This window comes from Astyanax mexicanus, chromosome 3, assembly GCF_023375975.1.
Source record: "Astyanax mexicanus isolate ESR-SI-001 chromosome 3, AstMex3_surface, whole genome shotgun sequence".
NCBI classification, from domain to species: domain Eukaryota; kingdom Metazoa; phylum Chordata; class Actinopteri; order Characiformes; family Acestrorhamphidae; genus Astyanax; species Astyanax mexicanus.
Window position 1 is genome coordinate 17,934,954 of NC_064410.1, and position 120,301 is coordinate 18,055,254.

General features: G+C 38.6%; 3 protein-coding genes and 1 long non-coding RNA gene across 10 annotated transcripts in view; 2 read left to right on the forward strand and 2 right to left on the reverse strand.

The window, feature by feature from the left end:
• Positions 1 to 6,124, forward strand: part of LOC103043086 (galactosylceramide sulfotransferase) — a 6,800-nt gene extending 676 nt beyond the window's left edge. Inside the window, exons 1-3 of the mRNA XM_007243279.4 lie at positions 1 to 350; positions 2,203 to 2,517; positions 3,348 to 6,124. The exon at positions 1 to 350 is cut by the window's left edge and continues 676 nt beyond it. Coding sequence (XP_007243341.3) covers positions 232 to 350; positions 2,203 to 2,517; positions 3,348 to 4,263 — 1,350 coding nt within the window. The 5' untranslated portion in view covers positions 1 to 231 and the 3' untranslated portion in view covers positions 4,264 to 6,124. The remainder of the gene's footprint in view (positions 351 to 2,202; positions 2,518 to 3,347) is intronic.
• Positions 6,125 to 6,737: 613 nt separating this feature from the next.
• Positions 6,738 to 19,097, reverse strand: LOC103041107 (cysteine protease atg4da). Of its 2 annotated transcripts, none has more exons than XM_049476137.1 (11): positions 18,942 to 19,097; positions 16,349 to 16,561; positions 15,533 to 15,616; positions 15,281 to 15,454; positions 14,727 to 15,012; positions 13,282 to 13,343; positions 12,744 to 12,871; positions 11,125 to 11,203; positions 10,843 to 10,919; positions 10,470 to 10,589; positions 6,738 to 9,245 (listed from the first exon to the last, which is right to left on the reverse strand). In XM_049476137.1, the coding sequence occupies exons 2-11, from the start codon at positions 16,524 to 16,526 to the stop codon at positions 9,072 to 9,074; spliced, it is 1,362 nt and encodes a 453-aa protein (XP_049332094.1). In that variant the 5' UTR covers positions 16,527 to 16,561; positions 18,942 to 19,097; the 3' UTR covers positions 6,738 to 9,071. The 2 variants fall into 2 exon arrangements, with proteins under 2 accessions (XP_049332094.1, XP_022538617.1); XM_022682896.2 differs by having other exon boundaries at positions 16,349 to 16,596; positions 18,942 to 19,096.
• Positions 19,098 to 25,742: 6,645 nt separating this feature from the next.
• On the reverse strand, positions 25,743 to 92,176 carry mast1b (microtubule associated serine/threonine kinase 1b). 6 transcript variants are annotated; one of them, XM_049476140.1, is made up of 27 exons: positions 91,088 to 92,176; positions 70,450 to 70,478; positions 58,748 to 58,836; positions 57,632 to 57,707; positions 57,052 to 57,121; positions 53,243 to 53,403; positions 52,827 to 52,902; positions 52,513 to 52,722; positions 50,667 to 50,768; positions 49,954 to 50,086; positions 49,778 to 49,845; positions 48,639 to 48,715; positions 47,687 to 47,895; positions 44,817 to 44,955; positions 41,156 to 41,288; positions 37,291 to 37,456; positions 36,897 to 36,998; positions 36,550 to 36,672; positions 36,349 to 36,458; positions 35,277 to 35,431; positions 34,922 to 35,169; positions 34,459 to 34,671; positions 34,003 to 34,235; positions 31,765 to 31,887; positions 31,541 to 31,677; positions 31,166 to 31,353; positions 25,743 to 30,592 (listed from the first exon to the last, which is right to left on the reverse strand). In XM_049476140.1, exons 1-27 carry the CDS (start codon positions 91,124 to 91,126, stop codon positions 28,977 to 28,979), a joined length of 5,025 nt encoding a protein of 1,674 aa, XP_049332097.1. In that variant the 5' UTR covers positions 91,127 to 92,176; the 3' UTR covers positions 25,743 to 28,976. The 6 variants fall into 6 exon arrangements, with proteins under 6 accessions (XP_049332097.1, XP_049332096.1, XP_049332099.1 ...); XM_049476139.1 differs by having other exon boundaries at positions 34,003 to 34,232; positions 70,450 to 70,481; XM_049476142.1 differs by having other exon boundaries at positions 31,331 to 31,353; positions 70,450 to 70,481.
• A 19,910-nt stretch (positions 92,177 to 112,086) lies between these two features.
• Positions 112,087 to 113,687, forward strand: LOC125799439 (uncharacterized). Its single transcript, XR_007438400.1, has 2 exons — positions 112,087 to 112,877; positions 112,917 to 113,687. It is a non-coding gene; the product is annotated as an uncharacterized LOC125799439 (long non-coding RNA).
• The last annotated feature ends 6,614 nt before the right edge of the window (positions 113,688 to 120,301 follow it).

Here is a 120,301-nt window from a genome sequence, read left to right on the forward strand (position 1 = left end):
AGCACAGAATGAACAGAGGGTATCAGAAGGAGAGGACAGCATAAAACAAAACAACCTGTCTTTAGACATCCAGGCACAGGAAAACTCAGCAGCTAATAGTTCAGGAATCTAAAAAAAACAGGATGGAAAAAGGTAGGAGCAGATATGACCTACAGAATGTATTTTGGGAATAGAAAGTAGATCTAGAAATTCTAGAAATACATGGAGGGTTTGGGGCCCTGAGCTAAAGAGATGACCCTGCGATGGCTGTCCACTCAACTCTGGAGACATCGGGTGACGGGGCTTTTGGTGACCCTGGCGGTGACCGTTATTCTCATGCTTTTGGCCACACAGTCTCTGCAGAGTACAAGGTGAGGAACCAAAACCAAGAACGTTTATGAAATGGATTATAAGGCATGATTTTTTTATTTTTTGCAGCAGCAGCTTGTAGTAGCCCAAAGTCATCCCTCCCCCTTCCATTTCGTATATAATGTGTAAGCTGTAAACAACTGAAAAATTTAAAAATAATATATGTATTTTTAGTGTATTATATTATATGATTTAACTTACCATATTTTCACACTGTAAGGCGCACTTAAAATTCTTTAATTTCCCAAAAATTGTCAGTGCACCTTGTAATCTTGTGAACCTTTTGTAAAAATTTTACCAGTCAGGTTGTTAGTAGCAGTAAATCCACTCTGCTGAAGTACAGTGTTATACAGGAGGTCCAGTTTAGTTCTCCAGCAGTATTAGCATTAGCGGCTAACTGCAGCGCTTGCTCTTTCACCTGCTGCTAACCCTGGCTAGCACTGCTGGAGCAGCATTAGCATTAGCCACTAACCATATTAAGTGCTATATTTTTCAGCATTTGAGGGAGTATATCGGACTGTAGCCTGCTGCTAACCCCGGCTAGTATTGCAGAGCAGCCCCTAACACAGCTAAATGCTAGCTCCTTCGCTGTTCAGAAGCGAGTGTTATCAGTCTGTAGCCTGCGTGTATCGCCCTGGCTTACTGGAACACTCAGGATTCCTCAGTTTAATACTGTCAGTGGGGCTAGCACTAACAGTTAGCTGCTAATGATAATGCTGCTGCCCCCAGCCTTAGTGGAAATCTGAACATCTAAGCTTACTGTAATTAAACAGAAATGCTTTATTCACCCAAATAAACAGTTTTTAGGAGAGAAATTTGTGTAAATTAACATCCAGTGCTCGTTTTACTTTAAGAGAACATTTTTAGAATTACAGTTTTGTTTATGTAGCTTAGCTTTACACCTGCTGAATTAGAAGGAAAACATGGCAACACCCCTGTTCCTTACTAGTGTCGCATAACACAAGCTAGCACGGCCTCAGTATTAGCCATACCACTGAAAGAATAACCCTGTAAACATACCTCAACAATTGTTTGCCCACCATTAGCAATACAGGTAGGTGTAGTGCCTTTATATATTTCTTGGTTTGAACTCTATGACATCCAGTTGCAGCAACAAAACTGAGTTCATACACAATGAAAGTGAGATTATGAGATGCACAGTGCACTACTGAGCAAAGACCCATCAGTTTGTAAGTGCCACCCACAGTGTTCACTAATAGGTCTGCTCAGCACAGTCAGATACCAATCAGGATACTCTCTTGTGTCACGAATAAAATCTCAGTGCGCAAAATAAATGCTGGTAATGTTTGGTCCTAATTTCTAGGTTGTTGTATATGTCTTGTAAGTAGAAGAGCTGCTGTCAATATGTGGTTAATATGGTTGATCCTGGGAGTCACAGGAGAAGTGGGGTGTCTTTACATTGCTAATAGTGGTTGAAGTGTCATAAGCAGTAAAAATGGGCAAGCATAAGGATCTCAGGTCGCAGATCTTTGTAGTGTTCCTGGTATACAGTGATCAGTACCTACCAAAAGCTCCCCATGTTATAACTTGCTGGACTTACAGATTCTGCTACTGATGTCTTGTAGTCTGGGTGCCAGATAGCACAGGACACGTTCAAAGGTCTTATGGAGTCCATGCTCCTTGATCAGAGATGCTTGTGAGGATGAGGGGGGCCTATGTTATATTAGGAACATGATTTTAATGTTTCTGTTTGATCTTTCTCTTTCATTCTTGGTTAGATTAGCCTCATCGCTCTATTCTAAAACTGAAAAATCTCACACAATTTGCATCACTGTCTATATTTGAGGTTAGGTGATGGTTAAAAGAAGTTAATTTGACTTCATCTCTTTACAGGACTCGTAATGTACGGCCAGCAGGGGAAAAGAGAACGCAGAAAGGCCGTGAACACAAGCAAACGCCAGCCCGTCCTGGATCTGCACCAACACACATTGCCAGCCACGAACAGGAAACAAAGGCCAGGCTGCTGCCCACCGCAGAACTCAGTAACCAGTCTGTGAAGAAGAGGCGGCACCCTCCACCTGTAGCCTTCCTTAAAACACACAAGACCGGCAGCAGCACAGTGCAGAACCTTCTGTTCCGACTCGGAGAAAAAGAGAAAGCGACTTTCGCCTTCCCCTACTACACCTACCAGTTCAGCTACCCTGAGAGGTAGGCCGGTTCCCTTACCTTTCATCTCTCCTAAATGTCAGCATTCAGGAGTGTCCCAATGGCAGCTGAACTGACAGGTTTTATTCACTGCGTGCCACCAAGCAGATAGAAAGGTCATGTTATTGTTTAATAAACAGATACTGGCAATGACTGGCATGTGGTTACAGTAGTAATACTATAGTATTTCTGTAGTATAAGTTCACTGCTCTTTTAATTAGGCCCTGGCACAGTATCCATAAAATATTACAAGTCACTTTTACTTCTCCTTTGCGTGGTCCTAGTGTCTTTTTATAGTTCTTTTAATTACCTGAAGCATTTCCCTTATGGTTTGGATTGGTTTCACACTGGCAAAAACCTTAAAAGTCACCAAAATGTTGGCTCACTGGCTTCGGTAAAAAGAGTTGCATTGGTGTGAACAGCGAGTGCTGCATATAGCCTACTGCATTCAGTGTGCTCCACAGCTCTGTCCATTGTGGTGGTGATGCATTCCATGCCATATTGAATCAGATCAGGTAAATCGGATTGTATTTGCATGTCCAGACATGCTGTGGTATTGAGGTTGGCATCAGTAACTAAAAACTTGCATCCGCACTTTTGTCAAACTGATGGAAAAAATAAATTCGATGTAAGGATTCAGGATTCAGACTAAGGTGCATCTGTACAAATTTGAATGTAAATCACATTTCAGACACCTTCAAACGGGGTATGGATTTGATTTTAATTTTTTGTGGTTTTGGGCTGTCCCAACTATTAAAAATCTGGATACATATAGTCTGAATATAGCCTGTGAGACACAATGGGATCAAACTTGTTTTTCTATATGATTTCAGGTTCAGAGCCGAATTTGTGGATGAGCTTCCAGAAGATTCGTCTCAGTTCGACCTGCTGTGCAGTCACATGCGGCTGGACCTGAACCAGCTGAAGAAAGTGATGCCACTGAACGCCATCCTCATCACAATCCTGCGGGAGCCTCTCAGGACTTTTGAGTCAGTGTTCAGCTACTACACCTCCTCTGTGCATGCTTTCTCCAGGGCCAAGGAGATCGCTGCTAGACCTGAGAACAAGGGCAGGACTGCACTGTCTGTTTTCCTGGATGATCCAGAAAGCCTCTGGGACCCGAAAGTCCCCAGTAACCATCTGGCCAAGAACCCCATGAGCTTCGACATGGGCTTGAACAACGAGGAATGGAATGCTTCCTGGCCAGAAGACTTGTACCGCCTGGAGGAGGCGTTCGATCTGGTGATGATCGCAGAACACTTTGACGAGTCACTCGTTCTCCTCGGGGCGCTGCTGGGGTTGGAGCCACAAGATCTGGCCTACGTTCAGATGAACACGAGACACGCCGGCGACGTCACAGCACTGGATGAGGACAGCAGAGTCAAGCTGCGATCCTGGAACGCTCTAGACTCCCTCCTCTACGACTTTTTTCTGCAGGAGTTCTGGATTAAGGCTGAGCACTATGGCCTGAACCGTCTCAAAGCAGGGGTAGCTGAGCTCAGGGCTTCGACAGAGAAGATAAGAAACAATTGTGTGTCCAGGTCTGCGGTGCCACCTAGCGAGCTAGAGGACTTGGTGCGGCCCTGGCAGACAGATACAGCCACCATACTGGGATACGAGGTGCAGAAGAACCTCAGCCTGGAGGATCAGGGCTTCTGTGTGAGGCTAGTTCTGCCAGAACTACAGTATCACTCTCATCTATACTTCCAGCAGTATGGCAGAGACATGAGATCTGTCCCGTCAGACTGACACTTGGCATTTCTATAAATAACCAAACTTACATGATTTTTGTCAAGCAGCTAAGACACTTGTGGTGTCTGAACTATGCATTAAGGTACTTGGGTTCGAGAAAAATGGATTGAGACATCCCTATTCTTTAGAGAGTAAAAATCTTAATATTGTTAATATTAATGTTAATATTGACCATTACTTAAAAAAATTACAATGCACCGGTAAACCTCTAGACATGTTCTTAGATTTGCTTAAAATTTTAAATTTGGACTAAATTCAGTTTTTTTTTAAAGTGAGCACCACTGTGTATTAGCATTGCAGCACAATTACAAACATTCTTAATTAAAGGGGTTCTTTAAATAAAGGATTCTTCAGTAACGGCAATTCTTCTCTACAGAACAATAACAACTCAAGGAACCACCTGCCTATTGCACACCAAGATGCGGACACTATGGAGTGTTTTGAGCTCAGATGGAGAGATTGGCCAGGCTGGTTGATTTATCAGAGCTCAGATCTGGAGCTTCCCTCCAGGAGTTTTGGTTGCCTGGTTTAAAAAAGAGGTGGTGGCTGACTGCACATGTATCGGAAGAGGCATGCATTTTTCCTTGCCCTTCTAAAGTTGGTGATTGTGAAGTCCTAGTGACTGGGTAGTGTAACTGGCTAATGCCTGGCTCACACTTCAGGATAATGGGGCAGATTTTGAGGCGGATTTGCTGTTCCCGACAATCAAGAAAAGTTTCCTGACAAGTTGATGATAAACGATGATCTTCCCAGACAATCCAGTAGTGGGAAGAGTTACTGAGAAAAGTGACTTTGACCTTGTAACTGAAATGAGATGAATAAACTAAATAAGGGAATATATGGTAAATTTATAGTTGGATAAATGAGAGTTTTATGAGCAGTAAACAGTATAAATACATATACAGCTCTGGTTTCTCTGGTTTTGCTATTTATAGGTACATGTTTGAGTAAGATGAACATTGTTGTTTTATTCTATAAACTACTGCAAACAACATTTCTCCCAAATTTCAAATAAAAAATATTGTCATTTAGAGCATTTATTTGCAGAAAATGAGAAATGGCTGAAATAACAAAAAAATATGCAGAGCTTTCAGACCTCAAATAATGCAAAGAAAACAAGTTCATAATTATAAAGTTTTAAAAGCTCAGAAATCAATATTTGGTGGAATAATCCTGGTTTGTTCTCCTCCACCAGTCTTACACACTGCTTTTGGATAACTTTATGCCACTCCTGTGCAAAAAAAAAATCCCCAGAGTTGTGGCTTGATTTCTTTAACTTATGTGTGAAATGTAAAAAAAAAAAGCCTACAGGAAAGCAGTTGTCCAGGAAGCGAGGAAGAGATTTGGAGACCACTGGGGGTTGTGTTCCTGTGTGTGAGGGGTTGGCACTAAGGGGGCTGTGAAAAATATGAAAGGTTGTATAATGATGTTGCTTCAGTTACACCTATTTATCATTATCCCATCTGATAAAAGTGAAAAAGTGATGCCTGATAGTAAAGAATAAATAACCAGAGAGAAAGTTGCACAGCCTGCAGGTATTACTTTGTATTTATCCTGGGTAAAGAGTGGGGGTGGGGGGGCTGAAGTGGTAATTTAAAGAGTGTGGACTAAAAATAGAGAACCGATATTGGAAGTCTGAACAGGAGGCCGAAATCAGGCATTTCTAATGGCTGGGTTTAATCAATGTCTCATTACTTACTTTAATTAAAAGTCATGAGTGTTGAGTTTGCCCTTTTTCATTATAAATTACAATTAGCATTACCTTCACCTCCCAAAAGGCACAGTGAGCATTTAGACCAGACTTAGCTTTTCTTCAGCATGAACACAACTGAATAGTTACCTGTTTTCCCTCAAATCTTTAAAGACTATTTATGTTAATAAGATTTCAGGCTGCACAATATTATATATTTTCAGTCAGATCTGACCTAATATTCTTATTTTCTGTCTTAGCAAGCTGCACAACAAGATAGACAAGTGTGGAGATTAGCATTGTAATAAAGACCATGAATTTTAGTAGTAGATTCAGAGTCAAGGCCGAGACCATGAAAGAATGAGAACGAGGCAAGACCAAGACCAAAACTATATATTTTTTTCCATAACATAAAAATAAACCAAAGCAAATGAAAAACTGAATAAAAAATAGTTTGACTCATTGTACATTCATTATAATTCATTTAGCATGATCTATATTAACAGTTATATTTAATCATAACATTTCTAAAATATAACACAAAACACTGTAAAGAATAACGGTTCAGTTTCTAATATGTTAATGTTAATATATGTCAAACTAACTCATTGAACTCAGAGCCGGTCACGAGATTCGCTCGTTTATGGTCTCAAGACTCAAGTGTTGCAACAGTATGGAGACAAGATGAGAATTAAGTGATTTCAAATGTTATTAATTGCTGAACATGCAGCAGTAAGTGTCTTTAGTCCCTTGAAAATAAAACAGTGTGAAGGTTGTGATATCACTGGTGCCAAAGATTTTTTATTTAAAGTAACCCTTCTTTAAAGGTTATCACAAGATGACAGGGTGGATAGGAATTGTTGCATATATTTATATAGCCCAACATTTTTATGAAAATAGCTATGAATAATAATGAATAAATTAAAGGCATAAACATAACAAAAAAATCTTCAAAACTCAAAAAACATAAATATATTTAAAATGATTTATTTAACCTCTTCAACAAATCAGGAAACCTTTCAGCTCTTTAACTCAAAACCTTGATCCAGTGTGTTCAAATAAACATAAATACATATCATACATACTATATCCTTAATAGGCTGAACATGTTTAATACAGTTATACTCTACATAAATTTATAACTATTTCAAAGAAAATAAAAGTACAGTGATTAAAGTACTTACAATCCCCTGCAAAAAGCAAGAAAACACATGTATATAAAAACACACACAAAATAAATACTGTTTAAGAAAACAGAGAGTTCAGCATTTTCAGCAGCTTTAACTGGATGTAAACCATAAATCCTCTTAGACAATAATTCAACACATTCATCTGGACCCTAACCTTTCAGCAACAGTGCGAAACCACAGCTTAATGCTAATCCAGATCAATACAATCAATCAGACTGAAGTGTGAAGCTGAGGCTGTAAAATATTACAGGAACTCCTTTTATTAAACCCAGACCCTAAATTTCCCTAAAAAACTAAATTATCATTTACTCCACTATTCATGGTGTGAAATCATCTATTTCATCATTAATACAAAGTATAAAATGAACTTGGCAGATTTTAAAATCACAGCATAGATATATTAAATACAGCTGTATAACAGTACATATTTCTGATTTAAGAATTTCCTAATCACAGAAGTCTTGTTCTTTAAAAGTATACACACACTTAATAAGAACATAGAAGGATTCTCAACATAAAATTGTAGTATAAATCTTTAGAAGGTTTGTGTATCAGAACAGTAAAAAAAATTGAATTATGAACATTTATAAACTGGTCAGGATGCAGAGATCCACATTAAAACCCCCTTATTGCACGGGTAGGTACATTCTACTGCACAAAACCTTTGAATATAATACTAAAAAACTGAAGGTCTAATTAGCATTCAAAAACATATTTTACACCATTGAAGAATTGATGAACAGTTTGTAGCGTTTGGATCTGTAATATGGCTCTGCTAGCCTTGGTATCTATGCTACAGACTACTTATTGCTAACAGTTGAGAATGTTTGAGAACGTAATGTTATTTTTATAGTTTAAAACTGTGATCTATGGCTTTTGTTTAACTTTTTGTTGCCAGCAATGTAGCATTCAGCTTGTTAACTGAGACTACTGTTTAAATCCAAGTGTGAAGACAGCAAATTTGTTGTAGTTTTAAACCTTAAACTGAGTACCTACTGCTACAGCCTACCTCAGCCTTCAGCCTTTGCCTGGTCATCTAAAAAACTTGGACTAGCAATGTGATGCTCCTGAAAATGGCACTGGACTCTTTTTAATTGGAATGATTTGGCTCCTCTGTTCTTTAATATAAATGTATAAATGTGCTGATGTCAGCAGAACCCTGACCAATCACAAGGCTACCAGAGCTCTGTCCTCTCTTTGAGTCTAAGCAACTGGAACCAGCAAGCTAATAAGCTGTCACTAAGCAGCTAATTAGCAAACTATCCAAATATTTAGTTATGGCACAGCAACTCAGGGTTGTGTGCATCGTCATAGTAATGTAAACAAATATTTGTTTACCAATGTAAGACTGCCAGTCACGTACATTCATTAGAATATCGTGACCATGCCCACACAGTTCTGAGAGAGGTGTGAAAAGTGCATTTTGATTTTATCAGAGTTAAATTATATTTCTGCTTTGTGTTTCTATTTAAACTTAAAACCCCCAAAAAATCTATACATAAAAACGTGTTTCCAGGGGCTTCAAACTGATGTTGGAGGAGGTGGTTTATCTCTGTGTGTTTATCTAGGGGTTATTGACCCTACAGAACATTCCTATACAGAAGATTGTTAAACACATCTCAGGCAAGGTAAAAAAAAAAATGCTTTGAATGGATTTTGGAGGAAGTCAGTTTGAAGCATGCTCCTAGCTTCCTAACAGGAGCATAAACAAGGGTTATCTTCTGCAGCAAAACTCCACCTTAAATCTAAAGGTCTTCAGGATACATAATCAGATTGGATTTTGCTGGTCTAGTTGAGTGACCCTTTAAATGCTCTTACATGACCTCTGAAACCTTCAGATGAAAAAAAACAAAAAAAAAAGCAGTAAAAACAGCTTTGGGCTCTCCGGATACAATTTGTTGATGGAATAAACCTTACTCAACCAATCAGAGCAGCACAAAACCATCCATGTCGTCAGGCTTCTTCCTCCCTCTCGATCTGTGTTTGTCTGTTATGTTTGCTATGGTGTCCGTGGTCAACCACTCCTGCCCACTCTCCTTCTCTCTGCTGCCCTCCACGAAGGTGAAGATGGGATACGTGTGGTTAGATGATGTCAGAGCCTGGATAAGTGATGAAAGATAAATAGTGTGAGGGATGATGATTCAATCACCATCATTTATGAGCTCATCAGTGAGAATCAGGCGGCCTCATTCCAGAAACGCTGTTATAGTAAAGAGAGCAGTGGCTTTGGACTCGGCTAGCTTAAGTAACCCAGTGAGATACTCTGCAGATTGCATAAAGCAAACTGTCCAGAATGTTTGAGAACATAATGCACATATATACTTTCATAAATGGTTTGGTTTATAAAAAAAAAAAAAATATCCATTCATGTTTGGTGCAAAACTGACCAATGGACATTAAGAAAGTCATTAATGACAGGCCACTCTTGACAGAAACCTGTGAATCTTTATCAGAGAGAGGTGTGTGTAAATAGAAAACAGTATATACAGCTCTGGAAAAAAAAAGATACCACTTAAAAATGATGAGTTTCTCTGATTTTACTAAAGTGAAAACCTCTGGAATATAATCAAGAGAAAGATGGATGATCACAAGCCATCAAACCAAGCTGAACTGCTTGAATTTTTGCACCAGGAGTGGAATAAAGTTATCAAAAGCAGTGTGTAAGACTGGTGGAGGAGAACATGCCAAGATGCATGAAAACTTTTAAAAACAAAAAGGGTTTTCTACTAAATATTGATTTCTAAACAAGCATTATTTGAGGTCTGAAAGCTCTGCATCTTTTTTTTTCTCAGTCATTTCTCATTTTCGGCTAATAAATGCTCAAAATGACTGTTTTTATTTGAAAGTTGGGAGAAATGTTGTCTGTAGTTTATAGAATTAAACAACAATGTTAATTTTACTCAAATTCATACATACATAAATACATAAATATATATATATATATATATATATATATATATATATATATATATATATATATATATATATATATATATATATATATATACACACACACACATACATATTATAGTGTCAATTGATAAATTGATAAAATAATTGACTACATGACTTGAACGTTTAATAATAGATATGTAAATGTAAATAAAATAATAAACGCAAGATCGGAAAAACTGTATTATATAGTGGTGTCAAACTCTTAAATTAGTTTATTTATTAAATAGTTTTTTATTAAAATCACAGCAAAATCATGATTTTACAAAAGTTAAAATGCTGGTACTTCCTCTGCTCTGTTTTATAATCAGAACAGCACTAATATAAATGTATATATGTTAGATTATATGTAGAAATGTTCATTCTCTCACCCTGGTGACATCAGCTCTGAGGGAGTCAAAGTCCTTCCTGTCTCTAGTGTAAAATCCCAGAGTGCAGCTGGGGTCCATGCGGTGAAAGGACACCTTCCTTGCAGCCTTACAGTGAAACGACTGCATGTGTGTACACACACACACACACACACACACACACACACACACACACAAAGTGACAGAGACAAAGAGAAAAGAGACAATGAGAAGAGAGAAAAAAAAGAGAGAGAGAAGTAAACAGAATTATGTATTACTGTCTTTTTGTCCACAGGGGGGCAGCAGAAACCGAGATGCAATACTCTTACAGTAACAGTATCAGACAGACAGACAACTACAGCACAAATACCATAATAACAGTTCTGCATTCCTGTACCTCCAAAGGAAAGCGGTCTTTACAGACATCTACAGTGGAATGACATACATGAGGGTCCAGATACAGCAGCTTCTCACCTGCACAAAAAATAAATCAAGTTTTTTCTGAAATGAATCATGCATATGGCCATATATTCATATTAATTATGACAAGATAGACTAAAGATGATCAAACATAAAAAATAAGTCCGATTACACGTTACCTTTATCATCATCACTTTAACATTATAAACATGTGAATAAATCAGCAGACAGTACAGACGGGCCGAGGCGCCTCGCTCACCTTGAAAACCAACGAAATATAAGGAATGCTTCGGCTCTCCTCCCATAACTCCAATACAGCATTTCAGCTGAAGCAGTTTCTGAAGAGCAGAGAGAGAGAGAGAGAGAAAGGTCTGGATGTTTTTTAAACACTGAGCTTTGTGATGAGGTGAAATGTGAGATTGTGTTTGTTCTTATGAATCTTTGTGACGATTATGTGTGGAAGGTGAACAGTGCTCCACCACTCCTGACTCAGCTAAACCTTTCAGCAGTTTCTTTACAGGACTTTAGACAGCTGCTTAGAGGAGCTCACGGTTGATGAACGTTAGCAGAGTTTAAAGCATCAGAGGATTTCTAATCATTCAAAAGCGAGTGAAAAATCTCACGAGAGGGAGTTGTATGTAATAAAATAAAGCTGAATATTAAACATATCAATAACTCCTCCACAACCCAACTACAATATTAAATGCCTGCTTCTACAATCATAATATTAATCTAATAATAAATCCTAATATGAATATGTTTCATTGAGTGCTTATACATTTGAATCTTTAAGTATTTTTTTAATGGTAATTCTTACATAATTTTACAGAACATTTTCAATGCGGGATCTTCATCTAAAAACACTTTTACTAAACACTTCTTCCAGCTCTGGTAGAAACATGTGAAATAACATGCTTTAAATTATATAACATGAGAAAGTTAGAAGTCATTTTAATTTTAACATTTATTCAAATGTTAATTCTATTTATTCGTATTATTCAGTTAATGCTTTAGGATAACTGTAAAATACTGTCATACAGAAATATTTTGTAACATGAAAATTGCATAGCGTTGCAACTCTCAAATCCAGAGAGTTCCAAATTATTATGCAAGTGCTATTATTTGCAAATGACAGAAATTATACTGACTATTGACCCATTAAGTATAAATCCAATTTTATTGAACAAACCTCCTATTAACAGTATTTCTTTTAAATAAACAACAAAAAATGCACTGTTCCAAATAATTAAGCAGGCCACAGGTTTCAAACTACAGAAAAAAGGATCTCTCTGCTGCTGAGAAGCATAAAATAGTGCAGTGCTTTAGGACAACGTACCAAAACATTTGATATTTCACGAAAACTGAAGCGTGATCATCGTACTGTGAAGAGATTTGTGGCCGATTCAGAGCACAAACGGATGCAAGGTTAATGGTTGCAAGAATTGTGTAGGTGATATCAAAGAAGGGGTCAAATTTAAACATGCAACTTGTACTGTTAGGATGTTTTTTGATCGAAATAGCTTTTGATTTCAGTGAATGTTTCCTCCTAATGCTGCAAACCTAGAAAATGACCATTTGCTTTTTTTTTTACAACCTATAAGATATTTTAACACTGTGCATAATAATTTGGAACAGTGCATTTTGAAATTGGATTTATACTTAACGGATCATGACTTGAAGTTATACCTCACTGTTATTTGCGTTGACCGTTTAGGAAAATTTGAGAAAAATATCACTTTTGAAACAGGGTGTGTCTACATACTTGTTAGAGGTGCAAATGAGTATTGCAGCCTTATAAAAATTCAAAATTCTAATAAACATTGGCAGACAACTAATTTATGTTGCACTAGTTGGAGTGTGTTTTTTGTTGCATCATACCTTCACACACTCGATGTAAGCAGGATTGAGTGAGTCTCCACCAAGTCTGATAGGAACCAGTATAATAACAGACGTATTACCCTCAGACTGAGACCCCCCACAGCGCCTCATCACGTCTTCCACATATACTGCAGAACAGTCAGAATAACAAACACATCACTTATTGTTTTATCTTTGCATGCACTCAATATTCTGTACTTGAATATTCTGTAATAGATTTCTGTTACATCACATTATTTTTGTTACATTATATGATTATGTGTATCTTTTTTTGTTCAAAAAGTACCCTGAAATATTGTGGTGTTATTTTAGAGCTATTTTGCCCAACTCTAACTTACAGTGTAACTGAATGCATGTAATTTCAGTTATACTAAATGGGGCCTGTTCATCCCCTGTAGAGGACTACATGAATGAACAGACCAGGACACCAAAAAAATGGGGATATACTTTACTGATATACTAGTGCTGGGTGGTCTGTTTATGAGAATAAGTGAAGCTGCAGCAGTGTACAGTGAAACACAATGACAGAACGACTCACCAGTGCAGTCCTGAGCAACGTACACGGTCAGATCTGTGAGATTAGATGCTGCTACAGCCTCACTGCAAACACACGTCAAAACACAACATCATATCAATCACAGTCATTCAGCACATTCCACACCGTTTACATACAAGCCCATAAATGTTCATAAATTTGTTCATGTGTTTAAAATGAGTAGATTAATAGGAAAACAGAAAAAGTCCTTTCTTTGATTTCACGATTTAATTGTTAGAATAAAAAAAACGTGAAATCAGACCCTTCTTTAAATTAGGAATTTTTTAAATACAAAACAAAAAAAAATGGGCCCATTTTTCCAAAAGTGGAAGTTTAAAGCTAAATTCAAGGCAATTCAGGGCAAATTAAAGCAGTAGGATTATACTTTTTCACTTGCATGATATACAGACATACTTTACATATACAAAATTCACTAAGCATATATAAACACATTCACAACTAACGTTGAAAAGCAGGTTCAGAATCGGTTGTTTTCCATATTTTTAGGTACACTTAAAATCCTTTAATTTTCGCACAAATCGTCAGCGCACCTTATAATCAGTTGTGACCCAAGTATGAATTCTATCAGTCAGATTTTAAGGAGCAGTAAAGCCACTCCTCTGAAGTAAAGCATTAGGAGTAATACAGGAGTTTCAGTTTAGTTCTCCAGCACTGAGACTGGAGTATAGCCGTATAGCGAACTTCTTCTGCTGTTTACCGTGTTAAACTAAGCTTCATGGGAGAAACCACTATATAATATCACCCTGGCTTACCAGAACACTCATTGGAATTTCTAAACTTACTGTAAATAAACGGAAGTGTTTTCTTCACCCAAATAAACACTTTTCAGGAGAGTAATCTGTGTAAATTAACATCCAGCGCTCGTTAAACTTTAAGCGTTTTTTTTTTAAGAATTAGTTTTGTTTAGCTTAGCTTTAAAGGTGTCACCACCCAAAGGTGAGACCTGCTGAATTAGAAGGAAAATATAGTGACACCCCTGTTCCTTCTTTACGTCACCTAATGTGCCTTATAATCTGGTGAGCCTCATAGTGTGAAAAATAAGGTATATATCCAAAAAAATTGCCCTACATAGCATAATATATGGTTCCACTATAAAATCAGTTTCTGTACCTTTTTCATGATATTTTTAATTAATTTAAGGTTTATTTTAGCTTCTGTAAAGAAATAAGCATGTCTGTGTGGTTTTGAATTGTACATGTGTTTTCAGCATTTTTCAAACAAGCACTGCCTGAGATGGTATTTCAATAAAATATTAAAACCTGGAAAAAGACCATGTTGTATTGATGTATAAAAACAGTTATTAACGTTATTACAGTATATGAAAGAGTATACAATGTTGTGTTTAACTGTGTAAAAGTTTTAAAGTAACAGAAAAAAAAACTGAGCAACAATTGCAGCCACAGCTGGGATTATTTAAGAGTTCGTACCGCAGTATCAGCGCCGCGGTGGACGGGCCGTACCAGTCCCCTGCCCGCTTCCCTAAGGGTTTGCCCAGTTCCACCAGCTGGTGAATGCTAAATGGAGCAGAGGGGGTGTCACCGAACATGGCCACCAGTCGGCGATGTGTGCGCTCCTCTCGGTCCTCAACACTTTCCAGAATACTGCCCTCACTGCGTCTCCTCCACTGCCTGCTCGAGACCCTCGGCCCAGACCGCGGGGATCCGACCTCCAGATCATCTCTGATTTGGTGACGAGCCCCGGACCACGTCCAGCCTGAGAGAAGAGACAGTGAAAAAATACACGCATGCATGCTTAATGAGCATGTGGGAGGAGTCAGAGACATTAAGATTAGTTCACCTTCCAATGCTCAGAAATACAGTCTGTAATAATAGAACTACAAGTGTCCTATATGATCTGGGGAAGCTTAAAAAAAATAGAGAATGGGTGTGGAAAAAAAGAGATGGTCATAATGTTATGCTTGATCAGTGCTTACATACATTACATACTGGATGTGTATTTGTGTGTGTGTTTGTGGGAATACCTTCGGGCATCGTGTGTGTGTGTAGTCCCTGTGCGAGCAGCATCTGCGCACTGCGGAGCATGCAGCCCCATCCACAGTCCGAGGTCAGAGAGGAGCCACTTAGAGGAGCAAATTTTCTCCTATAAGTCAACCAGAGCAGAGAGGAGAACACCCGCCGGAACTGCTCTCGTTCACCTGACACACAAACACACACACACATCTAAGCTAATGTTGGCTCTGCGCATGAAGAATGTGCCTGAGAGTCTTCCATACCTTCAGAGCTGAGACTGTACGTGCGTCCCAGCAGCCACACGGGGGCGCTCTTACTGAGACGAGGCTTGGACTTCAGAGACCAACCTACAAACAGAAACACGTATAAATCTAAGAGTCCCTTGCTGTGGTCAATAAAAAAACTCATTTAACAGTCCAAACAGGGTGACTCCCATCACCTACTTTACTTTTGCAAATCGCTGTAGTGCTTTTATCGACTGTTTAGTATTCATACCCCTTTGAACTTTTTCACAAACATAAATAAGTAAAGTAAATAAGTATTTGATGGAAGTTTTAGGTGACACTGGTGAACAAACAGCATAGTGAAGACTTAGGAACTCGGCAGACAGGTCAGCGTTGTGGAGAAGTTTAAAGCAGGGTTAGATTATAAAAACATAGCCCAAGCTTTGAGCATCCCAAGAAGCACTGTTTAATCAATCATCGAAAAATGCTAAACGTATTCTACAACTGCAAACCTACCAAAACATGGCCGTCCATCTAAACTGACAGATCGAGCAACTTTGTGTTGGTCTATCACTTAAACTCTCTACAAAATACATTTAACTTTTAGAAAACTTTTTTAGAATATTTTTGAATACTTTTGCAAGCCACTAAATATTTAAGTAATAAGCCAAGAGGCACTGTGATTTACAGTGATTTTAACACGATTAAGGATAAGTTAACACAGGACATGTATTATTAACCATACTGAATTATAAAAGGAACAAATCAGGCAAAAAATAAGTCAATATAAGAAAATTATAACAATACTCTTGTGCTAATCTCAAATTTAAAATACACGTGAACAGCTCCTCACACCTCCGTATTTCAGATTGTTCCATGCAGACAGCAGCCTGTGTTTGAGCTTGGCCTTGCTCTGCCCTGCCTCTACATGCTGCAGGGATTCGGAGAATTCAAAAGGCCCTGGGTTAGAGAAAACCACAAACGATGCCAAATCATCTGGTGGATCCTCTTCAGCAGACGAGCCGGCACTCATGTCCTCCACCCTCAGCTAAATGCCAATATAGCAACCTGAGAGGAGGCACCAGAACTGCTGATCAATCATCCTGTCAAAAAATGGCATTTATTAATAAGAATCTTATTTTACCAATATCACAATTGACAGATCATATTTAACAATAAAAATGTGAATCGCAGGGCCTCTCACGATACAGTATTATTATGATACGTTGCCCACAATAAAGATGATGTCGGGTTTACTTTGCTAGTTTACCTTATTTATTTGATTACTTTTTGATTCTCCTAAAAATAATCCCTTGTTTGATTTAGTAGATGCATTTTCTCGTACTATCACACTTTGTTAGTCTTAAAATGTTTCAGACCCTCAAACAAATGTAAATAATAGTCAAAGACAACACAGGTAAATACAAAGTGGAGTTTTAAATGAATGTTTTTATTATTAAGATCCCTGTGTAGAAGAGTGTTTGCCCCCAGTTAAAATATAACTTAACAGTGTTTTATCATACCTCAGTTCAATTGGTTTCAACTGTGTTCAACTGTGGTTTATCACACCTGATTACTGCCACACCTGTTTGAGTCTGTGGCATGACCATAAAAAAGCGGTTTATGCTGAAAAAGCCTCCAAAGTGGAGAATTTACAACAATTCTGTAAAGAAGAGGGGGCCAAAATTTCTTCACAGCTCTCTGAAAGACTCACTGTCAGTTACTGCAAATGCTTGATTGAAGTCCTTCATAATAAAAGCCTTCATTTAAAAACTGCATTTAAATAAACAAAAAAACATGAAGATGTCATTGACATTTCATAAACAAAACAAAAAAAAAGCATTAGCTAATTATGATGGAGAGGTAAGTGCAGGGTGTTGTGACAAAATGTTTCCTTTTATTTTTCCAGATTCAGATTACACTTTTAAATATCCATATAACATATAAAAAAAAGGTTCACTGGTTGGGTTTAACAGCAAGTTTATTGGTTATATTTGTATTTCAGTTCCTTAAACATGTGACTGAATCATAGCTTTTTCAGACACACATGACCTTTTTTGTAATCAGTAAAACACTGATTGATATGGGAGCATGATGATGCATATTTTAGCATATTATGCATAATCAATTCAGTTATGTTAAAAAAGCAAAAGGCTTCAGTAAAACTAAGACCTTTAGAATCACAAATAACATTACAATTCCTCAAGTGAAAGTACTGCATGTGACTGCGCCAAACCACAACAGAGAAACCAGTCTAGCCTCTTCCTGATTGGTCTAGAATGTGTTTCAGAGATGTAACCACAGTCCAGCACTTCCTTTAGCTTACTGTACTAAGAGCAGAGCTGAGCTCCATAAACCTGAAAAAGATTCAACTAGGCCAAGCACAATCAACAGTAGGGGTGTGAATCACAGGACATCTCATGATACGATAACTACGATATCACAATACTGTGATTCTGTGATATTTAATATATCACAAGACAATTCTTCACAAGTCAAAAACACAAATGTGTTACTGAAGAGAATAAAATACTGTTACACAAGTAAATACCAGGAATGATGGATTTATTGATGTCAGTTTCACACAATTTAACAACAGATATTATTTAACGCATTTTTACCCTATTTGGTAAAAAAAAAAGGTCACACTCTAATATTTGGTTGGACCATCTTTGGCTTTGATTGCAGCAACCTTAACTGTGACATTGTTTCAATAACCTTCTGTAATGTCCAGATTCTCAATGAGGTTAAGGTCTGGACTCTGTGGTGGTCAATTCATGTGTGAAAATGATTATCTCATGCTCTCTGAACCACTCTTTCACTATTCCAGCCCCATGAATCCTGACATTATCATCTTAGAATATGCTCGTGATCATCAGGGATGAAAAAACCATTGATGGAATAACCTGGTCTATATTCAGTATATTCAGGGAGTCAGCTGACCTCATTCTTTCAGCACATACTGTTACTGAACCTAGACCTGACCAACTGCAGCAAAATCAGATCATTAGCTTACTTAAATTCAGGTGACGACTTTTTTTGGCCAGGCAGTGTATATCCAAACAGCCCCAAAGAAATCCATAGTTTGTTATAAACCCCACAGAGCCCTGCTCTTTAGGGTTGGGGTTCCAAGTCAGGGATTAAAAGCCAGTAGTGAGTTTTATTTTCATTTTAATAGAAAAACTCAATTTAAAAACTGCAGCTCAAGACTACTCTTAATCCTGTCTGGGAAACTGAGCCTAAATATCAGAGTTAATGAGTCAGGCTGAATTAACGCAGCTTTAAAGAAGTTAGTTAACGTAGTTAGTTAATAAGTTAGCTAGTTAGCGTAGCTGAGCCTTGTTTACTAGCTTCGCTCTTAAAGCTACAGATAAAATGCTAATGCTAACCAGCTCAGCAGGACTTTTAATTTGTGTTACTTTCTTGTGTGCGTGTAGAAAGTTCTTACCGTGAGTGGGAGAGAGTGTGTGTGAGGAGGTGAGTGAGGCTGGGTCGTGTATAAACCTGCTCTCTCACTCTCTTTAGCTGCAGCAGAATCGGACATGTCTATAGCATCGGCTGTGAAACACGAGCTCGGGTTTACTCGGGTCGTGCCCTGGCGACGCATACCCCTCTTTCCATGCTGATTGGCTGAGAGCTGCAGGCCCCTCCCTATTTATAACAACATCAGCACTACAATAATAATAATCATCATCATAATATAAACATGGGTAAATAAATAATTATTTTTTTTAACATTAATAAAACGTCATTGGTAATAAGAATAATTGGTCTGGACGTTGTTAGACCTGTAGTTCATGGGAAATACTGTAGGGAAATATTGTAATATTTTATATACTTTGAATGTGTTTGAGTTTCAAATTCTTAAAAATGGGTTAACGTTAATGGCTAATGTTAGGATTATGAATATAATTAAGTAAAAATACAGGAGAGGGAGTGCTATACCGTGTTTTATTGGCACTGCTGTGATGCGGTCATACGCACGAGGCCGATTATACCACAGCTTCATTATCACTGTTTATCAAAATATTTTGAGTTAAACAGGACGAGGAAATGCGATCTGTTTGGTTATAAACACTCCGCGTGCTAAAATAGTTCCATAGCTGCTCTGCTTATAGCTGCACTTTAAGCTCTGCATTATCAACCATTTCAGTCAAAATTGTGGAAATCTAAGTTTACTGTAAATAAACGAAAGCGCTTTACTCCCCCAAACAAACGTTTTTTAGTAGAGAAATCTGTGTTGATTAAAGTCCAGCGCTCGTTTGACTGAAAGAAAATGTTTTTTTTTTTTTTAAGAACTAAAGTTTCGATTACTTCGTCGCCCCCCAGCGGCAAAAACTGCAGAATTACAAGGGTCCACCTTACATTCAGCTTAAAATACCCTATATTAACTGGAAAATATATACTCTTAAGCTTTTGTTTTAATAATTACAACTCCTAACCTAAAATTAATGTTGGTAATAATGTGTATTTTCGAATCACTGTGCTTATTTATTTGTGGGACCGCGCCTTTGTCTGTGCCGCCTATTAGAGACATGGCGTGTCTGCACTGTATCTATGGGATTCAGCGCCTCCCGGTGGTGTTTAATGATATCGCATTTGGTTGGTAAGCGCTGCATCGTTGCTAGGTTACCAGTATGTGGCGGAGTAATACATGGAGAGCTTCTATTACAGTGCATTATCGGCTAATATTTTCATTCATAAAAAGCCTCACAGCCATTCACATTGCAGGGTCGGAACTAACTGTGGTATAATTTGTTATAACTAGTTGTAATAAAGCGTTATTTTGACTGGCTGTAGATAGCTGTCAGTCACTGTTAGTCTAGAAATCCCCTGTTTAATGGCGCTGTATAGACCACTTTAGTCGTGTCGTCATTTTGTAGTTGGTGCGATGTTGTTTATGCCCATATTTGGGGTCTCTTTGGGGTTCCGTGTCTAAGCGGTTTAAGTCAATACAGGATTTGAATGGGCTTTTCAAAAACTGGCCTCTGTCACATTCTGTGGTAAATAAATATGGTCAGAACCCTGTACGTTTTATTCTGTGTACATTTACTTCCTAAATATCACTGGATCCTCTGAATGTCGAGATCATTTAAGGGGAGTAATCAGAAAAATGCTAACTTTAAGCTAATGCTTGACATCACAGCACTGCGGCTGGAAATGACCCCGGACTGGATTCTGCACAACACCAGTGAACTTCCATCAGAAAGTGTTTTGGATTATTATGCTTCTTCCCAGAGGATCATTAAAGCATTTAAACAGGTGAAAACTCTTTCAGTAATGTTGAGCAGTGTGATGTTGAGCAGTGTAGTCTGTGTTACAGCTTTAAAACACAGATAATAAGAGAAAGTGGCTCTCAGTTCAGCAGCGCTTCCCTGCAGGTTTAGTATTTAATTACGGTCATAGTTTATAAAAATTACAACACCTGACCCAAATAATCAACTAACATCTAACCAATCAACTAACTACCTGCCCTCACTGAGACAACAACCACCCAGAAACACAATTTATTTCACTGCATAATAAAGAGGGTAAATGTTAAAACCTGTTACAGCTGGTTCTGGAGTATCACTTGCCTGTTTTAGTGATTTTATGCTGTAACACTCTCAGCTCTCCTCAGTTAGGGCAGTTAGTTCATTATTAGGCTCAGCTGTGTGTAAAATGCTCCTAACTGACGGCCGGAGTTCTCTGGTGTTGCGTCAAAAACAGTTGATGCTAATCTCTGCAGCGGCGCTGGGAGGTCAGTTCACTCCGCTGTAGCATTAGCTTAAAGTTAGCATTTTTCTCATTACGACCCTTAAGCGATCTCGAAATTCAGAGGATCCAGTGATGTTCAGGAGTAAAATGTACACAGAATAAAACGTACAGGGGTCTGAACAGATTTATTTACAACAGAATGTAACAGAGGCGGGTTAAAAACCTCATTCATTTTTCTCATTTTTCGCACTACAGAATGACGCACGACTTCAGTGGTCTATTAGTCGGGGGACGGCAATGGCAGAGCCATGGAGAGACCGTAGACTGTCTCTCTATGGCACTGGGGGACGGGCAGGGTAGTGAGGAAAGACCAAAGACAATCCCATTTCACCCCTTGGCCCAACCACTAACCCCTCCCCCTTGTTTTCGAGTGTGACCCTTCCCCTTGGAACAGAGTTAGGGGTGAAATCCTCCACCAAAAAAATTGAGACAATCATTCAAGCACCTGATACGTCATCAGGAGCGCTAAAGTTCAGTAACCTAGATGCTGGTTCATTTTAGAGCATTGTATATTTTTTGATGTCCATCACGGGTGAGCTGAGCCAATCACAACGCTCGCTTTTAGCTCTTCTAAAACTGCCCAGCCAATCACAGCTGCTGATGCAAACAGTGGATGTTTAAACTCCTGCTTATTGCAGAGAAAATACTAAATTTCTAAAACTTCTAAAATCTTTTTTTTGGCTTATAAGTGAATATATATATATATATATATATATATATATATATATATATATATATATATATATATATATATATATATATATTTACAGTCACGTAAGTATTGTATATAAGTTGTATAATTTCTACAGATACACAGTTTAAAAAGTATATTAGTAAATAAATAATTTATTCATTAAATAATGTGTGCTAGTGAGCTCTGTGGGTGTTCGTCTCCTCCAGTATTCAGACAGGCAGCAAGATGGCAGCACAAAACCAGTTTCCAGGTAGGAGGAGAGGAGGAGGATCTGTAGAAAAAAGAAGGAACCTTTGGGGTTTCTGTACGCAGCCCCTGTAGAGGTTACTGGGCTGAAAGAGCAGCAAGACTCTCTAAAACCACTCAACCCAATAACTTGATTGTGTCACCCTTGAAGACAAAAACTCCAATCAAGCTTTACTGATACCCAAGAGTCTTTAACATCTCTGTGGGGGAATTCAGGTCCACTCTTCTTTACAGAACTGTTTTCATTTAGCCACATTTGAGGTTTTTGTGTATAAATGGACTGTTTAAGGTCATGCCACAGCTTCTCAACAGAATTTGACTAGGCCACTGAAAAACTAAATATTTTTAAGCCATTTAGAGGTGGACTTATTTGTGTGCTCTTGATCATTGTCCTGCTGCAGCACCCAAGTACATCTGAGCTTGAGATCACGAACAGATGACCAGATATTCTCCTTTAGTATTTTCTGGTAAACAGCAAGATACCTGGTGCCAATACAGCAAGTTGTATAGGTCCTGAAGCAGCAAAGCAGCCCCAGACCATTATTTTTTTTTTTTTACGCCAGATGTAACGGGACACACACCTTCCAAAAAGTTTCCCCTTTGTCTCGTCAGTCCAAAGCGAAAATGAAATAGTTGATCAGGTACATTCCTACAAGCCCACCATGCTTCACAAAACCAGCAAGCTGATTGGCTGTTTCTCCTGAAAGGCGGAAATTTATCCTTGAACTGGTTCTGTGATTTGCAGTGGTCTGCCCTGTATTAACCAAAGTGCCTTTTTGAAACTTAAAAGTGCCCTCAACAGCTGAATAAGAACTGCGTGCACCAATCCGACGCTCCTGATCCTGGGGAGAATCAAGATGTTTTTTGGCAAATGTGAGATGGCCCGTTGTTCAGTGTTTTTTGCCTTGGATCTCGACCGTGGAGACAATTTTTGACCAGTTTCTTTCTTATTATTGAATTATTAACACTAACCTTAACTGAGGCAGGAGAGCCCTGCAGTTCTTTAAATGTTGTTCTGGGTTCTTTTGTGACCTCCTGGATGAGTTGTCCATCCCCTTTTGGAGTAATTTTAGTTAGCCAGCCACTCCTGGAAAGGTTCAGCGGTGTTCCATATTTTCTCCAGTTGTGAGTAATTGCTCTCAATGTGGTTTGCTGGAGTCCCATAGCCTTAGAAAAGACGTTGTAACCTTTTCCAGACTGACAGGTGTCAATGACTTTGTTTTCTCATTTGACAACAGCAGAAACTAAGTGATAAGCATGTAGAATCTGGTGCTTACCACTATTATACGTGAAAAAATATACACCAAATGTATTCACTTACCCATCTAACTTAGGTTCCAATTACTTCCATGGCCACAGGTTTATAAAACCATGCACCTAAGCAGGCAGACTGCTTCTCCTAACATTAGTGAAAGAACGAGCCACTCTTAGGAGCTCAGTGGGGTACTGTTATAGGATGCAGCACCTCTGCAACAAGACCAGTTGCGTGGCTTGTAAAAGTATTCAGCTCCATTTACTCTGAAACCCCATAAGTACAACCCAGTGCAATTTTCTTCTGAAGTCACTTACTTAGTTAAGAGTCCAGCTGTGTGTAATTTAGTCTCAGTATAAACATAAACACCTGTTCTATGAAGGTTGCAGTGGCATCATGAACACCAAAAAAGCTTTGAGCATCCCAAGGAGAAATGTTCAATCAATCATCCAAAAATGGAAAAAGAATTCTACAACTGCAAACCCACCAAGACATGGCCACCCACCCACACTGACAGATCAAGCAAGGAGAGCACTGATCAGTGAAGCAGCCAAGAGGCCCATGGTCACTGAAGAGGAGCTGGAGAAATCCACAACTCAGGTGGAAGAATCTGTCCACAGGACAACTTTAAGTTGTGCACTCCATGAATCTGATCTTTATGGAAGAGTGGCAAAAAGAAAACCATTGTTGAAATAAAGACATAAAAAGTGCTGTTTGCAGTTTGCCACAAGCCATGAAGGGGACATAGGAAACATGGTCAGATGAGACAAATATTGAACATTTTGTCCTAATGCTTTGTGCGGCAGAAAAGTAACACTGCCCATCACCCTGAACACACCATCCCCACTGTGAAGCATGGTGGTGGCAGCTTTAGGGAGGCTTTTTTTCCCGCAGGGACAGGGAAGCCGGTCAGAGTTGATGGGAAGATGGATGGAGCCAAATACAGGACAATCCTTTAAAGAAAACCTGTTGGAGATTTACCTTCAAGCAAGACAATGACCTACAGCCACAGCTACAGTGGAATGGTTTATATCAATGAATATGTATGTGTTAGAATGGCCAAGTCAAAGTTCTGACCTAAATCCATTGCTGTTCACAAACTGAGCTTGAGCTATCTTGCAAAGAAGAATGGGCAGTCTCTAGTGTCCAAAGCTGGTAGAGACAAACCCCAAAGATTTACAGCTGTAATTGCAGCACAAATATTGACATACTTTTGCACATCACATTTTCAGATTTTTATTTAATTAATACTTTGAAAACCATGTTTCATTTTCATTACAATTCACAATAATGTGCTACTTTGTGTTGGTCTTTCACCTAATATCTCAATTAATTATTGAATGGGAGAGACAGCAACTCGCTCTGTCAGTGTAAAATAACTGAAGCTGAGGAGCACCTCAGGTCACCATCTTCCTGCAGTCAATACAGACCTCAAAACTACATGTAGCTTCAGATTAGCTGAAGAACAGTAGAGCATAGAGAGCTTCATGGAATGGGTTTCCATGTCTGAGCAGCTCCACCCAAACCTCATCACCAAACACAATGCAGACCAGCAGGTACTTCTGACAGTATAGTGTATAGAATTAATATTAAACATTTCATTATTTCCTTTCACCTGATTGGGCAGTAGTATGTATATGCACAACACACTTTATTTATTTACACAAACAGAGAAGCATTAAAAAAAAAACACTATGTCCATTACATCTTTTAAATCTTTTTTATTTTTATTACTGCACTTTAGACTTTTTGCATTGGTTCACAACATTGCCTGAGGAGAAAGAAATTCATATAAACAATAAATAAACAAGCAACAAAGAACAAGGTCAGAATAAAAAAAAGACAATCGCAGATTTAAAAAAAACATACAAACTGATAGATATTTAAAAGACAAATGTTATGGATCTTTTTTTCCAAGATCTAAAAAAAGAACATGCCTTTTACACAAACGTACACATAGACCATTAAAGTAAAAAACGATGATACAGCAACAAGTAAACAAATAAATTAACATAGCTGCAAGCAGCAGCAATTACTAGGGTCCAAGCACTTTGGCCAAAAATTGGCTTTTTAACTGTAGATCTCTATTTTCTTGGGATGCAGAGTGGAATACACTGATTTATAAGCAACATTTATAGGAAATGTGAGCATATCTGTCACAAAGTGATGACCATATGTGAATTAGGACTTGTGTGTAAAAAGTGAGTACTGCAAAGAAACAAGAAGCTTTGTTAAGATTAATGTAAACTTACCACCATCAGTATTGTTGAGATTGTTGTAGAGATTTGAGGAAATTCATATTTGTAAAAAAAAAAAAAAAAAAAAAAAAACACTCCTATTATAAAAAGTAGATGTCTGACACGTTGGTGCTTGGACCCCTACTGAATGAATAAAGTGCATTCTTTACAGTGATTTTATTCTTTAATTTCAGAGAGGGAATCTGCCTCAGACTAAGGACTAAGGACTCTATGCCTACAGGATTTAGACACAGAGATGGATCTGTTACACAAGACAGTTCACAGACAACAGTCTCTACTCTACAACATGATATCATCTAACACACGACCACAGAGTGGAACGAGGGGACACACTCCAGTGAAGATTATGTTTGTGAGAGTTTCTACCAAACTGCCAAAACATGAAACAGAGGGGACAAATTCAGGCCCAGAAATAAAAACCTGCAGAGCTGAAACAGAACTGTAAAACAGGAGTACAACAGAGCTTCAGCAGAGATGTAACAAAGAGCTAAAACAGAGGTGAAACAAGCTGTAACATTAGGGTTGTAACAAGGTGAAACAGAGCTGTAATACAGCACACATTTGTAAAAAAATTTCCAGGGAGGATTTTTACTTCTGGACCTGAATTTGTCACCTTTTTAAATGCAGCAACACTGGGAAGAATCAAATGTAACCGGAGTGATGCTAAAAGTGTGTTTTGAGTTCTGGGGCCGGATTCACTAAAGTCTTAAGAAAGATAAGATTTCTTAACTTCAAACTTAAACTTAAACAGCTCTGTTTTTTTATTCTAACATTTCAACTTAAGAACCGCTTCATGAATTTAACAGTAATAAAACATAGAAATAAAATAAATGTCAAATCTTTAATGTACAAGAAAGTGGGTCTTTCTGATATCAAAGGACTGATTTCTTAGCTTTTAACTTTTGTTTATTCAATTTTTTTTAAATACTTTATTTTTCCTCAATTTATCTTGGATTTACCAAGTGTTTTACATAACTAACTAACATGATACTTTAAGATTATACTAGAAAATTATTTTTTTTCTGGATAACTGCATTTGAAAACATTGGGCCTCATTCACCAACCAGTTTAATTAATATTCTGTTTTCTTCTTCAGAATTGTTCAAGAAAACAGGATCCACCAACAAATCTGTGCCATTTAATAATGTTTATTACTGTTGTAAGTACTTACGTGTTAATTATGACCCTTATTGTAAACTATTACAGAGACTCTTTTCTTTGGAAAACTTTTATAAATCTGACCCTGGACTTTTCTCCTGCAATAATAAACCCAATCAACACAAAAGTGCTTAATAAGGAATTAAATCACACTAACATATGAACTAATATATTCACGGCTACTGGATGGTGAAAAGCTGGGTGTAAATAGAGATTTGGCCGATTCTCAACAAACAATGTATTATTTGAAAAAAAAAAAAGTAAACAAATTTTTTAACAGCATTCGCTACTTGCTAACTGTTTAAGGTCAAAACACAGACATGGTACACATGTATAAAATGTGGACATAAAGATCTTGGCCTAACAAGTCTGAAAGAAAAGCCCCCAGAGGGACTTCTATCACTCACATTCTACGTGGAATGAAACACACATTATCACCTCTTACCAGGAGACATCACACACTTTACAAAGCTCTTTGCATATGTAGGAGAGGTTTTAACTTCACTGACTCTTATTAACAGTGCATTCCACAGTCACACATCATCATCATATTGTGTTCCCCCCCAGTAGTGTACAGCATTGTCAAGGCCTCAATCTCTGAATCCATTAAACTGTGTTTCAGTCTCACATATACTTTTCACACACTGCAAAGACAGTATGTTGGCAGGTAAAATAATCGGATATGCTGAAGCATGTCATTTTTAATTAATTTTGTGATAAATTTAAGAACAGTAAGAATATTTAAACTTATTGCTAGAAGTTGTAAAGCATGCTTTCAATCATTTTGTCTAAAGAAAAAGTCCACTGTGTTTTCCACTGAGAAGGTATTTCCTTCATTTCACTTTACATGTTAAAGATTTGTGTCTGAGCGCTTTATTAGGAACACTTGTATAATGAAAGTAGGCAGAGTCACCCTTTGCGTTCTAAACTTTGCCTTATTATTTATGGTATAAATTACAAGAGTTTGGAGACACACATTTGAGATTCTGCTCCATGCTGAAATGTTTGCATCACACAATTCCAGCAGATTTATTTTAAAAATGAACTTTGGTAGAAGACAACTTCACTTGCCAAGATACAGTGTTTTTGCAGTGCGTTCTGAGGCTTTTAAGACACTCTCATTACCACACCCTTCTGCAGCTCTCAGGTCATTTCTGCTAGGCCACTGTGTATTTAGAGGGCTGTTATATTTATATTTTTCCCTTATGCTCAGTGCAAATTCAGATATGACATATATCAGTAGTCAGTGTGCAGTCTTTACCACAGTACTGCTCATTGTGCAAGTCAATATTCCCATCTGAGCTCAGTCAAGCCCAAGCCCTTAAAATCACTCTCACTCTCACATGGACACAAACAAACACACACACACACACACACACACACACACACACACACACACACACACACACACACACACACACACACACACACACACACACAGTTCCTTTCACAGTCTACCATGCAATCTTCAGCAGCTCAGTAAAGGTAAACTAATTAAGTGATGCATGACTTCATTTAGGAATTACTGAAATGCTTAAGAGTAACATTTCAAGTTGTTCTCACGATGGAGATCAAGTTTGGTGCACTTCTGTTAAAGGGTCAAGGGTAAATGTATGTATTTAAGCAGTCCATCTCCAAATCTTCTCCGCAACTTTAATCCTTCATCCACCACACCGGATGAAACAGGGATAGTTTCATCCTTCTATCACAGTCCAGAACATCTGTGTTCCAACTGGCCACAGCTGACTCGCTTCACTGACGCTGTACAGACTGGGTGGATGGTCGGATGTGCATGATATTCACGAGCATTAGGTCTTTGCTTAGTTTTTTTTTGTATCGTATTCTTTGTGTTTTTCTTTTTATTCACATATTTCTATCATGCACCTACACAGACCTATATACAAACATGGTGTCACACCTACATTAAACACCGTCTATACACAAACATATTCGACGACAACAGTTTTGAAGCACCTTTTCTGTGTTTTCTTCATTGGATAAGCATATCTTGCTAATGTGGTGGTTGTGAAAGTACCGGCTGTGTCACACGGTTTTCACTGCATGACACTTCCAGTTCTAAAGTTTTTGAGTTTTAAAGTTTCCAACATTTTGGGAAGTTCAGGAATGCTTGGAAGAGCTTTTTGAGGATTTTTCAGATTTAGAGGATCCAGGTCCAGGCCAGGTTCCTGTGGGTACACGCCGGCTCCCGGAGGAAGTGTCAGACTTCCCTAGTGTCCCTGACCGCTTGTCCTCACTTGATTTGGAGTCCTTTCCTTTCCCCCCGTCCTGGGATCCCAGCTTCATGGGTCCAAGCACCGTTTTGGCCACGCTGGTGAGCTGAGTGACGAAGCTCGATCTGTCCCCGGGTGAGACGGCACGCAGTTTGCCGGAGCTGGGCGACGGGGCAGCAGATGATGGGGATGCTGGATTCTCTTCCAGAACTTCCAGATGAGATCTCTCGTCCCGAAGAGTTCGGGCTGAGCCGGATGGAGCTGAAGTCTTCTCCATCTTTTGCTTGGTCTGTACAGGACTTGCTTCTGTCACTGGAGGTGCTGGAGCTTTACCTTTACTGTCTGGACCTCCCTTTTCTCCTCCTCCATTCAGTACCTTTAGATTAATATCCACAGTCTGAGTGTTTTTTCCAGACTTCTTTTCCAAATCTGCAGCTCCTGTCCTGGATGAGGTGTCTCTCTCCCACCATGCTTTTCCTTTCTCTTGCCCTTTAGTAACCGCTGTCTGGACAGCTTGGTGTTTTAGCTCCTGTACCCCCGCACTCAGGGCAGTGGGGGTCCTTTCAGGCGTTTTTGGATCACAGCCCACGCTAACGGTCTCCAATTTCAGTAAGGGGGTTTTACCTCCGGATGGCTCCTTCTCTGCTGCTTTGGCTGATGCAGGAATGGAGGCTTGAGTCGCCTGTGATCTTGACGTTGCTGCCGTGTTGTCTTGCTTTGCAGGCCCACAGATCTGCGCTGCAGTGCCACCCAGACTTACAGTCACCTTCGCTGGCTCTGATTTACTGGAAATCTTTGATTCTGCTGCATCAGATGGTTTACACTTTTCACTCTGCGTTGCTGAGACTGACCCCTGCCATCCTACCCTGCTGGGCATCTGCAGTGCATCATCGTGCCGTGCCACTGTCGGTTTGTGTGTTGGAGATTCGGCAGCTGGGGGAGTAGGCGGCACCGGGGAGTTTTCTCCTTCAATCTCTAACAGGCTCTGCAGGGCGTGTTCACAGTGGAAGGACTCACGGCGGTATTCGGCATGTGCCACATCCAGGCTGTGCTTCCTCATGGACACACTGAGACTTCCCTTCTTTTCTGGACACGTGACGGAGCCGGACAGCGACGACGCTGATGGAAACGATGGTGGAGGTGGAGGGCCCAGCTTCTCCGCTGACTGTACCCGCTGGAGGAGGGGCGAGCGAGGCGGCTCTGCGCTCTTGGGCCGAGGCCGTGTGATCGGCGGAGAGGAGTGCAGCTTGGCGGGAAAGGTCTGTGTGGTGTTGGAGCTGCCGACGGAATGGCCAGCGATGGGGGGTGGTGAAGATGTTGTCGGGGACGGTGTGTGCGCCAGTGGAGACAAGGGTATGTTCCCAGCGGATTTGCAGCGGGACGAGCGGTACTGGCGGTGCAGTTTAGGGGAGAGGCCGTGCAGAGAGCTTGGGCGCATGTGCTGCGATGCAGCAGGCGAGTTGGGCGTGGAGGAGGCCGGAGAGCTGCTCTGAGAAGACGTGCCTGATGAGAGAGATGGACAAATTGGAATTAGTTGGAGATTAAACATATAGAAGGGTAAACATATGGTAAAACATATCAAGCTTAGAGTTAGGTGAATATATTTATATTGATCTGCTCTCATTATGCTCTTGATTCTTGATCTGGGGAACTGTTTTTAGAGTGAGATGTGTACGCTTTTTCACATGAACATGAACAGAGACATTAATAAGGAGACCAACCACGAGTTGAATTATAAATAAAAGTTACGTTGCGAGTGGAGGAGGGTGAGCTTGCTAATGGGGAAAACGCTCTCGATGTGGAGATCTGCGCAAGCGCAGCAGACACAACATGCCGAAAACCTGTTCTTATTATGATTATATCAGTGATGTAATATACGTTTTTGAAATGGTATTTAGACCTTCTGGTCTTTCTCCATTCAAACAGATAAGAGGCTAGTCTTACGAGTACGAGTGGATATAACTTCTCGTGGCGTAGCAAAGATGGCTGCCGAGAGAACTGACCTGCCTATAAACGCTCTGACATTAATCACAGACTTGTACATCTGTCACACTCTGTTTAGTTGACGGAACTGACCGAGGTAGGCGGAGTCTGGCGGAGAACGGTAGGTCTGTGTGGGCGAACGGGCTGACAGGCCGTGGGTCGGGGAGCCGGGGAGACTGTCTCCAGATGACAGAGAGCGATTCAGAGACGAAAGACTGCGGCTGGTGTGCAACAGGTTTGATTGCTTAGTGATCTTACGGAACAGAGAGCTCCTCTTCTTACTGCAGGGAGAGTGGGGGTGGTAGAGTGGATGACGGCCAGGAAAACAGACAGAGAGGAAGACAGAATGAACATGACAATAAAATGAGAAGAAGAGTTCAATTCATATAACATATACATAAACTGTAGAATTTACATTAATTATTAATCAAGCAAAGATGAGCCAAATAAAAACAGATTGACATTTACCTTTCCTGTCCCTCTTTGGCTATGGATCTCTTGTTACGTCGCGCCATCTTGGCCTTGTAGCTGGGCTTGCGTGCAGGCCCAATCTTAATTGAGGTGTTTTCAAATGGAGTTGTGGTCACTGTTACCTTATTTCCACTCTGAGCAAGAGCATAGCAAAAAGCATGTTAAAAAATAATCATCTTTCATTATTAACATCAATAAATGTAACTTTATGGGGCCCTTACCTTCAAAATGAGTTCCACAACTTCTGTATGAACCAGACCATGGACCGACTCTCCATTCACATGGGTAATGAGGTCACCAGCACACAGACCCGCCTCCTGAGCAGGACCACCACACTCCACATGCTGTAATTTAAACACAGTGTTCATATAGTTTAGAAAATAGGGTTGTAGATTGGGCTTTTTGTGAAGGAGCAGTGATGCTCCTGATTTACAATAGAAAATGAATGAACATAAGCACAGACCTTGTTTTTATTCTTTTTTTGCCAACAGTGCTAAATATAGAACATTAGAATTTAGAGACAAAATTTCATGTTTTGATTCATGCATAATCTAACCAGTTACTCAACTTAAAATGTGTTTCTCTTTGATGCGCAAACAAACCTAACAAACGAACAAATAAATCCTAAATAATAAAAATAGAACCAAATGCATGTGGTTTGCTTACACTGCAAAACCCTGATCATTCTTTATAAAACACTGACATTAAAGTCATAGAACTAAAACACATGCTTTTCAGATCAGTCTAAAACACACACAAATAATAAATTCTGATCCAGATTCTACAAAAGAATATGGTTTATTTTACTTATTTAATATAACTTTTTTATTATCACCCTAATTGTGGGTGTTGTGCTTAACATTACACCATAAAGCTGAAACAGACCACACAGTACATCCTATTAAAAGAGCAAAAAACATTCACAAATACACGAAATTTTTGGATACCTTTTTCTAAATTGCAGTGTGTCAGGCCAGCCACTTCCTGTCTGCCTGCCATGGACACTAATTCAAACTACACTTCCCAGAATTCCCCTGCGCTCTCTCTCCTCAGTACTCTCCCAGTCACATGCCACCATGTCTCACTAACTGTCTTACTTATTAGTCTGATTGTTCTCACCTGTGCTTCCCTGTACAAATACCCCTCATTTCCTGTTCTCTTCTACCTCGTGTTTTCTTTCTCTTTTCGTGTATGACCTCTGCCTGTTTCTTTACTGACTACAGATTAAGCTTAGCCCCTCTGTTAGGTACTGTGTTCTGGTTTAGACCCGTGCATGTTTTTGGACCTTTGGATTCAACACTATGGTATGTTGTTTGTTTTTGCTACCATACTGTTGTTAGCTACACCTGTGCTTGGGTTTTCCTGTAGTTCTGTTACATCTTTAATAAATTCTCTGTTTTTATCTGCATGTGTCTCATCCATGTCTGGCATTCATGACTTAGTGATAATTATTCTAACACAATGGATTTATTTAACAGCTGACATGAGTAATCTCATTCTCCTACTGTCACCATGAGGGGCTACCATACTTTTGGATCTTGATGGAAGAAGCAAACAATGAGCATGATTGTGGAGCTTCATTAATTTAACTGCTCAAACTACAAATATTTTACTACAAAAAATTTTCCCGAAGCATATTACTGGATGCATTTCAGTTTTTAAGGGTTCTTTTTGAAAAATATCAGCATTATTGGCAAAACTGAATTATACTTATATTAGTGGTGCCAATGACTTAAAAATAAATTTAAATCATGATTAATTTTTTAAATGCTAGAATTCCCCACTATTACTGTCTCCCCGTAAGGGGGACGGTAATAATAGTGTAGTGTGGTTTAGGTCTGGCAGACTAGATAATTTTTTACTGTATTATAATATCTCAGAGGAAAGAGAAAGAGAGAGGGGGAGACTGCTTGAGTGAGCGAGAGGTTATGAGACAGAGTGAGTGAGAGACAAGGCCAGACAGCACGAATGAGAGCGAATAGGAAAGCTTGTGTTTGTCAGAGCGCTGTCGCGGTTGTTTGTATAACGCTGTGCCTGCTCTCCACATCTGACGTGTTTATGCGTGTTATCAAAGTATCAAAAAAAAAAAAAAGGGCACCACATTTTTATAAAGCTTGCAGTCGGTACCTTTTTAGTATTGAGTTTCGATTCCCAGTTCTATACTTTGGTAATGCTCAGGTGAGATGCTTAAAAACACTTCAGCTACTAATCCCTTTTTTTGATAGAGCACTTTTACTCAAGTCTGAGACTTTATACTTTATACATGTCTGCAAGTAACTCTCTTGCTCATGTGGAACTGAAATGTGGATCGGTGCTCATCTCAAGCTAATGTTACAGTAGATTTATGGTCAAACACAAGATACTAGACTACAAACTGGATTGGTAAATCAGCCTTGTTTGAGCAATATGTGATAATGGATAGGATCAGATCCATCTTCATGTTCATAAAGGGAACTTACCCAGACCATGTGATGGACACTATAGACATTACTGTCTCCCATGTAGACTCGGATGGCACGAAGGGTGAAGCCGTATCTCTTGCCCGAGCGCTGGATGGTAATTGGTGATCTCAGAGCGCTGACAGAGGGGGAATAATCTCGACTTGGGGAGGAATCTCGGGAGGATGGATTGGAGGAAATGGAGCGAGGAGACATCGGGCTGGCCAGCGGGGATGTGCCATGCTGCTCTACTACTTAAAACAAAAAAGAAGCAAGAGAGAAAAACAATGTGTGGGAGGAGATAAAAAACAGAGAAAGACGGTAAATAATATTATATTAGTATAATAATATTATTGAGTATATATTAAATATTAAATGTTATGTTATACACACAAATATAATATAATGCAAGTATAAATGTACTCTTCTGTGTGATCTAATATCTTAAACGTGCCCCATGAGGTCTGAAGGTCTTACCTGCTGGTATAATGACAGACAGGGCAGTGGCAGAGGCAGACTTTATGACCTTGGTGCCGGTGCGTGTCTGAGTGCGTTTCTCCCCATCAGCAGAGAGCTGATGATGCCGTGCTCGTCTGAGAACCAGGTCACTCGTAGCTCTGGGTCCAAACAGGTCTGGAACATGGAGTGGTGCTGAAGCCACGGCAGCATCAGCCGGCTTTAACAGTTTGTCTGGAAGAAAGTGTAGATTTATATTCCATTCAGAATCTTTGGCATTCATCTGAGAGTTCAGTTGCTTTTAAGAAAATATTCAGCTGAATTTTAGGTGAGCATCTACAGTGTAAAGCATATTCAATGAACCATCCAATTAAAGTGATAGCTTATTAATTAATCAATAATTGATTCTGTAATTAATATAAACCTTTAAATTAAACAAATTTAAAAAATAATAAAGCTTGACCTCTGGAGAAAATGTACAAACCTGCTCCAAGTCCCCCTGCTGCAATACCGCTGGACTCCAATGAGCCTGAACTGGATGGCAATGTAGCGCCCTCTAGTGACGTTCCTCTGGCTTTGACTGGAGGCTGGCGTGTTGGTGTCTCTGTTTCCCCCTCCAGTGGAGAGGCAAAACGGTGAGTGTCCATCAGAGCAGAGAAACGGCGGCGGGCTCCAGAGGGGGGACTGGAGTCAGACTCTGTAAACGACGACTCTGAGCACGACAGGCGCTTCCTATAGGGGAAGAATAAAAAACATAATCAATCATTTTAATAAGAGATGATTTATCTTAATTATAACATAAATCAGAGGATGCACATGGATTAAATACGTCAACGCACATCTCGGGTGAGCCGGTCCTCCATGTTTTATCTCTTAATGTGAAGCTCCCCAGGCTCTCCCTTTTCTTACGGTCCTCACGCTGACCTTTAGGCTCTCTTCGAGTCACCACGGGCTTGTGCTCTAGCTGAGACAGATGCTCCATGCTGCTGTACACCTGCAGATCCGACACAGAGAGCAGAATATTATTACTGTGTGTTAATATGAAAACCTTGTTACTCACAGAAAAAAAGACAAAGAAGTGGAGCTGAGAGGGTGTGGTATACTATAATACTACACTATAATATATATTAAAAGCATCACATTGATCATCATTTCATGTAAATGTGACTTGCATGTCGTAAAGACATAAGCACTTTTAGTTTCTTTAATGAAACACGAGCTGGGTCCAATGCAACAGATGCCTTTATTGTCTGTTTCTACATTAATTTATGTAGACTAAATCAGAGCTGTCAGGCTTGCAGGATCTCCTGCTAAATTCTCCAACTACAAATCCCTATCCACTATCACACTCACAGCATCAACCTCAAACCATACTAAACGTTTTTTCCCCTCCTCCTTACTGGGATATTAAATCACAAGAAAACTAACTAACTGTGTTGCTCTTCTGTGTTTCTACACTAAACTTCTTAGAGAAAGCAGCAGCTAGTTACTTGAGACTGGACTTGCTGCAGGTATAGGATGAGGAACTGGAATCTAGATTTGCGCTGTTGCCTCGAGTTAATGTTGCGGACTGGATTCTGAATTACTAAATAAGTTGGCCTTGTTTGCCTGAAATCATATACGCTAATTACATCAATATTGGACTCAATACAGATATTGGATGTGTCCTGTCTCCAGTCCATCTCCACAGACTATTTCCGCCTATAAACCAGTAAACCGTCATTTGCAGCACGCATTAGGTAGAGACTCAAAACGTATTTCCAGTGTCAAGTGATGCGTTTACGAAATGTGGTGTGAAATGAGCTAGGGTGATAGCAGTCTGGATGAGTGTGTGAGAGAGCAATAAGAAAAAAAACTGAAATGGATGTAGACAGAAAAAGAGAAAGTGCACGAGAAAGTGATGGGTGTAACCTTGCTGAAGCGAGGGGAGCAGGAGGAGAAGCGGCGAATCTCCACAGGCTCATCATCATTAGTGTCGTCTTCATCAAACGAGTGGACGTGATGGTACCGTTCTGACCGTGCTGAGACAGAAGAATAGAGAAGAATGAAGAATAGACACACACACACACACACACACACACACACACACACACAAATACTTCTATTACTTACTGTCAAAGTAGCTGGTGTCCTCTTCTGACTCCAAATGAGGTATAAACTCAGCTTTCTGCCTCAGCAAGCTGTTCCAGTCCAGCTCAGAAAAGAATGGATGCTGCTTCACTTCAAATGCACCCCCTGAACCACACCCACACACACGCACACACCCACACACACAGAGATTAGACGTAAAGGATATTGTCTCTTAATTCATATAATCACTCAACACGTATAACACACACAGGTCTCTGTGTCACTGAATACTGGGTCAAATACATGCGTCAAATATCATCATTATCATCATCGATATTGTGAGAAATGTTTCAAAATCAGTTAGCTTAGCAGCATATAGCACTACACACCTGTGCCTAGTCTGACCAGAGGGTTTGTTTGCAGCAGAGCAGAGATGAGGTGTTGGGCATCCACAGGGAGTGCTTCATCACCTTCAGGCCACACAATGTCATCTACATAAACACACATAAGCAGACAATGTGTACATATAAAAACAAACAGGACATCCAGGAGAAATACGGAACCAAGCTTTGTACTTCAGACTAGCTCACAAAATCTTAAACACTTTTTATTACTGTTTTTATGTTTACCAGCATCTGTTTTATATGATCTGATGTTTTTTAAGTAAAAACTCTTTTGCAATTGCTCTTTAAAGTGCATATCTGACTGAAACTTTTACACAGTGCTTTAAATACAAATATTAAAAATAAATACATAATCCGAGCATTTTATTTTATTTGTTACCTGTGATCACTTGTCCAAACAGCTCCTCTGGTGTGTCCCCAAAGAAAGGAACACATCCCACCAAGAATTCATACAGGATGATACCCATGGCCCACCAGTCCACAGGCTTCCCATAACCCTGCCGCAGAATCACCTCCGGGGCGATGTATTCAGGGGTTCCACATACCTGAGGGTAAATCATACATGTAAGGTTATTTCATGTTCTGTACCCTGTTCTACTGGCAAGTAGAGATGTGTGTACATATCTTTATATTTTAGTGTTGGTTTTACATGATGACGTCACATTTCGAAATATATTCATTACTTATTTTATCTGGTATTTTTCCCCACGGTGCCTAAGTTGCCACTCTGTGCCATGAGGACAGCTTGAGCCTTAAATATAATCATAAAAAAGGAAGAGCAGAATTCTGAATCCCTTAACATCAAATATAAAATTAAATACATCTCAGAACCGTGCTGCCTGTCTAGTATATCTATCTGTAAAAACCTGTGAATATATGAGGGTAAAGGACACATGTATGGTTACTTCCTGTTCTGTAAGCTACAGGTAGAGTGGAGTCATTACATATTAAGGGTCACTGCTGGGCCAAACGGGCCAGATGTTTCCCTTATTTAACACCTGACTCCAGAAATCAATTCATCTAATTACCATGCCCTGTACCAGCAGACCTAGATGAGTCTGAGAGCAGGCAGGCACACTAATCTCATCAGTGGCTTTTAGCAGTCCTAGTTCAGTGCTGCTTCAATGCTAAACACATCTGACTCAATTGACGGACAGTAAGCTGATCAGCTGGATTAAACGGTTTAGAATTTTCCACACGGGCATCTGGACACCGGAAAGTGTGACTGCCAATTAAGGTGGCATCTGTATTACTTACACAGTGTTCCTTAGGAAATGATGGATATTAACAGGGAACATTTTCTACTTTGCTGCAGATAATCACTAGATGCTGCAATATTGCTGTGAGTATCTGAGAGCATTCAGCCCCTTAAGAGCATTAGTGATGTCAGGTTCTCACATTGGAAGATTTTTTAGTGCTGCCCTGCATCACAAACCAGTCGGAGGGAGCGCCACCATTCCAAAAGGTACTGAAGGAGCTACGTAACTCAGAAGGTATTGTAGCACCATCACTCTAAGAGTAATAAATGTCCATTACTCTAAGGCAGGGGTTCTTAACAAAAACAGGTCTTGACATAGTCCCGTGGGGGTCGCAAGAGTAATGCTACACTGTGCATGTGTTAAAAGAATTGAAGCTCATCAGAGTGCAACATAAAAACCATGGTAAACAACTATACTATTAACTACTCCTACCATAATTACTGAATTAAGCTTTTATTTTGCTAAACAAACACATACAAAACAAAATGAGCAATAAATAAATCTATATAACATTTTTCAAATTGTGACCTTGTAATATCAAACCAACAGTAAAAGCCATCAAAGACATCACCAGAGATGCGTCGGAGCTGCGGCATCGTGCCATCAATATAATCAAGTTTAGTAAAAAAAAAAAAAAAAACAATTACTAAGTTTAGTAAAATAAAAGTTAGGTTTGTCAATAGGATAGGTTTTAGTTTGTAGTTTTCCATAATGCGAAAACAAAGCTTCAGCTGCACTGACTAATGTCTGTTGGTAAGGATGAACAGAATTCTGAATTCCTCAACATCAAGCATGAAACGAAATGAACATAAACTAAGAACTGCACTGCCTAGTATCTGTCTCTCTGTGTGAATACCTGAGAAGTATTTTAAACAACGAAAAGAGGCTCGAAGTAAAAAGGTTAAGAACCTCTAAAGTTACTGGATGGAGATATGTTTTTTATGGTACAAGATTGGTTTTGCAATATTGTATTGATTTTCAAAAACACAGTATTGATTTATGTTATTCTCAGTTGTTTGATCCCACTATTCTGAATGGATAAAAATAACCTTTTATTCAGATTTCCTAAATATGTGTTTTTATACCATAACAATTTAAAAAAATAAAAAATATTTTGAACAATACATCACCTTGCTTTGAGTTGTTTTAATTTATTGCAATATACTGAATTGTAACCTCTGCATCATGATACATATATAATTTCTTGCCAATACACAGCTCTAATACTGGACGGAGCTCCATCACTCTAAAGGTACTAGATATTACAACTAGGTCCTGATATTACTGGATATACATAAATGACAATATAATACAGGTGCTGGTCAACGAATTAGAATAATTTGAAATAGTGCAATCATGAAATTCTTTGAATGCATTTTTTGTGCAGAAAGCAAATCAGGTGTTCACCGCACCTGTCCTACTCGTTAGACTAATCACAGAACTCGTTACCTGGAAAAAAATTTGCTCAGCTGAGCTTTCCAAAAGGCCCATTTAGGCCATTTAACTGTGACACTGTTGTTTTATTGAATTAGAATAATGGAGAAACCGTTTCATTGAATTAGAATAAATGCTCGAATTTTTGTTTTCTGTGAAGAGTGTTCACTGTGCAGTATAAAGTCAGGGTTGAGTAGAATTTCTAAGTTGTAAAATCAATCATGGGTAAGCAGCGCGACCTCTCAACCGGAATAGTGGCTCAAATTCAAGCCCTTCGCCAACAAGGCTTGACCCAAACTAAAATTGCTGAGCAGCTCGGCATCAGCCAGTCTTCCGTCTGCAAAGCTCTCAAGAAAAACTGCAGCAAGCGCACCAACTGTTCCGGCGTCCGAAAAACTTCTGCTCGCGACAACAAGCAGCTGAGAAAGATCGCAGTCAGCAACCGGTTCAAGTCCACTTCCGAGCTCACCGACTTGTGGAACAAGCAGACCGGCGCTGACGTCTCCAGATCAACCACTTACCGTCGTCTGCGCGAACTCGGCTTCAAATCTCGCGTTCCAGCAGTAAAACCGATGCTGAACAAGAAACAAATGGAGAAACGGCTGAAGTGGGCCAAAGAACACGGCGAGTGGACTGCTGAAGACTGGCAGAAAGTGGTCTTCAGTGACGAATCACGCTTCTGCATCTCCTTCGGTGACCAAGGTCCTCGTGTCTGGCATCGTGGTGGCGAAACCTACAACCACGAGTGTGTGAAAACATCCGTCAAGTTTCCCCAGAGCGTTATGGTCTGGGGATGCATGTCCGCTCGAGGTGTAGGGAAACTCTGCTTCCTCAAGAAGACTGTCAATGCTGCCGTATATCAAGATGTTCCGGAAACGTTCCTGATTCCGACTGTTGAGGAACAGTTCGGCGAAGAAGACTTCATATTTCAACAGGATCTTGCACTGGCTCATGCGGCAAAGTCGACCAAAGATTGGTTCACTAAAAAACAGCTTGAAGTTTTGGCATGGCCGGCCAACTCGCCTGACCTCAATGTCATTGAAAACCTTTGGGCCATCGTCAAGCGGAAAATTCGCGACAGAAAGCCTACTACGCTGGACCAACTGAAGCAGAACATCGCCACTGCCTGGGAAGCTGTGAGTGCGGAAACTTGCGACAAGCTGGTCAAATCGATGCCGCGGAGACTTCAGGCAGTCATACAAGCCAAGGGGGCAGCCACAAAATACTGAGAAAGTGATGATTGTAATTATAATAAAAATTATTCTAATTCAGTGAAACGGTTTCTCCATTATTCTAATTCAATAAAACAACAGTGTCACAGTTAAATGGCCTAAATGGGCCTTTTGGAAAGCTCAGCTGAGCAAATTTCTTTCCAGGTAACGAGTTCTGTGATTAGTCTAGGACAGGTGTGGTGAACACCTGATTTGCTTTCTGCACAAAAAATGCATTCAAAGAATTTCATGATTGCACTATTTCAAATTATTCTAATTCGTTGACCAGCACCTGTACATACGGCCAAATGAACTGCCCTGAAATCTATACTGTATTTACCTGCTTGTCCAGGAACTCTCTGGTGTCCTTCTCAATGTGGCCTTCATACAGGTTTGTAGTGAGACTCATCAGACCCATTTTAGACAAGCCAAAATCAGTCAGCTTTATGTGGCCCATAGATGTGATCAGCAGACTGTAAGAGATGTGGAGAAACAATATGTATCATATATTTGATATACACTACATATTATAATCTGTTTTAATATATATTTATCAATTATTTATCCAGTTATTTAGCTCATCTGAACTTTAATCCAGAGATTAACCCACATTACGATCTGTGGTTCACATCTACCGCAGTTGTCTATTGCAGCTATTTATGATAGCCTGTTCTGCAGCACTATGTATAATCAGATTCTGTGGAAATGAGGGTAAAAATTCAATTAACCTTTATCAGAAATAAATGACAATCCAACAGGGGTATTAGAGATTCTATGAGGCAAACTGTCAGCTGTGATGCTGTATGTTAATTACATAACTGACATCGTTTCTGCTTCACCGGTCAAGCAGTAATGCTGCAGGTAGACAAAATGCTGTTTGTGACATCAGTGTACATTTAAACATAAGTTTATCTATACAGATATGTAGAGATTTAAATATAGTTTTAATGAAGTTAAATGATGAATTTCAAAGATAATCACAGAAGTATATATATATATATATATATATATATATATATATATATATATATATATATATATATATATATATTAGGGCTGGGACTTTAGTGCGTTAATTTCGATTAATTAACTACTCAAATACCGACGCATTAAAAAAAATAACGCATTTTAACGGCACACTATAATATAGATACGTGATTCTGGATTAGAACAGTGGAGAGTGGCATTCAGAAGAAGGGATTTCACCTGTGGGGGCAGCGCTAATGCCTGGCGGAATCAGCCGGAGGGAAACAGAAGAAGAAGAACCACAGTAAACATTAGCGACATGAGCGAAGAAGCTGATGAGAACGCTTTAGTTGGCCCTGTGCAGGGGAAGTTTTGTTTTAAAACAAAGACGGATGGGAGTGTTGACAAGAGCGTGGTTGTGTGCTGATTATGCTACAAAGAATTCGCGTATCACTGCAGCGTATCGAGCCTTAAATATCACCTCAATGCAAAACATGTAGCAGCTAGTGCGGCCGGGCAGGGTAAGCAAGACCACAACGGAGAAAATGACCAGCTTACTGGGCTGCTCTCGACTGCAGACCCATTGCAGTGGTAGAAGATAAGGGGCTGAAAGGGTACTTCAGATTGTGTTGTCTGACACTACGTATGAGCTGCCATGCAGAAAAACAGTGATAAAAAGAGTTGGACTGAAATGGATTCTCTCTTTATTTTTTTGTAATAATTTAACTGTTGATAAATACACAAAGTCTGTAATAGCCATTGAAGCAACAGACATGTTTTCTAATAGTCAGGGGTTACATTGTTCTGAATGTACTTGAAAGTATTGTGTTTAACAAAAAAGGTCTACCTATGCCTATGAAGCTACCTGAGTTTCTGAAATTTACTTTCCTAAATATGCTGAACATTATGGCAAAATTAGCACTGGCCTGTTGATCTTGGTTTTGAAATAAATAAACAATATTTGTTGATTAAGCTTATGTATTGTCATTCAAAATCCATGTGGAAAAATTACTTCTCACTGTTTTCAAGCCAAATATTTATATGCGATTAATTTCGATTAATTAATTTTAAAACCTGTAGTTAATTCGATTATAAATTTTAATCGAGTCCCACCCCTAATATATATATACATATACACACACACACACACACACACACACATATACACATACTAAATTATTATACATACATACACACAAACAAAAATACAAAATAATAAAAATCTGAATCTAGAAAATTACGATTAGAGGAGGCATGGTTCCCCAGTATGTAGGTGTTGTGGATACTGTAAATTTATACCACAATATATTTCTTAATTTTGGTTGATTTGTTATCATTTTGATATCGATATGAACAGTAAAAAAACACTGCCTGTGGTGTACATCATTACACTGCCAGGCTATGGAAGCCTATAGTTTTCTGCTGTTTCTGCTTGACTTGAATGCGGTAAACTGATGAAAACCCCATGTAATGAAGATCAGTCAATTAACAGATGCTGTAACTACTGTATATCTTTTACATCACTAGACCAATTTATTATAGCTCCACCTTTATTACCTTTATAACTACTAGGTTATTTTCAGATGATTATAGGCTACTTAAATGCGCTATAGTGCCAGAAGTATCTGCTGCCCTGCATTGTGTTTGGTAACGTGAGGTTTGGATTTATCTGCTCGGTCATGGAAGCCCATTCCATGAATCTCTACGCGCTGCTGTTGTTCAGCTAATCTAAAGCTACATAAAGGTTGGAGGTCTGTAATGATTGACTGCAGAAAGTTGGAGACCTTTGCACAATACGCTCCTCAGCATCTGCTGACCCTGCTCTGTTATTTTACACTGACAGAGCGAGTTGCTTTCATTTCCAGTCGCTTCCGGTTTTAAATAATATTACTGACAGTTGACTGTGGAATATTTAGTAGTAAAAGAAAATCATGACTGGACTTGTTGCACAGGTGCTGCATCATGGGACCACACTGGAATTCGCTGAGCTCCTGAGAGTGACCCATTCTTTCACTAATGTGTGTAGAAGCACTCTGCATGCCCAATGCTTGCTTTTAAATGCCTGTGAAGTTTCATTAAATATTTGGGTGGATGAGCGAACACAAAATAGTGTATGTCTTATAGAGTAAAGAGTTGATGTAATAATAACATGTACCAGTCCTGCTTAAAACACTTAAAACGAGATGCAGTGACCATATTTTGATCAACAGTTTATTTATTATTTATAAGTCCAAATAAAATTTAGAACATTGAATGCTCTGTATTGTACAAGTATAAGTCCTTGTATTATGAAGACAATAGCAGATTAGCTCACTGGTGATACTAACTGTCTTTCTGAGCTGAATTAATCACTGTTTTAAAGATTGATGTCTTTGTGCTGGTTAGAATGTGTAGGTTGTGTGGTTTGATATAATTTGTGAATATAGTTTGGTTGAGAGCAGCTTTCAGCTTAACGCTAGCTGAGGTCAACAGACTGCTGGTGTCATTGGAGATGGTTAGTGTCTGGTGGTGCTAACTGTTATTCTGAAATGAAATATTCACTTAATAATGTTACTGTGCTGAGGTTCTGCTGTTTGATATGATGTTTGTATTAGTCTTCAGTTATTAATGTCAAAACACAAGCATGTAGTTTACCGGCTTAATGTGACCCTCAAAAAGAAAAATCGCCATTATTAAAATTTCAAATACAGATATTGAATTGTCCAGCCCTAGTTGACAGGAAATTAATAACAAATAAGTAAAAGGTAATATTGCACCTAGTGATGGTAAACAGATTATGCTATACTTACAATTAGGATAAAGAACAATAATAATAATTAATAATAATGAAAGAAAGTAACTTTCTTTGAAAATTGTTTGAAATTATGTCTTAAATCTTTCTGTAAAGCACTATGGACTGCATCTACGTGTTGAAGGTGCAACACAAACTTTCCTTGCTTTAGTTAATAGAGAATTAAATTAAATGTCACACATTAACACTACCGGTCACTGGTCCTGAGTACATGCTCACAACATATTGGCTGGGCAGGTCTTACTTGTCAGGTTTGAGGTCACGATGCACCACCCCGTAGTTGTGGATGTACTCCAGAGCGAGAACCGTCTCAGCGAAGTACATGCGAGCCATCTCCACAGGCAGTGCTCCAATGTGCTTCAGCAGTGTTGCACAGTCTCCTCCTAACAGCACAAAAACATCACAACAGCTATAGTTTAGCCTGCATACCTGCAAACTGCAATTTACAAGGCCAATTAACCAAACCCACTCACTAGTATCACTAGTGATGCCCCAACACACCAGGAGGGTGAAGACTAGCTCATGCTTCTTCCGATACAGCCACCGCTTCTTTTTTTAAACTGCTGCCAATGCAGCATCACAGCGACTCAGTTCTGATACATCAGCTCACAGATGCCCTTTGCTGCGGACATCACCCTAGAAGTGATGTGGAGAGAGAGCGCCATCTACCCACTCGGAGGGCTCCCTCTGAGAGCCAACAGCTTGATGGCAAAGCTGCATGAGCGGGGGTTCGAACCTGCGACCTCCCGCTCATAGTGGCAGAGCTTTAGACCGCTGGACCACTCGACGCCCACAGCAATAGGTTTGTAAAAGAGTTTATTAAATGTATTAAAGTGGTTCCTTTACGAGATACAAACTAAAGTACGAAAGCTGTCAGGGTAACCTAAGGATGAAAACAAGACACGTTTTCTCTGTTTAGCAATGCTAATACTGTTAGCAACCAATTCAAGCTAGTAATAGTTGTTAGTACACATTTCTTATTAGCAACACAGTATTGCTGTTAAAATAGGCCTGCAACTTATATTTAATCTCATTAATATTTTTCTGATTAGTACGCAATTATTTGTCATGATCTTTGCATCCTGTGGGCGTGGCTTCTGTTACAATACACACTTGCTCACATCTGCACACCTCTAAATGCTACCCTGTTGTTCAGTCACATGATTTAACATAACTAGTTGATAAAAATCAAATAAACCATTAAATACAAAAATTTAATTTAAGATTTATAACTTAATACAATGGTTTATTATAATAATCCCTGACACCACAAGAAAAAAGAATTAAAATTAAATAAAATAATACAAATTAAAGTGCAAGCAATCTTACAAATAAATATGCAAATATATATATCCAAATAGCAGCCTCTGCTCTACAGTATATAGTTAGAATATTAAGTAGCAGAATTGTAAACATTTTAAAGACTATGTAACATAGTTTATCACAGACTAAGACTTTTACCTTTTGTTATGAAATTTAAACAGACTGTACAACTTAGTGTAGTGCATTGCAGTTACAACTTAACAATAAATCGACAATAAACTTTAGAGTCAACAATTTTTTTTATCAACACTGTCATTTAGGTCAACTAATTGTTGCAGCCCTATTTAGGAACAAAACCTAGTATCCCCAAATCTGTAGTTTTTTACTGTTTAAGATAATTAAATTCTTAAGATGAATGCTTCACATAAAAAAATCCTTAAAAAAGACAGAGACATGCTCTTCAGGACAGCTGGCTTTTGTCTGAGAAGACGTTTTTCATGTTTAAAGGTGCAAAGTATTTATTTAAGTTAAGATCAAAACCAGAACCTCAGGCACATGCTGCACATCTGTCCCCACAGTCATAAAGCCATCACTTTTCTCTTAAGGAAGTGAAAAACGTACTTTAAGGCTTTTAGAACTCTCTTTTGTCTCTTAAGCGTGGCACAGATGGAGGCTAACATTACTGCCACGCCCTATCCACCCCCGTTACCGTCCCCTCAGTAAAATCTTAAAGAAAAGAAGCCAGCAGGTGCACTGCAACGGCTGTTTTGTTATTTTTGCTCTGTCATAAAACGTTTGACATCTGTTTAAGCTGCTATAGAAAGAATCAGCCTATTCTCTTATTTAGCTCTAGGGAACACAATAAACAGTGTTTTAAAAAGTAGCTACATCCTTTAAACTTTTCAACATTATTATACATTACACCTACAAACTTAACAAAATGTATTTTTGACGGATTTTATGTGATAGCAGAACAAGCAAGTTATTGTTAAATGAAAAACAAAACAAAAAAACAATACATACCACTACAAAAGCGGTGTGCATTAGTATCTAGCATCATTCTGCATTCAAAATCAATACTTTGCCTTTGGGGTTTGTCTCTACCAGCTTTGCGCATCTAGAGACTGAGATTTGTGTCCTTTCTTCTTTAAAAAACAGCTCAAGCTCAGTTAGGTTGGATGGAGAGCGTCTGCAAAAACAGCAGTTTTCATGTCTTGCCACAGAAGCTCAATGTGATTTAGGTAAGGACTTTGACTGGGCCATTTTAACACATGAATATTCTTAGATCTAAACTATTCCACTGTAGCTCTTTTGCAGCCTTCAACAGGTTTTCTTCCAGGAATGTCCTGAATTTAGTTACACCCATCTTCCCATCAACTCTGACCAGCTTCTCTGTCACTCTTGAAGAAAAGCATCTTTACAGCATGATGCTGCCACCACCATGTTTCACAGTGGAGATGGTGAGTGTAGGATGTTAAGCAGTGTTAGTTTTTAGGCTAAAATTTCAACTTTGGCCTCATCTGACAACTTTATTGCTAAGCTTTCTGCTCTGTTTTGTGGTTTTCATGATGCTGTTTGTTCACTGATCTTCTCAATCAAACATCTGAATAGGGGGCTGAATACAAACGCACACCTCACTTTTTTAGATATTTATTTATTCTATTTTTTTATCTATACATTTTTTAAACTATGTATAATTTTCTTTTCATGTCCCAGTTATATAATGCTTTGTGTTGGGCTATCACAAAATAAAGTTTGTGGGTGTAATGTGAAAAAAGTGGATGAGAAATGTATATATACATTATGAAAGAAAAGTGTATGTGTGTGTATGTATTTATTACTATTTTGTACCTTCCACATACTCCATAACCATGCAGAGGTGTCTGCGTGTCTCAAAGGAGCAGAACATGCTGACCACGAACGGGTTTTCTGCGAAAGTGAGGATGTCTCTCTCCACAAACGCCTGCTGGATCTGATTCCTCAGGATCAGGTTCTGCTTGTTGATTTTCTTCATAGCAAAACGCTGACGTGTCTCCAGGTGACGGACCAAGTATACCGCTCTGAGCACAATAACAACCGTTTAAATTTATTATTTTAAGTCTGGTTACTTCTCTGCACAACGTATAAAGAGAAGAGAAACCTACAAACACATGACCCAGGCAGTATTTCACCGATACGATACTAAACGATGCTACAGTGATATTGGTGCCGATACTGGCACTTACACATGGTACCATGTAGCAATTACTGAAACACCACTTAATTATGCTTTCCTTTTTGCACGTGTTTCAATACTGTGGTAATTTATATATTTTTCATAACTGTTCAAATGTTCAAATGTGCTGTTACTCAATCAGTAAATGCTGTTCTTTCAAGATTATCTTATGTTTTGGGATACAGAAACACTGCAGTTACAAAACAAAAACATGAAAAAGCAAAACTATAAATTTTAAGACCTTTATGCACCTATTAATTAGTTAAGTTAGATCTGGTATCAGTGTTCAGTATCGGCAGATACAGTAAGGTAATATCTGTCATCGGTATCAGAACATAAAAATCCCTACAGCTTGACTCAAAGTAACACAAACATTTGCACTGAAAAAATAATAAGAGCAGTGAAGTTTGAACTTGCCACATTTTCTTGAAAAACTGACAACTGAATAACGTAAATTGTTACCCTAAAAAATAATTATTATAAAATAAAAAATAAATATATATAAACCTAATTATTCAATGAAACAAAATAATAATAAAATAAATAAATAGAAAGTACAAGGTGTGTGTGAGAGGAGTCGTGTCTCACCCGTAGGCGCCGTTGCTGATGAGTTTGATGGTCTGGAAGTCGGCTTCACCCGGAGGCTTCATGACTCTCATCTTCCCCTGACAAAAAACAAAGAAGACTCATTTTAAACAAATCTGCTGCAGCTGTATACTCTATACTGTGTGATTTATATACAAAAATATACTACTAAGATACACCCCCCCCCCCCCCACCTTCATCACTTCTTCTCTAAACTGAGATTTCTTAGTCTGTTTACTTCAGAAGTGTTAGTAGTAGTACAGCAGTGTCCTCAAACTAAGATAATGCAGCTAAATATAACTTCCGGCGCTGTCAGAACTCAAAATGAACATAAAAAAAAAAAGATGCAACAGCTTTATTCAGATTTCAGAGACAATATTTTATATCAAATGCAACTGAAGACTGGGCTAAGAAGCCTGGAAGCAAGAACGTCTTGAGACCAATTTCATAAAATAAAAGACATACACAAAGAAAGTCATTAGAATATTTGTAAAGGCAACTGCAAAAAAGTATGTTCATCACCATGCATTTAAAAGTTCTCTTAGGATTTTAATAAGACCCTCCTCTGCTGTTTTCTTATTTAAGAAATTGAAGATATTTATAGCACTTTTTATGTTGCATTTCACAGTGTATTTTCAATGCTCATTGATGCTCATGATTATTTAGGTGGTGGGTCATTATTCTCAGCACTGCCTGCAGTAATTAACACTGATTATCATGGTGGTGGTTTATGAGATATTAGTGTGTGTTGTGCTGGTAGAACTTAAACTTTCTCTGTAGTCATATGGGATGCTTCTTGTCCCAAGCATTTATGAATATGTATGCTGGCTTTAGTCATAGAAAGTTTGTAGGTGTCATGCAGCCGTATAAACCCTTTTTCTTTTTTGTGAGTGAGAGTAAATTGAGAGTTTAATGAAAGTATTTTTTAGAAAGCACTCACAACAAGGGTTCTTTAAGTAATGCCACAGAAAAACCTTTTTAGTTCCACTTTTGCATATAAAGAACCTTTTAAACATGTATGAAAATAATATAAAGGTTCTTTTCCAATGTAAACATGAGAGGATCTTTTCATTTTTTTCAAGGAACTTATCCAGTGCAGAAGACTGCAGTACATGTGAAACATGGCATCTGTGTGACCATACCTCTGTAGAGTCATCAGTCTCAGGCGTGAGAGGACCCTCGCTGTCATAACTGTCCAGGTTGACTATTTCTACAAGATAAAAGGTCAGGAAGTGAGAGGTCATACACAGTCTGATTGAGACATTAACTGCATTACAGGTACTGGTCACAATTTTAGAAGCACTTCTTTCTCCCTCACCCTCCAAAGGGTCTTTGGTCAGGCCGAGCTGGCTGATGATGTAGCGAGGGATGTCTGTTTTCATTAAGTGTCCCTCTTTGGCGTGGTCCTCAGCCGCCTCCAGCAAGTGGTAGAACTCCTCTGGGTTAAACTCCTGAAGAAGAGACGGGGGACACACTTCAGCGTGACACACATCCTGTTCAGATCAACAGGCTCTGACTGCAGTAAATTACTCCCCAGACCGGAGAAGCTCTCAGGGTTTAGATATGCCGTGTACAGCGGCTTTCATTCTAATTTGTTTTCAGCGAACATAATTGGGCGTATGGGGAACACCGATAGAAAATGGGGATTATGGATTTTCCATTTAGTTTAATGCCATAGTTGGACAGAGAGGCTTAAAACTTTAAATTATGCCCCTCTGCTAAGGACCGCCGACATGACTCAGAGGGGACTGCTGCTTCAGTAAGGTGTGCCGAGAGATGTAACGTGCTCACAGGGCAAATAGGACTTTCAATATAAATGCAAATGTAATCACAGTCTGGTTCCTCCGCCTGCCTCTGTCTATCTCCGGCGGCTCAGTGGCTGTTTTTGCACAGTAACCCAAAGTGCATAAAGCAGCTGTTCACAAGTTTGGAACAGGAGAGGAAATTAGATTTGCAGTGTAACATGATTCAGCTTTCAGACCAAAGTGAATGAATCACAGAAAAGAATAGAAGAAATAAAACAAGTCTCACCAGACACTCTAAGAGACGTGCAGGGCGAGAGATGATGATGAGGAGCTTCTTCACCAGCTCTATAACAAAAGTCATCTCAGAACTCTCTGACCTCTCGTATGCCTGAGAAAAGAGGGGGGGCAAAAAAAAAAGTATTCAGAAGCATGATCTCCTGTTTACCCCTTCCACAACTTAATAAACAGAGAGGGGGAGAGAGGAAGTGATGAGGTAGAAGAGGAAGCTAAAAAGGCAAGAAGAAAAGGATGACACATAAAACTGCAGGGTAAGAGATAAGAAAGAGAGATAGAGAGATAGAGAGAGAGAGAGAGAGAGAGAGAGAAAGAGAGCGAGAGAGAGAGAAAAAAATTAGAGTATCAAGGAAAATGATAGGCAGTCACACAAATGAATAGATGGATGGATGGATAAATGGATGGATTGACACAAACACACACACACTGTATTTGATTAAAGATTCAATGCAACTGTGCTGCTGATCTATCAGCAATCTATCAGCATACAGTGGGTATGGAAAGTATTCAGACCCCTTTACATTTTTCACTCTGTCTTTAATTGTACCCATCAGCTAAAATTAAAAAAAGGTAATTTTATTTCTCATTAATGTAAACTCTGCAATCCATCTTGACAGAAAAAAAAAACAGAAATGTAGAATTTTTTGAAAATAAAAAAAAGCTTCAGAAAAACAATGTGACTATACTTAAAACCGACCTAAACCCAACTGAGCATCTCTAAAGAGACCTGAAAATGTCTGTCCACCAACGTTTACCATCCAACCTGACGGAACTGGAGAGGATCGGCAGGGAAGAATGGAAGAGGATCCCCAAATTCAGGTGTAAAAAATGCTGCATCAATTACAAGAAGACTTGGCTGTAGGAGCTCCAAAGGGTGCTTCTACTCAATACTGAGCAAAGGGTCTAAAGCAGGGGTATCCAAACTTTTTTTGTTGGGGGCCAGAAGGAGAAATATATTTGAAGTCACGGGCCACACTCCGTAATAAAACAAATAATGCAATATATCACTTTAAATAATACTTTTTTCCTGATTATTTCATTTACACACCATTTTACTTAACTAACTATCTTCATCTTTGTCAGTGTTGTGTAAACTAAGATTTTTCAAATTGAAGTTTAATTTCATGATTTCTCTTAATAATAAACTCCTTAATTATGGCAACTTTTTTTTCTGCGCTAGAAATGCACACACTCTCCACTTTTAGACTCTTTGCCACGTTTTTCTGTGCTAGAAATGCGCGCCCTCTCCGCTTTTAGAGTCTTTGGCCTGTTTTTCGGCGCTAGAAATGCGCACCCTCTCTGCTTTTAGAATCTTTGGCCCGTTTCTGACACCTAGCGTTCAAACTTTGAATCTCAGATTATAAAAACCTGCTTAACAGCGGGCCAACTTTCATTCTATTTCTAAAATACCTCGCGGGCCGCTCCAAAAAAGGAAACGGGCCGCAAAATGGCCCGCGGGCCGTAGTTTGGGCACCCCTGGTCTAAATACTTATGACCATGTGATATTTTTCTTTTTCTTTTTTAACAATTTTGCAAAAACAAAATCTACCTTTCTGTTTTTTTTCTGTAGAGATTGGGTGCTACATGTAAATGAATTAGATATAAAATGAACTTTTTTGATTTTTGCAAGTGGATGCAATGAAACAAAGAGTGAAAAAATGAAAGGGGTCTGAATACTTTCCATTCATACACTTACATCACACACACACTCCCATCACACACTCCCATCACACACACACACTTCCATCACACACACACACTCCCATCACACACACACACTCACATCACACACACACACACTCCCATCACACACACACATTCCCATCACACACACTCACATCATGCAACAGCTTCTCCAGGTTCTCCTGAAGCTCGTAGAAGTAGACAGTTGTAATGAGGCCTTCCTGTGACTTGGTCAGACAGTCACGGGACAGTTCTATGATCTGGTGATGGATGAAGCTCAGGACTCCGTCAGCCAGAGGAAGCACATTCTCGGGATTGTAGGATTGAACAAACTCCCCCAACCTGCCCTCCATCTGAGCAGTGGCCTAAGAGAATTCAAACAGTAACACCCAAACTGATATCAGAACTTGTGAACAACCAGTAACACACAGAGCCTATACAAGTTAACAAACATCTTTGTTGTTCTTACCTTTGGGAAGCGCTCTTTGTACACATGGTTCATCATCACTATCTCATTATCATAGCAGGATGGAGAACGACCCGGACTGCACAAGAAAGAGAACAAGAAACATTAGCACAGACTGATTCATTAGGCCTATCTGGTTGAATTTAAGCATTCTGTGAATACGTATGACAAAGGGTTGATCATTGAAAATTTGGATGACAAGCTGATATATTGTGGTTGTATAAATACAATTTTAGAAAAAAAATGTCACAGTATAAAAAAACAGAATAAAGAAAAGTATCTAACAGTTATCATAACTAACAGTGGGGTCTAATGACAGAGTACAGCTTCTATCTATCTCCACTACTATCTTGTGATCAGAGCTTAAACACAAAACTAAATTAACCACTTTGTGAGTAACGATACAACATTGGTATTACCTGAGGCTGCGTGAGCGTGGGCGCACGTGCGGTGAGCACCGTCCCCCATCATCGTCCGTGATGCTCTCCGTGCTGCCAAAGTGTTTGGATAAGAAGTGCAGCTCATCCATGGTGGGCTGGAAGGGCAGCTGGTGTAGACGCTCCTGAGAGGAACTGGAAGACTGAGAAAAGAGAGAAAGTGAAAGAGAAAGAGAGAGAGGTTTTCAGTTTATTTGATTTGTTAGCTTAATGCCAACTAGCTATTATTCTTCTACCAGCTTACACACAAACACAACCCACTGTTAACAAATCAGGAGAGAGCAGATTCAGAAATAAAGACGCTCACTCTGACCCCACTCACTGACTTAACCAATCACTTCATTAATTCACTTTCTCATTATTGCTAAGAACAATCTGCTGCAGGTGGAACACTTAAACCACAAAACAAAAGCTGTAAGAGTTAGCTGGGCTCATAAGTGGGAATAAAGTGTGCGTTTGTGTGTAACTTGTAGATGAGATAATCAGGCAGATCCATCAATACAGAATGCAAACAAATAATTAGGGCTGCAGCTAGTTAAGTTGCGTGTGAAGTAGCACCAACCTCTGTTCCCGACTAACCATTGCAGCCTATAAATAATTCAATATGGCTGGAGTGAAACGATCCCTCGAGTAATTTGAGTACCTTGATTACAAAAAATGATGGAGGAATCTGCTCTGCCTCGAGGAATTGTTTATTTAATTGTAAAGATCAAAGCACAATATTTTGAACAGATTACTTTTAATGTAACACAACCTGTTTACCTGTTCCATATTTGACATAATAAAAACACGCATCTTGTGGTCTTCTCAGATTAATAGCTCAAAAAATGCCTCAACTAGGGCTGCAACTAATGATTATTTTGGTAGTCGACTAATCTGATGATTATTTTTTCGATTAGTCCATTATTATTTCGGAGATGTCCTTGATCTCTAAAAATGATAGAAACAGCTGAACATGAGGCATTAAAATGTCTAGATGTCATTTAAACATGGAAAGTGCTAATATTTAGTATTAAATATGTAATCTGTTGTGTTTGAGCATTTTCGGACACACAGTGTGAGAGTGAGCCATTTACCCATCTCCCATAGCGCTTTTGTTCCAGGCACGTTGTGTAACGCAGTACTGTTACAAATTAACGTTTAGTTGACAAGGAAACTTGTGGTCGACACATTTAAATTATCGACACTGTCTATTATATCAACTTATTGTTTAAGCCCTAGCCTCAACACATCAGCATGAACCATACATTTCTAAAAAGAGCTAAAAACTACCGTTTTATAAAAAAACTGCAACGTAATCATTCACAGGAGAGGATCAGTGATTCACCTATTGTAGAAAACTCTCTATAATAAGATCACAGGCTCAAGATCTCTGTCATCGAGTTTCCCCGGGGCTGTGTTTACACCAGCTCAGAGCCTGATATTACTGGTTGAATCTACATTCAACCCATTGTGCAAGTTTCTCGCAGTGTCCAAACACCACACAGTCCGCAAATAAATTCCTTATTATGTATTCAAAGCCTAAACTTATGTTCATAATTTATATGAGAAATAAACATCACTTTGTTAATCTTGTTTTTTTTCTTTTATTTGAAAAAAATATATATATTAGGTACCATGTTTGATCTATTTTCCATAGTTCCATTCATTTCTGATGGTTTAGGTTTTAGCTGTGGTATCATTTCAGTATTGGTATTCAGATATTTTGCAGGTATCATAATCATGATTAATAATTCCAAAAAATTAATGTCTTAATGTGTCTTTAACCAAGCAAAAATGTTTTATCTGAACACTCGATTAATTCAAGAAAATTTCAGTATAATACTCAATTACTAAAATATTCGACAGCTGCAGCCCTAGTGTGGACACTAAATATCAGAACATTCTACATTTAAACATCATCTGGTCATCAAAAAAGCCTTTTAAATTTACAATATCAGATGATTCCCATCATGATGATGACTAAGCTGAAAAATAAACATTAGACTACACAACTACCAAATTAATCAGTAGATGCAGTCATAAATAGTCCTATATCCTAATGAAAAGGGGTTCTTTGACATTTTTAATAAATGAACCAATTGGAAAAAGAGATTTTCCAAATGAGAAAAAGTGGTTCGAACCACTGTCACTCACCACCCTACAATTCCCAAGACAACATTGAGCTGTATAATATTAATTAATTTTAGTCATAAATGTTACAAAATACAGAAAGAACGTTCTTTCTTTAGAAAAGAAGCATTAAAAAAAGCTTAAAGAAGCCCTTTCTACGCATGCAGTCTGAACAAGATGAACCACTTTTAGTTTCTTGTCTGGAGTGAAATCCTTAAGACCCAATTTTCTACCAAATTACTCTCTTATATAGAGCTTTTAATGGATATAAGATCTAATATCAGCAACAAAGTAGTAAATGTGGCTTTGAGCCAAACTGTTTTTATTAAAGAACCCTGGACGAACTCTTTTTGTGTAGCCCGGGCATGACATCAGGCTCAAGATAAAATGATTTTAAGACATTTTATATTTAATACTGAAAGTCTTGGACTTGGACATGCTTTGATTTAATCAGATGCAGTTGCTTGGTCACTAAAACAATTTCTGTTTGTATATCCTGAGTATTCTTGCAGCCCATTGCATCATCTGCAGCTGTGGGAGAAGAAGAGAGGAAATGCTGAGCAACTTCTCCATCCTGCAGCTTTAAACACACTCTTAAAATGAAGGTGCTTCAAATGGTTCTTTCACTGATGCCAAAGCAGAACCACATTTGTATATTAAAGAAGCATGTCTGTAACAGAGATGATGATGGGTTAGGAAGTTTTCTAAATTCTTTACACTCACACAAATCTATATTACAAAGATACTTTTTGCAGAGGTACTCAATAGGTGGACTCTGTTCTGGGTCTGAACCTGAATAAAGTCTCAAAGAGAAAAATAAACTAAAATAACTAAATAAATAAAATTAAATTAACTCTTCACAATCTGAATTGAATGCCAAGAGGATATTTAAATGTGGAAAATTCTGATATTTAGTGAGTAAATATGTTGTATTTGAGCATATTGGAGAGGTCACTGACACTGACCACAGGAAAACATCTAAGCAACTGAAGGCCTCGCTCACATTGGCTAATGTTAAAGTTAATCAGGAAACCACTATACAATATTGGTGTGCATGGCAGGGCTGTAAGAAGAAAGCCACTGCTCTTCAAAAAAAGCATTTCTGCTCATCTGCAGTTTGCTAAAGATCACATGGACAAGCCAGAAGAATATTGAAAGAATGTTTTGTGACATCAAAATTGACCTATAAAATTATTGTAAGTGGACCCATCAGATACATATGAGTACCCCTGTTCATTGCAATCACTCAAAGAACCATTGAAACACATTCATTTGTAAGTGAGGCTGAAGCTGGTGATGAGACCAGATGATGGGAGCATTGTAACACTAACTTTAACATGTATAGGGCAACGTATCTTACATAGCTTCAGTCAGTCAGTCAGTCTCTCTCTCTCTCTCAAAGGCATACTGAGTGTTTAGATATGGATTATGTAACACACTCGTACAGTAGGAAATGGTAAAAGTTCCTGAGAAACCCACTAAAATCAAGTGATGAGGAGAAGTGCAGAGAAAGGCCTAAGTACAGGGTAAGTAAAGGGCAGGGTACCAAAGAGCATGCATGTGGTGTAAACAAGAGTATTGAGAAATCTGTAAAGAAAAATCATGGTCCACAGAGCTAAATGTGTGTGACAGTGTGTTTGTGTGTGCAAGTCTGTTAAGGGGAAAACCAGGATAGGTACCGTTGAGCTGGGTGTGTTGGTGCCATACCCAGAAGAAGGAAGAGAGGCCAGAGACCAACGGCGCCCATCCCTACAGTTAAAGAGAAAGAAAGGAAAAGAGAGAGAGAGCGAGATGAAAACAGCTCAGTCAGCATCACATTACACAGCAATTAACCAGCAGTAAAAGCAGCTGGCTCTGACACAGCCTTCAGAATCAATGTATCCCCAGTGTCAGTTCCAACAGCTACGCTAAACAGCTAAAGCTAACTGCCATGAGAACTAAAACCCTCTCTGCTCCCAGTGTACAATGATTTACTCAGCCATACTGAGAGCTTGAGGGTAAGAGCAAAAACATAGACACGTGCACACATATGTGCACACAAATACACACACACACACACAGACACACACACAAACACATATATATATATATATATATATATATATATATATATATATATATATATATATATATATATGAGCATGTATAACAGATGAGCAACTCCAGACAAATGTTTAAATTCCTTAGTTACTAAAGCTTTTTACTGCAGCCTGCATACTGAATGTGTGTGTGTGTGTGTATGTGGTTGTGTTTCTTTACCGTCTAGAGGAAGCAAAGGAGAAGTGAGCAGGAGTGCTGGGAGAGAAGTTGCGAGGGCTGTCCAGAGGGCTACTTCCTGTGCAGACAGGAAGAGAAACAAACCATGTTTAATTGGAGAGATTTTTTTTAAGCAGAAAGAAAATGCAGATGAGAGACAAATTATTTTTTTAAATAAAAATCAGCCTGCATTGCTTTACTAGTAATAATGTAAGATTTGTTCAAATGTGTCTGTGTATATTCATGTGAAACAAATCATGTGAAAGCTGAGTGAGAGCAAATGCTACAAATTACATTTTAACATATATGATTAATATGAACTAGACATGGACTATTTCAAAATGCCAATGCCAATGCCCCAGTTTAAATTAATACAAATATTTTCAACTAAATGACTAATGAAAAAAAATATTCAGTGGATCAGAACTGGAGCCTTTCTAGAAAAACTTTAATGCTGGTCTGTCCAATCTTAATCCACAAACTGTTGGTGTAGATGCATGTTTTTATTTAAGTCAAGCAGAAACATGTCTGACTAATTGTTTGAAGACTGACCAACTGATTACAAAACTGAATTGGGACAAAATACTGTAGTAAATTGTTTGAAATTGACACCAATAAACCCATAGTTCCTGGTATTTGCTTATTTAGGAATATTTTTGACGTGAAGTATTGTAGAGAATTGTCTTGTGGTATATCACAGAATCATTGTCATACTATTGTTATGGTGGGTAATGTATTGTAATAATATTGTATTGTGAGATTCCCTGTGATTCACACTTCTAATAAACAGGTAAAATTAGGTGGGCTGCATGTTGTTTACCTGACGTTTAAATATGAAATATTGTGAAATTTAGTGAGTAAATGTATAATGTGTAATACAGCCCTTAACTGCCACCAACCCCCCCCCCCCCCCCCTTTGTAATTCTGACCCCAGCAAATTAATTAATCTGCACTGAGGAGTCCAGATATTCACGTTATATAACCTCTTACTCAAACAAAGTTATTTTAAGAAGTAGTTCCTTTGTTCCAGTAGTTCCAACAGATACTGAGTTTATGTTTGGTGTGAGAGTGAGTGCCTGAGAGTATGTATAGATGTGTGTGAAAGTAGAAACCACTTACCAATGTGTCCAGGTAGGGGAGAATGTGGGCGGGGCAAAGTGGGTGATGTTGAGGTGAGAATCAGACTCTTCCTGTTACTGGTGCGGCAGCTGTATCACACACACACACACACACACAAGCAATAGAAAAATAGAGAAAAATACATAATTGTCAGCAATAATATCAGCAACATTGAAAAGTCACATTAAAACACTCATTATCATCATGATCTACAGTCGAACCTGTCAAGGGTAGGGGTGGGCAATATGGCCCTACAATAACGTCACAATTTTTCATGGTATTTTCATGATAACAATACTCTTGGCGATATGACATAACACTGGATTTAAAAAATATCTTAACAGTACAGTACTGCACAATACTAATAATGCATTCCAAATATCTCCATATATCCAGGATTAAAGTAAAATAAATGATACTGTAGATCTAATAGATACATAATGGGAAATGAGCACAAAAAAAAACAGCAAAAAAAATAGTACCCTGATCTGATAATTAGTGGTGTGTGATACAGAATGATATTTTAGGGTATAATAATAATATGCTCACAATATTGAAAAATGTTTGCAATATTATTGTGAACGATACGACGCACACCCCTAATCGAGGGTTGGATATATTAGGCAGCAAGTAAACAGTCAGTTCTTAAAATTAATGTGTTAAAACAGAAAAATGAAAGTGTAAGAACCTGAGACACTCTGATAAGAACCAAACTGTGGGGGCCAGACAACTGGGTCAGAACATTTCCAGTACATCAGGCAGGTCTTCCAGTATGTAGTAGTCAGTACCTACCAAAAGTGTCAAAGGTGTTCGACCACCTCACAATTTACAGGACTTGATCAGAAAAGATCTGCTGCAACGTTAGTCTTGCTATGTCTACAATGGCTGATGGGTGAAGGCATGACAGAAATATATTGCTTTATTAAAGCATCAAAGGCCGGAGTACAGATCACCCTCTGTTAAAGACAGCCCTTCTTCACTGAGATATGGAGCACACACACACACATACACACACACATATCGGCAGAGTTGAGGCTAAGAAGCAGAGAGAGAGATTGAGAAAGAGATTTAAGAGAGTTATATAACATACACTGAAGCTCTGGCACCCTCCATTCTCTTTTCATCCCTTGCATCAAAGAAAAGAAGAAAAGGAGGAATGTTGGCGGTTGTATGCGGCTCTGATAACAATGACTGACGAGCATGTGATCAGTGTGTACAAGAAGGCTTGTGTGTGTGTGTGTGTATGTGCACATCAGACAGAGTGACAGAGACAGGAATTGTGTCTGTACTTAAAAGAAAAAAGGCTTTGTCTAACTCTGTGTAAAACTAAATAGTATTTTTGTCTTCCTGTGTGTGTGTGTGTGTGTGTGTGTGTGTGTGTGTGTGTGTGTGTGTGTGTGTGTGTGTGCGTGTGAGTGGAAGGGGTGATTATACCACCTGCTTCTACCAGAGACCCATTCTACCAACTGCTTACAGCACTTAATCATGCATACCACCACTAGGAATGTGAATCACAGGGTTTATCACAATAATGCTGATATCATGATACTCTATATATCACAAGACAATTCTCTAAGACACTTCACGGCATCTGTGTTACTAAAGAGGATAAAATACTCCTAAATAAACAAATATCAGAAATTTTGGTTTTATTGGTGTCAGTTTCACACAATTTTTCAAACAATTTTCTTTACCACAGGTTTACCCCTATTCATTTACCACACACTACCACCACCCAACACCACATTTCACCAGGTTTTAATTCCCATACATCCATATATATGCTTTCCTATATTCTGATGCCACACAACAGCACCCAACACCAGATTCTATCCAGCACCTCACACTGTACTAGGGATGCACACAAATTCAGACTCGACAGTGACTCAAACCACACCACTGCAATCAGCAGAACAAACAACAACAATCACCTGTTTGTCCTACTAATATGTATTTATGCATCCTCATTTTAATTCATTTTTATTCTGAGCCCTAATGCATGTTACAGACAGGCTGGCAGGGAAACACACGACCGTGCCGCTTCACAGATCACTGATCAGAACGAGTGCATCCCATCTGCCAGCGCTGAACAAAACAGAAGCTCCAGATGATGATCTTATTCACACAATACTTTCATTAAAAAAAAAGAAATCAAAAACTAATTTACAATCAAACCCCCCTCTTCTCAGCACCTCACCTGAGGACTGAAGAACAGTGCGAATTTGGTTGACCGAAGCATGGCAAAAAAAAAAAAAATGATTACGAGACAGAAACTAAACAACAACGAACAAGAAAATGATTACGACATATGACTTAATGTTTTACACTTTTTATCCATTAATAAAAAATTTAAGAATGGAAATGACTCACTGAATGGGGGGACTGGGGGTGACAATCCTTAAACAGACAATAATTCTTAAAAAAAAAACTTTCAGAATTCCTTCTTACAATTTCTTTCGAATTCAAACGATTTCTCTCCTAAAAATGTTTTTTTTGGGTGAGTAAAGCTTCCATTTCCGCACGTCCACTTCCTAGCCGCAGTTAGCAGCATTTAGCACTAGAAAACTCCGCCCAACAGCACTACACTGAGGAACCCTGAGTGTTCTGGTAACCCAGGGTGCTGTCAGATAGTGGTTAACCCATGTAGCTTGTTTTAATACAGTAAACACACAGACTACAGTCAAATATGCTCACCACTGAACAGCTAAAGAGCTAGTGCTGTCATTAGAAGCTACTGCAAATACTGTTCCAGTCTCTGTGCTGGAGAACTAAACTGAGAACTAAACTCCTGTATAACACTGCACTTCATAGTGGCTTTACTGCTCCTTACAACCTGACTGGTAAAATTCATACATAAGACACACCAGTAGGTGCACATATTTTTTTTTCAGGAAAATTAAAGGATTTTAAGTGCGCCCGGGCACCCCTCCTGGACTGGATCAGAGCCAGGGAAACACCAGGATGTGCCAGTACTGAAGATCTGCAGGATCAGGACTGAGAACAACTGGGAGCTTCAAGACTCTTCACTCATAATTACATTAATATCACTGGCTATGTGTGTGTGTGTGTGTGTGTGTGTGCATGTGTGAATACAGAAAATATATGAGCACTGACAGATATAGGCCATGTTTACAGAGCATCCCTGAATGGAATCTCCATGTTCATCATATTCATCATCATCTTTGTATCACTCTCTCTGTATCGGTCCTCTCCTCCATCTTTCTTTTTGCTTTTCTTTTACCTTGTTTTCTCTTTGTATGCAGCCCCCCCTCCCCCTGAGGCGCTGTGGGACTGTCAGAGGTAAATGGGGTGTTTATCTCACAGCTCACTTGGGACTCTACATCCCAAGTGTTTAAGCACATTTCAGTCACTTTATTTATTTTTCTTGTCTTCTTTAGAGACCATAACAACCACTTACTAAAATCATAGCAACCACCTAGCAACACCATGGCAGTTGGCTAGCAACCACTTAGCAACATCACAGCAACCACCTGGCATACCACAGCAACTACATACAAGCAAAAAGTAGGAGGACTACCTACTTTAAGGGTATATTTTGCATTTTATATACATACATATTCTGCACTGTAATATTGTGGTAGATTTTTTTGTTTTATTGTTCCCATTGTTCACAAATACATGCCCACCACATTTCTTACCCAGCTCTTTTGTTATTTCCCCAAGTGTTTTTTTGTCCGTTCCTGTGTAAAAGTAGCCCCATTGTTTCAGTGTTTCTTTGTCTGGTCTGGTGCGTTTCTACACATCTGTTCACAGATGTTTTTCAGTTTGATTTCAATTCCACTCAGGTTATGTTGGTTTTTGTGTCTTGATTTGTCACTGGTCATTTCCACTCTGGGTCAGAACGCTAGTGCTGCACTATGGATCTTTAATTTAATAATTTAGTCATATTAGAAACAAATCATGTACTATTCTCTACTACCTCAGTCCAAATGCTCCGCCTACTTCAGATGCTGCTTCTGGATCTTTTAGCTTGTCAACAAACGCATGTGTACAGGGGCACTCAAAGCAGTATTTGTAATTTCCGCAGTAGATTTAAAGTGACCATCAACTATAGTGGGAGCACAGAAACTAAACAGCAATATTTACATCATTTTCAAATGAAAAAGGGCCTTTTATCTCTGAACAAAAATATACCAAAGCTATTCCTGACACTCTGTATGACACATGGCTAACCACTAAAACAAGCTTTCACTGACTGATAGCCAGATTGGAGTTTCAGCATGTGATCATGAACCGAACTGTCTTTCTAAAACCCAGGCAGTAAACATCATCACAGTTCAACCACTTAAGATTCTCAAGGGTGACCTTTAGAGTAATATTACAGTTAAGGGAGGCTTAGAACTCCTCCACTGCCTCACATAATAATTACTAAGTGCTTCAGTCTGAGTGAGTGCACTACAAAGAGAGAGAGAGAGAGAGAGAGAGAGGGACCAACTAGCTAAAGGCTGATATTACGACAAGACCTTCTGTCATTATTCCCTTTTTTCCTCTATTCTTCCACTCATGTCAAACTGTGGGAAAAACACATGGTCTTATGCAAGAATTAAGACACCCTGGTTAGGCTGTCACAATAGCTATGGTTTTAAACAATGATTCCTGAAATTATTGAAAAAACAATATTACCGTCTATTTAGGACTATTTCATTCAACTATTTACACATTATTGGCATCACATTTAATAATAAAATCACATATTGATGCAATTACATATAACTTTTAAACAGTAATAAACTTTTAAATTATTGAGAATATTCGTACATTGGAATATAAAAATTGTAGGAGTCTTGATAAAAAAGAATAAAATAGAATCAATCAAAAAAGCACTGTAGAAAGTCCAGCAGCTGCAAACTATTCACACACACCTCTCTATGATAAAGACTGACAGGTTTTTGTTATGACGGGTATGTCCTTAGTGATTTCCTACACTACATATACTGATGATAAACGGATGAGAGGCAGATGACAGGCACACAATTAATTGCGTATGTTAATGTGTAAAATTAACAGCACTAAAAATATTTAAGTAGCCTAAATTATTAAAAGTAACACGGTGGGTATTACTGAGGTCTGCAAAGATGATTAAGGTTAAGACTCTATATTGTACAGCAAGTTGATAACTTATTCATTGTGACAGGCCTATTTTGGATGACTTACTGTCCCTTAAATAATTACAGCTCATTCAGGTAAATGAGTTTTCACACACACACACACACACACATACACACACACACACACAGGTGTGGCAGGTGAGATGGGAGTCATTTGGGATTACCTCCACCATCCTGATACCTGCATAGCTCTTAAGGGAACAGCACATCCAGAACATTCTGAAACAAGCTCACCACAGCTTCCTTGCAAATTAAACATGGCAAGATATTCCATATTTAAATTTTCTGTAGAGGTGCAGAGACTTTAGCTCCTCATCTGTTAGCACAAACTTTAAACTTATGCTTTCTTTAAGTCCAAGCTGTTCACTTATTTTCTAAAAATGTACTAAAAAGTGGTACAACACACTACCAAACACTCACAGCTGTCCTAACAAACTGGCTCAAACTGAAAAAAGAAAAAGAGAAAAATACATAGAAAGAAGAAGAGAAGAGAGACAGAAATAAAGAAAGTGAGAGAGAGAGAGAAAGAGAGAGAAAGATATTTGGAAGATAATTTCTACCTCTTGGTCCGTCGGAAGACGCTGCTCTCCATGGTTCTGATCTCCAAAAGCACACAGTTAAATATTACCACACTGATTTAGTGACTGTCAGACCTCTGGCTGTGTAAATGTGCATGCCGAGAGTGTGTGTATGTGGCTATAGAGATAGAGAGAGAGAGATGTAAACATGACGGAGGTGGAAAGGGTTATGCTGACTGTCTGACAGCCCAGACTGAAAAATAAAAGAGCGGAGAATTCTGGGAATATTCTCAAGGGTAATGTATGAGCATGTCGGCAGCGGAGGAGGAGGAACAGTGCTTTCGTAAGAAAGAGAGAGAGAGTCAGAGTGAGAGAGAGCGAGCGAGAGAGAGAGAGTGAGAGAGAGAAAGAGAGAGAGAGCGAGAGCGAGAGAGAGAGAGAGAGAGAGAGAGAGGTCTTTGTGTACAAAAACATGTGTACCATATTTTTCCTGGAAGCGGTGGCAGATGATGTGAATGGATGTACTGATGTACTGGGGCAAGAAACAAGTGAATGAAGAGAGAGATACAGAGAAAGAGAAAGACAAAGAGAGGTACAAAGAAAAACAGAGAGAGAGAGAGAGACAGAGAGAGAGATTCTGAGTTGGAGTAAAACACTCAGCAGTGAATCAGCACTCAGAAGCATGCACACTGACTACACACTGTTTACTGAGTTTCAGCACCGTGGACAGAGTCGGGTCACACACTCGGACTCGGAGGCTGTCTGAGAGCACGTCTGCCTCCCCCCCCACCAGAATCAATTCAGAACATTATTATCTACCCCTAACACCTCCTAAACCCTGCTGCTGCTGCTGCTTACAGGATTAGACACATCATAGTCCAAATAACAGCAGCACCACAACCCCACCTGCTTCCTGAGCTCACCCACTGCAGTCCAGGTTCAGCAGCTGTAGGGAGGATAATGCGGATCGGCTGTGTTACAGGGTTTTCCACAGCACTGAGAAGGTAGAAAAACCTTCCTCACTGTGACACATTACTAACAAGTTCAACCAGTGCTATACAGTGGTTCATTTCTCTATATTCTTCAGCCTCTATATTCTTACAGAAAATCACTGGCCAAATTTTTCTATGTTAGTCACACAATGTAAGCTAACATCAGTTAGAGCTAACAACGACCAAAGCAACCGCATTACATTACACTGTTAGGGTAGGGATTCACAGGGCATTTCATGATACCATATTATGGTATACTTGCTCATGATAATAATTATATCACAATACCATGATTCTGTGATACTTAAAGTATCAACAATATATTATTGACAATTCCCTGCGATACATCACAGCATCTGTGCTACTAAGAAGGAGAAAATACTTCTAAATAAACAAATACCAGGAATTATGGATCTACTGGTGTCAGTTTCACACGGTTTAACAACCAAAATGCCACATGTATGCTTAATGTAAGTGGACTCTATTAATTTCCCGAAGTAAACAAAACTTTAATTCTTTCAATTATTTTAATTTCTTTCAGTCAAACGAGCGCTGGACTTTAAGCTACAGGGATTTCTCTCCTGAAAACTGGTAATTTGGGTGAGTAAAGTGCTTCTGTTTATTTACAGTAAGCTTATTTCCACAATTTTGACTGAAATGGCTGATAAAGCAATGCTGACAGCGCAGCTACAAGAAGAGCAGCTATGGTGCCTACGACCACATCACAGCAGTGCCAGTATTACATGTTATAGCACTCCCTCTCGTCTATTATTGCTTAAATATTATTTACCGCAGGTTTGCTCTATTCATTTGATTAGTGGCACCATGTGGAGTAAAAAACGTGTGTAGGTCTAACTGAAAGAGCAAGACTTTAGAGTTTAGCGTGCCTGTTTCAATAATAATATCCACAGTTAATATCATGTATCAATAATGTATCACAAATGAAAACAACACAATGTTTTACAATTAATGCATTCTGCTTCTTTAAGTTTGAATTTGGGTCACCTTGACTGTGTGAGCCTTATGGTCAAATAATGTGTTTTTGTAAAGCGTAAAGAAGTGGATCAGTGGAACAGTGTTCTGTGGAATGTTGGAGCTCTTCTGATCCAGTTCTTCTGAAATTAGTTGGGAGGAGAGGTGATGGTCATCCAACATTACTCACTAACTCTATACAGTTACTCTAACAAAAGCAGGATAAACTCTTTTTAATAGCCTTAATTATTAAAGAGCAGGTGTCCCAACACTTATACTGTACCAACCACGATGGTGGACACTAACAAACATATTAAAACGTCATCCAACCAGAAGGCTTATCTACTTTTTAGCGTTACCATTCCTAATAGGCCAATCACATTAATCACATTTTTAATAGCCTTAATTATTAAAGAGCAGGTGTCCCAACACTTATACTGTACCAACCACGATGGTGGACACTAACAAACATATTAAAACGTCATCCAACCAGAAGGCTTATCTACTTTTTAGCGTTACCATTCCTAATAGGCCAATCACATTAATTACGTTATCTGACCTACTGACCTCAATATTTTCAATTCTGTTTTTAAGTTAGGAGAGCCTATTAACATGAATGAGTTTCCTTGAATTGTTCAAATTCTGGGCCATGTACAATCAAAAATGTCAGTGGGCCCCGATCCATGCCAGTACACAAGGAACGTGAACGAAAAAGGGCCCCTCTCCCTACCCGGGCCCTGGGTAGTCATGCCCAATTTTCCCCCCACTACCACACCCATGCATATACCTATAAATAGCAAAATCATAGAAACTAATTCAGAAACTGAAGTGGTCTCTTCATTTATATATCAGTGTGTTTTTGCCCTCCTACAAATGTATTTTCTTTTTCCTTTTTTGTCATACTGATATTTTATCATTTGTTAAACAAACTTTAATATCAGACAGTGATAACCTTGCCCCCTAAACTTAATAACGTGCTTCTACCACCCTTAATGGCAACAACTGCAATCAATCTTTACAGATAACTTGAAAACTGGCAATTTGTATTTTACATCTCTGTAGAGGAATTTTGGTCTATTCTTTACAGAAATGTTTTAATTTAGCCAAATGGTTTTTCGAGCGTAAATGTTCTGTTTAAGACCAGGCCACAACATCTTAATCAGACTATGACTAGGCCACTCTAAACCCTTTTGTTTGTGTGCTTTGGATCAAGATGTCTTTGGCAAATGTGAGACAGAGTGTTCTTTTTGGTTAGCAGTGTTTTTTTATTTTGCCTTGGAACTCTCCCACGGAGACCATTTTTGACCATAGAGGCAATTGAGACCTGCAGTTCTTTATGTTTTAATGTTGTTCTGGGTTTTTTTGGACCTCCTGGATGAGTTGTTCCTGCCCTTTGGAATAATTTCGGCCGGCCACCCCGGTAAGGTTTACCATGTTTTTTCCATTTGTGATTAACAGCTCTCATAGATGTCCGCTGCAGTCCCGAAGCCTTAGAAATTACTTTGTAACCTTTTCCAGACTGATAGATAATCAATGGTTTGTTTTATCATCTGTTCTTGAATTTCTTCAGATCTGGAAATAATGTGTTGCTTTTTGAGATATTTTAGCTGCTTCATGCTGTCAGACAGGTTCTATTTAAGTGATTTCATGATTCTACAGGAATTCTGGCAGCAATTAGGACTGGTTGTGGTTAGTAAAATTTAACTCATCCTTTTTTTTTAAAAGTCTGATTAATCACATTTAATTCATGGGGACAAACACTTTTTCACAAAGGGCTAGATTGGTTTGGATAGTTATTTCCCTCTATAAATGAAATAATCATTTCATGTTTTTTATATTTATTTGTTTGATATTAAAAGTTTGTTTAATAAAAAAAGAAAAATGTAAGTATGACAAAATGCAAAAATGAAAGAAATCTGTGAGGAGGCAAATACCTTTTCACGCCACTGTATATATTGATGTGTAAAAGTGGGGGTGCTGAGGGTCTTTATTTAGTTTTCCTAAATAAAAGTATGATTTGAGTTAATTCACTCCCTGTGTCTGTGTATCTCTGTGCTTCTTGACTGCCGGGACACATTGGCCAAGCCCATATCTGACCCTATATATGAAGAGTTTGGTTCCAAAACGCTATAAATCCATTTTTATCAATTTGAGTAAAAAAGGGTTTTCTTTAGCAAGAAAGTGGTAGGCTGAAAACCACCGTTTTCTGTTTCAAACTATCAAATACCATACTAAGGTTAAAATAACACAAAAAAAATCAAATCAAGATTTTAATGTTTAAAGATTTATTTTTTTTTAAATATTCGTTTTTTCGCAAAACGCAATAAATCCATGCCATGTTTTTTTTTTTTCAAAATGTCTTATATATCCTTTGGCATCAATAGAACATTTTTTTTTGACTGAAAATTTGCAAAATACAATAATAAATAACAGTAAATTGTACATCTGAATATAATAGTTTGACCATTGGGCCTAAAAACACAAATTTCAAAACATTTATTTTCAAAAAAGTGCAAAATTTCATTAACGAACAAGAGATTAAGACTATAAAATCCCCAAAATCACGTTACATTCATGTGCTGTAGTGTAGTGTAGTGTGGTGTAGTATAGTGTGTATTGTGTGTGTGTTTGTGTGTGTGTGTGAACTGCAGATGACAGCCGGCATTTCCCCCCCTCCTGAATGCCTCATTTTCTTTACCTTTTTACGTACATGAGACTTTTTTGATGGCTTTCTCTTTTTTCCAATAACTGCTACACGAACAGGCTCCTCTATACCATCAAAACCGTTCATTTTCGCGGACTTTGAGAGTGAAAAACGAAAGTGAAGGTAGGCTACATGAAATACCGGCCGGCTCAACAGGGCGCGTGCTGTGATGTTTACATTCTATAGCTTGTAGAATGCTGCACTGTGATTGGATGAGGGGAGATGTGGCGTTCTGCGGGAAATCAAGACTGGCGTTTGTTGCGTTTTGGAAAGAAAGAGAGAAAGCAGGGCAGTATTACACGGCGGGTGTGGCGTTTTGATAAAAATTGAATATTGGCTTTTCAAGAGTGGTCACATAACATTCTGATTCTGGCTCTAACTCATTTTTTAAAAAATTGGCGTTTAACGCGTTTTGAAATCAAACTCTTCATATATACATATTAGGGGTGTCGCGATTTCGATATTTCATTGAAATCGATTGAAATTATGTCATGGTCTCGAGCCTCGAAGTCAAAAAGAGGATCGACGATCCCTCCCTCTAGGCTACGCAAGCACGCTACGCAAATGGCGCGCGCTACGCAAATGGCACAGCACACTACGCAAATGGCGCAGCACACTACGCAAATGGCGCAGCACACTGTAGTTGACGTCGCGAGATTTGTGACTGCTCCAGAGAAGGAACATATTCTCATCTCCCTAAAGAAAAACTTGAAAATATAAAAATAACTGTTGTTTTGTCTAGCCTCAAATATGTTAATAGTTTTGGTACCTTAAGGAGCATCTTTCTCTCAGATTAAGTTAATAATATATCTTTGTTAAAGTATAAAACTTGTCATTATTTTTCATGTTTAACTGTTATAGTAGGATAGAGTTCAGTTTGTTAAGGCTCTAATTTTTCTATTATTTTGTACATGACTGTTCCTGTATTTTTTTATTATTTATTTTGTTATGTTGATGTTTTAATAGTGCACACTGCTGCTACCAAAAAAGCCACTAGATGGCATTACATATATATCTTAATAAAATTATGAAAATTTGACCATTAGTGCCTAATGTGGTGTATTACAGATCACTTATATCACTTTACATCACTTATATCAAGCTCATCTTTTGAAATAAGATTTCAATATATAATTGACAAATAAAACCAATGACTGACCATAGACTAATCTAAAACTGGCATAGGCCTTTCTGCTGTAAAAAAAGAAAAAAGAAAATCGAGAATCGAATTGAATCGTGACCCTAAAATCGGAAATAAAATCGAATCAAGGATTTAGAGAATCGTGATACCCCTAATACATATATACTGTGACAGGACTAACTGTTAATAAACAGTGTTGTTTTTGGTGCGGTCATATTCTAAACAGTGACAGGGCAGAGAACTCACCTGCTGTTTTTACGAGGCAAGGGAAGATCCTTCTGGGCGCAAGCAGCAGACAGACACAGGAGGCGAGGAGAAAAAAGAGAAAAGGAAGATCAGGTAGGCAGTTCAAACAGAGTTCACACACATTCTCCACACTGAAATCATTAGAAGTAAAGTACTGGAGTTTAATAACATGTTCACAAAATCTTAATTCTTTATGTATAACCTGCACAGACTTGTTTAGCTGAGATAAAAAAAAACAATAAACAAATAAAACCTTTACAATGATGATTTGATGATTGAGCTGGTTATTTTGAATTTTACAAAAGCTGTAGTGTATCTTTTTACAAATTCAGAAGCAAAATAATTAGGTCTGACAGTGGGTGCAGGTGAATTATGGGAGTTGGGGTGAGGGCTGATAGTGGGTGCAAGTGAATTATGGGAGTTGGAGTGAGGTCTGATAGTGGAAGCAGGTGAATTATGGGAGTTGGAGTGAGGTCTGATAGTGGAAGCAGGTGAATTATGGGAGTTGGAGTGAAGGTCTGATATTGGGTGCAGGTGAATTATGGGAGATGGAGTGAGGGTCTGATAGTGGGTGCAGATGAATTATGGGAGTTGGAGTGAGGGTCTGATATTGGGTGCAGCTGAATTATGGGAGATGGAGTGAGGGCTGATAGTGGGTGCAGGTGAATTATGGGAGATTGAGTGAGATCTGCTAGTGGGTGCAGGTGAATTAATGGAGATGGAGTGAGGACTGATAGTGGGTGCAGGTGAATTAATGGAGATGGAGTGAGGGCTGATAGTGGGTGCAGGTGAATTAATGGAGATGGAGTGAGATCTGTTAGTGGGTGCAGGTGAATTATGGGAGTTGGAGTGAGGGCTGATAGTGGGTGCAGGTGAATTATGGGAGTTGGAGTGAGGGCTGATAGTGGGTACAGGTGAATTATGGGAGTTGGAGTGAGGTCTGATAGTGGGTACAGGTGAATTATGGGAGTGGGAGTGAGGGCTGATAGTGGGTGCAGGTGAATTATGGGAGTGGGAGTGAGGTCTGATAGTGGGTGCAGATGGATGGGATGTTCCATTTCTTAAGTTGTGTGGGTATTTCGCATTGCTCCATCCACAGTGGACAGTGCAATGTGTGGTAATGATGGTGTCCGGCAGCTTCTGTCTAGAAGCTTTTGTATGTGAAGCTTCTGTATGTGATAAGAGACTAACAACTTCAGCAGAAATCTAGAAATCACAACCACATAAATGCAGGAGAACCTGCCCACATATCCCACAGGTTAGTGCATGCACCATTCTTAAGCTTCCATAGAATATGACACAAGTCATGGGACACAAAACTACTTCCTGTGCCCTGATTATTAACATGTAATGATTTCAACTTTTGCTGATGGAAAAGGTTGGAAATTACTAATGAGGGGCATATCAGTAATACTACAAAAAACTTTAAAAAAAAAATGGTATCAATACAACAATACATCCTGAGTGGAGACAGAAAAAAAAAAAACCTAACAATGTTTTATTGGAGCTGTAACTGTGTGTGAGAGTCGGTGCAAGCGAGTGAAAGAGAATAAGGGCATGGAGAGTAAGAGAACTCGTGCCAGTGCTTTGTAGTCTTCTCTTTGCCTCTGTCTCTAAAGATTACGGCCACTCCTCATTCCCTGGAGCTCCAAACTAGACTCATCATTCTAGAAGAACACTAAACAAGCTCCCTTAGGACAGACTGAGAGAGAGAGAGAGAGAGAGAGAGAGAGAGAGAGAGAGAGAAAAAAAAGAGAGTGGGGTAAAGAGACAGAGCGAGTGGAAAAAATGACGCACTGAAATGACTTGATTCAGATGTGATCAACATTTCCACATGATCCAAACACATTACATCACCATTTGAAACATTAAACCATCCAGTCGACTGAAACTTACTAAAATCGAGGAAAAATCTGAATATATATATATATATATATATATATATATATATGTATAAAGATAATTTTCCAACACCCTGTTAATTCTTGTCTCTATGTCTTGCAGTGTTTATCTCTGTGTCTTTGTGTTGGACTGCGGATCGGAATACTAAGACCCCATTATTCCTCCATTCTCTTCCCTGATAAACAAATCTGCAGCGCCAAGTACCATCAGTGCCGCACTGTCGGGGCTCTCTTCTGTTCTGCCTCGCTCACACTGGGTTAAAGAAACAGTGACCTTTTTTGTAAAACATGCCGCAGTAAAAAAAGCATAGCTTATAGAATACAGAAAGCATAAGTTTCGGAGCAATGTTTGGATTGTACTGATCTAATCCAGAGGATCAGGTCTGAGCTGGGTTTACTACTGTGTGATTATTTTTTCCACTACAGGTGGAAAGTGTAATTACAGCAGATAATACAAAACCCTCTTTGAGCTTTCCTTATGGACAGCTGTATACATGCATTTGCTGGCAAGCTGAGAGGCAGTAGAGTTATACTACAGAACTTTACAGTAATATGTTGCAGTACTTTATTAATCTAATGCAGCATCCGCATGATTCTGAAGCTGATATTTTAAGGTATTGAAAATCTATGGTATTAATCAGATCTTCAGCACAAATTCGGACAGAATTTTATGGATCAGCAAAAAAATAAAGAGGTTAACATTAAATTAACATTAGTAACATTTCCTTTAAGTTAGTTAGTATTTTGTTTTACTGCAGGTAGTGACTTTTATTTTGACAGTCTGTTTATTAGAATTTGTGACTTATTTTGAATCAGTCTATTCATTTGTATTAGTCTTAATATGATGCATGTGATGTACATCCGCCTTATGATGTCACCCTAAGTACAGCACTGACAATAGAGATAGAATAAAAAGTAATAATGTTAAATAAGTAAAAAAAATTGGTAAGCATTGTTAATTCAAATCAGATTATTGCATTATTGTTCAAATACACATAAACACACAAAACTGACCTCAACAACCTCTCACCCATGATCCAGTACATTTAAAGGCAACTCTGTCACAATGTCATTAGCACTGATTGCCAGGCACAGTTATAAAGCTTCTGGGGACTGCTTCTATTTGCATCTGTTTCAGGATGATCCTCTGTGGTCAGTGCCGTTCCTGCAGGTCAGTAAGTGTGTATTAACAAGTATTGGAAACCATTAATCAATAGGCTTCAGATAAACACTAAAGAATTAGCACCTGTGGCTAGGGCTGAACGATTTTGGAAAATAATCTAATTGCAATTTTTTATCTATAAATTGCGATTGCGATTTAAAATGCGATTTTTTTTGTCTTCTCAAGTATTTTTCAACAACAGAAGCAATAAATCAATCTGTTTAATAATAAACAATGTCAGATTTACTTAAAGCACAGATAACAATAAAGCAAAAAAATCTATGCTTTTCCTTTTCACCATTTGTTTTTTTTATAGAAAAATAAATAGATAAATAGCTTTTCCTTTTCACCATTTTTTTTAAATTAGGAAAAACAATAGATATACAAAATTTAACTTACTGCTCACCAGCTAGTAACATCATGAAAAATTAAAGTGCAAAAACACATAAAGAGAATCTGCTTTAACCAACTCGTTATTTTCTGTATTTGAAGATGCAGCACTGGTCGTTGGCATTTTAGCCTTGCAAATACCACACCAGGCTTTGTGGTGTTTTTTTAAATGCTGAAAAAGGTTTGTAGTGTTACCTCGCGTCGTAGCAACAGTAGCAAGGCACGTTTAGCACAGTACCTGACGTTGAGCAGCATCTTCTTTTTTAAAGCCAAAGTAATTCTACACAACTGATGTGTTCCTTCGAGCCTGAAGCCATTGTGCAACAAGGGCGTGTTCACACCTGTAGTTCGTTTCTAATGAGTTCGTTTACTTGGAGCGTTTTCTCGCTCTGTTCGGTCTGGTTTCCCATAGGCATAAATGTAAACGCACCAAAATGCGCATCAATAAACCACGCGAGCAGCCTGTGTCCTCTGATTGGTCAGAGCTGTCTGACACGGGAGTACATTAAATATAAATATATGAAAAACGTAAATACAGCGAGAAGATTTTGTGTTCCAGCGCAAATATCTGTGCTTTAACACTGAATGCTGAAACGCTGCACTTTCAAACAGAGTGTTTCTGCATGCAGCGCAGATTTATACATAATAAACAGAGTCACGCGGCTGTGAGCTATGAATGCAGCGCAGATTTATACATAATAAAGAGTTACGCGGCTGTGAGCAGTGAATGCAGCGCGTGCATGGACACAGTGTTTGTTCACAGCTGTGGTAATTAGCGTTATCTGGCTAATATATCAGTTTAAACTGTACTTGCTTTATCAGCAGTTTAGCTCAAATAAATGGCTTATATTTAATAGCTGGATCCAAACGAGACCGGATCACGTTCTCACCACAAGCGAACAGCTCCAGAGTTCGTTTGGTACCGGACCGAGACCACCTCCTCTAGCTGGTCTCGGTCCGGTTCTTTTGATCCGCACCCGAGTGCGATTACTGTTTTTACACCTGCTCAATCGAACCGCACTAAAGTTACAAACGGACCAGAGTTCGTTTTAACCGGACCAAACAGTGCTGGTGTGAAAACGCCCTAAAGTGTGCTGTGTTGACTTCACTTCTCCACCTCCCTGCCTTCTGCTCGGGTATGCTCCGCTCGTCCTCGGCTTGGCTCGCTCCCAAGTCACGTGACCAGTCAAATCGAAGCCAGTGCGGTTAGAGAATCGCGTTTTAAAATATCGCGAGATTATCGCAAATGCAATTAATCGTTCAGCCCTACCTGTGGCAGATTTTACGGGTGGCTGAAGAGGGTCAACTGGAGGCTCACCACTAGAACCGCACCAGTAGGCATTTTTGTAGTATATAATGCTATAAAAATTAGGGCTGCAACGATTATTTGATATTAGATCGACAGTGCTGGACACAGAAACATAATTGGTGAATGGAAATGGGCTCACTCATCCAATAAGTCATCACTCTCCTGTGGAAAACAATAACAATCTCTTCTTTTAAGTTTCTTCTGTGATTCATTTAGTGCGTTATTTCTCAATTTGAAGTCACAAACCCGCGTTTTGAAATATAATCCAGCATTTGTCAGTCTGAGAGTTTCTCTGCGTAATATGAACGCATGGGCTTGTTTTGAGTCATTGATTCACTCAACGAGTCAACTTAACCCAAAGCATCTTAACACCAAACAGGTATATATATATATATATATAAAATAGTTATTTTCACAGGTAAACCAGTTTTAAACCATTACATTGTTATCTATAGTTTAATTTTTAGTAGGGGGGAAATTCAATTGTAATCAAAAAGAATATTTTTTAGGCCATAATCGCCCAGCACAAATACATATATATATATGTAACTACTTATATGTAAAACCATAGCGTCCACCACAGATACCATAGCAATACCTTAGCAAACATCATTCATCATTTATATATATATATATATATATATATATATATATATATATATATATATATATATATATATATATATATATATATATATATACAGTGAGTCCAAGAAGTATTTGATCCCTTGCTGATTTTCTTTGTTTGCCCACTAATAAAGACACTATCCTTCTGCACTTTTAATGGTAGATATATTCTAACATGGAGAGACAGAATATCAAGACAAAAATCCAGAATATAATTTTAAAGAATATATTTTAATTAATTTGTATTTCAATGAGGAAAATAAGTATTTGATCCCTCTTGCCAAACACACTCAATACTTAGTGGCAAAGCCTTTGTTTGCAAGCACAGCGGTGAGACGTTTGTTGTAGTTAACCACAAGTTTAGCACACACACCAGGGGGAATTTTGGCCCACTCTTCTTTGCAGATCCTCTCTAAATCATGAAGGTTGGTGGGCTGTCGCTTGGCAACTCTGACCTTCAGCTTCCTCCATAGATTTTCTATCGGATTGAGGTCTGGCGACTGGCTGGGCCACTCCATGACCTTAATGTGATTTTTCTTGAGCCAATCCTTTGTTGCCTTTGCTGTATGTTTAGGGTCGTTATCATGTTGGAAGACCCAACCACGGCCCATTTTCAGATCCCTGGCAGAGGGGAGGAGGTTGTCCCTCAGGATTGTGCGGTACATGGCTCCATCCATCTTCCCAGTGATGCGGTGAAGTAGCCCTGTACCCTTGGCAGAGAAACACCCCCAAAACATTATGCTTCCACCTCCATGCTTGACGGTGGGCACAGTGTTCTTGGGGTCATAGGCAGCATTTTTCTTCCTCCACACATGGCGGGTGGAGTTGAGGCCAAAAAGTTCAATTTTGGTCTCATCTGACCACAAAACCTTCTCCCAATAACTTGGTTCATCTTTCAAATGATCATTGGCATACTTGAGGCGCGCCTCCACATGTGCTCTCTTCAGCAGGGGTACCTTTCGGGCACTGCAGGATGTGAATCCATTGTTGCGCAAAGTGTTGCCAATTGTTTCCTTGCAAACTGTGGTTCCAGCTGCCTTCAGGTCATTTGCTAACTCCTGCCGAGTGGTTGCAGGACGATTTCTGACCGTTCTCAGCATCATTGCCACCCCATGAGGCGAAATCTTCTTTGGAGCAGCGGGCCGAGGTCTGTTGATTGTCATGTTATACTCTTTAAACTTTCTGATAATTGCACCAATAGTTGTTACTTTCACATCCAACACCTTACTAATCTTTTTGTAGCCCATTCCAGCTTTGTGAAGGTCAACAATTCTGACTCTGAGGTCCTGTGACAGCTCTTTGGTTTTACCCATGTTGGAGACTTGAAATCTGTGTGATCTGTCTGATTCTGTGGACAGGTGTTTTTCACACAAGTGATTAGTGAGAACAGGTGGCTTCAGGTCAGGTAACAAGTTGATTGGGAGTGTCTAACTGGTCTGTAAAAGCCAGAACTGCTAATGAATACTAAGGGATCAAATACTTATTTCACTCCATGAAATACAAATCAATTAATATATATTCCTTAGATTTATTTTCTGGATTTTCTTTTTAATATTCTGTCTCTCCATGTAAGAATACATCTACCATTAAAAGTATAGAATGATCATGTCTTTATTAGTGGGCCAACGAAGAAAATCAGCAAGGGATCAAATACTTCTTGGACTCACTGTATATATATATATATATATATATATATATATATATATATATATATATATATATATATATAAATGAATAATAAACTAAATTCTCTCTCTATATATATATATATATATATATATATATATGTTTATATAGAGAGACAGAGAGAGAGAGAGAGAGAGATTTGTATATATATGTATAATTTAGTTTATTATTCAGTGTACAATGGGTACAGTGGGTAATTGTACAATACTGCAATGTTTGAGACTCAAAACAGTCAGGGTGTCTTTTCTTCTGAATGGAAAACTGAGGCTTTTGAAAACTTAGACCCTCCACTTCCAACGATTCTGAGTGTTATAAGAGCACACTGAGCATCAGCTGTAAAGTATGTTGCATGTGGCTGAAACATATCTTTTATAATAAACACAGCATGTCACTCAAGGAATGCTCTGAACATGCTGGGTAGTTAAATGTTCCAATCAATCAAATGTTGAAAGCTCTATACGCATTTAGATCTCAAATCAGCTGTTCCTGCTGAGAGGACTGGGAATTCTGTTTTGTCATGTCTGTTAATTATAAAACAAAAAAATAAATAATAAAACCAATGCCTATCCAAGTATCTTTATCTTGCAGGTTACACTATAGTGCTGATATGATACAGATGACCCCCTAACAGTCCATTAAATATCCTTTAATTAATTATATTAGCTGTGACCTGCCTACTGGGATCTAGTGATCCATCTGAAACAGGTGTGTTTGACCCCCAGCTGTGAATGATCTGAAGCAGACAGCAGAAAAGAAAATGTATTGAATAAAGAGAATAAAGAGAAATAAGACTAGGTAAGCTTTAACATTCAGCACCATGGACAGCAATCCATTCTGCCCAAGATCTTCACATGTATTTTACTGGGAGGAAGCTTTACCATTTTTCACAGAACTAACTTCCAGCTTCTCCATCCTATAAAACTAACTTAACTTATTAGAGCTGCAACTATTGATTATTTTGCTAATCGAATAATCTGATGATAATTTCAGATAAGTCCGTGATTATTTCTACCATGCCCTCCATCTCAGCTTCATGTGAGTACTGCTCCTGTTCCTGGCCTGTATCAATTCAAAACAATAGAAATACATTTATTCTACTGAAAGTGGGTAACATTAGAATGCAGAGAATTACAGCATGGTTAGAAGGGATGTGGGCTGAGTCTGTCTTACTTAAACCTATAGTAGACATTTAGCAGATTGGTTTTATCTGGGTGAGTGGATTACCAATGCTCTGATCATTTAGAAAAAAAGAGTGTAGCTGTACTGGACTCTGGGAAGGGTTTCTGAATAATGTCAGGACTATCAGAAATCAGTTTTAATTTTAATTTACTCTGAAGCTAGTTTTACAATGACAGAAATAACACATGTCCTGTCTGCTGAGCTATTCATTGTGACTTATTACCTCCAAGAAGTTTATTATAGTTCCTCTACATGTCCCCCTCCCAAACCATCCTCTAACTCATCTACTCCCCAACTCTCCCTAAACTTCTCTACTCCACAACCTTCCCTATCCCCAACCCTTTCCAACCCTCCTCTACTCCCCAACCCTCCCTAAACTCCTCTACTCCCCAACCCTCCCTAAATGTCTCTACTCCCCAACCCTCCTCTACTCCCCAACCCTCCCTAAATGTCTCTACTCCCCAACCCTCCTCTACTTCCCAACCTTCCCTACTCCCCAACCTTCCCTAAACTCCTCTACTCTCCAACTCTTCCCAACCCTCCTCTACTCCCCAACCCCTTCCTAACCTCCTCTACTCCCCAACCATCCCTAACCTCTTCTACTCCCTAACCCTCCCTAACCCCCTCTACTCCCCAACCCTCCCAACCTTCCCTACTCCCCAACCCTCCCAACCTTCTCTACTTCCAAACCATCCAGAACCTCCTCTACTCCCCAACCATCCCCAACCTCCTCTACTTCCCAGCCATCCCAACCCTTCCCTACCTCCTCTACTCCCCAACCTCCTCTATGATTTTGATCATGTTCACTGATCCAGGCAAGTGAGCTCTCTATAAGTTACTGTCTATAAACCAGTCTAAAATAAAAGTCTGTATTTTTGTGTGTTGTTATTCACTGATTTCAGTGACAGAGTTGGTACATATTCAGATGTTTCTACAGAGCCTTTGGTCAGCCCACTGTAATGGTTTTAGATTGAGAGGGCAGTCACATGACCTGCAGGAACACTAAGTAGAGCACCGATAAGAGCCTGATAATCCTGTCTTACAGCGTAAACATCCTGCTCCTTAGGCTGCGGGGGTGAGCTCTGATAAGGGTTAAAGACCACTACACTACTACATGGGACTGATACTTGATGAGCCAGTCATGCAAGATCAGCCTTCCACTTGTCTGAATGGGGAGAGACCAAAATACTGGAAAGCAAACATCAGACTACAACTTAAGAAACATTTTAAATCACTGATCAAATATAATAAAATCCTAATGAACAGTTTGTAGTGTTCTATGCAGCAATGCACAAAAAAAGTTCTTGTTAGAGCTACTTTGCCTGTGCACACCTGCACAATGAGGGGGGCCTCCAAACTACCTCGCTGACCCAGCAAGCTGACTGGCTGTTTTTGCTTAAGGGCAGGACTTTACCCGCAAGGAAAAATGTCATAGTATGAAACATCCTATCATATTTATTAAATCAGAGTCAAAGAGAAATGTACTTTTTATGCACAACATTGCTATCTAGTGGGAAGGGTTTAAACACAATGCTAAATGAACCACTATCTGATACTAATCTTTACACCTAAACATATTATTAAAAATCATACTTTTTAGAAAATGTATCCAGTATAGGGCTGCCACAAACGATTATTTTTATAGTCGACTAATCACCGATTATTTTTTATGATTAGTCGACTAATCGGATCATACGTTAATTGAATATAAAACACAGTTTATCACAATAGAATGCAGCTGCTATTATACAACCAACATTAGATTTCAGCTATATGCTAACTAAAAATAAAAACAATTAAAATCATAGTTCATTAAACCTTTAATGAAATATGCAGCTTGTTGTAACAGACAATTATTTTACTGTTTAGCATAAAGTGTAAACAACTGTGTAAAATAAGGATAAGGCACTGGCATTTATGAAACATCTCAACCGTGAGGTTGTTTGAACTATTATGAAAAAAAAGTATATGAATAAAAAATGCCTCTCTGTCCAGATATTGTGTACATTACCGTACACAGGGCAGCGGTCTGCACAGATCTGATTGGCAGAGGAGAGCGTTTGGTGATTTTACACCACACATGACTGATCTGTGAGTTTACTGCACCGAAAAGCACTGAAAACAGAAGCCACTGTCAGAATGAAATCCTTCTCTGTAGTTTATCGGTTTGGGATGGCATTTGTGACAACGTCTGGGTCCGGATCCGGATCGCGGTCCGCCTATTAGTGACCTCTGTTTTAAAGCTATCAAGATGAGTAAGTTAAGTACTAAGTTAACGCTCTGTTTACGCTAATTTTAGCAGCTAAATAGCAATTTAGCTTCTTCGTCATTTAATCAGCCACAACATGCCTCCTTTTCAGGTGCTCGTGCATCGCGGTTGTGCTGCCGAGGAAGGCAAGTTCTTCATTGCAGATATTGCATTGCACGCGTTTCACTTTTATTTTCTTGGTGATCCCACACTTTTGAGTTCTGTAGCGGGGTAGCCATGAAACCAGAGCCTGTCTGTATAATGTCCTGAGATGTCGTCCACTACCTACCCCGGTTTCCACTACTGCGCATGTGCGTCCAGGACATAAAGGCAGTCGCAGCAGTTTGGAGAGAAAAACAAAGAAAAAAAAAAAAAACGACTAATCGACTATTAAATTAGTCGTCGACTATTTTAATAGTCGACATAATCGTGACTAGTCGACTAATCGTGGCAGCCCTAATCCAGTATGCAAAACATTGAGTTACAATATTGATAGTGATATTAGCTGAGTGTGGACCAAAGTTTAGTTGTCTGAATCCGAATACAAAACAGTTAGGCTCTCTTCTCTGGAAGAACAGCAGAAAGAAATATGGAAGCTAGTCTGACCAGGTTTCAGTCAGGAGGCACTGAACTTGTTTACACCTTTTTTTCTAGTAGGATTGAATACTGTAATGGACTGGACTTCCAAAAAAGACAATCAAACAGCTTCAACTGATTCATAATGCAGCATCCATAGATCTCACTAGGTGTAAAAGAAGGGAGAACATCACCCCCATCCCTAAACCCCTACACTGGATACCAGTATGTTACAGAAAAGACTTTAGGGTACTATTACTGGTCTATAAATGTCTTAATGGTGCAGGACCAGCATATTTATCTGATGTGCTTGAGCAATATGAGCCGAGCTATACATTTAGATCATCAGGAACTGATCAGTTAGTGTCTCCTAAGGTAAAAACTAAACATGGAGATGAGAGTTTAGCTACTATGCTGCTCTTAAATGGATTTAGTTGACAGAGAGTGTTAGAAGAGCCCCAACACTAGACACGCTTAAATCCAGACTGAAAACCTTCATGTTTGATCAGGCCTTTAGCTCAGTTTAAAACACTGCAGCTCCGCACACTTTTATTCTGTAACGTCACTTTTATTCTAATACATTTTGTATTTTTTTCTTCCTATATATATATATATATTTTTTTTTATTTATTTAATTTTATTTCCAATTCATTGTTGTTCTTTTATATGTTTTTAATTTGACTTCTCTTTGTTTTAATCATGTATGAATTGTTCATGCTTTATTCTTATTTTATTTTTATTTCCATTTTTATTGTTATTCTTTTACATGTTTTTTAATTTGATTTCTTTTTGTACTTTCTAATTTGTAAAGCACTTTAAATGGCCGTTGTGTATAAAAGGTTGCTATTTAAATAAACTTGCCTTGCCTTGCATTGATTTCTGTTTAGGACAGAATATGCAACTTCATGCAAGATCATGTCGGGACCATTATTACTGATGCTATGATGGAAGTGGGAGAAATGTTTAGTCTTAGATCATCTGTTTCATGTTTTAAAAATATATACTGAAACACAAATATGACTGTAGAAACTCTAAGCACTTACATGGATTATAACCCTCTACATCAAATGCATATTTTAATTAAAAAAACATTATAATCAATTATACCATTTACAAATTTAAGCAGATGAATCAGGAACTTCAACTCATTGCACATTTCTTCTTTTAAATACTTTTGAAAATTGAAGGTAAGATTTTTTTTTACAATTTGATCAGATTCATTCATACTCTTTTCTACTTACATGCCTGTATTCTGTAACTATTAAAGTTTTGAAACTGTTAAAACAATTTCAGTAATGGTTTGTATTACAGCTCACTTTTTGTGTTGCTTTGGTAAAACTATGCACTGAAAGAAATGGTAAAAAACAAGCAAAGGATACACAAAGATAAAAAAGATACACACAGGGCTAGGGCTGCCACAAACGATTATTTTTATAGTCGACTAATCACCGATTATTTTTTATGATTAGTCGACTAATCGGATCATACGTAAATTGAATATAAAACACAGTTTATCACAATAGAATGCAGCTGCTATTATACAACCAACATTAGATTTCAGCTATATGCTAACTAAAAATAAAAACAATTAAAATCATAGTTCATTAAACCTTTAATGAAATATGCAGCTTGTTGTAACAGACAATTATTTTACTGTTTAGCATAAAGTGTAAACAACTGTGTAAAATAAGGATAAGGCACTGGCATTTATGAAACATCTCAACCGTGAGGTTGTTTGAACTATTATGAAAAAAAAGTATATTAATAAAAAATGCCTCTCTGTCCAGATATTGTGTACATTACCGTACACAGGGCAGCGGTCTGCACAGATCTGATTGGCAGAGGAGAGCGTTTGGTGATTTTACACCACACATGACTGATCTGTGAGTTTACTGCACCGAAAAGCACTGAAAACAGAAGCCACTGTCAGAATGAAATCCTTCTCTGTAGTTTATCGGTTTGGGACGGCATTTGTGACAACGTCTGGGTCCGGATCCGGATCGCGGTCCGCCTATTAGTGACCTCTGTTTTAAAGCTATCAAGATGAGTAAGTTAAGTACTAAGTTAACGCTCTGTTTACGCTAATTTTAGCAGCTAAATAGCAATTTAGCTTCTTCGTCATTTAATCAGCCACAACATGCCTCCTTTTCAGGTGCTCGTGCATCGCGGTTGTGCTGCCGAGGAAGGCAAGTTCTTCATTGCAGATATTGCATTGTACGTGTTTCACTTTTATTTTCTTGGTGATCCCACACTTTTGAGTTCTGTAGCGGGGTAGCCATGAAACCAGAGCCTGTCTGTATAATGTCCTGAGATGTCGTCCACTACCTACCCCGGTTTCCACTACTGCGCATGTGCGTCCAGGACAGAAAGGCAGTCGCAGCAGTTTGGAGAGAAAAACAAAGAAAAAAAAAAACGACTAATCGACTATTAAATTAGTCGTCGACTATTTTAATAGTCGACATAATCGTGACTAGTCGACTAATCGTGGCAGCCCTACACAGGGCGTAAGAAAAAGGAAGACCTCTATTGTGTGCCTATGACAGCTTGCTATCAGTGATGCTAAGCTGGCCAGACTCTGAAGAATAAGCTTGGGGCGTAAAAGTAATGAGCAGTTTAGAATGTCCAGTTTTAGAACATCACATCTATCAGGACCTTCCACCTGAGAAGCGCAAAGACGGGCAGAAAAGACGCGAAAGCATTAACAAAATGGTATGAGCTGGGCCAGGTGCCCGGTGCCTGGTGCAGAGCCATCATTTAAAGAGCAGAGGCTTGCCGAGCCATGCTGTGGCCGACAGCCGTGCAGTTTATCTAGCCGGGCTCTCCCTGCCAGCATGGCACAACTGCCATCCAAACAACCAGTGACTTATCGCTCTGTTCTACCGCTCTCTCTCTCTCTAGCTCTCTCGCTCTTTCTGCCTGGCCAAGAGAACCGCAAGCAATGCAGACAGACAGTTCTGAAGCCAACAACTCTAATGATGTCCAAGTAGGAAGCAGAAAGGCAGATAGGCTCCTGTAGCAATTAAACTAATAGGGAGGCACACTTCCATTCTTTCCATTACAGTCTTTACATCGCAGCATCATTGCAGAAATGTCCCTGCTACTGACAGAGCACCGCGGCTTAATGTATCTGGCTGCACTTTTTAGACTGCATAACCATGCTTAACTTTACATCATCTTTTTCATCCTCAGTCTCATGTCCAATCGGATGTTGCCATCAGAATCTGTTTGTGAGTCAATGACTTCTAAAAAAAAAATATTGTGGAAATAAGAGCAATTTCGACCTGGTCTAAAATAATTTATCTCAACTTTACCTCCCAATTTTCTCCCCAAATTTAAAGCCCAACTACCCTTCTTAATCCTTCCCCATAACTAACAACGCTCCCTAGAAAAACGAAGAGGATGAAAGACTAGCACATGCCTCCTCCCATACAAATGAATTCAAACTCTGCCTCGTTTTATTACACTACATTACATAACATTACATTTAGAGGGCGATTTTATCCAAAGCAACTAACAAATAATGATGTACATTTAGCAATAAAAGACATAGAAGTTCAAGGCAAAAAACACGTTTGACAGGGTCTAAAAGAGGACAAAGGGGGGGGGGGGTGGTGCAGGAAATGAGGTTAGAAGATGCTCTTGCTTTGGTAGTCGAAGGTGGCTTGTTCCACCATTGGGGAGCTATGTATGAGAACAGTCTGGATTGTTTTGTGTGAATGTTTTAAATTGCCAGAAATGCAGCATCACTGAGTAGCCACTGGAGAGCGCAGCTATCCGACTCAGATAGATAAGCCAACATGTGCCTGTCCTGACCAACATCATACTAGGAGTGACGAGGGAGAGAGCGCTACTTACTCACCCAGAGAAAGCATGGCACGTTGTGCTCTCTCAGGCTCTGGATGCTAATGGAGAAGCAGAATAACCTGGGATTTGTACCAGTGTTCCTTGGGTCAAAGTGGCAGTGCCTCAGTCCATTGTATCAAAGACTTGGACCCCCTACCTGGTCCTAAAGCACCTGGCCTGGTAGTGTAAATGCAAGAAGCTTACTACTCTTTTTAATCCTCAGTCTGACATTCAATCAGACATTCAAAATCTGTTTTCTTGATTTTGGAATATCATCTTTAGAGGCTAGCCATGTAAAGCAAATGCTTGAAGGTAACATTCCTTTTCATCCTCAACCTAATGCCAAGTTGGATGAAGGCTTCAAAATTGAGGTTTAAGGATTATCTAAAACCATTATGAACTGATCCTGAAACAGGGTCATTTTCCAGCTTGGTAATTCAAGAACCAACAAGGTAAGCCTACAGTCAGCACATCAGGTCTCTCAAGTACATCTTGCACATCTCTCAAGTCTTCCCATAAAACCTTGCCTATTGTAGCGTATACCTTTGTGATTACCAGGCTCTTGGCTATGGTTTAATTGGGGATTTTAAGGAATTTATGATGATTTTGAGAACCATGTTGTATTTTATGACATGAATTATTTATTCCAGCTGTGATAGCTGTAGACTTTGTATATCATGTGGTACACTTCACCAGAGACTAATAGTATTATTGCATGTATATTAGAGAGATAGCACATCAGCATTGCTGACTGGAGAACATTGGAGAGATGAGAAGCTTACCTCCCCCCAAGAATCTCCAAAAAGCAGTGAATCATGGGAGTGACCTCTGACACTTGCTCCCAAGAGACTGGGTGTTGCACCATATGGTAGCAACAGAGCAGCCTGGCAGGAGGTGTTAACTGCCTCTTTTCTACACTGTGTGTGTGTGAGTGTGTAAGAGAGAGAGAGGGGGAGAGAGAGAGAGAGAAGAGAGAGAGAAACTCATTCTGGAACAGAGAGACCCAAGGGACGGAACAAACCGTTTGAAGAGAAGTATTCAACCGCCAACATGACAGTTATTTTTCCATGTCTAAAACACGCAGACACACTCATACACACAAAATTAGGAAGTCTGCAGGAACATTTGGGGGAGGTGTAATTGCTGCTCGCTCACTCAGTAACACTCACTTGGGCACCAAAAGTGACAAATATAACAGACTAAATATTATAACCTTTCATATTTAAACATCTTCTAGGCCAGGGGTCACTAATCGGCGAACCGCGGTCCGGGTCCGGACCCAGACGTTGTCCAACGCAGACCCAAACCGATAAACTACAGAGAAGGATTTTATTTTGACAGTGTTCATTTAAAGCGACGTAACTTTTCTTGGTTCACACTGCAGCCACGCAGCATCGCTTCCAATCGTTTTCTCCGCCTTTCTCTCGCCGCTTTGGGACGTGCGCCTGAAAGAGCAAGCAGTTTATCTGCCACCAGCAAGAATGTTCTTTTAATCCAGTTCTTTTTTTATCGCCCGGTGAACCCTGCTACAACAGCCAGCTCAGGACAAACTGGTCCTCAATCTTACAAAGTGGTATCTTAAAGCAAAAAAAAGCCTGAAAAAGCTGTAATCAGCCTCTTCTCTGTTTTCTCACTCTGTAGTTTAGCCTGTGGTGTGTGTTGTGCTGAAGCACTGTCCGCGTGGCGCTGATTGGCTACCGCCCAGCAACACTTGCTTTTCATTTGAATAAAGTTGAAAATATCTCAACTTTTTGCTGCTCGCTTCGCCTCGTTCGCGCCACTGCCGCCGCTCTCCTTGGAAAACAGTAGAATTTATTTATAAATATATATATATATATACATATATATATATATATATATATATATATATATATAATTCTAATATTTATATATATATATATATATATAATTCTAATATTTATATATATATATATATATATATATATATATATATATATATATATATATATATATATTTATATATATATATATTTACACACATACAGTTTGTAGTACTGAATCATAGTAATACAAACTGTATGTACTACAAACTGCACACACAAGTTAACACTGGCGACGGTCAGGACCTTGGACTAAAGAAATTTTATCCAACTGGACCGTACTGAATTCTAACTAAATACCCCTGTTCTGGGCCCTCTTGGGGCAAATTTACACCAGCACGTCCACCAATACAGACAGCGTCTTTTAAAACCTGGTTACACCTAATAAGTTCATGTGGCTATATCTGGATTGCATCCTGAGTTTAGCCACATGCATTCACACTTCACATGTATTTCAACTGCATCTCTGGTTAGTCAGACCGAAATCTTGAGTGTGTTCACATGATTTTTATGTGGCATGGACTAATCCAGATCAAGGGTAAAGACTAAAGACCAGGTGTAAGCATGCCCTTTCTGGCAGATATTAATTAGTTATGAACCCAACGAACCCAATTATGAACTCAAATGAGCCTAATGTTTTTAAATGGACTTTGATTAGAAATCAGTATTGACTGTAGACTGGCTGCACTGAATATATACTTGGTCTGTTCAATAAGGTCAATAAAGGACCAATGTTGATCCACTATACGTTTAGTACACATTACTATATGTTCTACACATCATGGATGAGGTAGAGGAGGGCTTTCCAATCAATTCCCTTCTACCGATTTACTGATACAAAATTGATCTCTGGCTTCCAATAACAATGCCTTATTACACTAATATACACTATATTGCTTTATGACCAAGTCATTAGGTTTGCTATATGCTACTATCATTCATTACAATAAGACAACTTATCTCTTTTGACTATTTGGATACTAAGGAAATGTTTGAATTCCTTGTTTTCTCTCGTTAGCCACACTAACTAAAAGCAATGCTCTAAATATGTTGTGACATACTGCAATAATGGCCTTTGTGAGTCAGTCTCATACTGGAAATTCCCAAAGATGGGTAGCAACTACATATAGTCATGGTCATAGTCATAGTACATGGGTACTATGTTATTAGAGTTATTCTAGAGTGAAATTAGTACAGATGGGTGTCAGAATCAGTAAATCTTGGTGGCATACTGGAATGAAAAAACATTTCAAATCATGTGCATCATCAATAACTTGAGGTGCTTATGTTTTTACTTTTACACAAAAATGTTCACAAATTTACTATTTTTGTCTTTAAACAAATGATTTTGTACTGGTTCAGCTTTGCTGTAGCTTACTCCTCTCACTTTGGAGCTTAAACATTTCACTCTGGATTAAAAGTGTCTCAAACTGATAAAAATGGATGCTGGTAGATATTTTATAAGAGTCCACTTCAGTTCTTTAGGGCATTAAACCAATTTACTTGGGGAAAAGGTCCAAAGTCCAATGTATTCTTTTATTTAGCTCCTAATCCATTTTTGGTGCTTAAATGAATGGCTGTTGTACTGGGTCAGTTTCAAATTTGCTTTGCAGTAGCTTACACTTTACACTTTACAGCTTTAAGACTTCATTTTAGACCAAACAGAGAGCAGTACCTGTACTATTGCTGTAAGATATATCTTGATGTCCTACTGCAGTTCTTCTGAGTACATGAATGTCTGTAAGATTGAGCAGTTCCACTTCAGTAATTTAGTTTAACTCCTAATTTCACTTAAATTAATGTCTGTTGTGTTGGTTCAGCTTCTGGCTTGCTTTATCTTTTCATCACAAATAGACAAGAGAGACTTTCTCTAAGTACTAATGCTGGCAGAAACATTATACAGTTTTCTTTAGGGCTCTTTAAATAAGGCTCTCTAAGCAATTTAAGTAAGAAAATTATTTTAACAGCTACTTTTACTTCTACTCAGGCATGTCTATAAGACACCTAATCACATTATCATCTCAATTGTATGGGCTTTAACATTTTTTAAGAGCAAACAGAGAAAAGAATACAGCTTATCTAACCTGTATTAATGCTGGTAGATACTAGGGATGTGTATTGGCTAGAACTTGGTGATATGATACATATCACAAAACATTATCATGTACAGGATACAATTTAATGTATTTCAATAAGGGGTGGGTGTAAAGGCCCTAAAACAATATCACGATATTTAATGGTGTTTCTGCGATAGCGATACTCTTGGAGATATGACAAAACACTAAATTAAAAAAATATTTAAAGAATACACTACTGCAACAAAATGCAAATAACACACCCCTAACTGAAATATTAAGAAATATAAGAATTTTAACAGATTTTTATTAGATTAATCAGAATTATCAATGATCCAAAATGTCATGATACTAACAATAAGCTCCAAATATTTCCATGTATTCAGGACTAAAGTAAAATAAATGATACTGGACAGATATAATCTGTCTCTAGTAGATTATTATTATGGGAAATTAAAACAGTATTTTTTTTTTATAAAAACTGCAAAAAAGTAGTGCCCTGATGTGATATTTAGGGGTGGCTGATATTGCACAATATTTCAGGGTATAATATCGTTTACGATATTCAAAAATGTTGGCGATATTATTGCGTATGATACGATATGACACACCCCTAATTGCAATATATTATCTTATTGAAAATAAGGAGATCCATTGTAATTGTTTATAATAGGACACTGCTGAGAACAGCACTGCTATCCAGTGGGCAGGGTTTAAACACAACACTAAATGAATCATTGTATGCCACCAATCTTTACATCTAACCTAATAAATAAACTAATATTGTGTTTTTGACAATGATACAGTATTGCAAAACAAAATGTATGATGTACTCAATATCAATATGTTCCTACTACACTACCAGATACCTATTTTTTGAGGTTCCACTGCAGTAGATTAATAGTGGAGTAGATTAATGCCTTTAATATCCTTCTGTTCTAAATTAGTCATTTAATTTATCTTCTAACCCACTTTCTTTTCCTTAAAGCAGTGTTTCTAAATTCTGGTGCAGAACCAGGACTGAAAAACACTGACTGACTTAAATGAATGTCTGTTGTGTTGGTTCAGCTTTTGGCCTGTTTCAATGTTTTATTTTTATTATTTCTTAAATGTAACACATGAAATTATAATGTAAACATTGTATAAATTAGATAAACTAACACAAAACCATCCTGTGTCTGTCCTAAAGAGCATCAAATCCTCATTACATAAACCACCTGCCTTCTACATTATGTTTACCATCACTGCTGGAACAGAACCTTGTCTCAGAAATGGGAAATTCACAGCAAAAAATAAAAATAACTTACATTTTAAAGGTAAAAAAGTAAAATTATTTTTTAGGTGTTTTAGGTTATTTTGAATTGAATATCAATTTAAACTGGTTTAGATGGTCTTGACCTGGTCTGGTTTGCTGGTGTATGCTGGTTCCTTTTTCTAGTAGAACAGTATTAAAAGGGCAGAAGCTTTTTTAGATTGTGCAAAAAAAGTCAAATAAAAAACATACAGATGGTGTATTTGAGAAGGTTTCCTCCCGTCAGATTAGATATAATAGACTTATGTTAGGTAAGGCTTATGTTAAATTACTGTGGTAAATAATATCATTAGTAGTACAATATTATACAGAAACAAAGCTGTACACTCTAATTACATAACAGAATAAACAGACAATAACAGTTAGTATTCTTGCTACTACCATAACCTATATAAGAGCTAGTTAGTAGCTAGCACTTTCCAGGCACTGCAGTGCAGTGCGGCCCAGAATCAAACCCCCCAACCCCGTGTCGGTTTAACCGGATCTCACCTGCAGCCTCCTGCGCCGAATAATCCCGGTGTCGTCCATCTCAGCAGCTCCGGAGGTCCAGATTCGCCTGGGTTATCCTCCAACTCTGACTGGGACAGTATGTAAGACCGAGCTGGGGGAGGGGAGGGCTCGGTATCAGGCCGGGAATCCGCACCCAGACGCCGTATTAGTTTCGACCGGAGTCCCGCAGAACGCTGACGGCAGCACAGGGAGAGCAGCAGCACGGAGCTTCAGGGAGCCAGCCGGTCCCATTCTACCGGAGCCTGGAGAACTGGGGCATCTTCCTCACATCACCGTGTACACACACTATCAACCACTCCCAAAATCACAGCAACAACACAGCAACCGGCGGAGACACTGTACTAGAGCAACGACTACACCCCAGCTACGATCTGTAATCCCACAGTAACCTCAAAGCGGCTGCTAGTGACCACAAGAACTATCAGATAAACTGGTTAATTACCCTAGCAGTCACCCCCAGCCCCCCAACACAAAGAGACCCGCGGAGCGCTGAAGGCAGAACACCCGTCCTACCGCAGCCTAGAGCCCGAGGAGGCTGCCTGACCAGGACACATAACCACACCAGCCGCCGCCGCCGGGCTGGACCCACGGTAACGGTAACGCTCGCTAGCTAACGCTAGTGTTGCCGTTTTCGCCCCGGTCTCCGCTGTGTGGCCTCAGTTACCTGAGGTAAATTCTGAGGTAATTTCGTTTAAAGTAGCCACACAACCACCGAAAGGCCGGTTAGCTAACTTAGCTAACGATATATTCCCTAAAGACAACCGTAACGAATTAAACCAACAATAACGGTAACGGAATAAATCCGCTCAGAAGCGGCTAGCCTGGCTAACAGACCTTCACCCCCCAGTAAATAACGCTTCAGACTCAGACCGCTCAGCTGCTCTCCCGCGGCCGCTCGCTTAAAGCTCCCCTCCGCACTCCGTTCATATAAAAGCGTTGACATAAAATCCTCATATTTTACCGAAGTTTTAACGCGTTTGTTTTTCGTTAAAGCCGTTACAGACGGCGCGCGCTACGTCCTCGCGCAGCTCGCGGATGATGCGTCCACTGCGTCCTCGCGCTCCCATCACATGCAGCTGATTGGCCGGAAAGCTTCCCGCTGCTTTTATGATCTGGGAAAACAGCCAATCAAAAAACAGAACCTGCTATGTGCGTGTGTGTGCGCGCGCGTGTGTGTGTGTGTGTGTGTGTGTGTGTGTGTTTTCTCCCTGGAGACGATGATCCATTCATTCTCAAGCCACAGCTGGATCCTATGGAGCCTGTGAGGTGACGTGGTGGTTATTGTTATAACAAAGATAGTATATTACAACCACAAATAATATAGATTCAGATAATTAATTTAAATAATATATTGAGAATTTTACATAGTATATTAATATAATACATTGACATAATATATTTTTAAACATTTAGATAATATATTAATATAATATATTTAAATACCAATTATTGAAGTATTATTAACAAGATATCATCAAAATTAAACAAATTAAATAATATATTAAGCCCACAAGACTAGGGGGAAAGGGGTATATAGAGCCCGTTAAATAGTATAAGGCAATTAAATGGTATAAGGAGCCTAGCAGGGATGAGACATGCGGATCTAGTATTGACGTGTTTTTAAAAATGGACAGTCCAAACAAATGGTCAAAACAGGCAAGATTGGCGATGAGAGTCCAAAATACAACAAAGAGGATCATACCAGGGGACAGTGAATCAGTCCAGGAAAGTTACATAACAAGACAATTGCACATCAAACAATCGTAAACGGTAAAAAGAAAACAATGCTTTGAATGTCAGACGGAACCAGAACAATTCTCAGCAGGGATGCAGAGGGAATAAGGTGTGTATATATATATATATATATATATATATATATATATATATATATATATATATATATATATATATATATATATATATATATTGCTTGGAAAGCAATATAAAAGTCAGGTTGAATGTAAATAATCTCATTTCTAATTGGCTATCCTGTTTTTTGCTGTAAAACAGGGCACAAACACAACAGAGGTACAACAGAAACACCAAAAAGGTCTATGGAGATTAATCCATTAATGTATCCAGCAATGGCACCATGTGCACCATTGTAAATCCTTGCAGTAATTACATCAGGGTTAGGAATTGGGGCAGTACTCGGGAGAGTGTTCCTCTGTGATTTGAATTCTGCCAAAACTAACAGTTTGTGACCCCTGGATGGGGAGAAACTAAATGTTTGACAAGAGTGGAAACCCAACTGACAGCTGTGATGTTCCCTGCTTTAGGAAAAGGAGCAGGACAGGCATGCTGGATTAGGAGCGATGAGGAATGTTATGGAATGTTCAGTGCTCAAGGATTACGTCTGTTTTTTGGCCGTTTTTCCACAACATATGGTCTGTTCACCCACGCTCTTTTACACAGATGACATGTTCATCCCGGAGCATGCCAGACACTGTAGAGGCAGTCAGTAAACACAGTGTCTGAGAGAGATAGAGAATGATCATTTCATTAACCTAAATAATCTATTCATTCAGTATGAAGGTTAGAATGCGTGTTTGTTGATCTTTTTTATCATGCACACTAGCAATCGCTCCCAATATTACAGCAACGATACCAGAGCAACTATTTCCTAGCAACCATTCAGAATGCTAAAATAACCACAGAGGAAGCCCTCACAGCCATTCAATACCATAACAACCACTTAGCAATACCCTTGCAACCATCCCCAATACTGTTTACTGCCAGACCTGTATGGTCGTAAAATTACTTAAATAGAACCTGTCTGACCAAGGGCGTAGGAGCGGGCTTGATATTGGGGGGGACACATTTGCCAATATGAACCCAAGCCCACCCAATAATTTCCTAGAACAACATTTGTGGAAATTACTTTTAATTAAAAGTAAATTATTATTATTATAAGGTGATTTTACAACCTAAACATGTTACTCCACATTACAGCTACTGTTGTTAGAAAAATTATGCAAGCAATGTCTGAGTTATCACCTAATATTTAAAATAATATAACAGATTATTATTATTGTTATTATTATTATTATTATTATTATGTATTGGCATGTCAATTCTGTTGTATATTTACATTTTCTCCTGCACTTTTATTTTTTTCTACTGAGAGCTCTTCTTAAGATGGTGTCCTTTTATGTAAAAGAATGTAACTTTACGTTTCATAGAGACTTTTATAAACGTCAGGATATGTGGTCTTACTGTGAAATACAAATGAACAGAAGTCACGTTACAGCAGTGTTTCTCAACCCAGTTCTTATATATTCTACTGCATATTAAAACTGTTCTGCATATTCTAGAGCTTCCTCTGGTGGATATACATGATTAATTTAGGCTCCATAGGGGGCTAAAGGATTTTAACAGGTAAACTCAGTAAATGACTGTTTATTAGCTGATCAGGTGGAAAACACTAGTTTAGGGCAGTGATCGGGGTTAAGTAACTGCTTTAAACTACCAACTTAAAGTACTGTACGAAATTCTGGCGATCATCTACATCCAGCTTCTAGATAACTAGTTAGTTAAATCAATTTTCGTTCATTATAGCTCACAGTAAGTCCTGTAATCCTAAATGAATAAACAGTTTGAAAATTAAAGTGATTAGCTGATCAGGTACAGGGAAACATTACATATATATTTTATTTTTTTCCTTTTACCCTGACTCCCAGTCTAGCTAATTCCAAAGATAAGCTTACACACTAACACAGCTGCAGTTTATTAATCACAGTGGGTTTAAACTGTGTGCGGATTCAGAGACGTGTATTTTTAACCAGCTATCAGAAACATATCATCACAGTTTACGTGGTTAGCCTATCGTTACCTTTCTTTTAGAAAAATCTCCGTATATTCATCTCTGTTTTAAAATCAGCTGAAGCTGCTGCGTCCCGATCCCGCTGCTAAATCTCACAGCGAGGGGGCGGGGCTTCCCCAACAGCAAACTGCCTCTGCTCCGCGCGCCGCAAAACCAGCAAGCTGATTGGCTGTTTCTACTGAGAGGCGTGACTTAATACCTGAACCGGCTCCGTGATTGGTCCGGTCTGTCTCCTCATTAATAGTACAGTTGACCTGAGCGAACTGATATCATTTTTGGGGGGGACAAATCCACCTGTTTCTAATATGCTAATATGCTAACTGCGGCTGGGTAGCACTGCTAAGTGTGGCTGACTATGTTGCTAACCGGGGCTGGGTAGCGCTGCTAACCGGGACTGGCTATGCTGCTAACCGGAGCTGAGTAGCACTGCTCACTGGGGATGGCTAGCACTGCTACCCAGGGCTGGCAGCTTCCCCATTTGAAGGGAAACATGTCGACACCCTTGCTTATTCAATATAGTCATCCTTGTGTCACTTAATGCGCCTTATAATCGAGTGCACCTTATGTATGAAAATAGACCATAAAATAGACATTTATTGACAGTGCGCTTTCTGTAAGAAAATAGACCATAAAATATTAGTTTATGGATAGTGTGCCTTATAATCTTGTGCATCTTATAGTTTGGAAAATACCGTATTTGCAAATTGAGAAAACTTTGTACACTGATGAACCTTCCCAAGAGTGGCTAGCCGGCTGAAACGATTTCAATATTGAAAACTCATCCAGGAGGTCACAAAAAAAACCCAGACCAACATTTAAAGAACTGCAGATCTCACATGCCTCGAGGCCAGTGTTAATGATTTAATAAAAAGAAAGCGACTGGTCAAAAATGGTATCCATGGGAACATTCTAGAGAGAGAGAGAAAGATAAGCCATAGTATTTCCAAGCAATTAGACACAACTTTTGTAATAAACAATGTAACATCTACACACACAGACACACACACACACACACACCAATCTCCTGATACACACAGTGAGACACTGATAGCTGTGGACTGGCTGGAGCAGCTGCACAGCTGGAGCTTGCTTTGCTTCAGTGCTCTGCACTTCCGGCTCTTTCGCGTGAGCACAGATGAGGCAGTTGTTTATTTCGTGCAGCCTTGGCACCTCTGCCCACTGTGGAGGGGCTTCATCAAGCAACTTAAAGCTGGAGAGCTCTTACAGTAATTATAATGCATTAGCTTATTAACTTTAAGAAAAGCAGCAGCAGTGCTGCACAGTTCAGCCAGGACTTCAGTTAGAGCTGGCCAATATGACTATACTTTATTGCATTGAGATTAATTTTCTGTAGCAATTTTCTTTTTTAAGAATATTGTGGTGACCATTGCTATGGAATTCCAGAAACTGTGATCAGGAAAATTCAGCCTGTGTTTGTGAGTGTGAAGGGCACAGGTAGGAGGGACAGTGGAGCACGGTGCTTCCTGACACATTTTATGAGCTAGACAAAAAAAGACACTTAGTACATGAACAAACAGAACCAGATCTAATACTCTGTGATGAGTGTGTATGGTGAAGGGGTATATATAGTGACAGGTGAAGTCAATGTTCCGGTGATTAAGGTCTGGGTTGTGTCATGTGATCATGCGTCATGTAGGGGAGTAATGGAGGATATGGAAGATCACAGTGTTGGCAGTGTCGATGAGCTGAGAGTTTGGTACTGACCAGTGTTCCAAACTGTTGAACAAAGAACCACAGTTGAACTAAGAACCGCAGGGGCATGTGGCTGATAGGCTTTATTCAACTCTGCAGCAAATTGCAAAGATATGGATCATATGATTGGGTGGCATTATCACCCTGCTAGCGCTGCGGTTAGCGGCTAACACTAATTCTGCTGCACCCAGCCTTGGTGCTGGAGAAACTTCACTGAAAACTTATTCTTAGACAAAATATTGAAAATCGAAGCTTACTGTAAATAAATTAAAGTGCTTTACTCACTCAAATAAACGTTTTTTCAGGAGAGAAATCTGTGTAGATTCATCCAGCACTCGTTTGAACTACAAAGAAAATGTAGCCATCCTTACTAGTGTCTCATAATGCACCTTATAATCTCTGTGCCTTATGTATGAAAACAGACCAGAGAATTGACATTTATTAATAGTGTCTTATAATCCAGTGCGCCTTATAGTCCGAAAAATACAGTAAGTCAAACTCAGGAACAAACTCAGGCATAAATAAATATATACTTTTAAACCCTTCAAAGAATAAACAGCCAACATCACATTTAAACCCATATTCACCCAACCCTCCCACACTAAACACAACTCCAACTGAAACCACCTGAGCCACACAGCCTACACACAACACAAGGAAACACAACTAAACAGAGTGAGGCTCCTTTTTATCAAGACCATCATTTTTAAGGAGCGGAGGAAGCCACCTGATTAGAAACTAGACAGCCCACCTGTCACATAGGCTACGACATGGGTTCCACCTCACGACTCATCTGATCTAGAAAGTATTATTTTTGCAATATGCTTTCTTTAAGTTTCTATTATTTTTTACTTTCATGGCTTAAGCTGCTTTTACACTGAATGCATTAAATTCAGCACAGCACTTTCGATCAAATAGTTTTCAGTGGGATACACAGAACAGACGTGTAATTTAATTGTCTGAAGCTCTGTGGCAGGTGCAGCAGTAAACAGAGTCCAGGTGTAGCAGATGTCCAGGATACTGTAATGTATAGTTCTAATTATTTCCATTTAGGTGCACAGCAGATAAAATAGTTGGTATACTTAATCTGATGCTCGCTCAAGGGCACCGCACACATTTTGGTGCCCTGCATATCAGCAGCAATGGGGACATAAGCGACCATCACACAAAGGCACTGGTTGAGAAACCCTGTACCAGGGTCTCCATACAGTTCAATGGCACAGTTCAATGACACAGTTCAACCTCAGGGACTTTAAAAGGCAGTACCCCTCGTACTCATGGTGATCTCTTACTGCTATAGATAATCTTTTATATACAGTGGGGTAAAAGAGTATTAATTTAGCCACTGATTGTGGTCTTTGAATTAGAAAGATGAGAGAGGTCTGTCATGTTCATCATGGGTACACTTTATCTGTGAGAGACAAAATGAGAAAAAAAATCATGTTTAAAGAATTTATTTGTAAATTATAGCGAAAAATAAGTGTTTGGTCAATAACAAAATTTAACTCGATACTTTCGTTTTTGATCATTGTCATTATACAATACCCATACAGACAATGATAGGAGAAGGTTTTGGCCTAAAATCTCAGGATACATGGCCCCGTTCATTCTGTCCTTAACATGGATCAGTCATCCTGTCTCCTATGCAGAAAAAAGCCCATAAGCATGATGTTTCCCTCCCCATGCTTGACTATAAATATGGTGTTCTTGGGATTCTCCTTCCTTTAAACATGTCAAGTTATATTTTGGTTTTATCTGACCACATGATATTCTCTCAATCTTTGTCTGGGTCATCCATATGCTCTCTGACAAACTTCAGATGGGCCTGGACATGTACTGGCTTAAGCAGTGGGACATGCCTGGCACTGCAGGATTTGAGTCCCTCTCAGCGTAGTGTGTCAGTGACGGTAGCCTTTGTAACGTTGGTCGCAGCTCTCTGCAGGTCATTCATCAGGCCCCTGTGTGTAGTTCTATGGTTCTATGATTCTCATGGTCATTTTGTTCCCATGGGATAAGATCTTGCGTGGGGCCCCAGATCAAGGAAGATTAGCAGTGGTCTTGTACATCTTCTATTTTCTTCCTATTGCTCCCACAGTTGACTTATTCACACCAACCTTCTTGTCTATTGTATTTTCACTCCTCCCAGCCTGGTTTAGATCTACAAATTTCTTCCTGGTGTCCTTCGACAGCTCTTTGGTATTGGCCATGGTTGAGTTAGGAGTTTGACTGTTTGAGGCTTTGGACAGGTGTCTTTTTTACAGATAATGAGGTCAAACAGGTGCTATTAATACAGGTAATGAGTGGAGGACAGAAGAGCTTTTTAAAAGAAGAAGGTCTGTGAGATCCAGAAATCTTGCTTGTTTGGGGGTGACTAAATACTTATTTTCCATCATAATTTACAAATAAATTATTTGAAAATCTTAAAATGTGATTATGGATATTTCCCGCATAATTGAGGCATACCTTTAATAAAAATTACAGACCTCTAAGTAGGAGAACTTGCACAATCAGTGGCTGACTAAATAATATAATATTATAATAATATTAAACTGCACTGAAATAAAAATTCGTTCAGAACACAGGACCTTCTATGTGTATTTACTTTACTTTTCCACCCTAAAACAGCTCTAACAAGTAGGCAGATAGAAGATTCTCGCATGGTTTGTTGCGATGGGGCTTGGATTTTTCCTGTGTTGGTGTGTGAGGCTGAGAGGGAGGGAGTGATGGAAATGGTCCAAGTTATGGGGATTTTTCAACCCTGTGACTGTGAGTGAGAGGATGATTAAAGTGTGGAACTAGGGTAAAGGTGACATAAGGAAGAAGTGCGTGTGTATATAAAGTCTTTTCTGCCATCACAAAAACAGAGCAAGAGAGAAAAAGAAAGTATTGTGTGAATAGAATTAAGTACATAATGTATATGTACATATGTTATATATTTCCTTTTGTAAATTTAAGTCTTTATTTTAATCATTTATTTAATTTAATATATTTATTTTATTCACTACTGTTGTCACTTATTCTTTAATGATGTTTAATGCTTTATTGTAATTTTGTTAAAATGATTTGACAATTTTGTTATTACGGTCATACCAATAAAGACTCATTGAATCTTGTGAATGAGAGAGAGAGAACAATGGTAAGAGAGAGAGAGAGACTCCTCTCAGTCTAAGCTCTGCACACAAGCTGTTAGTGTGTGATAGGGACTGAGCCATGCACCAAAATAGTCTTGGCCGGCCGCCGCTCTGCCTTTACTGCGCTATTTGGTGACTGTTATGAGTCAGAGTGTTCAAACGCAGCCAGCACAGCTCGGCTAAAGCAGTTATTGGTAGATAATGAGGTTTATGAATGACATGAATACAAAAGTGCAGAAATACGTCAATGAGAGAAGACACAAGCCAGACAGAGCTGGCACATCATAATCATCATCATCATCATTATTGTTATTATTATTAATAAATTTAATCTATTGTACATACAATAGAACATCCCGCATAGCAAAGAACATTGAATAAACACAATTGCATCTACTAATGTTGACAATGGAAAAATAGTCTTTGGTTGATGTTGAAATTCTGACAATGAATCAATGTCCATTTAAAAGTCTTGAATACGTGGGCTAACAGACAGCATGATAACACCTCGATGCTAACCCTGCAATTATGCTAGCAGGCAACAAGTCGTGAGCCATGTTCCACCACCACCTGCTTATGAGCTACCACATCATGTGGCAGACTGGGGTTCAATTCCTGGTCTGGGTGACAATACTCTGATACAGGAAAATAACAATTTGGTTAATTGTATGAGGGAGACGTATTGCTGTATTTAGAGTTTAGAAAAAGTATCTAAAGTACTGGAAAATGCTTCTTAGCAGTTGTAAAAACAGTAAAGTCTTCTTGATGTCTCCTTAAACATCTAAAATAGCTTTTTCCCTTCAGTGCTGCAGCATTCCGTGTGGTAAAATCATCATAATTTTATCTCTCACTGCACCAAGAAGACAGCAATAGGTAAGATAATTAAAAAATTACAGTCAATGCTCAACTGCTAAGATAATTGATTTAATACATTTTTGAAATCAGAGATTTTGATTGTCAGAATTGACTGAGTGGAAAATCCAGAAGGTCTTTCTTAGGACATTGTGGCTTTCTTAAAGTTCAATAGTGCTGTGTGTGTGTGCCTCTTTTGGATCAGTGTAGTTACAGTGGAGTGTGTGAGTATTTTGCTCCAGTGCACTCATAACCACGTCACATACACACACACACACACACACACACAGCTAATGCCCCCCTCCCTAAAGTAGGTCAGTGCTCTGACTGCTCCTTCACATGTTTACACACACACACGCACACACACACACACTCTAACCCATTCGGTCTCTAGCGAATCTGCACTACAGCAGAACAGACGAGGCTCCGGATGTCTGAGACATGCGTGTGATCATCTGCCAACATGAGTGTAAACGTAGTTCAGTGATGCAGACAATTCCAGAGAAGGAGGAGAAAACAGAATAAGAGAGAGAGAGAGAGAGAGAGAGAGAGAGAGAGGGAGTGTTCAGCAGTCAGAAAAAAAAGTAAAGTCTGGGGTGTGACAAAGCGATGGGAATATAAGCTTCCATTGCTGCATGAGCTACATTATCCTTGTAGTTCAGCATCACACTTCAAACACCAGCAGTATGATGGATAATCTACTAAACCTGGAAGAAAAGTGTGTAGTTTGAATTTTGCATCTGATACTTTTCCTCTATGCTCTTATTCATCTCCTTTATTGTGTTTTAGATAGTCGGTATAATCTTCCCCACAATTTGCCCCACAGATGACCTACAAATTGTCTCACTGAATCAGTTTTACAGATCCTTACAGAGACTTACAGAGATTACCTATAATCTACCTATAAAAAAGCAAACTTTGTATAATCTGCCTCATCTGCAATTTGCCCTATGTGATCAACTTTACAGGCAGACTATCTATAATCTGCCCTATAGGATCAACTTTACAGGCAGACTGTCTTTAATCTGCCCTATAGGATCAACCTTACAGGCAGACTATCTTTAATCTGCCCATATACTTAAATTTAAAGACTGATTATCTATAATCTGGTAGATACTAGTATAAATCTAAGGTAGACCATCTATAATCTGCTTTATAGGATTAACGATCTGTAATCTGCCCCATATGATCAACTTTACAGGCAGACTATCAATAATCTGCCCCATAGGATCAATCTAACAGGCAGAATATCTATAATCTGCCCCATAGGATCAATCTAACAGGCAGAACTTCAATAATCTGCCCCATAGGATCAATCTAACAGGCAGAATATCTATAATCTGCCTCATAGGATCAACCTTGCTGGCAGACTATCTATAAACTGCCCCATAGGATCAATGTTACAGGCAGACAATCTATAAACTGCTCATAGACTCAAATTCACAGACAGACTATTTATAATCTGATGCATAGTATAGATTTTACAGACCCAACCCTAAAGGCCCATTATCTGCCCATAAGATAAACTAAACAGGATTTATCTCAGAGGCAGAGTTTTTTTTGTTGACTTTTCATTCACAACATTTGTGTAGTAATTCATTTTCAATGCTAAGGACTGCATTTAAAAGCAAACACCTAAAAATCTGCCCCATAATGAAAACCTTTCAGACACACTACCTAAGAGGTAGGATTGATCATAAAGAAATAGTACTGCCCCTTAGGACATACAGACAAAATAATTACAGTCTGCCCCACAGGACAGACTTTACAGAAAAAAACTACCTAAAACACCTGGACATGCTTTGCCGCCCTACAGTCTGCCCTAGAGCACAGTCATATCCACTTCAAATAAATATAACACTGTTTTTACTGTGCAACATAAAAGCTAGTCAAAATAGACTTCTGATATAATGTAGCTCAAGTGTTGTTTTATGTGTTTTTGTTCTGAAAAACAAAGAGCCCTCAGGGTGTGATGAAAGCAGGCAGGAAATAATGACTAAAGTCTCGGGGTGCTAAAGTTAAAGTGGTCAATTACGCTCACTGTTGATATGGAGTTTCCCTTTTGGCCCAGCAGAATAACAAAGTGAAGCAGAGCAGCCTTCCCTTATCTTCTCATTGCAGGCCTGACAGCTGTACCAACCCTGATTCAAAAAACCCTCAAACTAATGACTCCACCTAAAGAAAATAATGAGCCCAAATCATTTGTGTGCAACGTATACAGACACATTCATTTTAAAAAATAAGTGTTTCAATGGACTGAGTGTACCACATCATAAGAAGAATCTACATCCAGTGCAAAACGAGCTTAAAGGCCTATATCCCACTAGTGATGCCCCAACACCACGCGCCTCCTATGATACCTGTAAAGTGAGCCACCACCTCTTTTCGAGCTGCTGCTGATGCAGCATTGCCGAGTAGCCTGTGTGCTCAGAGGAAAGCACAGCAACTAATACATCAGCTCACAGACGCCTCATGTTGTGGACATCACCCTTTGGAGTGATGTGGGGAAAGAGTGCCATCTACCCACCAAGAGAGAGTAAGGCCAGTTGTGCTTTCTCAGGGCTCTGGTAGCTGATGGCAAGTTACATGAACAGGATTCGAACCGGCAATCTCCTGATCATAGTGGCAGCACCGCTGGACCCCTTTATGAAACACATTTCATAAAACCCCACACCCAAAACTTAAAATACCTCATATATCCTGCAAAATGAAGCACTGTAACCAAAACTAGTATATAGCATTATCAAAATAAAACTTTTGCATCAAATAGCACACACTTCATTCATGTTACCATATTTTGTTGAACCAGCTACATACTGTAGGGCAGTGGTATTTAATTACAATGCAGTACGGTCCAGTTTAAAAAAAAGTTTCGCCAGGCCAAGGTCCGTACCATCATCATTTTTAACTTGTGTTATAATTCAGTATTACTGTATACTGAAGAAGCCTATAGTTCTGTCAGTGTTTTATGTCATCAACAACTGAAAGACAAAACAAATTACACATACTAGTATATTTCAACAATGTGTATTGTTTTAAATAGGCCTGTCACAATAATTACATTATCAACCTATCATAAAATAAATGAAAACACCCTGAACTTATCAAGTCTATTAATGTGAATTTGTATGTTAACTTTGTTTCAAAATGCTATGTTTATTCTATTTAATTTTATTTATATTAGATTTAGACCTGCCTGTCATGATAATTACATGAATGACAATTCATACAATATATGGAGAAATGTTTGCTGAACTTGGCCAAAATATCTTAAAAAAAAACAAAAAAAAAACAGCAGTTTTATTTTATTTTATATTATTACTGTATCAGACTTTATTATGTTGTGGGTAAAACTAATTATGGAATTTGCCAATGCTTTTTGTCCCCTGCTTTTTGAACCCTTGTGTTGAGGTAGGGTTGTTTTGGGAGCAGAGAGAGTGCGCCTGCAAGTGGAGGGAGTTTTTTTCTTGCTGAGTTCTGATCAAGTGGAGTAAAGTGGAATATTTTGCATGTTTGTCTCCATTGTTTCTCTTTAACTCCTCCAAGTAGCACTAGTACTAGTATGTTTTATAAAGGTAGTATTTACATTTCTTTTTCTGGTGCGTACCATCTGTATTAGTTTTTTTTTTTTTCGCTTTATTCTCCGACTGCAACTTCTCACCACCTCCTTCGCCTGTGTGGCTCCGCGCTCTTGCATCTGCACAGATCTGATTGGCTGAGAAGAGCGTTTAGTGATCTTACAGCACACGTGATTGGTCTGTAGGTTTACTGCGCTGTAAAGCACGTAAACCGTAAAGACAATAAACGTTCCACCGCTCTAAATGAACACGGTTAGAAATTAATTCTTCACAGTAGTTCATTGGTTTGGGTCCACATTGGACAACGTCTGGGTCCGGACCGCAGTCTGCCTATTAGTGACCTCTGCTGTAGGGCATAAAAAAACATTATATTATATGAATATTTTACTCCTTTCTCCACCATGGCTACATCTCTCTCCTTCAGAAAAAATGGACAAGGCAGCCTAAATATATTTCCTCCACAGTACAGTAAATTATACAGAAAACTTGTACAGTTCAAGTAGGACCTCAGTCATTCATAAAGTAAACAGGTATCACCCAATATACACTGCCTGGCAAAAAAAAAGTTGACACCAAAAAAAAAAAAAAAAGGTTCACACACTCTAATATTTTGTTGAATCACCTTCAGCTTTGATTGCAGCAGCAGTCACTGTGACATGGTTGCAATTAGCTTCTGCAATGTCACAAGATTTATTTCAATCCACTGTTGCATTAATTTTTCACCAAGATCTTGCAGCAGCATTTATGATGGTAGAGTCTGACCACTGCACAAAGCCTCCTCCAGCTCATCCCAAAGATTCTCAATGAGGTTAAGGTCTGGACTGGTGAACAATCCATGTGTGAAAATGATGATCCCATGCTCTCTGAATCACTCTTTCACAATTCCATCCCCAAGAATCCTGACATTATCAGCTTGGAATATGAAAAAATAAATTGATGGAATAACCTGGTCTATATTCAGTATATTCAGGTGGTCAGCTGACCTCATTCTTTAAGCACATACTGTTGCTGAACCTAGACCTGACCAACTGCAGCAGCAACACCAGATAATTTATTTAAATCCAGTTAAATGTGACTTTTTTTGTTCAGGCAGTGTATTTAATACACTATGACATAAAATACACTCTGTCTGGATCACAGAGGCGACAGTAAAACGACTGAAGTTGGGCTGAACTCTCTGTACAGCCTCTGATATTGTCAGAACTAGGTTAATAATATGATCAACTAAGGTTCCTCTGATTACATTTGAAAGTTGTTGTTTTCTTTGGCTATAAACTCCTACCAGCTCTACCCCTCCCTCTCACTCTTCCTCTATAACTCTTCCACCCACTCTGTCACTTCCTCTTTCTCTTTCTCTCTCTCTCATAGACAAGCAAAGACCATATGTGAAAAAAAAAATACAACTAGATACAATAGACCACTGAAGTCGTGCGTCATTCTGTAGTGCTCGTACGGCTTCCGTGTCTAAGCGTTTTTCCCTATGAGAAAATTGAATGGGTTTTTTAAAAACACGCCTCTGTTACATTCTGTGGTAAATAAATTTGTTCAGACCTCTGTAAGTTTTATTTTGTGTACATTTTACTCCTGAACATCACTGGATCCTCTGAATTATGAGATCGTTTAAGAGTCGTAATGAGAAAAATGCTAACTAATGCTAAGCTAATGCTACAGCGGAGTGAACTGACCTCCCGGCGCCGCTGCAGAGATCAGCAGGGGACTGTTTTCGACGCAACACCAGAGAACTCCGGCCGTAAGTTAGGAGCATTTTACACACAGCTGAGCCTAATAATGAACTAACTGCCCTAACTGAGGAGAGCTGAGAGTGATACAGCATAAAATCACTAAAACAGGTCAGTAATACTCCAGAACCATCTGTAACAGGTTTTAACATTTACCCTCTTTATTATGCAGTGAAATAAATAGGTGTTTCTGGTTCTGTGTCGCCTCAGTGAGGGCAGGTAGTTAGTTGATTAGTTAGTTGTTAGTTGATTATTTGGTTCAGGTGTTGTAATTTTTATAAACTAATGACCGTAATTAACTACTAAACCTGCAGGGAAGCGCTGCTGAACTGAGAGCCATTTTCTCTTATTATCTGTGTTTTAAAGCTGTAACACAGACTACACTGCTCAACATCACACTGCCCAACATTACTGAAAGAGTTTTCACCTGTTTAAATGCTTTAATGATCCTCTGGGAAGAAGCATAATAATCCAAAACAACCTTTCTGATGGAAGTTCACTGGTGTTGTGCAGAATCCAGTCCGGGGTCATTTCCAGCCGCTGTGCTGTGAAGTCAGTTAAGCATTAGCTTAAAGTTAGCATTTTTCTGATTACTCCCCTTAAATGATCTCGAAATTCAGAGAATCCAGTGATATTTAGGAAGTAAATGTACACAGAATAAAACGTACAGGGTTCTGAACATATTTATTTACCACAGAATGTGACAGAGGCCAGTTTTTGAAAAGCCCATTCAAATCCTGTATTGACTTAAACCGCTTAGACACGGAACCCCAAAGGATCCCCAAATATGGGCATAAACAACATCGCGCCAACTACAAAATGACGACAGGACTTCAGTGGTCTATTACACAAATATTTCTCAATATAAATAAAATCCAACTGTTCTTATGCTAATTCTTTAATTTTGCTTTCATATCTATTACATGCATTATTGAACGTTTCACTGTTAACATACAAAAATACATTTAAATAAAAGAATGGAAATAACACTGTTAAAGACTTTGCGCTAGTCAGGTTGTGGAAAAGAAGTTACAGTATATTGTTCACATTTTAGGGATTTGTCTATTTGAATGCAGATACTGCCCTCTACTGGTTTAATAACTGACTAACTGATTCTCCTCATCAGAGGACAAACACAGCCCTGATCAGGCAGTTCATAACAGTCTCTGGTATAATCTTAGAATCCTGATTATATTAATTACTGCAGTAACTTCATTACTAAATGTTAAAAATATCCTTCAGCTAAAATCTACTTTTTCTTGTTCTTTGTGAAATACTATAGGTTTGTATAGAGCTGTATGTGTACCTCTCTTATCTGCAGTAGCTAGTAAAGGTGCTGATCCTGCAAATCCTTTCTTTTTTCAGAGACCTCTAATTCAGTAAAAAGCAAGGCTTTTTTTTACACAAAAAACGACTCACATGGCATTCATTCATACTAGAGACCACAACTACAAATTTAAAATGAATGAAAAAAATGATGGAATGAGACCTTTAAAATAAAGGAAACATTGATGCCTCAAATTAAAATCATTTGATGACTCAAATTAATGAATTATGAAAAAACTTAAATTTATGCTGACTAATCTTTCTTCTATCATCACCATTTTAAGTTTATCTGTTCTAAATGTATAATTTATCAGTAATATTTTTCTTACTATATTCTATAGGTACTATATAAGTACCTAATTATAAAATTAAAGTGCAATATACAACATTAGGCCAGGTAGTTTGTCATTATATGTGAACTACTACTTAAGGTAGCCCAGGGAGTGACTACACAATGACATTGAGTTTTAGAAATGATGGACAATCAGTGTGCAAATAGATGGTTCCAGAAGCCTGTGGAAAAGAAGATGCCAATAGAAACATAGTAAACTCTGTTTTTATAAGTTGATTAATTTCAAAGATTTAATGTGAATCTGAATGTGGCTGCAAATGTTTAAATAACTCATTTAAGATTTTTAAAAATCCAAGTTGACATAAAAGAGACTTAACTCCCTGAGTTCAAGCTTCAAGTTGAAGTTGTGAGTGTACAGTGTGAGGGTTTTAGTTTATTCAGTTTATTCAGACAGTTAAAATATTTATACATTTAAATATATACTCAAACTGCTGCAGTTTACTAAAAGTTTATAGTACTGCTATATATATTAGATTTAATATATATCTAATATATATAGCATTATATTAGATATATTAGTGGGGGAGGGGGTGAAAACAGGACTGAGGGCAGCATGTTCAGTCTGGCTGGAACGGCTATTGCATGACTGGCTTTAAGCCGTTTGGCCGGCAGTTCAGGAGCGCTGTAATCAGGGTCCCGGGCCAAACCCAAACACAGGCTGCTGTCCACTATCACGAGGTTAAAGCACAGCCTGTTCCAACACTATCACAGCTTAAGAGCAGCAACCTCAGACAACAACACCCTAAATAACCGTCCAGACTCCACCTGTGACCAGAAGTGTTTTATTTGCTGGATTATTCATGGTGATTGTTTTTGCAGTATACAGTGGTATGAAAAAAAAAAAGTCCTTTATAAATAATTGGTTGTTAAAATCAGAAATTGCAGTTAAATATATCATATAGCAGACGAACACAGTGATATTTGAGAAGTGAAATTAAGTTTATAGGATTTACAGAAAGTGTGCAATAATTATTTAAACTAAATTAGGCAGTTGCATTAATTTAGGCACCCTTGTGGTTTTATTGATTTAAACAACTGTAACACTAATTATTGGAACTCAAAATTAGTTTTGTATTTTTGTAATTAGTTGTATCACAAAGTTTTAGAACGCATTCTAAGACAAAAACTTGTTACCCACAGTAAAATTTGTGAAAAAAGTAAAAGTCAGTGCAGGTACTGAGAATCTTGTTAAAGTTGAGGGTCACATGAATTCCAGTTAATATCAGCAGATTTTTTAAAACAATGTTTAAAAATCAGTGACAAAGTTCAGGTTGCGCCATTTTGTAAAGAAGAATGGTACAAAATATCTTCAACCAGAAGCCAGACTCTAACTGGAAGCTATAGGAAGCGTTTAGAGGCTGTTATCTCTGCAAAAGGAGGATCTACTAAATATTGATCTAATTTTTCTGTTCTGGTGCCAACATTTATGCTCCTGCCTACACTTTCTGTAAATCCTATAAACTTTATTTTACTTCTCACAATTTACTGTGTTCTTCTGCTATATGATATATTTAACTAAAATTGCTGATCTGAACAACCAATGATTTATAAAGGAAAATTATGAAAATGATCAGGGGTGCTTAAACTTTTAGTAGTAGTAGTAGTAATAGTAGTAGTACCCTATACGCCTTATACTACCCTATAATTCCCATAATACCCTATTGCCCTATACTATATGTACTACTTTTCTCTATACTGCTACAAATAGCTGTCCAGTCTCCATCTGTCCACACTCTAGCGGTGATTGTTATTGCTAAATAAATACTGCATACATCAAATGAATTCAATTCTTCTTCTTCTACTTATTATTTTTATTTACTTATTTATATATGTAGTTAGTTAGTTAGTTAGTAGTAGTAGTAGTAGTAGTAATAGCAGTAATAGTACTGGTAAATGTCCAGACTGTGTGTGAGTGGTCAGTGGAGGTCATTGTCATGTTCTGTGTGGTCAAAAACAGAGACAGGTGGAGGCTCAGTGTGGCCACGATGAATGTGTCCACATAATCCAATTACGAGCAGGCAAAGGGTCAGCGTGTGCAGTGTGTGTGTGTACGTGCACATGTGTGTGTGTGTAACAGAATGTGTGGCCTCTCATGTTTAACCTCTCTAGTTTAAAAAAAACTGTTGAAGCTACTAAGAACTTTAGAAACTTGTCAACACTATGATGTGATCATCAGTTATCACATAATGAATCCCATGACCCTCAACTAACGGTCTGTATGTGGATCTACATTTGTATTCTAAATATTATCAACACTTACACATTGGTCTTATACTAATTTATGAACAATAGATAATAAAGAATTCACCCTGTATACATTGTGAATTCCTTATTATTTATTGTTCCTAAATTAGTATGAGACCATTGTGTAAGTCTGAATTATTCATAATCATAGATATTAAATAACTCCTAATGATTATAAATAATCCAGAGTGCCTACATAATAGTTTATAGTAAATGCTAAAAAATACATAAGGAATTTTAAATAATTTAAAGTGGATAATAAATAAATTATCATATAAATCATTCATAAATAAACTCATACCAGCACAACACACACCACCATCTCACACACCACCACCATGCTCATCAGTGTTACTGCACTGCTGACAAAAATGACCCACCACCCAAATTAAAATAACTATGTGGTGGTCTTTCCTGTGGGGTCCTGAGCATTGAAGAACAGGGTGAAAGGAGGAAAATAATATATGCAGAGAAACAGATAGAGATAAATGCTAAAGAATAATTATTGTAAAACTACAATAATAATAAAGTGGCTGGTTAATGTAAAAATCATAATGGAAGTAATTCCACACGTCTACACTTGAATCATAAACCTCCTGAAGAATAAAACTGACCTTAAACTGATGTGACAGACTGGCTCAGTCTCAAACTCCTTTACTGCAGTTATTACTTTCCAAGCTGAACTTTTTTTGCACCAGGAGTGGCATAAAGTTATCCAAAAGCAGTGTGTAAGACTGGTGGAGGAGAACATGCCAAGATGCATGAAAACTGTGATTAAAAACCAGGGTTATTCCACCAAATATTGACATTAACTTTTTCTTTGCATTATTTGAGGTCTGAAAGCTCTGCATTTGTTTTGTTATTTCAGCCATTTCTAATTTTCTGCAAATAAATGCTCAGAAACTGAAGTGGTCTCTTCATTTTTTCCAGAGCTTTATTTATCCAGACTCCCTCTGTAATCTGATTTCCTTCTACCCCGTACATTTACTATCCTAATCTATTCTATAAACTACTCTATATTCTCTATATACTGCCATATACTACCCAATACTCTTTATATACTACACTGTACTCCCTATACTCCCTTCTATTTCTGATACTACCCTATATTTTTTACCCTATAGTAGCCAGTAATTTCTATCTAGTCTATACTACAGTCTATAGTACTCAATACTCCATGTATTACCATGTACTACCCTAGACTCTCGACACGATACTCCCTATAGTGGCCTGTACTCCCTTTACTAGTCTTTACTACAGTATGTCACTCTATACTTCATGCCCATTACTGCAGTATTCTCTCTATACTACCATATACTTTCTGTACAGCCGCATAGTTCACATACTTCATGTAATCTCTAAACTAGCCTGTCCTAAACAACACTACCCTATACTATCCAATACCTAATGCTAGAATATACTTCTTACACTCCAAATTCTGCTGTATACACCACATACAATCCTATAAAATGTGTACTACTTATACTCTCTATACAATCATATACAACACTATGCTTCCTACCTGCGGGGTCTATGTTTCAGCACTGTTTCACCTCTCTTAACCATGGTAGTCTAATTTTGCTGTAAATGGAAACTAATTTTGTTCTACCTAAATTGTATAACTGCACATTGAATTTGTAAAATGATTACGTTGTCTGATATATTAGCAGTTTGTGACTTTTCTGGCCTTTACATCAGCTCATCATAAGCCCTCTCTGCCCGCATTATTGGAGTCAATGATTCCAGTTAAATGGTGAGTCATATTTAAGTAATCCTCAGTGTCATTCCTGTGATGTCACAGGTCCTCTGCTGACTGCGGTTCAGTAAATCCTCTTTGATGGCCTGTAATGACTTGTTTACTGGCCTGTTTGTAATTGGTCTTAATATGTTTTATGATATGTGCATTTGATCATGCATCTTGTGGATAATTTATATTGATACACACAACAATTCACCTCTTCTGTATCAACCAGCCTCTAAGCTGAGATATCCAGACATTGTAATGATGGACCACACTCTCTAAAGGTCACATTTCTGGCAGTTAAGTCTCTCTGCACTAATTATTGATGACATTGACTTCTTTTAAACTGTGACTTATAATCACCTTATTAATCAATCAGTCAAATTAATAATCACCTGCCCTGGACCTGTGATGTCATGAGACCTCTACTCGGTGCAGTATAATCGCAGCTCTTTGGCAGCCAGTAATGAGCTAAGAGCATTATCCTCTTTGGCCCGGCACCCTGTCCACGCACCGTCTATCTATTTTCAGTCTCATTGACGCAGACTGGTGCTGGCCACAAACGGATTTGGCGCGTCATGGGGATACACCTGCACTCCACTTATAAAAGGAAGCACCGCCAGTGTCTCCATGATTCATTCCACCACTTGAGGAGCAAGTAGACACTTGGTCTCCAACATCACTTGGCTAAGCTAAATCGGGTCTACCCAACATCCAGCAGGACATGGAACCAATCGCGCCAAGCGTTACCCTCCAGGATGCTCAGTTTGCCCGCAGGCAGCTGAGGGTCAGCCCGCGGGGAGCTTCCTCACACTTCGTGGGAAGCACTATAGTCATACTTTCCTCATACGCTGTGGCCACCATGGCCATGAACTGCGGCAAGAAGATGCAAGAAATGAAGTCAAAACCAAACGAGAACTGAAGGCCAATGCGAAGACCAAAGTGCCTTCCTACTTCCTATTTATTACCTGAAAGTCTCCAGATGATTGTCCAACATTTCTTCTGAAATCAGGGATCTTCAAAGGGAGCCGGTCTTCCTTCACTGCAGAAACAGCTGCCACTCTTCTGGGATTTGATTCCCTTCAGCTGCAGGAATATTTATGATGTCAGATGCTGATGTTGGATGATTATTTCTGAATTATCAACAATCTCCAACTCATATTCCTAAAGATGATCAGTGGAGCTTCAGCTCTTCATAATGGTTTCAAAAGATCTTCATTTCTCTAGATCATCCCACATGTGCTCAGTGAGACCTTAACTCATCCTGGAGGTCTTCAAAGAATCTTCATCACTCCAGCTCATTCCAAAGGTCTTTAAAGGGGTGACATTGCTCCAACTCATCCAAAAGGTCTCCAATGAAACTTCAAGTCATCACTCCTAATCATCCTGTAGAAAATCAGTGGAACTTTAACTCATCCCAGAGGTCTTTAAAGGAGCTTCATCACAACAACTTATCTCTAATGTGTGACTGCTCGAGAGTGTCTGATTCTACTGCCAAAAAAATTATTTCTCAAATCCACTATCTAGAAGGTGCATATTGGCGAATGGAAAGAACATCAGTAAAACCAGCTTAAGGTGACAGAAACGTCTGATTATCATCTGGGTTGCTGTCTGGAACTGTTTCAGAGGCAGATTGTATGGATTGTACAGTGTTTTCTTATTTTTTTATGTTGTTATTAACAGTCTTCAGTTTTCTTTTGAAAAATATGTATTCGTATGGCAGAGAATTTCAGTTCAGTAGTATGAGGAATAACTTTTTTACCTTCTGTAAAGCTTTGTTAACTTTTATAAGTAATAATTTTCAAATGTTTGTGTGGAAACTTCAAATACGCTGTGTACTGTATGATTACTGTATGATTGTATGATTACTTTGTTCATCTCAGTGTAAAATACAGTATATGTTTGAAGGAGTAGATGAGTGGTTTTACCTTTTCTGTCAGCAGCGTTAGAGTTGACCACAGCTGATTTTGTTGTGTGCTGTAAACCAATGCAGCAATGTAACAAAGCTAACACGTCTTGATTTGAATGAACACATATTTTTACACTTTAATACAGATGCAATAAAATGTCTCAGAACTTGTATTGTTGTTTGTGTTTATTATATAATGTCTGATGAAATGGAGCATTGGGAAATCAATAGTTTTAGTCTTTTGGGTAAAAACATGTAAAATGATTGACAGCGGACCTGACCCAAGCTGCCACTGGTAATAAAATACTCTTGTTCTCCTGCGAGAGTCTGAAATGTCATCATTGTGCAGAACACACCTTTATTAGATTGAATGCCAGTCAGAAGCACTGTGACATTTGAAAATACAGCTCTGTCCATCTACACAGTCCAGCTGTAAACAACAGCAAGGCTAAGACAATGACCAAACACACACACACACAAACACACACACACCATGCATATCTTTATAAACGAACATGGGGTCATATATATAGTGTGTATACAAGATCCAACAAATGTGAGTATCATATATTCACACTATGGGCACAATTTGGACGTGTTTACGTGTATTCATGGTGTTGCAGCTATTTAGAAATGAATGGCTGTGGAAAAGCTTAGATTATGATGTCATGGCTTTGGAAGCCTTTGATGGGTTAACTGACAACATTTGAGTTACACATACATTTCCTTGTGTGATATCATGAAAAAATCAAGAGAAATCAGATAAGATATCAAGATGAGAATTGTAGACCTCTGGAAGTCTGGTTAATCCTTGGGTACCATTTCCATATGCCTAAAGGTGTCTTGTTCATCTGTACAAACAATTATATACTAAAGAATAAAAATCACAGGAATGTCCAGCCATCGTATTGCTCAGGAAGGAAACAGATGTTTGTGTGAAATGTGTACCAACCCCAGAAAGGCTTGTGAAGATGCAGCTGTAGCTGGTAAGACAGTGTGAAATGAGGAGAAAGGATTACATAAACACAAAAAAAGCCAGATTACAATCTGCAAAATAATACAGTGACAAATAGCCTTATTATGAAGATGATGTCCTGGTCTGAGGAAGCTAAAATTGAACAGGCTGGGTGTTAGGGGTGTTTTGCTGCAAATGAGAAAAGAATATTATCCAGAACATTAGCCAGGTTAGCAGCATAGCCAGCCCCAGTTAGCATCATTAACCAGTTCCGGTTAGCAGCACTACCCAGCCATGGTTAGCAGCATAGCCAGCCCCGGTTAGCAGCACTACCCAGCCCCGGTTAGCAGCATAGCCAGCCCTTGTTAGCTGTGAAAGCCGGTTAGCAGCATAGCTGGCCGCGGTTAGCAGAGACAATATGCTTGTGTGGTTTATTTTGTGTATTTTGGTGCGTTTAGATTTAGGCTTGTGAAGAAAACACTCTAAATGAAATGAGTAAATAAACTCATCAACTGATCCGGACCATAGAAACCAACTACAGGTGTGTTTTATACTCAGCAAATTAAATTCTAATTCAAAAATTCTTACAAACAAGCTGAGATGTTTACAATAAAGTAAAAAAGGTTAATCTATACAATTTATCATGTATTCTTTATTCCAGCTCCCCTTGGTTTTTTATCTCCCCTCAAAGGTAAAAACTAGTATTTTAACTGACACCACATATATAAATATAACTGCATTTTACATTTCTTACATTCATTATTTTATTTACATATAAATATCTACTATAAAAACTTGCGTCTTATGAAGAACAAGTGCGAATACTTGCAGTTAATCACAGAATATTGTTGTGATTAATCTGATTAAAAAAGTTTATCGATTGTCACCAATAATATATATATTTTCTGCTTTTTATTTTCTGATTTTTTGCTAGGTTAAATGATTTAGATATTGTTTTTTTTTCCTTATTGGAATGTATATTATATTACATCGAAACCTAATAAATAAATCTGGGGAAAATAGTCCCAATACTCCCAAATGAACCGTTCAGTATTTCAGCATTCAGTGCAGTGAGAAGACGTGCACTGCCACACTCTGCCACCAGGTGTCGCGCTGATTCTTACAGCAAGAGCATCTATATAACCTGGTAAATTCCCAGGCCAGTGAACAGAGCCAGTAAGAGACAGTGATTTTTACTTTCTGGACCAGCATTTCCATTTCTGTCCCTAACATGTGGTTCATGTATGAAAATGAAACAGAAAGTGTTGTAATAAAGTGTTTGTTGTTGTGAAACATTTATTTACATCTGTCCATTCTCTTATCTCCAGCAGTCAAAAAAAAAAAAAATGTTGGTGCTGAACTGATTTTAGCTTAGTGTAGCAAAAGCAGAACAGAATTTTCCATACATACCTCATCACAGCTATTCTGCACCTACTTCACATCTCCCCACTTCCACATTACATCTAGATTCAGGCCTCTCCATACCTAATATATATATATATATATATATATATAACTGTACATTCAACATTGTATATATTCTATTATAGTTTATGTATTATATATTTGTGTTCTGTATACTTAGTTTTTTTAATCACCCGTATACCTTTACTTGTATGATGTGAATACACCTGATTTTAAGTTAATTACAGATTTGCCCATTTGTCATTCTTTCAAACCTTAGTATCATACAAAGATAACCTGCATAAAAATAACTAACTTAGCTGTGTAGAATCACTTGTAGGAAATCACTTACATAGAACCTGTCTGACTTAATAAAGCAGCTAAAAGGTCTCAAAACAACACATTATTCTCTGATCTGAAGAAATTCAAAAAAATATTGGAAATCATCTATCAGTGTGTAAAAGGTTAAAAAAAGTCATTTCTACTCATAGCGGACTTATAGCGGACCACAGTAAGAGCTATTATTCACAAATGAAGAAAACATGGAACACTGGTGATCCTTCCCAGGAGTGACCAGCCAACCAAAGTTATTTCAAAAGAACATGGACAACTCATCCAGGAGGTCACAAAAGAACCCAAAACAACATTTCAAGAACTGCAGGCCTCACTTGCCTCAGTTAAGGTCAGTGTCAAGGATTCAATAATAGAAAAGAGACTGGGTGAAAATTATTTTTCATGGAAGAGGCAAAAAAACAACAAAAAACAAAAATAACACAAAGACTATTCTCACATTTGCCAAAATTTGCATTAATGATATCCAATGGTCTGTTACACCCGGCGTAAACTAACACATAAGTTCAGAAAAAGAACATCAAACTGAAAGTCAGCATGGTGGTGGTAGTGTGATGATCTGGGGCTGCTTTTTTCTGCTTCAGGACCTGGACAACTTGCTGTAAACCATGAATTCTGCTTTGTACCAGAAAATCGTATAGGAGAATAGTTTGTGACCTCAAGCTTAGGCGTACTTGGGTTATGCAGCAGGCCAATGATCCAAAGCACATTAGCAGGTTTTAGAGTGGCCTAGTCAATATCTGATTGAGATGCTGTGGCATGAACAGGCTGTTCATACTCGAAAACCCTCCAATTCTGCAAAAAAAGAGTGGGACAAAATTCCTCCCCAGAGATGTAAGTTATTAGGTTTAGGTGCAAATACTTTTTTTCACAGGGCCAGGTTGGTTTGAACAGATTTTTTTTTTCAATTTAAAAACTGCTTTTTATGTTTTTAAAATGTGAAAAATGTAAGTATGATTAAAGAGCAAAAACAAAGGAAATCTGTAGGAGGGCAATTACTTTTTCACAGCACTGTTTGTATATTTGGATAAGTAATGTTTGTATAAAAATATAATGTAATGTAGTTATGTAAAATAGAACTGATTTAGATACAGTGAGCTTAAATGTAGGATGTCTCCCCGTGAAGCATTCTGGGTGGCAGTGGGCCTTTGGCGGGGTCAGGGGCCGAGTGGGGAGAGCTTTGGCCTTCTTTTTCTCTCTTTATTGTTCAGAGACAAAAGTCCAGCATGTGGGTAAGTGGGCTGGATCTGACGGCTATGTCTTCCAAACGCTGGAAACCAATTAGTTCTTGCCAGTGTGGCTAATAACAATTCAGGTTACTTTTTGGGTAAATCAAAACAAGGGCACATTCAGCCGGCCTTTATCCCTCTCTCCCAATTCATCTCATCTCTCCCCGAATAGCTGCGGCACAAAGGCCCTCATTGTTCCCGTTCCAGCGACTGAAGCACAATGTCTTCCGGTTTGCCTCCCTCTGCTCTGCTCACCCCAAAATAAAATGCCCGATTGGAGTCAGCGCCGCAATCCCAGTTACGAAACCGGCCTGTTTGCATAATTTGGCCTCGACTCAGCAGGACAAAACCCAGTCCTCTAACTCAAATCCTCAGGACTGGTCTCCAGATTTAAAACAGTGCCACAGATCACTACTAAGCTAACAATACTGTTAAAATCACTTAAGTTCTAATCACTTTTATGGCCACAGGTGTATAAAAGCAAGAAACTTAACATGCAGACTGCAGGAGCTTAGAATAGTTCTTGTCTGAATGCATTGTGCTGAGTGTAAAGTTTTGTGTAGGGGGATGTTTTTCCGGAGTTTTTTTGGACAATTTCATGCTCCCAACTTTGCAGGAACAGTTTGAGGACGATCCTTTCCTGCACACCAGTGCTCAAATCAAGCTCCATAAAGATATGGATGAGTGAGTTTGTGTGGAAGAACTTGACTGGTCTGCACAGAGTCCTGACCACCTGATAGAACACCTTTAAGAGGTGAAGAGAGAAGACTGAGAGTTAGGCCTTTTCCTTAAAATCAGTATCTGACCTCACAAATGAGCTTCTGGACGAATGGTCACAAATGTCTATAAACACACTCCTAAACCTTGTGGAAAGCTTTCCCAGTAGAGTTAAAGGTGTTTTAGGTGTAAAGAGTGGGCCAACATCATGTTAAACCCTATGGTATGAGAATGGGATGTCTCTCAAGTTTAAATGCATGCACTGTAGTATCTTGAAGGTGTAGGGTTTTTGAGGGAGATAACATATTTTAGTGACAGAACATAGGAAACATGAACATTATAAAATCTTGAATTGTGTTAAAGTGACTCGTGTGAGTGATACAATATTGCACAACAGAATAGTGCACAACTACAGGAAAACTGATAAAAAGGCTAATGTCAGGGCTGGGATTTTAGTAAGAAGGTTGAGGAAGGCTCATATGCTTTATACACTATTTCTCCAGAGCTGTAAGTAACCTTGTATGTAGGTCGCTCTCTGTCTGCTCCAAACCCGTCTTAATGCGGTGCGTGGCGGGCAGGATTACGGCAAGAGGGACGGGGGTGTTTAGGCAGTCAGATTAGAGCCGAGCTCTCCAAGATGCACTGCCTGGGAAAAAACACAAGCTGCTCAAAAACAACACACAAACCCCCTGCCAAAATAAAATCCCTCCCCCTGCACAGAACAGCACAGCTCAGAACCAACAGACCCAATAAAAACACAACCAGCTCTTTTCCATTCCTTCAGCTTAGAGTCTAAAATCACATCTAATTAAACCCTGAGGGTCCACATGAGGGTCCACACTTCAGCTCACCTATAAACTAGAACACTGCAGCATTTTATTATTTAGTGCAAAAACATTTATACTAATTATTTACTAGCTTACAGTAATTTATATCAGATACTAAATAGTGCACATAGACATTTAGACAATACTGATTTTTTATCGTAGTAAATAAAAAATATTTTATAGTATATGAATAATTCATAATAAATACTCAATAAATACTAACAGAATAAATAATAGTTGTTTCTCAACATTTCATTCCAGATATTAAATAACTAAGAACAGATACCAAATAATTCATAGTAAATACCAGACTGTTCATAATGATTACTATTTATTTCTTAGTCATTACTTAACAATTATTCGTAGGTACCAAATCCTGTATAATGGTTACTATAACATTCATACTCAATACTGAATGATTATACTGGAGTGTTTAGTTGTGGGTGCTGCTGATGCTCTCTGATGTTCTCTGCAGTGTTAGGTGGGATGGGGTGCAGGTGACTCAGTGCTGCTCGGCACTCATCGGGATACAAGGGCAAACTGGTCATAACCAGGTCCATCACCAGCGTGCAGGAGCCCCAGGGGGTTCTCCAGTTACACATCCTTAAAAAGACACGGAGTCTCACACTTACTGGCTTATAACCCCCAAAAACAAAGTACGGGGTTCTGGCTCATCCTGCATCGTTGCTGTCAAAAACATGCACTTCTATTTGTTATGTTTTTGTTTCTGTATGTTTTATGATGACTAAATTAATGGAATCAGCAGGAGAGTGATTACAGTATTAGAGTAAAAAGATGAACACATGTATTGGAAAAAACTGTGCTGCAATTGAAAGAAGGCTATAGTACCCTTTTGGAGCCTCTGGCCTGGTTCTGTATGGCATCTAGCAGCACATTTACAGCTGGAAGTCCTCCCATGAGGGACAGCAGCACATGTGGCTGCAGGATGTTCTGCACATATCGCTAAGCTGTTAGTGTCCCTCGTATCACTACTAGGGGTGACTGACTATCAAATGTGATGCTTCCCAGATCATCACACCAGCAGTTACTCAAACCTGACTGTTGTTGAATCCCAAACGGTTTGTTTTTAAGGACAACACATTTCCAGTCAGTAGTTGTCCAGTGTGTTGTAGAAAGGTGTGTCTACTGATCTCTCACCAAGAGGCACACTACCCAGAAATATACCCTGAAAGCTTTTCCATAGGGCACTTTTGAGTTAGCCATGTTTCTGCTCCTGCCTGGCTTGTTAAATCAGTCACATTTAACTGAACTGATTTCACAAATGACTCTCTGTTATAAAAG

Bases quoted from the DNA above. Each gene is read 5' to 3' on its own strand.
- mast1b (XM_049476138.1), bottom strand. From the start codon at position 91,126: ATGGACGACACCGGGATTATTCGGCGCAGGAGGCTGCAG. The intron at 35,432-36,348 runs GTTACACCCATC...TCGGATCTGCAG, and splicing joins GCTCCCCTCGCTTCAGCAAG to GTGTACAGCAGCATGGAGCA. The intron at 30,593-31,165 runs GTCAGTTCCGTC...CTCTCTCATCAG, and splicing joins GCCAGACTCCGCCTACCTCG to GCACGTCTTCTCAGAGCAGC.
- LOC103041107 (XM_049476137.1), bottom strand. From the start codon at position 16,526: ATGAGTGCCGGCTCGTCTGCTGAAGAGGATCCACCAGATGATTTGGCA. The intron at 13,344-14,726 runs GTACGAACTCTT...GTGTGTTTGCAG, and splicing joins ACCGCGGCGCTGATACTGCG to TGAGGCTGTAGCAGCATCTA. The intron at 9,246-10,469 runs GTGAGAGAATGA...TCACTTATCCAG, and splicing joins TCAGAGCTGATGTCACCAGG to GCTCTGACATCATCTAACCA.